At 39.0% G+C, this 142,951-nt stretch overlaps 8 protein-coding genes across 11 annotated transcripts; 4 read left to right on the top strand and 4 right to left on the bottom strand.

Annotated features, from left to right (window-relative positions):
* Positions 1 to 4,022: 4,022 nt before the first annotated feature.
* Positions 4,023 to 6,182, bottom strand: LOC103695564 (zinc finger protein CONSTANS-LIKE 16). Its single transcript, XM_008776931.4, has 2 exons — positions 4,752 to 6,182; positions 4,023 to 4,635 (listed from the first exon to the last, which is right to left on the bottom strand). The coding sequence occupies exons 1-2, from the start codon at positions 5,766 to 5,768 to the stop codon at positions 4,390 to 4,392; spliced, it is 1,263 nt and encodes a 420-aa protein (XP_008775153.1). The 5' UTR covers positions 5,769 to 6,182; the 3' UTR covers positions 4,023 to 4,389.
* A 7,285-nt stretch (positions 6,183 to 13,467) lies between these two features.
* Positions 13,468 to 54,722, bottom strand: LOC103695574 (phosphatidylinositol 4-kinase alpha 1). 2 transcript variants are annotated; one of them, XM_008776950.4, is made up of 26 exons: positions 53,527 to 54,489; positions 52,542 to 52,883; positions 52,298 to 52,459; positions 51,637 to 51,807; positions 51,327 to 51,485; positions 51,106 to 51,233; positions 50,391 to 50,697; positions 49,617 to 49,785; positions 49,189 to 49,406; positions 45,776 to 45,934; positions 45,497 to 45,679; positions 41,043 to 41,567; positions 40,558 to 40,917; positions 34,235 to 34,449; positions 31,447 to 31,630; positions 31,168 to 31,304; positions 30,901 to 31,054; positions 28,283 to 28,549; positions 28,006 to 28,083; positions 25,159 to 25,206; positions 23,136 to 23,308; positions 22,815 to 23,010; positions 17,206 to 17,346; positions 15,859 to 16,067; positions 15,623 to 15,784; positions 13,468 to 14,461 (listed from the first exon to the last, which is right to left on the bottom strand). In XM_008776950.4, the coding sequence occupies exons 1-26, from the start codon at positions 54,487 to 54,489 to the stop codon at positions 14,203 to 14,205; spliced, it is 6,069 nt and encodes a 2,022-aa protein (XP_008775172.2). In that variant the 3' UTR covers positions 13,468 to 14,202. The 2 variants fall into 2 exon arrangements, with proteins under 2 accessions (XP_008775172.2, XP_008775163.2); XM_008776941.4 differs by having other exon boundaries at positions 45,497 to 45,934; positions 53,527 to 54,722.
* A 7,576-nt stretch (positions 54,723 to 62,298) lies between these two features.
* On the bottom strand, positions 62,299 to 64,234 carry LOC103695600 (3-ketoacyl-CoA synthase 6-like). The gene has a single exon (XM_008776973.4). The coding sequence runs from the start codon at positions 64,082 to 64,084 to the stop codon at positions 62,594 to 62,596; it is 1,491 nt and encodes a 496-aa protein (XP_008775195.3). The 5' UTR covers positions 64,085 to 64,234; the 3' UTR covers positions 62,299 to 62,593.
* Positions 64,235 to 82,135: 17,901 nt separating this feature from the next.
* Positions 82,136 to 86,250, top strand: LOC103695610 (U-box domain-containing protein 10-like). Its single transcript, XM_008776983.4, has 4 exons — positions 82,136 to 82,598; positions 84,099 to 84,215; positions 84,305 to 84,751; positions 84,856 to 86,250. The coding sequence occupies exons 1-4, from the start codon at positions 82,170 to 82,172 to the stop codon at positions 85,930 to 85,932; spliced, it is 2,070 nt and encodes a 689-aa protein (XP_008775205.2). The 5' UTR covers positions 82,136 to 82,169; the 3' UTR covers positions 85,933 to 86,250.
* A 6,336-nt stretch (positions 86,251 to 92,586) lies between these two features.
* On the top strand, positions 92,587 to 95,318 carry LOC103695629 (uncharacterized protein At1g66480-like). Its single transcript, XM_008777004.4, has 2 exons — positions 92,587 to 93,322; positions 94,983 to 95,318. The coding sequence occupies exons 1-2, from the start codon at positions 92,786 to 92,788 to the stop codon at positions 95,025 to 95,027; spliced, it is 582 nt and encodes a 193-aa protein (XP_008775226.2). The 5' UTR covers positions 92,587 to 92,785; the 3' UTR covers positions 95,028 to 95,318.
* Positions 95,319 to 102,257: 6,939 nt separating this feature from the next.
* LOC103695622 (HMG-Y-related protein A-like) lies at positions 102,258 to 103,357 on the top strand. The gene is made up of 2 exons (XM_008776992.4): positions 102,258 to 102,402; positions 102,493 to 103,357. Exons 1-2 carry the CDS (start codon positions 102,352 to 102,354, stop codon positions 102,940 to 102,942), a joined length of 501 nt encoding a protein of 166 aa, XP_008775214.2. The 5' UTR covers positions 102,258 to 102,351; the 3' UTR covers positions 102,943 to 103,357.
* Positions 103,358 to 108,810: 5,453 nt separating this feature from the next.
* Positions 108,811 to 115,550, top strand: LOC103695639 (DNA-directed RNA polymerase I subunit RPA12-like). 3 transcript variants are annotated; one of them, XM_026800783.2, is made up of 5 exons: positions 108,811 to 109,350; positions 111,636 to 111,676; positions 114,895 to 114,963; positions 115,065 to 115,121; positions 115,222 to 115,550. In XM_026800783.2, the coding sequence occupies exons 1-5, from the start codon at positions 109,071 to 109,073 to the stop codon at positions 115,297 to 115,299; spliced, it is 525 nt and encodes a 174-aa protein (XP_026656584.2). In that variant the 5' UTR covers positions 108,811 to 109,070; the 3' UTR covers positions 115,300 to 115,550. The 3 variants fall into 3 exon arrangements, with proteins under 3 accessions (XP_026656584.2, XP_008775245.2, XP_008775237.2); XM_008777015.4 differs by having other exon boundaries at positions 108,832 to 109,350; positions 114,895 to 114,978; XM_008777023.4 differs by lacking the exon at positions 111,636 to 111,676 and having other exon boundaries at positions 108,815 to 109,350; positions 114,895 to 114,978.
* A 606-nt stretch (positions 115,551 to 116,156) lies between these two features.
* Positions 116,157 to 140,890, bottom strand: LOC103695655 (probable serine/threonine protein kinase IREH1). The gene is made up of 18 exons (XM_039128978.1): positions 139,936 to 140,890; positions 134,492 to 134,562; positions 134,190 to 134,375; positions 132,631 to 134,016; positions 130,873 to 131,045; positions 130,422 to 130,659; positions 129,877 to 129,969; positions 129,654 to 129,794; positions 129,478 to 129,570; positions 125,788 to 125,998; positions 125,597 to 125,682; positions 121,418 to 121,506; positions 118,669 to 118,720; positions 118,498 to 118,554; positions 118,233 to 118,406; positions 117,906 to 117,983; positions 116,711 to 116,879; positions 116,157 to 116,611 (listed from the first exon to the last, which is right to left on the bottom strand). Exons 1-17 carry the CDS (start codon positions 140,627 to 140,629, stop codon positions 116,796 to 116,798), a joined length of 3,906 nt encoding a protein of 1,301 aa, XP_038984906.1. The 5' UTR covers positions 140,630 to 140,890; the 3' UTR covers positions 116,157 to 116,611; positions 116,711 to 116,795.
* Positions 140,891 to 142,951: the final 2,061 nt, after the last annotated feature.

Raw genomic sequence — 142,951 nt, 5'->3', positions numbered from 1 at the left:
AGTTCACCAGAGAAGTCTTGAATTTTCTTAGATCGGCAAAAATTTCCCTCTCAAAAGAGTATTCTTCTAGTGACAGATTGCTCAACAGATAAAAAAATACATCATGGTAGTAGACAGGACTCCTTTTGCTTCCAACATTGACTGAAAAGAGATTCAGCTTGTAATTGAAAGATTAGTGAAACCTCTGTTAATGTAATATTCCAGATTGAAAGGAATGATGGAACTTTTGTGAAACATGACTTTAAGAACCAAGTCCTAAAAAACAAGGAGAATCAATTAAAAGTTGGAATCAGTCCAGGCCAAATGGTATGCAAGTGATACTGAAGAACTGTGTAAATTTGTAATGAGAGACCCATTATATATATGTGTTGTCTAAACCAATTGACCGACTTTTCCCCAGTTTTTTCCCCTCTTCTTTAGGTTATTTTTTATTAGTTGATGGGTAATCAGGCTTGTCTATTTAGTGCCATTGGCAATTTTGTGATCCTAAGATGTGATTTTATCTCCTTTGTCGAGCCAAGTTGCCCTTGATCTCTTACCAGCACATAATTTCCTCTTGTATGAGTATAGTCCTCCATTGGTGTCTTTCACATCTAAATTCCCTATAAAGTGTTTTAAGAAACTCCTTTCTCCTCTGACTTTCCAAGAACTAATCTTTTTATCTCACTATTCCAGCCTTCCTTTTTCCAAGAAAAGATTAAAACTTTAGAAACATCTCCACCACCAATTGCATAGTCTGATGGAACTTGGTTGATCAGCCATGTTTTTCTGTTACTATTGCATTCTAGTTGATCTTAAATTATAGAACCAGATACTATGACTGTTTGATTGTAGACCAGAATATGTTTTGTAGCTTACTTGGGGACAGGGAAGTCACATCCTAAACATTTGGAGCTGTTAAATAGTTTGCTATGCAAATGCGACTGTATTCTCTAATTGATTGCTCCCCTGAAGGACATTTCCCTTGGAAATAATAATTGTTGCTGTTGTTAGAGACTCCACGAAAATTATTTATATGATGAAAAACTTTGCTTATCCAGAGAACCTTCACGCACTGTGTTGGAAACCATTTGATGTTAAATATATATAGATCCCATGGTCACGCATCCATTACTGGCTCTCTCTCCCCCTCTCTCTCTTTCTCAGTTTATTTGGTTGACCACACTATCACTAATTACAGCAGCAATGTTCTCTTATGACTTCAAACAGGCTTGTACATGTGAAGGCCAACGTTGCACTGCGTCAACTTTATGGGCTAACCGCTGCAGACATCTGACTCAGAACGTTAAAGCCTAGAAACAATTGCACTCAAGGTCTCTACGATCCTTTAACATAATTTAGTAGCGTGGAGTATTAAAATTCCTGAGACAATATTCTCCTGCGGTCTTTTTGATTACATGTAACCCTTGTACATTAGATTAGGGTTAGATCTGTAGTGTATTATTAGTCTCTTTTGTCTATCAAACAATAGCGCGGGTTGTTTATATCAATTGTTGCATTTTCTAGGAAATATAAGGCTAATTTCTTAGGTAACTTTTGGCTTTATGTTTGCAATAATTTCTGGTTCTACTATAAGATATAAACATCAAGATTCTTTTTTTCTTTGAAAGAAACAAGATTCATAACTCGGATCAATTATATAATTAAACTAAAATGCAAGTATGTTGATCTTAATGGAATGGCTTGCAAAGTCTTCAGGGAAGTCAGTCACCTAAACCATGCCTAGTCCACTAGTCTTAGCACGCTTTCCATGGAAGTATAGGTGAAAGAATTAAAAAAAAAAGGGTTAATATTATTAGAATTTTGCTTCAGTTGCAGGATTTTGGAAAGTTATAGGCACTTCTTAATTACGTTTTATTTGACTAAACCAATATGCTTCCAATTGCATGCATCTCATATTTCCAGATTCTTCATTCTTTGATCAATATGAGGCAAATGTTTGATCATTATTAGAAAATATATCTTGGTTGGAGGTGAGTAAAAGCTTACTAGGGAGGAAACCTAAACAAAATTAGTTATCCTGGCTTACGATTACAATAGTGATTGGCAGACAAGCCAAGATTAACAAAAAGTTTAAAGATTCTTTGAATTGCAGGGTCTGCCTGAGTCAGGGAGGGAGAGAGAAGGTGAGTGGAACCATTGAATTTTATTGCATGCTTGGTTAATTTTAGGACAAACTCTGAGAGTAGCAAAAATAACACCATCTAAACACTATCAACTTTTAAATATTTGGGGAACCTACACAGTGTAAAATTAAAAGATAGTCGGCAGGAGGCAGGACGAATCTCCTCATTTATAGTTTCATGTAATTAGGAGCAGCTCTCTAAAATATCTGTAGACCTGACATAGGGAAGATAATAAGGTTTGGCATAAAGATCTACCATAATTTTCAAGGCATAAATTATCAGCCAAAGATTCAAATTGAAATACAATTCCGTTTTTTTTTAACACTTCTGAAAATATTGATGTGTCATTAGCATCTCATGAAAGCTGAAAGTACTCAGGAAATCAACCAATCTAGGCCATCAGTAGCAAGGCATGAATCGTGCTAACAACAAGACAATTCTTACATTTAATTAGCTCAATTACTGAAATGAAAGTCCATGTTACCTCTAAGATACATGCCCATCTTGCTTGAAGGTGATGGTAGAACTTTCCCCATCAGTTTCTCTCTCTCAAAGAAAAAAAAAATCCCATCAGGATTTGGACACTCCAACAATGAATAATTTGTGTGGGAAATTATCCTATCCTTCATGGCTGCTATCAAATTTTAATATTAATTTCTTTCTTAATGAAAATAAAAATGCAACCTCATTACCTCCCTGATTTGCAATCTTTTTTTTTTTTTTATAATAGAAACCCAATAAGCAACGTCGTTACTTCCTTTCATGGCTGCTACCAAATTGTAATTTGTATTTTTTTTAATGTGAAAAATTAAGGTGCAACTTCAAACACTTCCCTTGGTTATTCAGACATAGGGTTTCTTAGAGATTTGCTTTCACAAAGAAATATCAATGCATACATGTTGGATGTGCAGAATTCATAAGTACTTTCTGTTGAAGAATAATCTGATAATCGGACAGTTTATAAACTCTTATGGTTCTTATATACTTATGTGCCCATCCATCTATTAGCTTAAACTTTTGTGTTCGATCTTAACATGTTATTAGAGGCCACGATTTTATTGCCTATCGATGTATTCATGCTCCTGCATACTAATCGGGCTTCACACGTGAAAGAGGATGTTAAGAAATGGTTTCACATCGGACAGACTTGGGACTTTGGTGGTGCTTATAAACTCATCCATGGCCCATCCACCTTATAGCTTAAGTTTTCAAGTTGGATTTCCAAATTATACTTCCTTATAAATATAGCATTTAGCATGCTCTGGTTTCTTAAATTTCTATTTCAATTTCTTTTTTTCCTGCATTGCTATCCTATATCATATTTCCCTCAATCTATACCTAATCCCAATGAGGTTATGCATTAATCAAAAAAAAATGGAAGGCGACAAAAATCATATAATTATATTAGCAATTCCCATTTGCTCCACTTTTTATTCCAAGTGCTGGATTACTCGAACACAGTAGTGAGGTCACTAAAATTACCATGGAATGCATATCTGAACTCTCCGGAATCACCATCTATTCATGTTTCTTATAACTGGAGAGAATAATGCAAGAGACGTCTAGGCTTTAATCTTAGGGGGGGGGGAGGAAGGAATCAAATATGCCATATAAATAAGGAGAAATTAATTCAGATATCGTTAAGAAAACTCCAGAATCGCATCTTGTTTGCTTCCATGTAGATATATAAGCAAAACACCAAGGCATCGTTTTGGAGAACTTATCAGGTTGATGAAAAGAACGAGTTAATTGGAAGCAAGCGAATTGGTTCATACTAACTCAAATTGGGAAAGAAAGAAAGAAAGAAAGAAAAGAGAACCAAAATACATTGAATAGAGAGTCCCAAACTTCCCTCCTTTCATCATATATCTTACGTACCTTTGTGTAAATCCAAGATAAATATCGAAAAAACTTGATTTTCTATTATAACTCTGCCTCCATCTATTATTTCTAGACCAAAGGGATTTTTACACTGATGACATGAAACTGGGACGAACTGTTCGTTCCAGCAAAAAAACAGGCATGGCCAGCCACATCTGATTAAGGTTTAGGCACATAAATAGGCCCACCTATTTCACAGAAGTAAAAACCAACAACAACAGCTAATCTCAGAGCAAGCGAGAGAGCGAGCGAGCGAGCGAGCGAGAGAGAGACAGAGAGGGTTATTATTTCTACAATATATATACTAAAGAGCAGCGAGGCAGTGCTACCAGGACTGCACTATGGCTTCTTCGTTTGCGGTTTGTTCCCCCGGGAGCGGTCGTCAAAAAGGAAAGGGAGCCGCCGCGCGCTTCACGAAGCGGCCCTTCATCCGTGGCCGCTTCTCCGCGTTGAGCTTCCGCACCTCGTACCGGATCTTCTTCGAGAACAGCCTCGTCCTCCGCTTCTCCCGGTACCTCGTCACCTTCGCCTCCCTCCCTCCGTTCCCCGCCACCATGCCCACCTCTCCGTACACCGGTGCCACCTCGCCTCCACCACCCCCTCCGCCTGCGCCGCCCCACATCATTCCCTGTATAGATAATTACAGGAGCACCACAACATGAGAACTAATAGCAACTACATTTAAGAGGTCCGCGTATTGTACGAGTTGTTATTGTTGTTCTTTGGGAATGGTAGCGTACGTACCGCGAAATCGGGCCAGCAGTCGTCCGGGTTGAACTGCGGCCGCTCCCCGTCGGTCCACGGGGAGCAACCCTTACAAGACCACGCAGCGATGACCGCCTCGTAGTCCAGCCTGAGTGTCATCCTCCTACCTGCCGCCACTGCTTCGGTTACACAGCCACCACCCGACGCCATGGCTGCCTCTTCTGCAGCTTTCTGATCTTCAAGTTCCTCCACTGCTGCTGGAGATCCACAGCCGAAGTCAAGGTCCAGTGTCTCCCGAGAAAGATCGATCTCCATATCTATGTCGCAGGCCACGATGTCGCTCCTTTCCCCCCCTGCACCGACGTCCAGCTCCAGCTTCACTCGCCCCTTGTCGTCACCCTCTGCCGGATCCATCAGGCCCAGCGCGTCGATGCAGAACTTGTCGTCATCGAGCCCTCGACCGAGGAGGCTCTCCACGTCGGCTGCAAACTCGGCGAGGTCCAGGTCGGACGGGTGGAGCCCAGCAGCAGCTGCAAAAACGGGTGCATGCTCGGGTGGCTGCTGCTGCACCGCAGGCTTCGCCTCGTCGGTGAGACCGCTGGCCTCGTCGAGCGCCGGCGGGGAGCAGAATTCGGCGAGGACGGGGTCGAAGATGGGCACGCGATAGAGGAGGTGCTCCTCCTCGATGTACAGCTTCTCATCCGCCTCAAGGTCCGGCACGAGTGGCTCTAACTTCGGAGGTCCCGCCGGCGCTGGCTTGCCACGAGGGGTGCGGGCCTTGCGCCTGAAGCCGTGGAGCCACGGCGGGGGCGCATCTTCGGAATTAGCAGTGGAAGGAGGGGATGAAGAGGAGGTCTTCAGTCGAAGCCGGTGGTGGCGGCGGGCGAGGGGGTTAGCGGAGTGGACGGAGGAGTCGCAAGCCTGGCAGAGAAAGGCATCATCGGCACCACAGTACCAGCGGGCACGGCGACGGAGGCAGCTATCGCAGGCGCGCGCCGTCCTGGCGCCGAGGGCGCCGGCGGAGAAGCGCTGTTTGTCGGAGTGGTGGTGGCTCATGCCCGATTTTTTTCCTACTATACCAGGATTTTGCTACGCCGGCCAGAGTCTGGTGAAGAAAAAGGGTGCTGTCTAGAATGGGAAATATCCGGGAGTTGATTCCATTTAGGAAGGACAGCCGTCGGGGGCCGGGGGTGGGGGTGGCCCACGGTGCGCTTTTGGGGTCGTGGCGCTTTGGCGGAAGGGGGAGGATGGGCTTTCGGGGCCCACGGAGGGGCCTTATCTCGAAGGGTATTGGCCGGGCGGGGAAAAGCCATCCGTTTCCATGGAATGCTATTGGCTGGCGGGTCAAGTGGGGGATTTCTAGTGGCCCGCGTAGGGTGGATGGGCACAGGAATAGGCCTTTCGTCCGTCGCCCTTCACTGTCGTTTATTTCGATTTTTCTAGCTTGCACCCCTCTGCCTTACGTTCCGTGAGGTCCCCCTCCGGCATCTCTCTCGCTCTCTCCCCCTCCCTCGTTGGGGAGAGAAGAGAAAACTTTAGCTTCTTACGTATGGCTACGATAGGTGAGGGAAAGGATGTGGAGGGTGGGGTTGGACTTAGGTAGGAGGCAATGTGTACCGTTGGGCTTGAATTGTAGTGGAGAGTATTGCTTCTTTGGGTTCGAGTAGGCTTGACGGGTTAAGAGAGGATGGGGAGCGGGATCACACCCAGGTGGCAAAGCCTTATCTTCGAGGAGATAGCCTTTGATTTTTTTGCCTGACGGACAGCAACAACTTTTATTTTCGGGCCTCTCACAAGCGACCAGCTGATGTTACTACTTTTCATCTTGTTTGATTAAAGTTTTCAAATAATAATAATAATAATAATAATAATAATAATAAGATTTTTATATTTTATAAAAAAAATATGAAGAAATTAAGTTGGAAATTCCTTTTTTTTAAAAAAAGTACCATTAAGCTATCAAAATTAATGAGTAACGTCTTTTTCTTTATCAAAATAATAATAGGTATTTCATACAACTTTCTCAAGAAAGTAGATGCTCAATCAAACATAAATCATTCTAAAATGTGTCACTTTTCTATAATCAACCAAATATGGCAAAACCATTTTTTTAGGCATTATATTCTTAAAAATTATCTTTCCAAAAAAAATATTTTAGTAAGAAAAAATTCTTTCCACTTGTCAAACAAGTTATGGATGTGAGTACTGCTCTGAAAATTAGCTGCAATTGTAAGAGCCTCGACATGTGTCGGTTGTGACACCTAAGAGATAACATTTGGCTTCTTGAATTTCTGGGGATATATGTTTTGATTAACCATGGGTTGCAACAAAATATGTTGTTACCCTTGTTGGAGCTAAATCTCTTTCTTTCTTAATTTTTAATACTCATGAAGTTAGATCTAGGTTCGGTTGTTTCTTTCGTGTGAAAGAATGATTAACCTTCTTTCGTGACGTGGACCACTGAATCGCACTTTGCACAAATCTTCAAGTGCTCCAAACTCCTTTATTCATCTATTTGCACATATCTCAATGCAACTAATGCACGGTCCAATGGTGGATTTGCATGGAGGAAAGTAAATCCTTCTTTTGTGGGAAAGATACATGCCAACCTAGCTAGGATGTCTAGTGTTGAATGGGATTCCAACTTGTGTGTCAAGATTTTTTTGATTCTTCTCCCCAACAAATGGCATGGAAGACCATATATTCCGGGCAACCTTTCAAAACTACAAAAGCACTTCCCGAGTGTGGTAATTGAGGGTTTCTCCTAGTTTGACTCAAACTAATTCCCTTGTCTCCCCAATATACAAGATAAACCAAATACGTAGAAGATTTTGTTGATTTGAATAAAAATGTTAAGTTTGATCAACAATAGGATCTAGATGTAACAATTAAAGTTATGTGGAATTATCACCTACTTTAGTCTAGTCTTCTTCTTTATTTTTTTTTCTTAGTATGCCGGTTCATTGATACAAGAACTAGTACTTTATTTTCCCTATAAAAATAAATTTATGACATAATATTAATGCATTGAATTTAATTCTAGAAAATGCTAAATTAGGTCAAAACACATGAAAACCTTGAAGAATTAGGTTAGTGCAGGTTTAGTGGTTACCTAGGTGAAAAGCCCTCATATGTTTTAGGATACAACCCTAATTCTTTAAAGTTATTAATCATTTTAGGCACATCAACTCTTTTCTCCATCCTACCTTTAAAAGAATCAAAACAAAGAAATTTTTGGTGTACATTGAGAAAATTCTATGTAATGGATGATGGCATGTAAGAGGGCGGATGAGCCGCCATTGCCTTAACCCTTGTGTTTCATTTAACCCTCATGCAAGGATCAAAAAGATGGCAGCAGTGGCATGAAGAAGTAGAAGACGGATTGTGTGGAGCTGAATGTGTTGCTGTGTTTAAATTAGCATTTATATAAAGAGAATCCTTTATTTGTTTTATAATCATAGTTGAAGGAAAGATCTCTAATGAAATACGATTGAGGAATGACATGAAGAGGGAAGCATATCCTTAAATAGCCAATACATGGAACTTAGTGGAGGTGATATTTAGTTTGGATTCCAAGAACATAGAAATAAACGTGTCATTACAAGGTTATCACTGATTCTAAAGTAGTTGCTTGGATTTGAGTATAGTAAAGGTACATTAATTATTACTCTAGCGCTGTATGCCTACATTAGGAGGTGGAACTTCTATGGTTCGAATTCACTAGGCTAGCAAGAATCATTTTCTTGGCCATCCCTATCAAATTTTGGCATATTCCACTTATTCTTTAATCCATGTTGAATTCGGTTGCAAAGATAATCCTTGGCATTTTGTGGTGTGACAACCCAAGTGGATGGGCTTAGTGTCTCAAAATGGTGGGAGGTTGTCACCATGTGATGATGGAAGGGCCTTGGGTTTGCTATGCCCGTGCTACGGGCAAACCGCATTATCCTTAAGAGGGATTCAGCTACTATCATTAGATGGACATCAAGGCCAGTGGTCCACGGCAAGGGGGTGGTCCCTCATCTCAGAAATACTTGGAGTATGGTTAGAAGACTTGATGACTTTTAGGCAGTCCATATCTACCATAAGGTCTGACTAGGTTGCTTCTTACGTCGCCAAGCATACTGGAGACATCAGATGGGAGACTAATTATAGTGCCCTTCCATTCTAATTTCAGAATGTTTTATTTTTTATTTTTATTAGATGTATCCATAATCCCATCCAACACAAAAAAGAAATGGTTGAACAAGTCTGTCATGCTTTCCATGGGAAGAAGAAGAAAAGAAAGAAAGAAAGAAAAAGAAGTGCTTATACCTGTCCTGTCCCTTTGGTGCAGAGAAAAGAATACCAGATTAAACTCTAACTGGATATATACCAGTTTATCAGTAAAAAATTTCCTACATCTATCTCCTTCCAAGATATCCCAAACCAAATGGATGCGTCACCGTTTACAGTGCCTTATTTCTTCTTCTTCCACAATATCCACAGGCCTAAATCAGTGTCTGTGTTTGCATCCAATAAAAGGCTAATTTCCCTTGAAAAATAAGTTGTCATGGAGTAATGAGTATCCCAACCAGGTCTAATGAGAGAACAAAAAAGAAGTATGGTCCATTTGTTTCCCCCTCCAAAAGGAAAGCACACGCTCAGAACACTTTCCACCATCTTTTCAACAAACTGCTTTATGAATCATTTTTCTTTTTGGTAAATCTCCTTTATGAATCTTTAACCATTATATAACAACCGATCTTAAGAGGCTCTGCATGCCTTGCTTGTATTTTTCAGATTGTGTTCTGATCTTCGATAAAAGCCGGGTGGCTATCTCTGCCTCCCCTCCATTCAAAAAAATAAAAATAAAAAAGTAGTTTTTAGATTGTGGAGTCAAACCTCTACATTGTGAAGCTTCCACAAAAATTCAGTGCTGCAGCCTCCCTCTCATCTCATTTTTCTTCTATATCTACTAGGCGTTCTTGAGTTCTGAGCTGACAGGTCATGCGTCGAACACAATCCTTAGTTCTTCTTCTAAGCTTTGGACTCCAAGTACTGGCATCCCATTGCAATGCAACTTCATGCATCCTCATCTCATTCTATCCTGAAGTGGATTAACAAGAGCCGGAAGAAGGAAGGAAGTAAGAAGCCTGCTGTGTTTTGGCACCAAATGTTACAGGGACTAAGAGAACACAGGTGAGGTGGAACATGTTGAAAAACCAATCAAAACGGATAACATTCCTGGTGCTTGACTCTTAGCAGTGTTGTTTGAAAAAAAAAAAATTATGCCTAGCTTTCTTCCTATTAATCTTGTTTTTTTCCCCTCTAGAGAAGGAAGAGATTGGGGTACATGTGAACTTTTTTTTTTTTTTTTTGTACAAGTGAGGGGATTAGACCCTAAGCGAAGAGAAACCATGGAGAACGAATATAGAAACAAGCCATTGAATCATACTGAAGAAGTAGAGCAAACTCCAAAGAGATTGGAGTCCTCAGTGATGCTGTGAGACCTCTTGAGTTATAGGTTTTTTTTGAAAATGAAGGAGACTAATGGTTGTAAACCGTCAGTCACCAAATTAGTTATAGTTTTGAGTTTCCGAAGCATTTTCCATTGTTTAGTCCACCTGCTGCTGGTGAATCATGTTGTTCATGTTGCGCGTATTATCAATATGGCTTTCCATCTGGTTATGTTTTTCGTTTTGCATAAAATTTTCTTATAACGATGAACGAACTTTTACTTACGGAGGTGCACATTCAAAATTAAAAATTTCCGTAGATATATATACAAAAATTCCTTTAAGTATTACATACATAACACTTGGCAGCTCCTACTTTTTTTTAATTTAAAGCTGTGGTATCTTTGCCAAAATTATATCATACAACTTACAGGATTTGCACTCCGAGAGGCGGTGAGGATGGAGGTCTCTACACGGTATTAGAGGTATGGTGCAATTTTATACGATAAGATTTTGGGTTTGTGTAATTGATAAAGTATATTAACATGTCCGCTGCCATCCTAGAAAGTGTTCGTGAGACCATGCATAGAACTCCTCGAGTTCACCATGCATTGTTGCACCTAGACGGCTTCACCTGTTGGGAAGCGTTTCAAAACTCCCTGTAACTACTAATTAATGGGAAACATTTCCTTGTTTGGAAAAAAATGTCATCGTCCATTTCATATGAGTAGACATGACACCTAGAGATAACGCACATCCAATGCAACCATGTCAAGGTCATAGCCCAGATGTACAACTGTTAAACCCTTACGCTAACTTCTATCACACAATGAAGGTCAGCAAAAGAGGCACGTAACCAGTAAGACCATGGACTTGTATTCGATAAGACGGACGAATCCTTGACAACCTTAGTTATATAACTTTGTCTACGTCTTGGACAAGAACCTTCATCCATCCTCATCAACTAAAACAGGCCACATGAAGAGCAAGGCTTGTATAAGACCACGTAGCCTTGAAGGGCTACTGGCTGCCCCCCCCCCCCCCCCCCCCCTGAAGGGCCTCCACCACTCCGTCTTCAACTTGGAAATCTCTTGGTATTAGCCAGTAATTTTTCATGAGAATTCTCTATAGCAATTATATATATATATATATAAAAACCGTGGAAAGCAACCATCTGATGTCAAAGGAAATGAAGCTTAATTTGTTTGGTGATTACTCTTGTTTGGCAATGAAGCATTGTTGTTTGAAGTGCTAAAATTCTAGCACTCCTGGCCAGTTTATTCACACCAAGAGATTGGGCGCGTGGCTTGTCTTTATCTTAGATAACAATAGACGGAGACGCTCATAGGGGTGGGGCCAAACAGATGGACACAGGTAGGAAAATAAAGGCCTATAATACAATGCCTAGAAATCTAACATAGATTATTAGCTCTTGAAATCACTTTTCCAATTCTGACATGCTGCAAGGATTTCATGTCGGCCGTCTCATGTGGACAACTGTCAAACATCTGGATCGAAAGAAGGAACATTCTATCTGTAAGGCCTAAGCTTCAAGACAAACTAATAGGTGGCATCCTCATCATAAAAACAATTGAGCTCTTTATCAGAACGTTTCAAGGCTTGGGAACCACATAGATGCCATGTATGGACATAACTCATTGCAATTTGAATAAGACGAAAAGGTTCGAGGAAGCAAAGATCAAAAATATTCAGAACATTAGCTCAGCTAAAAATTCATCTGAGTCAAGTCAGATGACTCAACAGAGTTCTAAATGATAAATATTTTAAAGTAAAAAAAACACTAATTACAACTGTATAGAAATAAAAAAAGTATCTTATATATAGTGACAGACAATGCATAATAAAGCCATGAACTTAAGACCACATTCACAATCATGATACACAATTAAAGCTTATTTTGGCTTGCCGAATCTAGTCCAGCCCAATTTAATTAGGGAATAGAATTACTTTGGGAAAGTTGACAAGAAAATGTTGGGGTTCAATATGTTGGAATAGAGACGCGACAACCTTATTCGACCACTTTATTTTAAATTAAGAACATCCCTCTTCCCATATGGTGAATGAGTGAATGTTTTTGAAAATCCCCGGTGAAGTGGTGGTCCTACTCCAACTTTCACCGGTCCGTGATAGACTCATGGCATTTGGCAGGATAAAATCGACTAGATCTAAGAAGGGACAATCTTATTCCGAACAAATCCGCTTCATGCTGCATCCTGATCAGGCCTTCAAATACTGCTGTCACCATAGTTATATCACTAATTGACTAGACTAGCCAAGCCAATCCTCTTTTTTTTCCCGAGGAAAATTAGCCAGGCCATTTCGATTGTGCTACATTTCAGAGTTCACTGAGTTTAGCAATTCCAGGACCGAATTGTACGTAATCCAACCTCCAGGCCGAGTCCACTCAGAAACGAACCGATTCATGTTGATTTGGTCTTGGCTTAGAGGAGCTTGTCATGGAGCACATGCGACAGGATTTGAGATGGGAACGTCGAACTCGTCGGGGTTCCGTCAATGTCAGCGTCTCCATTCCTCTGGCGGAAATGGATAGGATCATGCTGTTTGTTCAATAAGGTCAATTTCCATGACATGGACCTGCTCCGTTGGTACCACTACTTTTTTTTCTTTTTCTTTTGTTGGATCCTCCACTTTTCTGCGGGAAGAGCTTCATAGTTATCTAAATACCTTTCCTGTAACTTCACCCTTGCGGCGACTCCAAGAGTCGAGACCATTCCCATTAACATTTGGTTACAAAAAACCACATCGCGCCGTATCTTTCTTTTTCAAAGTTTATTAAAAAAAGAATTTAGTATTCTCTCTGATGATCATTTAATCATGAAGCCTCCAAGGTTTATGATAATGTCCATTGTAATGGCTATTATAATGATTTCAGAGGCTTCAATATGTTAGGGCTGAACCGGTTCAACCAGGTTGGGTTTCTATGTAGTTCGGATCCAGTTTGAACAATTTCAGGCTCAGGTTAGGGCCCAAACTAGAGAGAGAGAGAGAGAGAGAGAGAGAAATGGAGAGGGAGAGAGAAGATAGGAGAGGGAAATCCAGTGGGAAAGAGGGGAGAGAGATCACGAGGGAGGGAGGAGAGCAGAGATGAGAGAGAGTTGGGAGAGAAGACTGATATCAATGGGCTACCACAGCTACCATGATGAATCTATGGTCAGCCCTCCATATTTTTGTCGAGTTCACATTGGCCACGAGTCAAGTCCACTCTAATATGTGATACCATTTGTAATGACGCAGAAGCTCATCTAAAAAAAAGTACTTAAGATTATATATATATATACACTCAAAATTTATCTAATGCATAATTAATATGGAACTAAACACAAGTTGTATGTCTCCCCATAAACACACTGCACTGATTGTTACACAGACATATAGCCACATACAATAACTACACCAAATTATACAGTTCAAAACTCCCTTACACTCATAAAAAAAAATCTAAATTAATTAATAACCTTCGCACCTTGATTACTCTTGTCAAATCAATACACTGTTCTAAACTCTCTCCCCTTGCACCAGAAAAAAGAAACAGTCGCACCTTGATTGCTTTCCTTGGGTGCCAACATTGCTTTTTAAGAAGGTGCCACAGTGGATTCATGCCTGGCAAAGCAACTGAGTTGCTTTTTCCCCCCTTTTCGATTCCTCATGTCTACCATTTTCTCATAGACTTTCCTCGCACAATTCATAAGTTGAAGTTATCGTGCATATATTGGTTACTGGGTGCAGAAGGATAAGTTATTGTCACAATAATTCGAGGCTGGTAACGAAGGCAGAGTCTAGTAACAAATGACTATGAGGGCCAGAAGAAACACTCAAATCCTCAAGGCTTACCAGACTCACATGAATCTATGCTTTCACTAATGGACGTGACACATGGTAGTACTGACACATTCGAGCAACACTCCAAATTTTCACAATCTCATCAAGCCACAAAACCTCTACCAAAGGTTATGCAAGATACAAGTCATTGGAAGGGAAGCTAAAATGTTACATACCTGCAAGTAATGAATCTATTTTTCGATACCTTGCTGCAAATACTGTATCAAGTCGTAGCCCGCGGTGGTCCACTTGTTGTACGCATCATTGCAAGTCCGTATCATGAAGTTAGCAGCCTCACGCTCGCTCATCTCAGGATGGAATCGCTTCCTGAGATTTCCTATGGGATCTCCCCTGCTAAAGCAGGGTAGCCCGCTATCCGCCATCAAAAGCACGGTGGTTACAATTCCATGCATATGCCTCCGAGCTGCAAGGTAGCCTTTCACACACAAGCTGAAATAGCAGAAGGTAACAAAAACAAAATCAGGACTAATAGCAACAGTTTAGAATAAAAAATCATGCATAACCGCAGATGAATCAGTTATCCCTCTTATGAGAGAAACGGAAGATGCTATCAAGAACTTTATCCTGCTCCCACCTAAGTTCAATAACAATCACAGTTACACAAATATGCTGCCATTGCTTATTTTGCAAGCCGTATACAATTGGCTTTCAAGTAAAAACTTTATGAACCAATCTTCATTATGCCACGAGCTGTACATTACACCAAGCTTTTTGTGCCACTTGTTGAAGTAGTGCAATTTAGGTGAGTTTGGTAGGGTTAAGATCAAGCCTGACCTAAAACTAACTCCATAATGAATCAGATTATTGATATCAGAACTGAATTTGACCACATAATTTTCAAACTGAAGAATTTTTTTATTGAATCCCATTGTATTATACAAGGATTATGACATCAACCCTGTATAATACAAGGATTTGTATTATTTGATATACAACTTTTGTTGGGCTCAGTTCAGACTGGGTCGGAGTCTCCAGGCCTTCAACATGTCGCTAATTTATAATTGAAACCCAAGTTAGGTACATTTTGCCCCATCCCAAACCAAACTACTAGTCTCTACAGGTTGACTCAGCCCGATTTGCACCCATATACTCGGAATGTCATAACTGTAACCTTTGTTAAGCATGAATCATGGGAAGCAAGTCCAATAGGTCATCTGTATATTAGGACACTTTGATCAGTGATATGTGGCAGAATTTCATTACATGTCACAACAAAGATATTTTACAATTAATCTAATAATCTTATGATAGCATATAGATGGTAGAATAATTATATGACAAAACAATATCATACATAAGAATCACGCTCTAGGTATAACTGTGCACTTAGCTTGCAGCTTTCTCAATGAGTTGAATGAGTTCACGTTCCTATACTTTCAAATGTAGAAAAAAACACCATTTAAAAAACAATAAAATCACAGTAGAGTGCCAAATACCCATAGTTTTCATGGAAAGCAACGAGATTTACTTTCTGAGCATTTATGCCACAAATTTAATTAACACGCACATGTTCTTGCAGGTGTACATATGCACAAGCATGGTATATGTAGCTAAGCACAAAGAAGCAGTTTAAATAATGAAGTGACTTGCCTGACAAACTGGTTCCAGGTATCGCTCTTCATTGATCCCGAAGGGTCAAGCAATTGAGTCATCTCATGACTCAATTTGAAGTGGGCACTTTCAAACCTCATATTGCCTCCAGGCGATGTCTCCAATATAAATCCAAAGTCTATATGAACAAGCCTTCCTTTGCTGTAAGTTTATGATGAGTTAGTCACACGCTGGTTTTATTATTACTGCAAACATCACAAATATACAACACATACTTGTCAAAAAGAAGATTGCCATTGTGCCGATCCTTCGGCTGAAGTAAGAGACTAGCAACAGCATAACCAGCACTGCTAGTCATAAACATTTTACGGGCAGCTTCAAAAGTGGGAGATCCTACAGGTCCAAAATCTTGTTGAAAAATCTCATACAAACCACCGTCAGTGGTTTCACCCATTTGGCTTCTGCTCCTAGTATTAGGAACAACCTGCAGTGTTGCTAAACTAAATTAATTTACAGGACTGAATTGTTTTATGAATTAAAATTGCAAACCGTAAATAATTATTGTATAAAACAATATCACTGAAGCGTTAACTCCTCTTTTTGTCAGCTATATAACATTTGTTTCTTAGCAGATCTACCCATAAAACCATCAATGAATTGGTTAAGAGTGCCAGTTCAAGTCATCATAAGATTCTCATTCTGAAATCATGATAAAAATGCATGCAAGTTTTAAATAAAAACACATCAACAAACCAAAGGAATTTTCAATTTCAACCAGATGTAGTCAAAGAATGCACTTGCAATTAGGAAAAGAAAGGACCATGTATTTCCAAATTCAATAGACAAAGGAGACGGTTGAACCAAGTGACTAATATAAATATGGAGAACTACACAAAAATCTAATTAGCTTTGAATGACTATTTGATGAAAAGCAGTTTTGAAAATAACAACACAGCAAAGACTGGAGGCAAGTATTGGCATAGAAAATTATGAAAATGAGGTGATCTACAAACTGCAACCATCTTAATGGAATTTGAAAAGAAAATGAGCTAAATCATGATAGTTTTGAAGATCAAGTAGAAAAAAGACTAACACAAGCAAGGTTCATGTCACAGAAACAATTTGGCTTTATATAGAAAGTCATCAAGGCCCATGTGCTAACTTAGCCAATTGATTATTATAAAAGAGCGAACTGGCATATGGTTCTGATAACTGGAAAAACAACATATACAGGTATCATAAAAAGGGGACTATCCAGTTATTAAGGCAAATAGAGGCCCAGATATGTAAGACAGAGGATTCACAAATGTGAATAGTTATTATGAACAGTGAAGGAACATCATAAAAGAATGGATATGCTTAAAATCCCCTGGATGAAAATTTTAAAAAGAGGATAATAAGCCTCATGGAATTTGGGTACAAATTGGTAGGATACTGACCCTCGGTAAGGTGGTACTGTCAAGCATATACACACAAAAATATTCATAGAGATCAACTTAAAGCTCCTTAAAAAGGCAAATAATTATTAGAGAGGTTAAACTGTTAAAGAACTAAACATTAAAAAATTATAAAAAACCTATAAATGAATTATGATCATCATAAAGATATGCTAAGGGATCCACCTCAATTATGCCTCTCTCATGTCCAGTTGGTAAAACACCATAAGGATATAAATAAAGATTCAATCCAACAGCTTCAAATATGTCCCTGAGGAGAGCTATCACTTGAAGTGCAAGAACATCTTGTCGACAATCATCTCCAACCTGTTATAGCAAGAATACATATTATTGTATCAGTATTAGGGGATGAACATTAATAGTGCTAACAGAGGCAATTATGTATGTATGTATGTATGTATGAATGATAAGTCGACCTTTCAAGTTCCTGAATTAAGATTTACACACTCCATGAAACCTTCATCTTTCAAACTTCTTGGCCTCAGATTTCTTAGATTCCTGACTTTTAGCTAGTCTACATGGTTCTGTTGTCTGGATTTATATTTGAACAAAGAATCACAGGACAAAATCACACATGGATTCACACTATAAGTGCACAACTACAAAAAATGTACCAAGAAAAGTATAAAAAAAACATTTCAGTAGGTTCTGAGATTTTTGTGACAGTGCAGAATGAAAACAGCCAGATATTCTGACCCAACATTCAAAGTTCAGTATGTTAAAGTTCATCAACAATAGGTGAACTTTAACATGTTCAATAAGAAACTTGCACTATTAATAATTTAAAGTGGAAGAGTTCATAGCGCCAAAATCCCAAGATAGTCTAACCCATGATTATCATCTAAGGCTGCATTTTGGTTCAGGCATAAAGCAGGCATATTAAGGCTTCAAATAAGTTTTATGCCTGCAAACAGCATTTCAGAAGAATGCATAACCAGGGAATAGTTATTCCGGTCAAACTTCTATGAATAACTATTCCAAGGGAGAACCATCATGAGCTATTTCTTGGTATGAAGTCACCCTTTTTTCTATGCCCACTTCTTTCTTGTTATAGACAAGAAAGTCATGATTTAAAAGTCATTCCAAAAAAGGTGCCCTTTGCTATTCTGAAGTGAAGCCAAACAGAAACTGACATAACTCATGGTATAACCATACTCATAGACATAACTTCTACTATTCCCATTTTTCTTATTCCCGGACCAAATGCAGCCAAAAGGAATAGTATTTTCTCAACATCAAGTCGATATGGATTCAATTAGCTCAAACGCAATGATTTGGTTTAACTAAATCCGAAGAAAAGATGAAAATAAATGTAGATTTGGAAAGTTTATGTTTGAAAGAGACAAGTATAAAAACCACGAAAATACTTAGTTGAATAAGGAGAATTTCCAGCGATAAAACCCAAGTTGCAATAGCAAGAACAGTGTGGGATCTGGATTGGGAACAACAAGTCAAGAAACAAAAACATTCATTTACAAATTATCAAGCATCCTAACAAACGTATAGGTTTGATGTGACACATATTGAACAATCTATTCTGAACGGATGACATCCATAGATGAGTTCAATCACGTAAGCCTTACCCACATGTTATGCACAGCATTGTTGGTTTCATGTTACTGTAGCAGTGAAGTCTTAATTAAATAAGTTCTCGTACAAAATGAATGATATATTAAGTAACTTTGTCTTTTAAGGTCAGGATTAAGCTACAAATTTCTTAAGGCATATGTACTACAAAATGCTTATAGAATGCCAAAATATATTTTAGCATTCACAACATATATATAAAAATGTATCTCGTACAATCATCAGCATTAAGGGAGGCATATAGATGAACAATTAATTGAGTAAAAAAGGATCTAAGAATGGTAACATGCACCTTCATTTTTTGAGGCCACACTCACCTGCCAATGACAATTAGCTAGAGGATTTCACTGGGAATCATAAAAATTGTCACCAGAATGGGTGGGATAGGGTCGTATACGATATCAATTTTCAAAGAATCCTACAAGTACATGTTGAAACAATCAGCCTAGATAGTAGGACAACACCTCAAAGCCCTTGCTAAATTTTGGCCTAGGACATGTTTGCAGTCACCATGAAAAAGATAATCTCATTTAAAAAAGTCATAAATGCTATAAAATTACAGACTAGCCTAACTTGCAAGGCCACACTCAATATTTTCTACCAAAAATAACAGAACAAATGCAGAAGCTGGGAGATGATAAATTCATTCCTTTAAGCCTAACTGACCAGCAAGCACACACGAACGCACACTGATAAAAAGGCAGCTCCCTAGACTGCTTAGGCAGCTGTCTAGACTTTAGACTTAGCAGTCACTTAGCTGCTTCACTCAGATTCCAAGTACCGAGTCAGCCCTATGCATTGGGCCTCCCACCTAATGAACAGCCTGCCAATGCTACTCAGCATAGGAAGTCAGATTTGGACCATTTCTTGGTGTGAGGTGGGGAATTAAGCACATTAGTTGCACAGAGTAAAAGCCCCTTGTATGTCTCACTGGAGCCCAAAGTCCAAATACCTCATCACTAGTTTCATTATTTTTTATTGTTGTTTATTTCTCGCTTTGCATTTGACCTTTCATCATTATCTAGGGTTCATTTTTGTATTCTCACCTCAATTATTGAGAACGCCTTTTTGAAGATCTCCTGTTATTGTATACTTTGGAGGGAAAATTTGTAATTTCGTGAATCAACATGTCATATGATATCAAAATAAGCTTTTTGTATACATGAAAAAGTGCCTTCTAAATTACATTTCCTTCCTTTGCTTCTACAATTAATTTCTAAACTTACAGTTGTTCCTATGCATTTTCAAATTTTAGTTTTTTATAAAATCCACCCAGTTGTCTGCCTAAGAACTAAGCATTCCTCAGGCCAATTGCATACTGTAACTGCCTCTAAAAACATAGAAGATAAGATACAAACAGGATAAATCAGAAAAAAATCAAATGGTAGTAATAAGGGAAAAATCATCATTTTATCATTATGCTTGACTTGCTGATCTCATGCCTTCATCATGATTATAAGCTGAAGAAAACGGATAATGGTTATGATAAAGGCACTTGGCTACAAGCTTTACCAGATGCAAAAGACCATATTCTGTTCAGTCCGGCAAAACTGGTCGTGAACAACACAATGAAGCTAAATTAGTAGAGGATTATTGTGCAAATGTGGAAGTGATTAGACAAAAATATCTCAGTAATAGAAACTAAGCAACATATTCATAGGAGAGAAGTGAAACAACAAACTCGCATATGAATTTGTTTTTTTACACATATCTCTGCAGACTTGATGAGTCTTTTAAACCATAGAGACCCACATATCTACATCAGACTGCATGATGCTTAATGGTAGGTTAGATATATTCACCTCTTGTTGATTATTTATGCAAGGAAATTTAACACAATTAGAAATATATGATACTCTGATGGAAGTTAGTGAGTAAAAGATAATGGTGAACAGGTGTGGCAGCACCTGAAAAAGAATATCTTGATTTTGGCCACAAGATTCAAAACACAAGTAACAGCTCTTGAACATCATCAAGCAAAGAAAGTAAATCTTTTGAAAGTTTTACTTCACCATTCCCCTAGCAGAAGCATACATAAACAACCACATGCACTAGTGCACGCATTACCCACATGCGCGCACCCACATCATGTTCATGCACAAGCAGATATGGGAGCATGCAAACATGCATATATACACATTGTTGTTAAGATGCTATGATCTACAATCCAAATCTCATGATCCAAATAAAAATGACTCTTAAGGGCCTAAACAATCTAATATCATCCTTGGATCAAGATCCATTAGGATCATAAGACCTACATCCATACTGTAAAGACAAAATCCAATTTGATCATGTTATTCAGCATGTGAAAATAATTACTTCACCATTTGGCTTTTCTAAGTATTTATTTATTTGTCACCGATAAACGTTGAGCACATTAAAATCAGCAAGCATGCTAATATTTTTCATTTCTAAAGAAAATGATATGAATTTCACAGCGTAAAAGGCAAGAGGCAGAAATTCATATATATATTCGACCTAAAAGTGTAATTAAGCTAGTATAGAAATATATTGAATAACAAGACATAATATTTATCAGTCACACTATATTGAGGGTTTAAGATTGAGGAAACTAGGCTTCTCATATGTATGGCTTCTTAATCTTCATTCATCTGCTTTACAATTGACTTGGCAATTTCCATATTCCTTTATGTTCTAAAATTTTTTCAAAGAAATATGAAACAATATCAAGATCTGCAACTTGTTCCATGATCCCATTAGATCTGACCCCTCTACCATTTATGAATCAGTCCCAAAACCAATGAACATTACATGCACACTCCACTGTTTCCTCTGACTTTCCAAACGAAAAGTTGACTAACTTGAGCATATTACTCTCATCATCTCTCCTGCATATTCTTAAGTTATCCATGATAATTTGAGTGTTATTATAGGGAAGAAAAAAAGTAAACTTAGCATGGATGGCATAACATCTATGCAGGGACTTACACAATACAAAGCTTCGTCCAGATGGAGTTGAACGTATACAATGCAAATCCAGGAAGAGAAATCACTAGCAGTTACCATTGCAATGATTTGTTATGTGAAAATTCCAAATACAGTCTTGTTCAGTATGTACAATGTAAATATTATTAGCGGTGAAAAATGAGGACATAAACATTTGTCACTTACCAAATCTCTAAGGAATATGCATGTTGCAAACATCATGCAGTTTTTTTGCAATTTAAATGAAGGCCATGCGAATTGCCATAGAATCTCTTACATTTCAGATAATTTCACATGCAAGCAGAACCCAGTATATTTGTTTGAGCGGCTTTATAGCTAGATATCCTTTACATTTGAAGTTTTTCACCTTTAGACATGTACAAGTTGGTCAGCGTCAAAGACAATTGTGCTTAAAGAGGTTGAGTGGTATCAAAAACTCATTATCTGCAATGTGAATCTCTAGCAAATGTTGAAAAAAATAATAGTTTCTTTGGACATTGAGTTCTGGTGGCAGGGATTATCTGGAATGTCACTGACTTGCTGGTATACAGGATAGACCCTACACCAAGTCAATTATTGGATAACAGACCTTGTGGTGCCCCACCACAAAAGCTTTTTTTTTTTTTTTGAGGCAGCACCTTCATAAAAGATGCTAGAGATGCAACTGACTGACAGTATATTCCAACTTAAATATTCGATTTCTATAAAAAATACTTTTCTTTAAAAGATTTCTACACAAAAGTACCACGAACAGTCAAAGCTTCACTATTATTAATATAAATATCAAATAGTATAAACCAAGGTTCACCATCTCGGTACGGGCCCTGTACAAGTACCATGCTGATTCAGTCTCGGTATCCCCAATAAGGAGGTCGGTTCGGCATACCGAGACTTGGTATGCCCCTATAACAAGTCTTGGTAAGGTACTGGTGTGATACAATATACCCTATACAGGATGGTACGCACCAATACGACAAACTTGGTGCAAACAGATCTTATAGGTGGAACAGACTCACGAATCAATTTGTGTATCAGTTTGGCAGCTTTATTTCACATGCAAAACAAACTTAATTTGCTTTAAATGTAAGGCAAAAAGCAAATGTATTAATTAGTATCAAGGATGGCGTTGGAGCAAAGAATTTGAACTAAAAGCAAATTCTACAGCTCAAATGCAGAAATTTTAAAAAATGAGCTTATCCAGCTGCAAGCCTGGAATACAATACAGGAAAGCAGCTCACCTTAAATATACAACCTATTGGCTTTACATCACCAGGATCTCCATCCCTTTCCACCACGTTAAATGTAATCATTATAGGCACTTTTGCTGCCGATTGAAGGGGAATCCCACTGTCCACTTGAATGCCTCGAACAAGTTTGTTGGGAGCAGTAGGTAGATAAAGGTCCTCACCCTCCACACTAATTTTCTCCAGCTCCCTACACATAAATATCAAATTTAACCAACTTAAACCAAATCTTAACCAGAAAGTGTCATCCCATTGAACTTGCCCAAGAGATAGAGAAACAACAGAAGCTTAAGAAATTATTTGAACAAGGAATACCTTCTAATACCCGCTCTGCGCTCTTCTTTAGGTAGGGGAAATAGAACACCAGAAATAGATGTGACCTTGTCAAAAAAGTCAAATTCTCTATCAAACAAGTCAAGGGCTTCTGAACTGAAACTCTCAATAATTCTCTGTCTAACACGAGGAAGCATTGTTTGAAAGGAATTGCACTGGAAGAAAAAAATAAGAATGAGGTCACTTAGGAGGCATGTTTGGTAAAAAGAACTGATTTTATTTACAAAAGTAGAAAGTGGCAACAAAATAGCCATAAGTGCATCCAAATGTAACTTCTACATGTTCTTTTGTAAGTTAATCAAACAACGTTAATAATTTGAGCACATGAATTTTGGCTAACAGCCACTAAACCATTTCCCTTTGCACAGTAAGAGAGCACCATGGGCAAATTTTGTGTTATATGAAGCAGGATCCAGAAAAAATAATTAAAAAGCATATGACATAGAAATCAAAGTTTCACTTTCTAACTGACAACCTACGGTAGTTGTAAATATGTCTAGATCAAGCAGCTTCAGACTCACAAGAGCTGCCAAGCAACCAAGCAATGATGACTCAAGAGAAGTAGCAAAATAGATCAGCTGAACTTACAGGAACAGAATTTAAAATAGAATGTAGGCTTTAGCCTCTGAGATCTAATTACAAGCAAGGCTGCAGATCAGGGCAACTAGAATACTAACGCAACTAAAGTTAAAGAACAGAAAATTTCTAATCAAACCTAAATTAGTGCAAACCTTCTAGAAATCAGATGTTGAACATGAAAAATATTGAAACTCAGTCAGCATAATGTCTACTGTAAATTTGCAGTGGAAAAAAAAACCGCAAAACATAATAAGGCTATGTTTGGATGTTTTTAATATCAAAATTAGGATATTTTTCTTTCTGAATTTTAAATTGTTGAATTCTAAATGTCAATAACTCAATATTTTTTAGATGGTGTTTAGTTGTTAAAAAGAAAAGTTTTGGAAGAAAAATGTAAGATGATCAATAGTGTGAATTTGAAAATTTCAATTGATTATTTAGGGGTTCCAATAGACTTCATTATGCAACCAAAAAATGGTACTATAGAACCATGTTTGTAATTTCAAAAGCATATAAAATCATGAAATACCAAAATCCGATTGTACATCCAAACACACCCCAACTGATATTGGCAAGAGGTGTGTCACTATTCAGTTCCTTGATGACAACAGATCTCTCTACTTGAATGGGCTAAAATCCATCAATTGGTCATTTTTTTTATACAAAAAAGCCAAGAGAAAAACTATGGAGTGGACTTCTGTATTTCAGAGCAATTTTTTCCAAATTCCAACAGTCATCTTTGGTGGGTAGATGAAAATTTCAGTCTACTAATTTTTTGCAATGTCTTCTGGTGTATCAGTTTGTTGTTTTTAGTTCTCAACAGTCTTTTACTCTCTTGTGCATTTGTTTGGATACAGGGAAATAACCAGGAATTTGTTACCCAAAAAAAGAACTAGAAATTTATCTTCTAATATTGAGTGCACGCACAGACATGGAGATGTGTTCCATGCCTATGCCTGTAAATAGATGTCTCACAGAGGGGATGACTGCTTTCTTAGTGAACTTTTTCTTTCAAAGTTTTTCTTCTACATAATTTTCCCCTCCTTCATTGGCATTCCTTGAGGGTGGGAAGCACATAATGGTGTTTGAACTAGTACTTCATCCTCACCCATGCAACTGTCACTGAATAATATAAAGAATAAAAGAAAAAAATTCTGTCTTATATAAATGAGATGTGTTGTCGTAAAATTTTAAATACATTAAAGATATGTAAAAAGATTTTTAAATACACCAGAATTAATGCTAGAGATACCATTTCAGTTTTTATGTGGTACAATTTTACCAAAACAGTGGCAATGAATTAGTAACTGTCAGAATGTGTATAACCTAGGAGGCAGCTAAAACATAGAAACACCTTTTCAAAGCATAACAGAACTAACATATCCCCAAGTTTAATGAACTTTCATATTAGAGGAAAATCATGTACCTTTGCAGCACCAACATCCTTTCCAGATTCCTCAGCACAAGACTCACCCTACCATTCAGAATTTGCAAACCAGCATTAAAACATGCAAAAAGGAAATTGAAAGTACGACTAACATTTTAGCGGATATATTTATTTAAGCTATATTTGTTAATGGAATTTAATGATTACCCAAACTAATTGAGTAGAAATCTAGAGATACTTCAAATTTAACGCACGAAACATAAACTTTAGTGAAAAATGAGGAGATTCAAGATAGATGAGAAATTTTTTTCCAAAAAGTGCTAAATATGAATCCCACCAAAGAGAATATTAAAAAAAATATATAATTAAGAAGTTGTCTGGTTTTCGATATATATTTTCACTCGTAGGCTTGCATCAGATCAGCACTAAGCCCATATATTTTTATGCTATGTATAGATTAACTTACTACTAATATTTATGAAGATGCACCATGGTGCATGTTATTTGCAGACAATATGGAATTTGTTAATGAAAAAAGCTGATTAAGTAACTGATTGGATTTATCAAAAAAAGCTTTAAAGCAAATGAAATACGATATAGGATCCATTTGATTGGGGATAATCTGGCATGATAAAATAAATTCTATGTTAGATCACCATGTTTGGTATGAAAAGTAGATAGGAGAGATGATAAAATAAATGGTGGGCCCCATATCTATTTTTTTGAGAGAGAAGGTATACAAATACCACTAGGAGGTGATATTTGTTTTCCCTCACCATCCAAACATGGTAAACATTATTTCCCATGCAATCATTTTCTCATATCAACGATTCCCAGGAATCGTCAGATTACCCAATAATTTGTCATACCCCAACCAAACGAACCCACAGAGTATATGGAGTGTAAATTTAGCATAAAAGGGAGACAAAGATGAGGTCTCAATTAAGATTGATAAACAAGAGATACCACAAAAATGACCGGTTTCATTATTTGAGATCTATCATACAAAAGTAACAGAGATGTAAATGAAGATATATGTACTGGACATAGAGATTATTGAATGAAGTGGAGAGGTGCCTCGGGGTGTGATCTGGTCAGCTCATATCCTAGGGGATTCAGAGCAGATTTTATATAGTAACAATAATGCATGTAATGTTTTACGGACCAGAACGTTGAGGAATAAAAAGGGTTCAAGAAAACAAGCTAAATGTAACAAAATTGAGAATGTAAAGATGGATGTGTGGTAAAACTAAAAAGAAAGGATTGAAGAATGAGTATTTTAAGGGAGTTGTAGTGTTTGCATAAATTAAGGACAAAGTGATGGACATTTATTGCATAGAGGCACTTTTTTAAGTTGAGATAGTATTGGTAAGTTCAATGAATATTTGAGGAGGCTCTAGTACATAGAGGCACTTTTTTAAGTTGTGTTAGATTATTAATGCAAAATGACTAGACATGTATTACGGTACTCTTATATAAAACCACTCTAACTGTCATGTAGTTAAAGTTATTAGCCACTCTAAAGTTACGAATAAGGGCAATAGAACAAAGATTAAGAAAACCGATAACAATTTTAAGGAATTAATTTGGTTTTACACAAGGTCAACAATGGAGGTTATCTTCTAACTGATGCAATTGACAAAAGAACAGAGAGAGAGAGAGAGAGAATACAGTTAGTCTTTTTAAACCTAGGGAAAACTTATGATACTAGTCCTAATAATGATAGAAAATGAGGGTCTAAAATGGAAAGGTGTGCATAAGCAATATACTGAAATTATTAAGCACAAGAATAACGGAGTGGTGACAGGGATTAGGAATAATTGCGGTGCAATATATGTCATAATCGCTTATGCCAAGGATCAAGGTTAGGTCCTTGTGTTTTTACACTAAACACAAATGAATTTACTACTAATATTCAAGACGATGGTTTATTTTGTGAATAATACTACTGATTGATGAGAAAAGGACAACCTTACATAATAAAAACTATATTGATTTGTAGAAGAATGCATTAGACAAAAGGGCTTAAAAATTAGCTTTAAAAAGAGGTTGTATAGAATGCAATTTTAGGAGAATTACAAATGAAGTTGAGAGTTTAATAGAGATTGATGAACAGAGATACTACAAAATGATTGCTTTCACAATATAGGATCTTCATCCAAACGAATGGATCATTAGACAAAGATATGAAATACAAATAGATCTGGATGGATGAAATGGAGAGGTGCTTCTAGAGTGTTATGTGTTTGATACATATCTTTAATGACTTCAAGGATAATATAATTAAAGGCCTAGGAAGTTGTGCGCTGCCTTAAATAGTGCACAATTCAGAGGAGCCAAGAAAAATTAAAGGCAATAAAAAAGAAAGAGAATGTTAAGATAAATTGGTGTTAGGTATCAGAAAGGATAAAGTTATGAGTAAGTATAAAAGAGAAGCTGCAGCAGTAACCAAAATTAAAGATACAGTGATGGAGAACATATCAAGATGGTACAAACAAGTACAATGAAGATCCTAGGAGGCTTCAGTTAAGTAGAGGTAGTCTATTCTGTGTTTAAGGATTTAGCAAGAGGGGGGGACATAACCTAATATAGATGGAAGTTGTGAGAAAAGACATGGACCAGCATGCAATAACATGAGAGGTTGCCCTAAATCAGAATAATTGATGAATAAGCATACACAAAGAAAACCTCGAATAATTGGAACATGGCTTGATCTGATGGTTAAGCTATGTCTATGATCAGTCGACAAAGTGAATACCTAACTTGAAAGACACACACAAACATAGGCAAACATATAGCAAACTTCTCTCAGTAGGACGGATGCACTTTTTTCCAAAAACAGAATTCAAAGGCATCAAATCATGCACACAGATCAAAAATCCATACCTGAAGATGCCATATCAAAATATGAGCAAATATGTTACTTCTTCGAGCAGCTCCAAGCAAGTATCCTTCCACTAATTTCTACAGAATTGCAAAGAATCAACAAATTTAGAAACAACGCACAAACAAAGGCGAAAAAATTATTAAATGATTTGGTTATGATAAAATAAGCCAGCCCCCAAAAGATAAGGCTTTTAGGTAATTATTTATATTTGTATTAGAAACATGGTAAAGGTCAAACAACACAAGCAAAAGTATATCTTCATGTGAAAAAACTCACCCCTTCATCATATCGAAGAGCCTGTACTAACTGTGGCATAAAAAATGTCACATGATCAGGTGGATAAGACTCCAAAACTCTAAGAACATAGGCCATGACACGCAGATGGCCCTTGAATGGAGGAGTTAGGAATTCGAGGGCCTGAGTGATGGAACAAGAAGCCCAATGTGGTAATTGCTGCAACAATACTGAGTTTTCTTCCACTGCCTTTGGGGTAACAAAGAAAGGTAATGCTTCTGGTATGTTGCGAATCTCTAATATGTGTTTCTGCGATGGACATAACATTCTCAGTCACAGACAAAAAAAGGTATAATGGAACATATACAGCCAGCCTAAAACTATCATACACAGTATAGTAAAAATCACAGAGCAACAATAACAAACAAAAAGAAAATAGCAAGGACCATCTAATCAAGGTGAAATTGGTTATGTAAAAACAAAAATTCTAAAAAAAAAAAAAGGAACAGGAAAATTTGTTACCATGGTTAAAGTAAAAACTAAAAGCTATAGTGCCAATGGGCAAAATAAGGGAAAGAACAAACATATTTTCTCAAACCATGCAAAGGAAAATCTTCGATGCAGTGTTAACATCATGGACAAGCATAGTCCTGACAGAATATAAGTTCTATGCAAAAGAACTGTCATAACCTCAACTTTTCAAGGTGAGAGCAATGGTATGACGATATACTGCAGCAGTAATTCACACATCAGCATTGGGTAAATAATTTTTTCTCCCAGTGTAATGCCATTTCTCCTAAGATTTTGTGTGCTTGAGCAGTCATATGATTTTCTTCAAAGTAATACAAAGTAAAATTACAATCAATATTACACACGTAAGGAAATAACACATGGCATTATCCATAAAAATCTTTCATATATTGGTTTGGAGCATAAAACTTCATATCTCATAAACTTTTTTTTTTCAATAATAGTAGTGTGTCTTATGTGGTATTATTCAAGAGTAACGAATTATTGATGATCCTTGTTTGCCACTCTAGATACAATTTACAAAAAAATAGAATTATATCTAAAATAGACAATAAGCTTGAGTCACATTGTCCATGCATAGATGTAACAAAGGAGATATTTGAAACCACATATCTAAAGTACAAGGGTCTACTTCAAATACCTATGAATTGAGCAATGATTATAGATGGTGAAGAAACAGGGCAGAGCAAGGTCTCCGAACCGGGCCAGACCGCCCGGTTCAGGCAGTACCGAACCAACCCGGTGCGAAATCAAATCGGCTCGTTAAGAATATTCGGTTCCGGCCCCTACCGGCCGGAACTGGCCAGTTTGGTGCTGACTCGGTGCGAACCAGTCAGTTCCACCGAGTCAACCCGGTTTCGAACCGTGTTGGGTATGGGCCACCTGCCACCTGATTTCTTTTAAAGGCATCAGGTGGCATTGGGAAGGCTCGAGAAAACCTTTCCAACATAATTTGAAAGCCCGAAGGCACTTCTCCTTTCCAAAAAATCCACAAACAACACCAATTCAGACTATCAGAAGGAAGATCCAAGGCTAAATAAAGTGTACTTCCTCTTTTCTATCTTCTTTTTTTTCTTTTTTTAGGGAGGCTTGAAAAAATAGCTCAAAAATTATAAAATAAGAAAAGATTATGCCAAAAATTTTTTATTTGAGCATGATTTTTTATAGGTTGTAGATCTATGGACGATGTACACGCTGACATAAAAGTTTTTAATTTCTAAATTATATATAATTTTTAAAAATTAAAAATATATTTTTGGATTAAAAAAAGGATAAATATAGTTTTTGGTGGCTACTACCCTATGTAGCACAAAGAATTTTACGGGTCAAATTTTACTGCCGGCATATTCGGATTGGCCCCTCCACAGCCCTATTATCAGCCAGAGGACACCTCTCAAAATCAGAGCTTCAGCGAGAGATCCAAGAGTGCTTATAACCTGGCACGTGTTCCTTATGGAATGAACGTACAAGACTATAACGCTGCTTGGTTAGAGGGGCGGGTTGATGTGCCTCCTAATTATACTGATGATCCGGATATCTATGAGAGGCATCGCCACTTGATCCGATTTTAGATATTGGTGTGTATGTTGGACTTTAAAAGTATGTAATTGATTGTATTATTTTTTAATTTTCACGTCACTACTTGCTTTGAGAATATTTTATATTGTTCATTTTATGATTTGTATCATTTTAAAGTAATAAGATACATCATCTAGGTTAAACCGGGATCATAGAACATCAAAAAACATCAAGAAAATATCAAAAAAAAATAAATTAGACTTAAATTCAGAGAAAAAGTTCAAAAAGAGTGATTACTAATTAAATTTTTTTGAGAACTCCAAAATAAAATTAGGGTGTGCCGGTCTACCGAACCGTACCGGGCGCCAACAGGTACGGATACCGGTACCGATTTGACGGACCTTGGGGTAGAGTATATTTATTCCTGCCATAAAGGATAAGCTTTTCCACATTATCACAGTAAATGTAGAGTTAATTCCAGATCATGACTTTATATATGAATATGTAATCACATTTATTAGCAGTTACATAGCCAATAAGAAACAAGTAGAAAAAACACTTCAGTCAAATTCTCAAAAACAAGCTGATGCTAGAATGTTGAAAAAACATACATGAACCAACTGAGTTGCTTCCATTGTCACGGATGAATTTGTAGGGAACCGCAAAGTCAGGGAGAAAGCAATGCGAGGATCCACAGCAAATGCAGTTCTGACATGCTCAACCCATTTCTCTGAGCCAATTTTAGTACGAAAATATGTGGTTTCTCTGTAGAGAGACATAAGGATGATGCATCAGGTGAAAATCTGAACAAGAGTCAGCAAGAACCATAGCCGCACTCAATCAACATTAAAATAAAAACAAGTAAATTGCTTAAGTACTTTGTATTAATAGGTTGTGCCCAGACTTCAAGCCTATCAGCTTCATGCTGGCAAAGCATTATAAGTAACTGCTTCCTCTTCTCTCGTCCAATAGCATAGTTATCCACCTGGCCCCAAACAGGATGATACAGATCCGTCTACAGGACATGCGCATAATTGCAACAAAAAAGGAGATGAAGCAAAGTATATATTCAGAACAATATGTGCCAAATGTTTTGAGAGTGGAGAAGAAACATAGTGTGAAACAAAAGGAAAGAGTGTGCCTTAAATCATACAAACCATGCTACTCAATTCACTTTCACGCCCTCGTCCTTTTAAAGATGAATCAGTTGGAACAGCATCCACTCGCTCATTTAAAAGATGATGAACAAATAATGAAACAGAATGAGCTTCACTTTGGGCAAAACTCTTGCTTTTTGTTTCATACCACTCAGGTGCATAAGCAAACCACCCCAAGGAAGCACTGTGAGAATAGAAAAAAAAATGCCAACCGCATTACGCACACGTGAGTTAAAAGTATTCTGATCTTTCTTCAAATATATCATTTACATAAAATAAAATAATCAGTGAGCTAGCATATCGTCAGAAAAAAAGTAATAGTAAGCTGGGATCAGGATGCCTTTGAAATTCTCTGACAAAACCTTACACAAAAATTTCACATTAAATCATGAACCGTGAGTGAAACCTAAACATGTTTGGAACAGAAAAACAAATTTATTAAAAAGCCAAGAGTGTACGTTTCTCATCAAATGAGGTACTGGAGAAGAAACAGAACTTAAGCCTGACCGTGCTTTTGATCAGTTAAACAAGGACCGAGGAAATATGAAACAAAGCAGACTAGCTACAGCAAACCAACTATATCATCTACAGATCTTTTGGAAGCAGAGCCATGTGAGAAAAAGATTGCTATCATCGAGCAAAAGTAATAAAGGTAGAGCATGACAAACAACAAGCATCCATTACAGCATATGGACTATTTATTAAAATTTAGTGATCCTCCATGCAACCTTGAACATCACACAATTTTCCAGAATTATTCAGCACATTTTCCTATCTGAAAATATGGAAGAGAAAAATGAAAAAGACAAAAGAAAAAGCAAGTGGAGCACATGCTGTTCAAAATCATTTATCACTATTACTACTTTTAACAAATGTTGTTAAGATCGGGATTGAGTTGTAACTCGTAGAGGGAGCTAGATCGGACAGGATCATGAATCAAATCATTGGATTATAAGACTTTTTTCTTATTGCTTTCAGCACTTCCTAAATACAAAAGAAATGTGCAAAATTGAAATATGAGTCAATATAAAGAGGATGAATGGAGAATAAAAAGCATATACACAAGTCTAGTTTTCACAAATGTAGGCTTATATATAGTGTTTCAAATGAAATAAATGTTCTGTCTAGTTATTCAAGAGTTTATATACTGTCTATCAATTTAATTCTCCTCTTGTGTAGAATGCCTTTAAAATAAACAAGGACAAACTTCAACATGTGGCTGTAAAAATACAAAACTCTATGAACACCAATAAGTGTTGCTAATTATACTATGTGAGATTTAATAGTGATAAGTAATTTAAGAACCACATAGTTAAAGAAAATATAGAAAATGGACTTACACGATTTAATATGTAAATAACATAATTAAAATGGATCCTGTGATCCAAAAGAATGTACTACTCCATCCTATGCATCTAAATCTTGTGATTCTAAAATAATCTTAATCCAAAAATCAGATCCAGATTGTTTAGGGCCATTTTGATCCAGATATCGTGAATCATAATAACTGAACAACAGTGCTTTTAATGGCAACGCAACTATTCTCACAGTTATTATCAATTATCTAAATGTAGTTGATACTTATTAGGCCTTCAAAATTTAACTTTCAGGTGTCCAAAGATTACAATATTCACATCAATGTTAGAGAAGCTTTTCATATGTATCCTCTCTTTCTGTTTTGGAACCAAATATCTAGAGCTTTCAACTTGAAGTGCCATAACCTCAGAGTGATCTCACTCAAGCAGCTGCATCATAATACTTTCAGCCCCCTCTTAGACAAGGATTATTTATAGCTACCCCATTCTATTAAATCAGAAGAAATTTGATGAAAGGTTTTCTTATTTTCTTGGAATCCACTTGTCATAAAGTTTATAGAATGCAGCCATAATATTCACTTAAAAAAGGCAAGCACCCTAGAAGATGAATTTTATTACTTTGTATTTGCTAATCAATATATATTCCTAAACTTTTGTAAATCGATTGATTCAGATTTCCAGTCTGCATAGCTTTGGAAACAGAGCAGCATCTTTTATTCGCACGAGGCAGCGTAATAAGGACATAGGAACATGGTTATATGACAAGTATGTGTATGTATAACATTGTGGTGATGATAGAATCACTTTAACATGTGTATGTCATGTTATTGCCCCTTTATTAACAGATGATGAGCAATCGCACTTAACATTTCTCAACTGCTCAAGGTTTCAACCCTTTCTAGACATAACACCAAAGTTTCAAATTTCCATCAATATAAATACCCTATATCAACATAATCCATATTTCCCAACCTGTCCGGATATGCAGCATCATCTTAATAGTCAAGCCCTTGACTGCTCCTCCATATCATACTAATGCAGCTCTAGTCTTTTTAAAATCACCATCAGAGTTCTAACTCATACCACAATTATTTGCCAATCCCATTTTCAATGAGTATGCATCAAGAAATGAGAAGTAGATGGCACAATAAAATTGATCATGAGCAATTACCATTCTCTTATATACATGTGTATGCATCTGTGTGTGTAATAGCAGGAAGTTCCACCTGTACAATTGTTATCAGGGTCGATATCTTGAGGATACATCACTCAAGATTCGAACCTAGAACATCAGGTTTTTAACCGGAAGCGTATGACCACTGAGGTAACCCTCAGGTCATCTGAGCAAGTACTATTCTCAAAGCAAAAGGTTAGACATCACAATTCGCAGAAAAACATGAAGTATTGGAGTCATTTACAAAAAGAGAGAGAGACAGATAGAGAGAAAGAGAGATACTAAAGGAAGTATTCACCGATAAACCCTGTCCTCCAACAGTTGGAGCCCCATTCTACTGTTCTGCAAATTACTCTGCAATTGGCATGAGCAGAACTTCAGGCCAAGGAGCATTGCAGTGAAAAAAGTGCCAGCAGCAGCAGGATGGTGAGAAAAATGCAAAGGGGATTTCATGGTTCCTTGCAACATTCGACCTAGAAGTAAAAGTTGCTCAATACTATCATGTCGAACTACCTGTCAGCAACAAGATCCAATAATTTAGCAAGTACAGTAAAAGTGATTATGGAATCCATGAGCGTGGCAAGAATCCCAAAATAATAGAAAAATGAATATATGCAAAAGGGAAAAAATAAACAAACTGGGATCTCTGCAGGCATCTTGCAGAACAATGTCATGATGCAAGGGATGAATGTATTGAAGACTAATCACTGACAAGCATACTCCCTTACACACAACTGAAAACAGGGATATAAGAACTGTTCTAAACATCACAAAGAGCCAAGGTAGGTAATAACATAAAATGTGCGAGCATCAGACTTGTTTATACAAATCTATACAAGAATTGCTTAAAAATATCAGGTATGCATCTTGATGCACTGCAGGAAAGTATTGGATTGAGCAATGTAAGTCACAAATTATCAATAAGCTACCTTCTTCCTGACGGAAAATCGAAAACACTGATTAACATCATGATCATGCACATGAAGAGCCTAAGATGGCCAGGAATGATTGAAGTATTTATAGTTAAAAAACTTTCCGTTAACAAGACTACCACAAAGAACACTTCAGAATTTTCTAGTGATCAGCAGGTTAAACCAGGTCCGAGAAGCTTCAGCTGTAGGCCATACGCCTCAAGCATGCTTCACATTGAGACAATTAATCTATAATTCATTCCATCATGAGGCGCAGCAGGTAAATAACATACAGAAGATCATTTTTTCAGTTGTATTACATAGTGCCGAGAACCAAAATTAGAATTTTGTTAAGAATAGTTCTAACAAATATAACAGACAGATTTGGTTCAAAAAAAAACCTTGATTGAAATCCAAATCTCAAATTAATTACAGATTGGTTAGCATGATTTCACCTGGACAATGAGTACCTATGTTGTGTTACATAATTCTGAGCTAGCTACAACTGTGCATACAGGTATAAAGCATACCAAATATTTTGCTATTGGCATGAACATTCCTTCACTAGTTCACAGTATAAGGAACAAGGTCCGCTGAACTAGTTCGGCCCATACGGTTTGGCTCGGTATGCTCGTACCGAACTGACCCGGTGACCAGGTCGGCTCACCTTTTTCTCCGAACCGGCTCCGAACCGACCAAAACCAGTCGCGAATCACCCGAAGTCCATGCGAACCTGCTGGTTCCATGTAGAATCGGTGTGAACCATCTAGTTCGCACCAAGTCAAACTGGTTCCGAACTGGCCCCCCTCCTCCCTCTTCCTTTTGCTTTAAAAGATGATTAGGAAGGCCCAAGAAGTTTTTCAGGCCTTTACAACCTATCTGAATACTCGCTCTTTTCCCACAGCAATACACTGATTCAGCACGATTGAAGGAGGATCCAACTCTAAATAAGATATGCTTTCTCTCCCCTATCTCATTTTTTCTTTTTTTTGGACGTCAAAAAAATCTTGAAATTTGCAAAATAAGGAGAAATCATGCCAAAAATTTTTATTTTGGTTTGATTATACTATGTTGTAGATCTATGAATAATCTAAACGATGACAAATTTTTAATTTTCAGATTACATATAATTTTTAAAAATTAAAAATACATTTTTGGATTAAAAAATAAAAAAATCAAAAAAATGTAAAATTAGAAGTGAATTTAGGAGCATGCAAGCTACTCTCCAGCTAAATTTGATGTTTATTTATTCAAGTTTTAATGTGATTATGCACATAGTAGTCTAGGCCTAAATTTGAAAAAAATCGAAAAGTAGCCTTTGATGCATGCCCACAGACCTAGAATAATATATGTAGCATCCATTGTAGGATTCTACATTGATCTGAGCTCAAATTAAATTTTATAATATTTATAATTAAAAATTATTTTTTAATTTAAAAAATAATTAAAAATATATAATTAATACCAAAAAATATAAAAAATTAGTAGTATGCAATACATATTTCAGAAGTATTTTCTGAAGTAAAAAAATATATTTTTCTAAATTTATGGTATTCAATATATTTTAACTTAAAAATTATTAAAAATATATAAATATATAAATAAATATGAAAAATTAGTATATGTATTAGATAAATAAAATGTATTTTTTGAAATAAAAAATATTATCTTCATTCTAACAAAATTTTGCTATTTTTTAATAATTAATAAACTAACATACTTAATAAACCTGCAGGAATAGAATCATCAAGAAAAAAAGAGCTAGAGCGTGATATTGATTGGAATCATAGGCACACGCTCACGAATCGGCACTATTAAAAGTGCAACTGGTATAACACAAAATTCAAGAGGAGTAACCAGGTTGAAGCAGCACCTAGCTGGTAGTTACCCCGACATATCTATGCACCAAAATGCCCACGTGAGGTTCGATAGCTAATAAAAAGCACTTCGCTGATTTCAAAGCAACGAAGGAGAGGATTTTCGAGAAGTAGAGGTGGACCGCTGAACAGCAGAGCCACCTTCTTATCACTCTAGAGAGTCAGATGAGGCGTCCGCTCTAGATGATGAGAAGGCACAGATCCAGGCTGTCATGCAGGCGAACCTAGATGATCAGTGGCAGCAGGATGAGGTGGCCAAGCATAAGGTTCGATTTGGGCCCTCATACTATGAGTTGGACTTTGGTTCTGCAAGTAGTAGGGCAGATCCAGTGTTCAAGAGGACCTCAGTTAGGAAGGCCGTCAGCAAAGGCGGTAGCCATATTACATTTATGCTAGAAGCTCTTTGGTAGCAGAAAAAAGTTTTCCACGGAGATTCCATTAGGAGCCACCATCCATGATTTAAATTTACATGCCTTCCTCAGCAAGAATTCAAATTAGCAGAGAGTTGACACTATGCTAAAAAAGGATAACAAGAAGGATATGGCGAGCTATTGGATTCTGGTTCTACTTCAGCCACCTCCTAGAGAATGTGATAGACAATACATACTATAGATCTGCTATTTTCTCCATACAGGCTGTCGGTCCCGGTGTAGATCCCTCAAGATTGAAAGCATCTATGGTAAGCTTCTTGACAATAATGAGCTAGAGAAGTAGATTGCCTCATGCAATTGCAAGTGACCCACATATGGACGACAGTAATATGTGATGGTTGGACCGGTCTTACCAAGCAGGGCATTATCAACTTCTTGACATATTGTGATACGAAGACTTTCTTCCATAAGTCAGTTGATATTTCCAATCAGGTGCAAGATGCCATGTACATTCTCAGATTGATGGATAGGTGATTGATTAGGGAGGCGAGGAGATTGTCGTATAGGTCATCACTGATAATGAGCCACAATATAAAGCTGTCGGAGAGATCTTAATGGAGATGGAGTGGCAGCTATATATTTTCTGGACCACATATGCTGCAAATTGTATCGACCTCATTTGATGGACATTGCGAAGATTCATATGGTGCAGCAGGCAATGAAGACAGCCCAAATCATCACATACATATTTATAGCCATACATAGGTCCTATCACTAATGAGGAGGAATGCAGGAGGAGAGATCTTGAAACCAGAAGTGGTACAGTTTGCTACCAAGTACGTTACACTTGATAGCCTTCTTGAGAAAAAAAAGCACTATATCGGATATTTGTTAGTCCCAAGTGGCAGAAAAGTAGATTTGCGAGGGTCGGCACTGAAGGGAGCACTATCGGGGACTTGGTGACGAGGTAGATATTCTAGCAGCGAGCCAAAAAAATAGTGAAGTCTATCAAACTATTGTACGAAGTGCTTCGGACCGTGGACAACAAGAGGTACTCCCAAATGGGATTCTTGTATCATATGATGGAGAGGGCAAAAATTCAGATCAAGAAAGCAGATCCAACGTATACCCATGAGTACATCAACGTCATTGAGCGGCGGTAGGAGTACCAGATTGTAGGGACTTTATGTGCTTTGTTCGCAAAAAATCTTAAGCGACTAGCAATTTAGATCCTCTCCTGGTCCACCTTCAACCTCATCCAAAACAAGCAGAGGAGCCATCTAACACAGATGCGCTTCAACGATTTTATATATATTCACTACAATCTGAGGTTGAGGCTAAAGTGCATTCAGAAAGAAGTGTAGCTAAAACACACAGATCCGATCCAAAATGCATTTGTTGACGATGAGGATGATCTTATGATCGGATAGCTTGTGGGCCACCAGCAAGAACCATAGCTTGATGAGCGAGAATCGCCTACACGATCGACCAGTTTTGTAGCCAGCGAGGCTAGAATCGATGCAGGGCAATGGGCTAATCACAATATTCCGTGCATCCTTCCAGCTGATCAACCACAGCCACAGGGGTCACATGGGAGCCGATCATCACATGATTCTTTGTCCGAAGCAGTCACTCAGAGATATGATCGAGAGCCGCTTGGATGAGGCCAGTATGTTATCCGGTCGATTCGGCCAGAAGGGCGACATTCATCCTCCCAACATAGCCAGGCAGAGAGGGGCACGAAGGGTAAGTAGACAGAGGGGCATAAAGGGTAAGCAGGCAGCTACTCAGCATACTAAAAATGAAAAGACAGACCCCCTGCAACCCCCATGAAGAGTGTGGAGGAAGAGTCGGTTCACTCACATTTAGAGACCAGGAGCAGCAGCGAAAGTTCTGATGGTTATCGATCTGCTGGCTAGGGAGTAGGATATGAAACAATCGCAGGATGGTCTTTAATTCGCCGATGAGTCCCAATTTGTGCATGCTACACAGAATAGAAATCACGGTGCACGATCTGGTAAAGCCCGCGAGAATAAGATTGCATATAAGAGACGGACTCCTCGAGGTCATTCAGGAGGACACAATACAGCTGCAGATGACCTCGCACGTAGAGTAGGATCCATAGCCGTATCAAGTTTTGAGTCATATACTGGATTCTATTATCCATAGCCACAGGCAGCCTATGACCCATATGGATACGGATATGAATATGGTACGTCTAAGGCATCATCATCCGGTGGCTGCTACCCTATGCAACTCAGTATCCTACGAGTCGAATTTTGCTGTCGGCATATTCGGATGGGCCCCTCTACGGCCGCAATATCAGCCAGAGGACATCTCTCAGAGCTAGAGCTTTAGCGAGAGATCCGAAAGTGCTTCTAACTCAGAGCGCGTTCCTTATGGGATGAACATACAAGACTATGCCGCTTGGTTAGATGAGTGGAATGACGTGCCTTGAACCATTTTAAAGATCCGGATATCTAAGAGAGGCATCGTCACTCGAGATTTTAGATATTAGTATATATGTTGTACTTTAAATATATGTAATTGATTGTATTATTTTATATTTTCTACCTCACTAGTTGATTTTAGGATATTTCATATTGTTTCTTGTAGCATGCAACATCTCACTAATTATTTTATATTTTATATCACTTTAAAAAAAAATGCATCTTTTAGATTAAATCGAGATATAGAAGCATCAAAAAATATCAAATGATACTTATAATTATTGAAAAAGTTAAAAAAAAATTCATTACCAATTAAACAAACTTAAAAAAAAAATTGGGTGTGTCGATTCAAGCATACTATTTGTCGTACGGTACTGGTTACCGAATCGGCACTGTACCGACTCACCCACCGACCGGTATAGTTTTCAGTACCAGTTTGGCGGACCTTGATAAGGAATACTAGCCTAATAGTTGATGTTTGTTTATTTCAAATGACTAGGAATCATTGATTAAATAAATGGTTCAACTTGCTTATACGAGAAATCATTTCAAAGCATATATAACCAAGGTTCTGCATAAAGAAATCCAAGCTTTCTAATTATTTATATGAAAAATTATAGGAATAAAAATACTAAGAAAACAGTCTGTCACTTGTTCAAGGCATCACTTATTAGCATTAGCATTCTTTAAAGATAATATTTTTGTTCTTCCACACAGATAAGCATTTGAGATTGAAGTAAATTATGTCCTCTGACAACACTTTCCATTGTTTGTCCCAATATAAACTTGACTGGAATCTTAGATGCTTCATTTCAAGATGAGAACTTAATGCTAGTGCAGCATAACCTAAGTATAATTTAAGCAGCAGAATCCATAATATCCCATAGATGTTCTTTTGGCTGTATGATCCTTAATAGTATAATAGGCTACAACTAAAAAATAATAGAAGTTTGTACAAAAAAACAAATAATAGAAGTAAAGAAACGTGGAAAAGGGTGTAGTTCTTCCTAACCTCAAAACGGTCAATAAAAAACCCAAGCCAGAGTTTATGGGCAACTAGTCCTTGCACTGGATCCCTTTCAGGAGGTGCCTCTGGCTCACCAGGAATGAGGTGAGGTCTCAATTTTGCAGAAGGACCTGAATATCTCATGTCTGATGCGAACAATCCACGTTTTGTATCTATTGTCCATAACCATGCATCAACAAGTTCAGCAAGGACCAGGGGTCCCAGTGAAGGTGCTGCAGAAACTAGCCATGTCCAAATAAATATTCCAGTCTCCATCGCATCTGGTGTTGAAATATAAGCAGGACACCAGCAAAGAAGTCGTAGTAGCTGTGAGAATCCTTCTAGATTTAATTTTGACTCGGAACCCTGAACAAAAATGATCACATTTAATCTGAGTGTGTTATGGATGACTGAAGAAAGGGGGAATTTCTTCTGATGAAACAGAATAGTGATCAGAAAGGCAAGCTTCAAAAGAAACATCGAAGATATACCATGTGTGAAAGAAGTAATGCAGTAGCCTGAGAACATGTTTCATGAAATGAAGTCTTATCCACCGATTCACCTTTCTCAGCGGTACCAACAAATTGCTGAAGAACTTCAACAAATTTTAAAAGAAGAAGCTCGTTAAATGATTCTTTTTCAAGTTGTGATTGTGAAGAGGGCACCCTTGCTTTTAAGGATTGTGGACCAACTCCCAAACTTAGAGGTGAACCCATTTGTAAACCTCCAATGCTATTATAAAGTCTTCTCATACCAGCTATCTCTCCAGCATGGTTGCACTTAACTGTTGCACTCACTATTGCAGTTGAGAGCACTTCCAGAGTGCAACCTTCTGGATCTTCATTTTTTGCTCCTGATGCTGCTGCAGCAGAATCCATTACTGCAGGAATATTTGCTGTCCTAATGCCACTCCAACAATCATTTTTCCCAGTACAAATACGAATTTCAGACAAAAGAGAAACCACATCTGATGCATGTTGTGTTCTTTGCAGTGCATTTGGCTTACAAAGGTTTTCCTGGCATAGAAATCGTATACATCAAAGTATGGAAAAGAAAGATAAATCATCCACCGAAACAAATAGAATGTGCTCTCTATATGTAAATTAAGGGACACCATGCATAAACAGCCTAGACATTAACATTCAACAACAGATGAATAATACTTAAGTCCATATATCCTAGTTCAGACAAAATAACCATGAACCATGAATATCATAGTCAGGGCATGCCAAGCTATTTAGTAACTTATAAAGATTTTATACAAAAATAATTGGAAACACATAAAGAAAGCCACTGCATATTTTATATTGCTTTAAATCACCAAGGAACACTATAAGTTTAATCCATCATCCAGCAAAGAATTATATTTTTACAAATATGGAATCAAGTCTTTCCAGCCATCTCACTCCAGTATAACCAACAATCTTCAAGGTAACATAAGTTCAAAAGTACCATGCCTGAAACCCAAAAGATGATTTTCATCATACCATGCTGTAAGACATTACAATGTTGCCGCGTATCAAAGGTCTGCTACATGAATGCAAAAGGAAAGATTAATGTAAATAAGCATTTCATATAAGGGTGATGATAACAGCCATCCCCAATGTGGTGGTTTAATACGACTATCCTCCACCTATTTACCTTATTCTCCAGTATGATCAGATTAACTTAGTTTCTCACACTTGTCAAATATCAGTGGGTATTATTCTTCCATGTGTACTCCTACCAATGGCTAAATTAACTTTACCAATCTTAATTTCCCAAGAAAGCAAAAAATAGGCATGGGGTTGTTGCATTATTTGCCTTCTACCTCTCCCCACCACCCTATCCAACTACATGTGACTTCCTCCGCCACCTTGTTCTTCATCTCCCCATACTGTCTTTCTCAAGTGATTTCTGTGGACTACCTTATTGAATTGAGCAATCTCCTGATCTTTCGGAGTCGTTAAATTTAGATGGAATTAGAGTTAAGATTATTTATTTTTTGAGCAAGGATTGTACTTATCTGGTCAAGATCAATGGATGATCAAGGTTTCTTTTAATTCAACTTCAGGAGCCATGGCCAAATATCCTGCTTGCTGCCATCATGGCTGCAACTAGCTTCGGAGGATATCCTTGATGAGCACAAGACTCTCTCTGTCATCATGCTGGAGGAGGTCATGAATGAAGCAAAGAGTTAACAAGGTCATGGATAAGGATGATGACATTATGAAGAACATAGACCAAGAAGGAACTCAACAGGAGGTTGAGTGGCAGAGACTATCACTGGAGATTCAAGCAGCAGCAATAAGGAGGAGGGCATGAAGGAATGGAAGAGCCGGCTCCTTCCTTTTTTTCCCATTTTTCCTTTTTCTAGGACATAATGGGATGGAACAATTCCATGTCACCCTCCCTTGAACGTTGGCTTGGCTATTATGCTGAGGTGGCATCCACAGTTGGGTGGATTCAGTGTGAACTTGGAAGCTTGGTTTACTGGGAAAAAATAAGAGGTGCAGGCTGAGAAGAATTTGATTGTGGAGAGGGGTAAGCTTGGAAGAAAACTAGTGTTAAAATTTCTTCCATTTTTTAGCATTTTGCTGGAGCAAATTTTTGGGATTACACTGGAGAATATGGTGAAAGGGTGGAGAGTAGCATTAAACACCACCCCTACGACTAACTCACATGTCATTATCATGACCCCTCATATAATTGTAATTATCTAATCCTACGTATTTCCCATTAACATGCCATCTAAGTATTTACTAACAACCATTGCAACAAAGTCACCAAATATTAGCAACTGCACAAAAGCTAATTGCATAAGTAATGAGAAGTGGTGATATTGCTGAAGGAAAACCCGTTGTGATCCCCAAAATTCGATGTCTGCTCCATGTCTCAGAAGAAATTTCTCCATCAATGAATCATCAACTCCTCCAACATACCTGATGTTGCAGCCTTTAGGTTATGACTGTTCGTGGAGACCCTTTGAAAAGGATTAACAAGGTTTTAAGATGATAACTGGGTGTCATCCAGAAACTTCACCAACAAGTCCCGCTTGGGGTGCTGGGACCACTATAACAGGGATTCCAAGTGTTCCATTGCACAACTGTAATGAAGAGAAAGCACTTAATTGCTATCCTGAAATTCCAACAACCCACAACTTGTTTTACTCATTTATTCTGTTGAAGGCTGGTCACAGTGACATTATCAAGTTTTTGAAGACTTTGAAAGCTCTCTTGACACATCCAGCTCACCATAATCCTAGTAATCATGCTTAGAAGGACATTCCTCAAATGCACAAAAAGTCCAAATACTAGCAAGATGTCACGCCTCATGAATGGGATAGGACATAGTTAGAAACCTTAGTCCTAAGCCACATGGGATTCACATAGGCAGATATGTTAAAACAAACCATAATATATTCCCAAATGTTGGCAAGGTACTCCATATAACACAAGCAAAGCAACTCATTCTTCATAAAGCACTTCAATTGAATCAGTAAGATCCATCCTATGAACCTATAAACTCAGATTGCATAAGATGATGCCACTTTTCTTTTCCTCTGACACAACACATTCCACTGAAAATTAGGGGACCAAGTACAAAGTAGATATTACCTCAACAACTCTAAGTTAAAAAAAATAATAAAGAGTGGAATGAATGGATGGTAATAATCAATAAACAGAGCAATAACAAGCTAATGAGTTATTTGAGTTCAGACTAGTTTTCCATATCACATTGGAGAACAAAATATGATTTGTGGGAGGGGTCGGTGGTTTCAGAAGTTCTTTCCTTCTATAATTAAGAGTTACTCATAAGTTATAAATATCTTCATGCGAGAACATAATCAAATCAACAACACAAAATAAACATTATAAGGCATCACAATCAGAGTATAAACAAATTCATACTGCTTGATAATAAGCACAATTGTCCTAGTGTCAACAAAAGAACTTTAACGCAATGTCAAATATGCATATCGGCCACCACAACAAAGACACATATCTCCACCAAATTACTAGAAAAAATTCACCATCTTTAATAATGTTGGTAAAGCCCAAATGATTGATTATCTTGGTTACAAGCAAGGTTTGCCATACTGATGGATACCACCAGGTGTACTATACCATGTTGGTACCAAAGCGAGAATTTGTAGGGGGCATACCAAGTCTCCGTACGCCAAACAGACCCATGTGCCAACCATACTGGCACCATACCAGCATGGTACTACTACTAATACATAGTGTGGTACCGAGACGGCAAACCTTGGTTATAAGCCAATAGTATTATAGTCCAACAAGTTAACTGCAAAATCTAGTGCTCAAGGATAACACCTTCACTAGTCCCAAAACACAGATAGAAAAGCAATTAAAGCATGCAGATCAGCATCATATGTTGACTTCTAATAAATGATGGAAACACAACAAGCACAGCAGAAACACTCACAATGCAATTAATCAGTATGAACATGCAAAAGACACTGTACGTGGATCGATTTTAAAGAAAGAAGAGCATGCATGCAATAAGCATATACAAACATTACCATATAAATATTGCTGGTGCATCAAATACTATTTTAGATATTACGTATTTAAATGATTGTAGAAAAAAATTACTTAAACCAGACAATAAATACAGAAAAAAAGTGTATCCTCTCTTAAAGAAGCAAACAAGGTAATGTCAATTAAACAACTCGAGTAAAAAATGCAAGGAAAAAAAAAAGCTCTAACTTGAGTCAAAAAGCCAAGAACCAAGATAAAAGAAGCTTGGCAAGCATATGTAATCGAGCATCACGGCTTAAAGTTTGATCAACAACATACAAAAGGATACATGGTTCCAAATAGCATTCAGCTCCAGTGAGGAAATTTATTTTCTTAAGATAATAGCAATGTCAAACGTAAGCAAAGAAAAATGATGAAGAAAATGGTCCATACTAAATAATTTTAAATGTTGAGTTTGAGCAAACCTGTAGAAGGCCTTGTATGGTGCATGGAGCATATGAAAGTGCTGTAGTGATCCATTCCCGAGCAATTTTTTGGTATAAAGAACGTACAGTGGCAATCCAAGCAGGATCATTAACTTGAGAAGAAGGCAATTCATTATGAACTGAAAAGAGAAGTGCATCCAAACATGAAGAGTTCCACAAAACCTGCAGATGCGTCAAAGAATTTTTCTTCAGCAGACCCGACAAAAGCTCAGAAATTATATTAGCAAAACTGCCATACCTTAGGAAGAGAGCACTAACCTGTGGAAATCTTTCCTTCAACTGAGTTAATATGTTAACAGTGATATCACGAACATGTTCATCCCTTTGAGACAAGTTTTTTATAAGAAAACATGCATGTGCTGAAAGTATTGATTCCCTTTTCTCAGCCTCTTCTCCTATATCAGATATTCTTTCCTCCTGGACATCCAAGTAGGTCCATCAACAACCAAGACATCACAATCTAAAGCCCAAAGAAAAAGGAGCACCTAGAATTGATGACTCATTAAGAATAAATGTAACAATATTTCATCACAAGTCTATACTACACCATTTAAGAAAAGATATTAAGTTCGGAACGGGAAGAAAGTAATTTTTCCTACAACTGAGAAGAATAAGATTTTTGGTTGCTGAAAGAGAATGTCAGGGTCGAATTTCAAATCACTGTGAAAAATGTAAAAAATGTACTGTTTAAAAAAGGCTGACTTGGGTTTATCTCACCTCTTGCCTTGAGGTGAGGAGGCACAATCACATAGAAAGCATATCACAGAAGCATGAAAAGTAACTAGTTATATACATTTGAGTGGTAGCATGCACATAACAGGTGGATTTACAATAACAATGAAAATGGGGAGGGATTATCTCATATATATTTCTTCATAATGTCATGTATGGACTCAACCACCAAAGTTTAGGTACAATAAGATGTCACAATATATCTAAAGCTTCACTCGAACATCACCACAATAATGAAATATGGTGGTGCAAAACACATGCTAATGCTTGTGCCAACCAATAAGGCACAAGAAATCACACATACGGGTGCATAAAAGGGGGCTCATGCACATGCATGTGTGCTGGTGAAAGCTCATAGACATGCAAGTGGACCCTGACCGTCATCAAGAAGTGCAAAGCTAACTAGGGCCAGCTCATCCAAGCAGATAGCAGGAACAGCTGATTCATGCCAATAAGCCACTTGTGAGCTAACACGTGCAAGAATACAAGGGACCCATTATTGTGAGAACTAAATCTAGGGCAATTGGCAAACAAGCATATTGCCTATGATACAACCTATAAGTGTGCATGAAGAACAGACTCACAACAGATATCTAGGATATTTATTTGAGCAGGAAACTCCATCACTCTTAGAAACAACAATTTGTTTGAAGTTGGGTTTCATAAAATGCCTAATCCCAGGGCCTAATTAAATGTCTAAACTCTAAAGCACATACTTCTTTATAAAAGTGTAGAGGATTTAACCACAGATACCAACCAGCCCTTCTTTTAGGACAATAAAGATTAAAGAGGCTTTGGCATGCCACCTACAACAGGGTTCTAATAAAAGGCATAGAGCATGTCATTCTCTGAAAAATGACTAATAGTGGAGCCTAAAGGGAGCAACAAGTCCTTTTCTATGGAGAAAAAAGAGTCAAACAGTGTAAATTGAATCCCAGGGCACAAACAAGGTTCATAACAAGCCAAGGCAGGACTAGCATTGGGCTAGACCTGAAATTCATGGCTCACATTGCAATTGGGAAGGCCTCAGGTTCATAGACACAAGTTTGGATTCAAGAATAATATGAGAAGGTTAATAACAAGGTCCGGTATCTCCATATCAGACCTCATACCAGTAACATGTTGGTACAATATCGGTATATGCCCAATATGGGATTTGGTTCGGCATATTGAGACTTTGTACGTCCCTCGTATCGACTCTCGATTCAGTACTGGTACGTTGCAGTATGTCCGATATGGGACGATATGCACGCGTACGGCAAACATTGGTTAATAATATTGAAATTCAGAAAAATGTAGTAAGTCTAAAAAGGTTCAATAAAAATTTGAAATTTTAAAATAAAAAATTCAAATTCCCTCAGAAGTTTTAGATTAAAAAAATTGTACATAAAAAGTAGTATATAATATGTATAGTTAAATCTTATTTTATACGGTTCCTGATATATCGTCTCCAAGACTATCAAAAAGAACTTGAAATTGTTAAATTTCAAGCCAACAAAAAAGATGAGACTTAAAGAAAAAAAACATAATCTAAGATATCCAAAATCTAGAGAATTATTTTGGCCAAAAAAATATAAAATAACTACAAGAAAAAATAAAAAGAAAGAAAGGCTAAAAGACCCTCCAGGAACAAAAGAACCATCTTCAATGTCACAATATGACACTTAAAAACTCTTACAGCCATCGATCTTATCGAGAGAATTCATTATTTTGTTCTGTTTCACTCCTTGAAGCTCTAAGTGTCCACTCTACAGTCCCACCTTCTTTACTTTTCTTCCACAAGCCCTGCCACTTTGGTCCATTCCAAGGCTCCACATGTTCACATCCCATCCTTTATACCTTTTTCCGCTGGGCTTCCCACATCTGCCCGTTCATGGGCCACGAACAGTTTGCCATCTCGTGATTCATTAACAGATTTCACAAACTGTTCATGATCGGCTTGTGAACTATCAAATCCAATGAATGGTACAGTTGGCTCTTGTAATGGGAATTAAATACAATTTAATTTGTAAAGACAGAAGATTTTGTAACTATGCTCAGGTTTACTCCAGCCTAGCTTGAAGCCCAGCAGTTCCAATTATATCTAAACAAGAATGCAATTTACCAAATCAAGGAACTTGCAAGCCACATGGTGAATGATGTATGATCCAACAGCCATCAAGAATCATAACATTGCAAGCGTTGCACATCAAGGTGTAGCACAATTCACAGGGGCTATTGGATCCCACTCACTGCCCCCATGGCTGGTTCGCTAGAATTTGTTCATGCAAGTAGCTGTAAGGCGAACCAGTTTATATCAGATGGTAGATATTTTAAAATGTTAATAAAGAAATGTTATAATATACAAAAGGTTAGCCCCATATGATCTAGGAAGGAAGAAGGTCTCAGGTCAATGATTTCTTGCTGCTACGTAACAGTTTTATAATTAAAATAAGATGTCTCAAAAGAGGAGTGATGCAAGAAAGATTCTTTAGCCTCAAGAAAAATAAGAAAAATAAATCCATCAAGATCTTATATCTTCAAAGAAGAGATCCATGGAACACAGTGCAATTTCTTGACCATTCAATTGTCAATTTGTAGGGTACTTCCCAAAACAATTCTTAAGGACATGACAAACCTCACATATCCATATAAAGCATGTTCCTGTACCTTTAGTCGAGATTTATTGATACAGGATTCTTCAGGAAGTTTAATGAGTCCATAATATAACCTAAAGATAGTGAATTTTCTTAAGACTGAAGGATCTTCGAACTTGGAATACTTTGGCATATCTATCAGTGATTAGAACCACTCTTGAAAAGTAATCAAAAAGTATACAGGTAAGCATATGCACAACATATAAATATATTCCAGACAATCAACAAATTATTAGCAAGAATGTAACAAGAACCAAGATGGCACCCAAAAAAAATGTGCATCCTTTGAGGATCAGAGACTACCAGCCACGCCATTGCTGTTTCGAAAGCCCTATAGACAATTGCTGTCAAACACTGAAAAACAGCTGGCGTCAAGTTTGGAGTGAGTAGATATTCAAATACACAACTGAATGCACTTTTTGGCATGGTCATAGTGGAGTCACTAGAGAGTATTCCGCCGTTGCTACTAAAACGTATTATCTCCAAAAAAGCAACTGCAAGGAGATATGTAGCCTTAACACCTGTTGACGAAAGGTAGAGAGCACATGTTATTTACAAGAAACTTTACAATATATTTGACTGATTCTTTTTTGCTTGAGATGTGCAATTACAATTTAGCAAAATATATGAATAGTTATTGGAAATCAAAAGCAAGGTCTAAGAACCCACATGTAGAAATGGTCAACAATAACAAACTAAAATTTTACTCTAATATAAAATTGCACCCAAACCTGAAATTGTGCTCATTGCTGCTACCTCGACTCGACCTCCTAAAGCAGCAGAAAGAGCAGTTCTTTGACCTACAGCAGCTTTCTCATTGCCACTACCTCGACGACTACCTGGGTTGTGGAGAGCATTTAGTTCCAACTCATCTTCAAGCCATTTCACCGAACTAACAACCTATGAGAAACAAATCTAAGATCAAAGTTAGATATTACCGACAGTGAAACTTTACATCCACAATCACAATAAAGCAGCATAATTATCTTATTATCAGATCTAGCCAACAATGTGTGCCATTTTTTCCTGTGTAACTCTAAATATCAAAGGTTTGAACCACCGGCCGGCGTACCGGTGGCGGCCCGGACCGGTACGGCAGACCATGGTTTGAACCCATATCTCGGTTGATAGGAGTGATAACCTTAAGAATATGAAATCAAGCATAGCATACCCTTAAACTGAAAGAAATGGTTGGGAGGGAACCACATAAATATATGGAAGACACCCTCCTCAATATAGAAAAGAGACAAACATCAAAAATAGGATAAAACTTATTTTTTGAAAAAGAAAAAGAATTGAGATGCCATATACAAGTACACCACCCTGCTTCCAGAGGGCATGTATTTTACAGATATTATGGCTATATAGTGAGCATCATATAAAGGGAAGAAGAAAGAGCCTATGAAGCCAAAAAATTACAGTATTGCAAAACCTAGATTAGATGAATTTTATTTAATTTGAGGGCCACCAATAATATCATTCAGCTACCTCTACATTTAACTTACCAGAGGCGGTGTTCCTTGTGCAATGCGATGAACAGCTACAGACCATTGACTATTCCACATGTACGGGCCAGTCACAGCTTGAAGAGCAATTGTACCGATGCTTCCCAGACTATTCAACGAAGTGGAGACAGATTTTGTCGGAACCTGATTTTGTTGAATAGGAGGTGCTAGCCCAAATAAAACAATATAGAACCACAGATTGCGAAAGAGTTTTAAGAGTGAAGGTTCAACTTTAGAAGAAGGATCAAAATCAGAGCATATTTCTGCAACCGCCGGAAGTAGTGGACCCATGAAATCAGCTCCGCTCCTAGGTGACCAGAATGCCAGTTTGAGAATATAATCAGAAAGAAAAAACAGTAAATCAGGGAAAAAAGGGCATGCTCACTGAGATAAGCATTTCAATAAAAAAACTGAAAGTTTGACAAGATAGCTATGCTAGAGCCTCTGAGTGCCAAAGCAGCCACCCAATACTCAACATTTTCTGCTTCCGCAGAACATGACATCACAAAAATCTTGGTAAATAATCAGGTGGCTACCTGGACATCAAGGCACCCACCTAGCTAAATCATGCACATAGGTGCCTAGCCAGCATCCAGTAAGAACACTGGCATTTGGTGGCTCCCTAGATTGCACAAATGTTACTATGAAACTGATCTAATCAGAAGTTCGAACAGCAAACATTTTCAGGGCCTTCATAGATCATATAGCATCCTACCTCCCACTTTTAGATTCAGCAGCGAGACCCACATCAGAGCACAAAGACAATAGCCGATGGCGACAGTCAGATCTCAGTTTTGGATTGGCAAGACGAGAAGCAACTAGAAGAAACCCTGCAGGAAGAGTCTAGAAAATGGTTGAAACAGTTAGTTAGCAATAGTGTCATACGTCTGCAAGACAAAATATATTTTGGAGACCCACAAGGAACCTGAAACAAACCTCAACTCGCTCTGTGGTAGCTTCTGGGGGTGATGTATTGTTTCCTGTAGATCCTAAAGCTTTAATTTTTTCTAAATAACTTCTTGTCATCAAAACAATTGTCTCGCGATATGACTTCTCAAATCCCAAACAAGCCATAAGTGATATTGCATCTAGTAGCTGAAATATTTGCAAAAACCAGTTCAGTTGGTTTGTAAGATACTAGCTCACATGAACATATATATAATAAGATAACCACAAAATATAGTATGGTCAAATGATAAAAATTAATGACAAAGCATGTACATGCTGAGGAGACAAGGTTCCATACTCGGAGACGCAATAAACTTGGAGCTGAAGCATCACCCTCTTCGAGATTTTCAATGAAGTGGGGCAATATCATGTCTACAACCTCCAACTTATTAACATATATGCTCAAGTCAGCCAGTAAGCGTATAAGATTTAGCTGCACAACAGGAACAGCCTGTTTTTCTTTCCCATCCTGAAATAGGAAATATAAACAATGGGCTCCAGCATTAATCAAGTGTCTGGAAAACAGAACTCACACTCGACAGGTACTTTGATAACAAACAAGGTATGTCGAAAACCTCACCAATCAAACAGTAATCATAAAACGTGATAACATTAGACAGTAGCCAAGCACAAGTTATGCTGTCCACTGGATAAAAATTAGAAAATGAATAAAAGCATGATACCTAGACAACCATATATCAGTTTAACAATTTGCCTGTTTCAAGATAAGCCTATAATCCAAAGATAAATGTTAAGCAACTGTCAAGATAGCACATTCAACAATAATGAATAATGGTTTCAGGAAAGCATATTCATTAATAATGGGTTACAGATCAGTATGCACCATATGGAAGTTCATAAATGTTCACCTATGATGTTGAGGCTTTGAGAATTGCATAAACAAGAGAAGAATACACAAACCTATAACGATGTTATGAGGATTTAATAATTATACAAACCTGCTCCTCATAATCATTTCGTTCGCGGATGCACGCAGCTAAACCCATGATAAATGTGTCAACAAGAGCCCTATCCTTACTCCATCCAAACTCAATAATTTCACAGCTTAGCTTTGTGACGGTCTCAAACATTGCCCCCTGATTATTTCGCACCATATCAGCCTGTATCATCAAGCTATAATATAACTTGCATGTCCGGGTATAAATAGCATGCCACATATCAAAAATAAAGCAAGGTGCATACCTGAGCACATGTAGTCAGAACAAGAGGCTTCAAGGGAATTAGCAACACCCGGAGCAGCTGGCCCCCACGAGAGACAGTTATCTTACTGATTCCACCGAGCAATGTGCTGAACAGCTCCTCACATATCTTCAATTTTCGCCATGAAGAGAGTATGCATGCTTCTGCAGCATCAAGGAACAAAGCAAGTGTCCGACGCAACACATCTTTGGAGGACTTGTTAACCGAATCCAAAGAGACAAGACTCTTAATTTGCACCAAGGTCGCTGCTTGACAGCAGGAAAGTTTCGTGTTTATTCTAGCTTTCAGTTGTGCTCCCTGTTCTCTCCAATCACGCTTTCGAATCTAGAAATGGAAAACACAGACAAGAGTTTCAGCTGTAACACCCATTGGCACAATGCTGTAACCAATTCAAAGTCAGTGAATTGGACAGGAAAGCCATGCGCCATTCAAGTTTATATCAGCAAAAAAGAAAAGGATTACTAGAAGAGTCAAGAATAATCTCTAATTGTGTTTTATAAGCAAGCTGAGGTTTCAAGAAATATGTAGGTATATCCTCATATTCTCAAACATCCTTTGAATGACAACTTCAAGTGAAATTCGTGAATTTTTTTTTCTTTCACTTCGTTTTCACTTCCTTCTTTAGTATAAACATCAACTTCCTAACAAACCGAATTCTACGAAATTAATAAAACATGACTGTTGATAGAAAAATAGTTCCTCTTACCAAAAAGATCCAAAATAGTTCCACTTACAGCCTAAAAGAAAGCCAACATCGAAAATGGAACGTAATCATAGAAATGGACCTCAACAGCGAACTTTGATTGACAGGTTATAGTTTTGGGGGAGCAGATGCAAGCTTTTTCTTTCCATAGCCGGCCAAATGAGTACAGGATCATCGGTCTACTCTACCTCAATACACCATTTCGAACCTCACATAGAACTGGGGGAAAAAATATTTGGATAGTTAGAGACAGAGCCTACAGACCTTGAGAAATGCTGGCAGAGATTTGAGCTGCTTCGCCGCCACCATCCTGACCTGCTCCACTTGCCCGGACTTGATCACGCCCACCCTATCCAGCACCTGCCCGAACAACCTAAAGGCAATCTCTTGCTTCTCCAATCCCTCGACAGACTCCTCCTCGAAGGCCGCCACGTCCTGCCTCACCGCCGGCGACCCCCCTCCTCCCCCGGTGGTCCCCAACCGATCCACGCTGCTCCTCCGGGAAATGCCGCTGCCCTCATTCTCCTTGGACGATGAAGACACCACGCTCGTCCCATCATCCGCGACCTCCCTGTCCTCCTCCTTGGCCTTCCCCTTGGACGGCGTGCTCTGGGCGGAGGAGCTCCAGGACGAGGAGTTCTCCGAGGAAGATGTCGCCGCCTCGTCGGCAGGGGGGCCGAACTGGTCAAGGAGGCTGCCGACGAGGCGCTCAGCGTCGGCCGGGATCAAGGGGGGGCAGCTCTGGGCGACGGCAGCCAGGAAAGCGCGGGCGATGGCGGGGTCGTCCCCGGCGTAGAGGGTGGCGGAGACGAGGGTTTCGCCGAGGAAGGCAGATAGGTCGGAGGCGAGTTCCGGTGAGCGGTCGGCGGCGAGGGAGGCGTAGCGGAGGAGATCGGAGAAGAAGGAGGCAATGGAGTCGAGAGGGAAGGACTGGGGCCAGAAGGAGGAGCGGAAGGCGGTGGAGGGGACGACGCGGAGGAAGTCGAGGAGGGGGGATCGGGCGGAGGGGGGAGGCGGGGAGGGACAGCGGGACAAGAAGCGGGCGAGCGCGAGGAGGGCGTGGAGGTGGGAGCGGGAGACGCGCCCGCCGCCTCCGGCGGGGCCGGCGGAGGGGAGGGGTCGGAGGAGGGCCGTAGGGGGGCAGCGGCCGCAGATCCAGGCGAGCTTGTCGGCGAAGAGATCCGGGTTCTGGGCGACCAGATCGCAGAGCTCGGTGAGAGCTTCCATGGCGAGAGAGGAAGACAATGTGAGAAGAGACCGGAATTCTTTTTATTTTTTGAGATCTCTCTCTTCTTGATTTCTTTTTCGCTCAGGATCGACGACGAAGGTCGTCCTCTCCATATTCTTGAAGGGGGAGAGGGCTCTACTATTTTCTCGGCAAAGCCGCCTGGGTCCTCCAGGGGATGGTTTTGTGGGAGACGGAGGCAGCGGTTAGCCGGCCGAATCGGGTGCGACGCGACCGAGATGAGACTGGCGTTCGGTCACAGACTTGGTTCGACGGGGAAGGAAAATGTATCCATAGATGGACTGCATCAAATTCGATCCAGAGTTAGATTGCAGCAGAAGGACTTGACTTCTGTCTTGTTAGAACCTTTTATTTATTTTCAGAAAAAGAAAAATTGTTCTTGAATTCTTTTCTTGCAATGAAATTAAATAAAAATTATAAAAAAAATAATCTTTATTAAAATATAAACACATGTTTCCCACGTATACATATATATAGTAATTATCATGTTGGCAAGAGTATTTTAATCAAGAAAGTATAAAACAAATTATTTATGAAAAATAAAAATAAAGTGAATGTTAACCTTCCATATGCTATTTCTCGTGTGCATTATATTGAGAGACCGTAACCTTCAATGGCACTTCTAAAGCGCATCGCATTGCAATATGACATGCATCAAACATACTAGACTCTAGAATATATACATCCGATGATTGATAAATTAAGATGAAAAGGCAGATGCAATAAATGATCACAAGTAATAATTTTTCCTTCTAGGTTGAAATCAAAACCGCTCACTAACACATGCATTAAGGAGAAGGGTATCATCCGACTAGGTCAGACTAGCGCTGGAATTGGACGAGTGAGGTTAGCTTTCCTCAAGCCCGATCTCGGTCGGAAAGAAAATCTACGGGTTTCAAATTAGGCTCATGCTTCGAACTTTTTCCGAAATTAGGCCCAAACTTGAACTCAAGCTTGTCTTTAAGGCGAGAGAGCGGGAGGTGGCAACATGGCAGTGGGACTAGAGGTGGGGGTAAAAGCTGGAAAGGCAATGGGTTAGAGTTAAGGGGTGGATCAGAGTTGAACTCGGAATTGCACTTCAAGTTGAGCACAAACTAGGATTAAATTTTGTTTAGGCTCTACAACCTACACGAACCTAACTCAAATGCTCTCAGGATCAAAACAAAAGAAAATAGAGAATGCAACAAAATATGAAGACATGTAGGAGCAGAGATCTAGCTCAAGGAAGATTCTAGTTTCTACATAATTTTTCCTATTGATCACTCATTATTTTACAAAAAAAGAATCTATTTTTTTTTTAGAAGCTAGAAGAAGAATTCAACTCAATTTGGATCTTGCTAGTATAAATAAAAGCTTTATAATCAATTTTCTATTCAATCAATGAACTTTTACACCTCTATTATATTATTAGTACTCTTTGTGAGAGGTCTGATTTAGGTGCATTGAAGGAACTGCCTTGTTCCTCTCTCCAATCAGAACAACCTGGCTTACATGGATTTCAAAATGTTCACTATCAATGTTGGCCTTTTAAGTTTTCATGCTCAATTATTGACTTCATGCTCCAGAAATTTGCAACATGTTCGTTAATATGGTGATTTTTTTATATCACTTTTTTTGCTAGAAACAAACACTAGCAGATTCAATTATTGACAGGAGGTTACAATTCTTTCTTGAAGGAGAGTAACAAAAGGAGTGCACTAATAAAAAGTGAAGGTTTCCCTCACAGAATCACAACTGCGTATGCCTGATCATTGAAGGATTTTTATACATTCTTTTCATCATATGGTCCCCATGTAGATCCATTTCATTCGTTGATAGAAATTTATCACATCATTTTAATATGTCATATCTCATTAAAAATGATTGAGATATATTAAAGCCCTAGAAGCACAAAATTAATTCATCGCAACTTTTCTACGCATATGCAAGTGATGTTATTTTTTTGATGCTTCTGTCACTCCAAACACTAAAAAGATGAGGTGCCAATTAATTAATAAACCTGTTTGCTACTCCAAATCTATTGTTCGCATCTTTGGCTATGATAAAATAGGTAATTCATCCTCAAACCTAAAATAGAACATGTTTTATATTATTGCCGTTATGATTCTTAACACTAATGACCCTTGAACAAAAGTTACCAAGGTTCGCCCCTCTAATTGACCACCATTTTATGTGCACTGCATGTTGACTAAAAATTTTATCTGAGTTATTTGATATTTTCATAACTATATTATATTACCCTCCAGTTCGTTATGCATTTATACACAATTATGTATAAAACAAGTACATTAGAATTATTTAAAAAAAAAAAAATGGAGACGCCTTTTAAGTTTGAGCTATTTATATTTAGATCATAAAACTTGAAATGCCATTGTGTTAGTTAACCATCAAAACTTTAAATTCGTTGTAATATGGTCCAATTGTCTGTCTTCGTTAGAAAATATAATCACATGCGAATCACCTGATAACTAAATTTTTATTAATTTTTAGAATTACCCTTCCTAATAACCTAGCAAGGGACGCTTGTTTAGGCGTGAATTGAAAGGGAGGGGAGGAAAAGTCTCGTAGACGAAGTGCTTTTGAGATTCATGCAAACATATAATAAACAAAGAACTTAGTACTTTGAAATCTGTGCAGGTGAATGGATGGTGAATGATAGATTGCTTTGAGATCTGTGTGAGTAGATTAATATAGAGGATGGAGCACTTTGATATTTGTTGCAGATCGATGGATGATAGAGCATGGAGACTTTGAGAACCACGCAGGTGGATGGATGAGAGAGAATGGAGTGTGACATCTGTACAGGTGGAAGGATGATCGAGGATGAAGCGCTTTAAGATCTACATAGGCGAATGAATGACAAAGGATAAAGCAAGTTAAGATCTATACAAAACCGATAAATGATACAGGGTGGAGCGCTTTGAGATTTGTGCCAACGACTGAATGACAAAAGAGTGCTTTGAGATCTATGCAATTGGATGGAGGGTAAAAGATAGAAGATTGAGTGCTTTGAGATCCGTACAAGTGGATAGATAATAGAAGATGGAGTACTTTGAGATCCATATAGGTGGATAAGTCATAGAGGACATAGCGCTTTGAGATCGTATGAAAGCTTCGATCTGGCATCTCTAATTCAAGGATATTTTGGTCTTTTTCTTCATTTCGTTAGTGGCGACATGATCCAAGTAGGCGGGTGAGCCATATTGCAACAAAAATGAAGTTTGGGTGGCTAATTAAAAAAGTTGGGATCTAAGTGGAAACGATTCTTTTTGAATCTGACTTGGTGGTGCAAAAGACGAGTATGGCTATGTTTCCAGCTTAAATGTAGAATACTATCTGCGTACGATCAGCCATCAAATGGGAGTCGCAAGACGAACCCAAAACAGACGCCCAAAACTAACCCCGTGCTCGCTGAAGCGTGGGAAAATTATGCGAGAGAGCGATGTGATGCACGCCATAGCCCAACGAACAAACCCAAGCGGACGTCCTATTCCCCCGAGGAACTCGGTTGCATGGCCATTTCCCTTTCCGCTGCGTTTAATTAGCACAGCTCATCCAACAACCAACGCCGGCCGCCAACGCATTTAAACCGCTCGCCTGCACCAATCGTGGCTCAATTATTGATCCCTATTACCACGGGAATCATATTTTGTCACGTTTCATCCCGCATTGTATTAAAGAAAAAATCCAAAAGGTCAAACGCTCTTCTTCCTAACAAAGCCGCGAGTCTGATAATTTAAAAATATAAAAAAAAATTCAGCACATCACCAAATAATACTTACCAAGCAAATTAGGCCCTATAGAGTTGCTGGCATTACACATGTTGGAAGTATAGCTGTCACTCACTCATTATTATTTTTTATTTATTTATATGCTCATTCATATATATATATATATATATGTATATATATATTTATGCATTTATTTATTATTTATTATTTATTTATTGAAATATATATTATTTATTACCTTATTTATTTATTTATTCATTCATTTATATACATATTTATTTATACATTTATTCATTATTTATTCTTTTTCTTCTTTTTTTTCTTTTCTTTTTTTTCTTTTTTCTTCTCTTCTTCTCCTTCCTTCCTCTCCCCCCTTCTCCTTTCTTCTCCTCCTGCGCAGCCGGCGGCGCTGGAAAAGGGCCAAGCGCCGGCGGCCGCGGGAGGGGGTCGGGCTGTGGCCGGCAGCGCCTGCGGCAGTCTCGGTGGCCGCAGCCGGCCCCCTACAAAATATTCTCCTCCTGCGAGGCCGACGACACCGGAAAGGGGCCGGGCCATGGTGGACGTGGGAGGGGGGTGGGTCATGGCCGGTGACGGCCGCAGAAAGCAGGAGGGTGTCCCCTTCTTCTTCCTCTTCTTTGGCACATCCCCACCATGGGGGCGGGGACATCCGCGAGGACCGACCTCCTTCTTCTTCGGCACCTCACCATCCGTGACGAGGACATCATGGCCGGCGATGGCCGCGGGAAGGGGGAGACGACCTTGCTTCCTCTTCTTCGGCACCTCCCCACCGTAGGGGCGAGGGCATGGGGGCGACGGCGGGGGAGTGGGTAGGGGACAAACAAGCGGTGAGATGAGCATTTTGGAAGAAAAAAGAAATTAAATGGGGGTATTTTGGTTAAAAATAGAGCTTTCCGACAAAGCTCAAAACAACATTTTCGGAAAGCTCCAAAATGGATCTTCTGCCAAAAAGTTGTTTTCAACTTTCCGAAAAAGCTGAAACAGCTTTCCAAAATTTTTACCAAACACCATTTTTATCTAAAAGTGCTTTTGGAGCACCAGAAAGTACTTTTTGGCCCTCCAAAACCTCCCCCAAATATGGCCTTAGTCACTTAGTAAGCTTACAATACATCTAGACAAATTGATACACAATTTGAAGAATATAGCGTTCATCAATATACAATACATAGTCAAATAAGACACACTTAACAAATTAGGCTCCGTTTGGAGAGCTTTTGGAGGGCCCAAAAGTACTTTTTGGCCTCCAAAAGTAATTTTGGATGAAAAAGAAGGTTTGTAAAAATTTCGGAAAACTGTTTTAGCTTTTCCAGAAAGCTAAAAATAGCTTTATGAGAGAAGCTCTATTTTGGAGCTTTCCAAAAAAGCTTTTTTGAGTTTTATCAAAAAACTTTTTTTTATAACTAAAATACCCATAATAAAATATAACAATTGCATACTTTGTCCCTTTATAAACCTAAAAATCTACTGGAGCCCTAACAAAAAATCCTAGTCGTGGATCAGACTCCTTTTCGTGCAAGAAAAGGTATTCTTATTTTCTATTATTGTATTATACTATAAATATAATACTATATTACATTATATCATAATACATTATGATATTATGTTAAATAATTTAATATTATGTTATATTATGAAAAATTAATGTATGCTAATAATTATAATATTTTGTACCTTTATTATTGTATTATATTATAAATACAATATTATATTATATTATATCGTAATACATTGATATGTTATGTTAAATAATTTAATATTATATTAAATTATTATGCTATAGTATATAATGTTATATTACTATATTATAATAATATTATATTATATTATAGTAATATTATACTATATCATATATTTATATATTAATATATATTATATTTTAGTATGCTCTATTGTATAATACTACGTAATATCCTTTATAGTAATTTATCATACAAAAGTACTTTCTCAATTTATTTACCAAATACATGTTAAAGTACCACAGTACTTTAGAAATGTAGTTACCAAATAGCAAACAACTTTTCATAAAAGTTCTACTTCAGAAAGCTCTACTTCCAACAGCTCTACTTTCAAAAGCTCTACTGCCAACAGCTCTCCCAAACAGGGCCTTAATCATTTAGTAAGCTAACAATACATCTAGATAAGTCGATACACACTTTTAAGAACATAGTATTCACCAATATACGGTACATAGTTAAATAATACATACTTAACAAATTAGTCATCTAGCAACTAAATACACACTTTTAAGCAAATTGATATATAATTTTTAGAACATCATATTCACGAGTACACACTATATGGTTGGTAATACATACTTGTCGACTTCTTGATACATACTTTTAGTTTATTTAATCCACATAGAGTAGTGATCAAATATACATCTTTAGGTAAATCGATATATAATTTTTAAAACAAGCAAATTAATCATCTCACAAGCTAATACACACCTCTAGGTAAATTCATAAATAGTTTTTAGAAAATAGTATTCGTCAGTACCAATACATAGTTTTTTAGCTTTATCTAATATAAGAAATTATATTCATATCATGCCTTAAATTTTATAAACTCTTAGGCGTAGAGATTCTAAAAAATAGAAGGATCCAGAGGAGAAGAAAGAAACTAGGAAGGAGAAGAAAGACCTCACCAATGAGATAGACAACTCGATAAAAAAGAGGATAGATGGAGAGACTAGACGAGAAAAAAAATGCAGCCGCTCTCTCTTGTTAGACAATATCTTTTTGTCACAATTCACGATTTCACCCAAAATAGCTAGGTGGAAAGTATTATTTGGGTTTATTGATCCTTTTATAAGTACCTAAGATCTACCCAACGAATAACTGATGTGGGATTAAACACACGCCTACATGGGTCGTCACATATTTTCCTCGTTCAAACCCTGACATTCTCGTCAGGCTAAGGGTTTAAATCCATTCAAATCAATCACAAGTACCACGATTGGCCTATGGTCAGCCTCCATAAATTCATGTTGCAGTGTCCGATAGTCTACATAGGCTATTAGCCGAGTTCGCTTTGACACCATTTATAACAACCTAATACCTCACCTAAAAAGATTAGTCGGAAGGTATTATTTGGATTTGTTGTTCCTGTATAAATACCCAAGATATACCTATGGAATAATCGATGTGAGACTAAATATACGTCCGTACGGGTCCTCACATACTTTCCCCGTTTATGCTCCAATGTTCTCATTAGGATAAGAGTCTAAATCCATTCAAATCTAATCACAACCACCAAGATCGCCTAGCGGTCAACCTCCATGAACCCATGTTGTAATGTCTCTAGTCTACATAAGCTATGAGCCAAGTTAGTTATAATATCATTTGTTACAACTCAGGACCTTGCCTAAAATGGCTAGTCGGAAGGTATTTTTTTGGGTTCCTCGATTCCACATAAGTATCCAAGATCTATCAAGCGAATAACCGATATGAGACTATACGCACGCCCACACGAGCCCTCACACTTTTAGCGCATAAGTTTTTTTATATTTTTTTAAAATTATGGGATCGACGGACTCTATCAGTAAGAGTTCTATCTTTATTTAATTTTTGGATTTTCTCTTTAAAATGAGCGCCAAAAGAAACGTGGCGAAATAGGAATGCCGCTCAATATGATATTCTATAGTGCCCATACGAATAGAATAGACAGCTTGATAAGGAAGATGATAAATAGAGAGGTTGGATGAAAAAGAAAAAGAATACATATTGTCTCTCTTCATGAACGATCTCTTTTGGCACGTGTAGTTTTTATTTTTTTAATTATGGAATTGACGTACTCTGTTAGTAGGAAGAGTTCTACTCTTATTTGACTTTTGGATTTTTTCTACACTAGAGAAAATATGGCAAAATAGGAGCTTCATGTTTCCTTGGCCTCTAACTCTCATCAATGTATATAATTTTTGGTTGGACCATATCCACCGCTAAGTTGGCGGACGCATGTTGCTCCACATGCAGTTGGACCGGTCCATCAGTGAGCGGTGGACCTGGTCCAGCCAATAGTCACTCATCCATCAGTCCCGCGTCGAAAACCGGCAATGGCATAGTCGCATAGACTAAGCATGTATTAACGGCATTGAGTTACAGTATACAGTCGGACGGACACGTCCTCTTCTCAAAACCCCAATCTAGTTTTTGACCCAGGAGACTGCATGTGTTACCGATATTAACTATACCGTTTAACCAAATACAAGCACCGATCGATAGAGAGCGGATACTGATAGAGAGAGGAAAAGAAGAAGAAGAAGAAAGAAGAAATATATGCATTAGCTGATGGTTGGTGATGTGTGATGGATCCTTGGTGGGCGAACTAACTTCCTCCATCAGAGCTTGACGACCTCCGGGATGGGGACTGGGTAGTGGTGGATGCAGTCGAACCAGGGGCCATCGACGGGGGTCTTGATGGTGCGGATGCACTTCCAGACAGCGCTGTTGCATTTGAAGCCGCTGCCGAAGCCGATCTGCCACACCCGGTCGCCGCGCCGCATCCGGCCTTTGGACTCGATGTAGTTGAGCTCGTACCAGAGGGAGCTGCTGGAGGTGTTGCCGAAGCGGTGCAGCGTCATGCGGGACGCCTCGACGTGCTCCGGCGACAGCTGCAGGCTCTTCTGCAGCTCGTCGATCACCGCGCGGCCGCCGGCGTGGATGCAGAAGTGCTCGAAAGCCAGCTTGAAGTCGGGGATATAGGGCTTCCATTTCGAGTTGATGAGCTTCCGGCCGACGAGGGTGAAGAAGAAGAGCAGCTGCTCGGACACCGGCAGAACCAACGGGCCGATGGTGGTGATGTTGGACTTGAGCGCCTCCCCGGCGATCGCCATGAGGTCCTTGGACAGCGAGATCCCCGAGTGGCCCTCGGCGTCCTCCTCCTCGTAGACGCAGAAGTAGGCCCGGTCGTCGGCGCCCTTGTGGGTGCGCACCACGTGGACAAGCCGGTACTTGGCGCGCCGGGCCTCGCGGGGGCGGTTCGACAGCAGGATCGCGGCGGCGCCCATGCGGAAGAGGCAGTTGGGCAGGAGCATCGACGGCTGGTTGCCGGAGTAGAAGTTGGGCGTGATGATCTCCGTCGAGACGACGAGGGCGTTCGAGTTCGGGTGCACCTGAAGGAGATCGCGGGCGAGGTCGATGGAGATCAACCCCGCGCTGCATCCCATGCCGGAGAGGTTGAAGCTTCGGATGTTGCTGCGGAGCTTGTACTTGTTCACGATCATCGCCGACAGGGACGGCGTGGGAGAGAAGAGGCTGCAGTTGACGACGAGGATATCGATGTCCTTGGGCTTGAGGCCGGTTTTCTTGATGAGGTCGTCGATGGCGGAGAAGATGACGAGCCGGGCCTCGGCGCGGGAGGCCTCCATGGTGGGGTTGGGGGGGATGTAGTGGTTGGCCGGGGGGAGGCAGGTCTCCTCTCCGAGGCCGGAGCGCTCGAGGATGCGAGTCTGGAACCGGACGCTCTTGGGGTCGGAGTTGATGAGCCGTGTGTGCTCCATGAAGGTGGCGAAGGGGACGCGGCAGCTATTCGGGGGCTTGAAGCAGGCGTAGTCCACCAGGTACACTGGCCGGGGCCGCGACATGAAGTAGACCGTGGCAGCGAACACTATCAAGAACGCCAAGCAGAGGATCTCGACGAGGTCGAGATGGAGGGACCGCCACAGCCCGATGACCTCGTCGGGGCCGCGGCGGACTAGCTCGACGGCCATTGTGGCCATGAACGGGACGAGGAGGAAGGTCAGGAAGTTGTTCACCAAGTACTGGTATCCCAGCTTGACATGCTTGAGCTTGACCGAGCTCGAGAAATCAGTCATCGGCGCGGCCGGCATCTTGTGAAGGATCTCAATTTACCACTCTCTACCTATATATCTTTCGATTTCTTCTTGGATTTGGTTTTCCCCTTCTCTGCACGTAGATTGTAGACTGCCTCCTTTCTGCTGCGTTTCTTTATGTGGAAACAGGAGTTGAAAGGAGAAGCCTGTCTTGGAGGAGAGGATTCATGGGGAGAATTTAAAGGCTTGTGAGCGGGCAATGAATGAGGCAGATGGGTAGTTTAGACGGGGACCCCACCAAACAGCAGCCGGGGCGGGAATCGGGATCCGGTGTTTCGCACCGAGGATCTGTGCGCCACGTCGTCCCTTTCAATGATGGACACCTGTCACCGGAGCGATGAGCAAGGGACGGGGGTTGCATGTCCGCGTGAAAGAAGGATTCACCTTCCTTCGCGCGAATTCACCGTTGGATCCCGCAAATGGCCGCTTCGAAAACCGTGCGGGATGCAATGCAACGGTTGACGTCGTGCAAAGAAGATACGACCCGAACCCATCAAAAGTAGGCTTTGGAAGGCTTGGGCAAGGCATCCATTTGCTTGGTTAATTAATTTGGTCAGCTGATCAGATGAATTGGACTGCCAAAATTAGCGCAGCTGCCCCAACTACCTTTCCCCTCGCTCCTGCTACGGTAGTGTAATACTTAGGAGTCCAAAGTCCAAACTACCAGGTCTAATACTTAGGTCGCGGGAAGCAAACATTCAACTGATCTGATGGCAAGTGTATCTTATCTAATTATAATTAACTAAGATATAGACTTTCATTTCTAGCCATTGCAAGAAAAAAAAAACTATATACCAGTATATATATATATATATATATATATATATATATATATATACCAGGTCTTGATTCTAAGTAGTCAAGTTTGAGGGGGTTGTCTTCGGCTCCTCGTACAATCTTTAGTAGCTTTATCTTAAATCGTGGACGTGTTATTGTCAATCTTGCTTTCCAACCAAATGTGGCATTGCATAAGAACATTTAATTAAAATTTTGAGTTCAGAGAAAAATATAAACACTACATATAGGTATTTCATTATTATGGTATAACGTTCGGTGATACATACTTTTTCGGATTGGACTCAATTTTTTTGGATTCCCTCCAAAATTGTGTCACAGCCGGATCAAGGATGTAACCCGAATAGTAGGTTAATTAAACCATATATACATGGAGTGTAACAATAATATGGATTTTAGCATGTCATCCCTAGCAATCATAATACGGTTGTAGTGATACTCAATTAAAGCAGTACAGAGACAACATGTCGGTACGGGGCTTTTTTGTGTTTTATTAACTTCAAGAATACTTAGGTCACTTTCTCGCGAAAAAGGGAGAGGGGGTTGTTGGAGTCGTTGCGAATCCCAGGCATTCATTAGTTTTCTTTCTTAAATAAATAAGATGCTGGTTTATGTTAGCAAGAGCTTTTTAGGCATTCATTATCTACTACAATATCCAAGTATTGCATTAAATCAACTGAAAGGAGAATTATAAATTATTCTATATTACATTGATTGTAACTTAACCAAATGGCCCACGGATTCATTAATGTGATAGAGTTTCAAGACCACTATCTCTCTTTTTTTTTTTCCCTTCATCTATCGACTTTTTGCTGATTTTTAAAATAAGCTTATTTTTTACTTGAGTAATAGTTTTTCTGAAAGTTTATGCAGAATAGGGCCGATCATACGCCGGACTTGGGCATACAGAAACTGCCAAATTTTAATTAGATCCAGCCTGAAGCCCAACCAAAAATAAATATGTCCAAGGTCTAGCCCACGATCAGCTCTAATATAGAATCATGTCGAAGAGACCTGATTCAATCTTAGTAGCGACTACTCTAACAGACCTTTGCTGCTCCAACGAGCGTCGTCGTGGTGAAAATGATATTACACTCATTGGGCTCAGTTAGAAAGATCCACTACACATTGCATAATTTAGATTCAAATTGTGTAGTCCCTAAAAGAAAGAGAATATGACACCCACAAGTTTAGGGTTTTGCACGATCCATTTTATATGTAGATGACTTAATTAAACTTACACAAAGATGTAGGTAAAGCCAAGTCCTTGTTTCTTTAACATCATTTCTTCCATACCATTTCCAGAGATGCAAATGAGCCAGTTAGGACCTCTCGGCCTAGGTACTCTCTCTGTTTCTCTTTTTTTTTTTTAAATATCTTGTTTTTTGTTTTCATTTTGTGTTTTTGGTGAAGACAACTTGGCTTGGGTCTTCACTTGCCCATTAAACCCTTCTATCAGGCATTCAGGCTTGTCCTTAGCCTGATCTTGCCCAGGTGGTTAGGCATGATGAATGCTGACCCATACGAAAGAAAAAACTCCCAAGACTACTGTTTCGAACCCATGTAAATTTTTCCAGTGACCAGGGATCTCTAATATTCCAAGTGTTTTCTTTTTGTTTTGAGAAGGAAAAATTCGTGGTGCATTTAGTAAGTCTCATCCAAAAAACTGTAACGAGTGCATCAGAAAATAACAAAACTGATACCAAAAATAACATATTCAGCAAACATGAATTCCAACTAATTTAGTTGGATTTATTGATCAGATTTGGACGGAAATCTGCCATGAAAGCTATTGTATATGGACCGAGCAGGAGCAATGCATATCTAATTTATTGAAAGAAAGCCACGGTTCGAGCCCTCTAAGTCTCATGGTGTCATTAATGAAATCAAATGCCCTCGCAACAAAGTAAGCGACACTTCGGAAAAAAAAAAAACATAGTAAGCGGCAGCCGGGCGTATCCTCGAGATGTTTTGTTTATTTAAATAATAACGCTCGACAATATTGATGGTCCTTTTTTCCCCCTCCAATGAGAATAGTTGTCAAGCCAATGACAGAATTCGCCAAAGGCCTCCTCCAATCCCATCCAAGGAAAACGTTTGACATTTTGGTTCGGACTGATGCAACGTGGTAGTGCCAATATCTTCCAAAGTGATATACCATGTGGAACAAGGGTGTGGGAGAGGATCGATAGGGCCTCCTCCCTCCCCTAATATACCAAGGTGTGGAAGAGGACCGACAGGGTCGTTGTGTCGCTGTGCTGGATTCAGCAGTTTCCGGCTTTCCAAGTGCGCCACCTTGTTCGGATTGCTTCTGACCATCGTCCACTTCTACTCTCCACAGTTGACCAGTCACACCACCACCTACCATTCTGCTTCGAGAGATTGTGGCTAGAGTACCCCCATTCTTGGAATGTTGTGCAAAAGGCCTGGGCGATGCCGGTACGGGCGACACCATGTAGCGGATCTCTCAGCAGGTTGGAGCTTACTAGGCACAGACTTCAGCGATGGAATCGTGAGTGTGTGGGAGACATTTTTAGGAGATTAGAGGAGGTGGAGGCGTCCATCTTGGAGTTACAGGGGATGGGGGACAATTTGAGAGGTCTCCTCGAGGACAATATGTGTACTCTTCGGCAGAGGCTTGCGGAGCATCATTCTCTTTTGAGGCAGCAGGAGGTGTTTTGGAGGCAGAAGTCTAGGATCTAGTGGTTGCAGGAAGGGGATAGGAACATCTAGTTTTTCTACCGGTCTACCATCATCAGGAGACAGCAGAGCATGATCAGATCCCCGAGGGATGAGGCGGGGTCACGACTGGAGGAGGAGAGCTTGATCAGACGTCTCCTAGTTGACTTCTTCCAGTCGAGGTGGACAGAGGAGGGGGGCTCGGATAGCGGGGCAGTCTTCCCGCATTCGGACACGATGGTCGGGCCGTCGGAGAACGCTGCTATGTTTGCGGAGGTGTCTGAGCGAGAGATCAGGAGAGCGGTGTGGGCTTTGGGGGAGGACAAGGCCCCTGGGCCCTGATGGGTTCCTTCCCTTTTTCTTCAGGAGATATGGGGTATTGTTGGAAGATCGGTGGGTAGTTCAGCCATTTTTTAGGTCAACAGTTATGATGGATGATTGGAATGCGACTTTTATCACTCTAATCCGAAGCGGCAGGATGCGATGGAGCCTAGCCTATTCAAGCCCATCAGCCTTTGTACCATCCTTTACAAGGTGGTGGCAAAGGTGCTGGTTGGGAGGTTACAGCCTCTACTTCCTTGTCTGATTTGTCCAGAGCAAAGGGCCTTTGTCGGGCACCGCAGCATCACCGACAATACCATGATAGCCCAGGAGATGATGTGGGACTTGCAGCGAATGTCGCGGTGGAGGTACATGGCCGTGAAGCTCGATATGGAGCGAGCTTACGATAGAATCCGGTGGTGTTTCTTACGGAGGGCTTTGATGAGTTTCGACTTTTATGAGACTTGGATTTCTGGATTATGGGGTGTGTGTAGGGGGCATCTTTTTCCATCTTGATCAGCGGTGCACCATCGCCCTTCTTTCGAACGTCCGTCGGTCTGCGCCAGAGTTGTCCCTTTCCCCATACCTTTTTATCATTTGTGCTGACTCATTGTCTCGTGCTCTTCGATATGCCTATGGGGAGCGGGTGCCGGAGGCCAATGTTTCGGCCCCAGGTGCTCAGCCGATCTTCCACTTTCTCTTTGCAGATGACTGCCTTCTATTGGCCAGAGCTCAGCCTAGGGATGCTATTGTTCTTCGGAGAATTTTGGAGGATTACTGTCGGGCTTCAGGTCAGAGGGTAAACCTCCAAAAATCGACAGTTGCTTTTAGCCTGAGAACTGCGGTGCGGGTGCGACAGGAGATCAGGAAGACTCTGGGCATGAGGGAGCAGGATGGGCCATAGACCTATTTGGGAGTCCCGATTACTGGGAGGAGATTGCGTATCTCGGACTCTCAGAACGTGGTGCACTGGGTGCAGCAGAGGTTGGAGGGTTGGAAAGCGACATCGCTCTCTATGATGGGGAGGGTGATCCTGGTTAGGTCTGTACTCTGCTCCATGCCTGTTTACTTGATGTCGAACACCGTTGTCCCCAAGATGGTGTTGATGAGGATTGAGAGGCTTGCGCGGAGATTTATCTAGGGGTCATAGGGCGGTGGCTGGGGGGTTCATCTGGTGGACTCAGAGTCGATATGCCAACCGACTAGGGCAGGGGGGCTAGGTATCCTGTCTCTATTGATCAGGAGGGAGGCGTTGATTGCTCAACATGCTGCCAGGGTTATCTCGGAGCCACAGTCTGTTTGGAGTTAGTTGATGGTTGCCCGGTATAGTCCTGTTGGGAGTAGTGTATAGCCCTGTTGGGAGTAGTGGGACCCCACCTGGGGGTTGGAGGGAGTCATTAGTTTGGCGCGAAATCTGTAGGTACATGCCATTGGTCCTATCGAGATGCAGGTGGTTGGTCGGTGATGGTCAGAGGGTGGATGTGATGGGAGATGCTTGGGTGGAGGATTGATGAATCGCTAGACCATGCTATCTTCTAGTGCCACCGGGCCCGGAGGATCTGGAAGATGACAGGTTTCCCCATGGACTTATGGCGCCACGCGATGGCCTTTCTTCAAGTTCTCCGACACTTAACCGTGGCCTCGCAGTCCAGATCGGAGGCAATGCAGGCGACTTATGCTGCCTATCAGATTTGGCTAGCGAGGAATGCATGGACATTTGGCAAGAGGAGCCCCACACTAGGGGTGGCGGTGGAGAGGGTGCGGTTGCTGGCAGTGGAGACCTCTTAGGCGATCTGCTCGGATAGACCTTTGACAGCTTGGGACATCTAGGGCTCTACAACTGCTCGTGGAGAGCCCCGTATAGTGTTTTTCACCCGGGAGCCTCCATCCCCAAGTTTCCTCAAAATCAATTTCGATGGATGCGTCTTGCAGGGCGGTAGGTGTGGAGGTGCGGGCTTCGTTGTTAGGGGCCCGAATTCTAGGGTGATCGCGGCCGGGGGCTGCCACTTGTTCGATACCTCGGTGCCAGCAGTGGCATTGAGAGCGGCTTGGTCGGGATTGAGCTATGTTTGGCGTGCTTTACTGGGACGAGAGGTCCTCCTGGAGGGCGACTCTTCGACAATCATTGGGTGGATCCTACAGGCATCGGGTGGGGTTGGCAATTACCACTTGCTGTTGAGAGACATCCGGGCTATGGTTTGTGATGGATTGGTGATCCATGTGAGACATGTGTTCAAGGAGGCCAATAGGGCTGCAGATTGGGTGGCTTCCTTTCTTGCCGACTACTCTAGGGACCACCTATGGGTGGGCGAGGTAGAGTTACCTAGTGCTATCCGTGATGTATTACTTTTTGATTTTCTTTGGTGTATCCATACATGTTATATATGATACCTCCGTTTTAGCAAAAAAAAAAAAAAAGAAGAAGAAGAAGAATATGTTAGCTGTCTGAGTTAGATTTGCATCGGATGTATTATGATGGTCTATTCTAAATAAAAATTTATTTTTTTGGCCTAACAAAAACTGTCGTTGTCATAAAATTTTTTCACAATTTGCATTTTGAAAGATTTGTTGCCAAAAAATATGAGTAAAATACGTGGGGTCTCATATATGCAGAATTTATCTTTTATAAAAATCAAGCATCCAATTGGGCAAATTGAAGATTTTAGACTTGCTCAAACCAAGCCAAGCACACTAGCCTATCGAGGACAAACATTGCAACTATATTATCATAATTTTGTTATTATTTTGTTGGGGTAATTATTGGCTGAAACGAGATATCATGCATTATCCATTTTACTAAAGATAGCCGAAGCTTAGGGTTGTAAAGTTTTGGCTAGACTTGGAACTTGTTAAGGCAAGCTAGGGCAAATATTTTATCACAATGGTTAAGTCTAAATCTTCTTTGACCGGATTTGATCTTACTTAATGCTCAAGATGTTAGTTGTGCAGTTGTGATAATGGACCCTACTGATTTTATTATTGGCAATACAAATATTAATTTGTGTTCATTATTTCTTCTATTATCAAATCAATTTTGCAGATAAAGTGATAACTACTACTGTTATGGACATTATTTACTATTACGGTAGAAAGCAACAAGCAATTGGAAAAAAAGTGCTTATGCCACTCCTAGACAAAGTAACAAATATTTTTAGAAAAATTATAGCAGTGTCGCCATCTCTACTTCGACCAATCCGCACTGACATCCTCTATGATTTAAATATCTTTAATTAGATCCTTCGAGTTATCATTTTGTCTTAATATGATTCTCACTTCTCAGGTGCCTGTCCACCACTGAATACTGTTAGTGCATCATCCTGGAAGCTGAGATTACCCTTCTCTTCTTAGACCTTCTTTGTAGTCCTTTTCATTTTGTTTGATCCATTATATCTTCTTTATCATCTTCATCATTTCTTGCACTCCTCTCATCGAATGGCTCCAATGATTGCTTATGGAGCAATGACCCTATATATTGAGGTGCCCTGTGATGGGGACATCAGAGCCCTTCATCCAGATGATCCTGAGCCCCCGGATTGAGCCAGACTCGTTTATTTGCATATTTATTTTATTATTTTATTTTTGGGCTTATTTGCATTCTAGGGTTTATTTGTAGTTTATTTTATTTCTGGGCTTATTTGCATTTTAGGGCTTATTTGTGTTATTTGTGGGTTCATTAGGATTTATTTCTGTGTAAGGGGGGTTTATGCAAGTTGTGTATTTGGGCCCTATATATAGGGAACTATTTTCATGATTAGGGTTTAATGAATGATTAAGAATTTCTTTTCCCCCAGATCTTATTCTTCCTCTTCCTCCTCCCCTTCTCTTCTTCCTGTGTCTCTAGAACCTCTTCTTCCTTCTTCCTCTCTTGTTCTTCCTTCTTCTTCTCTTCCCTGCACTGGTGCTGCATCAACTTGGTATCAGAGCAACCGGTTTTGCTTCTATTGCCAAAGCCCCGATCCGTCAACAGTTTTTCTTTCCTTCGGTTACCATCAACAACAAGAACAGACCCCTTCCCTCTGTCAGTCCGCTCACCAAAGAAAAAAAAAAAAAAAAAGGATCACTGCCGAGTCTGTGAAGGCCCAGATCGACAGCCATCCGCATCCGACCCCCCCTCTCTCTCGGTCTGTGTCTTCACCAGAGCAAAAAAAAAAAAAAAAAAGTTCTGCAGCCGAGAGAGAAGAAAGAGCCACAGCCCCTGCACCAGACTCTCCTTCGCGTCTCTCTGACTTGATCCATCAGTCGCCGCCGCTGCCCAGTGAAGGCCCGAGCCCACCGTCGGAGGAGCCAAATCCCACCACCCGTCGCGCCCACGGCCGCCTTCACCCCGCGCACAACGTCAGCAGCGCCACCAGCTCGCCCGCGCCGCCCACGGCCGACCAGTGGCAAACCCGGGAACACCAGCCATTCCCCGCTGCAGGTCACGGAGCCGCAGCCGTGACTGCCGACGCGTCACCGGAAGCGCCGCCGGCCGGAGCCCGTGACCGGCCCCGTCCGCCGCCATAGGTCCCAGAGCCCCGGCCACCGCCATCGCCGTGAAGATCGGAGCCTTCTCCCGAAACCATCGGGAGGTTGAAGAAAACAAACCTAACGGGTAAGATCCAAACCCGTTACCCGTTTCTCTGCTAGCCCGGATCCATTCCAAAAAAAAAAAAAAAATACACGTGCCTTGCACGTGAGGAACTAACGGGTTATCGGAGCGGTTCACGCCCGACAACCCGAATCCGACCGGATCCAAGGTTATAACAACACACGTGATCTCACGTGTCTCAAAAAAAAAAAAAAAAAAAAAAGAAGAAGTCGGATCACGTGACCTGCACGTGTTTCCCCTCAAAAAAAAAAAAAAAAAATACCAACCTCTGTTCTGCCGAAAAGGAAACCCTAGGGTTTCCACCGTCCCCTTCGCCGCCGTCGCCGAGCTCCGCCTGCAGCGCCGCCTCTGGCCGCTCCGCCTTTCCTCCTCGCCGCCGTCGTGCCACCCCTTCGCCGCCGTCGCCGAGCTCCGCCTGCAGCGCCACCACTAGCCGCTCCGCCTTTCCTCCTCGCCGCCGTCGTGCCAACCCCATTTCCGCCGCCTCGCCGAGTCTGCCGCCGCTCATCTTTCGCGGCAGCCTTCTCTCTGCCGCTCCATCTCTGTTGCGCCACCTCCGCCGGGCTCCGTCTCCACCGAGCCTCGTCCGCCGCCGCCGCTGTGTCCGCCTTCACTGCGACCCGAGGACGTCTCCCGTGAACGACACCGGACCCACGCCATCCTCGCCACCGCCACCCCGAGCACCACCACAGCACCTCCCCGACTTCGGCCGCCATCCCAACCGTCGCCTCCCTCATCTGCTCTCCCCCTTGGCCATCACCGTCGCCTCCCTCATCTGCTCTCCCCCTTGGCCATCCATCTTTCCCGCACGAACCAAGGCCCCAGCCGCTCTTGCTTCTGTACTGGCCCAAGCCCGTGCGCCATCAATTGAGCGCGGCCCAAGCCCAAGCGGCTGCAGGTCCGATCTCAGGCCCAAACCAGATTGTTCTTCAGCCCATTTCAACAGCCCCGGAAGCCTTGTGCTGTAGATGCAGGTCCATAACTCCAGCTAGCTCTGCCCGGCGCCAACTTCGTGTCCGAGACTCCACGAGCAGACGATTCTGGTTGACTGCATCCGCCACAGGTGATAGGTTTCTACTTTTTCTGGCTTGTTCATTTAATTATATTCTAGTTCTCTTGCATGATAGCCACATTTTGAAAACTTATATTGCTGTTATAATTCAGAACATTGAACCTCTCACTTCCGAACCCGTCCTATTACCCTTTAAATCTTGACATTAAATTAGCACACCCTAGTAACAGGACGTTTCTCAACATTATTCGATCATATTGATTTAGGATCAGAACAACTGTACTACTTGATTGCAATCTAATTTCTTAAATTGAATAATCTTAATCCTTAATTCTGAATAACCGAAGTAAAAATCAGCAACATTTAAATTTAAGCTATTATTGTGAAGACTTGCTGATTTCTGAAATCATAATAGATTGCATTAGTAGGTTGTCCTGTATCAAATCTGGTCCTGCATCATACTTATAAGGGTTTCATTAGTGACACTACATTTCACATCATCACCCAGTGTCATCAGTGCAAGCCAACCTGTAGTGATATGGAGCACTATCTCAATCAACCTAAAACCCCTGTAGCTACCATGAATTCCATTAGTGACACTACATTTCACATCATCACCCAGTGTCATCAGTGCAAGCCAACCTGTAGTGATATGGAGCACTATCTCAATCAACCTAAAACCCCTGTAGCTACCATGAATTCCATTAGTGACACTACATTTCACATCATCACCCAGTGTCATCAGTGCAAGCCAACCTGTAGTGATATGGAGCACTATCTCAATCAACCTAAAACCCCTGTAGCTACCATGAATTCCGACATTTTGAGGTCTCTCTTAGAACAAATCGTTGCCATGCGGGCTGGAAACAAGGAATTCCAACAAGAGATCCGTGAGCTCGTGCAAAATTCTAGGACCCCTAAATCGCCAACCCCTGTTACAGCCCAAACTAAAATCGGTTTGGTCGCACCACCTGTAGTCCTTCCCCACTCTCCTAGGCACCAAACCCAATACTCTAGGTGTCAACAATTCGGCCATATAGTGCCCCAATGTTCCACTAAGACCTACCCGATTACTGAACCAGAAGTTAGGAACCAAGAGGCCGAATATGTCGAAGAAGTCTATGAACCAAATATAGAAGACTATGAAGAAGACTTTGAAGACGAACCTACAGAATTAGACTTTGTCCAAAATGATTCCCAAAGGGAGACTATTGATCTAAGTACAACCAAGCCACTTCACATCACTATTGTGGAAGAGGTAGTGACAGATATTGAGAGCAAGTCACCTGAATTGGCACTTGTAGCTAAAGATACCCATGCAGAGTCCAACCTTGAACATTCCCCAGTAGTAGTTTCTCTTCTAGAGGAGTTTCATGATGCACTCCCTGATGATCTTCCGGATGCACTTTCTCCAATGCATGATATCCAACGCGCAATCGATCTAGTTCCCGGAGCATCTCTGCCCAACCTTCTACATCATAGGCTCAGACCGAATGCATATGCTAGGACCTGGAATTTAATGTTACCGACAGTTGAGTTTGCATGTAATAGTTCGGTTAACAAGTCCATAGGTATGAGTCCATTCGAAGTAGTGCATGATTACAAACTTAGGCAACCCATAGACCTGTTTTTCATTTCTCATCAGTATAGAGTCTTTGAGTCTGCACAATCAATTGTATCACATCCACATTCATTGCATCGAGAAATCAGCAATTGTAGTCACTTTAATAACTTAAAATATAAATCCTTTGCTGATTTACACAGACGTTATAATGAGTTAAGTGAAAGAGATTACATCATGATAAGAATTAGGTTTGAACGACTTTCTTCGGAAACGTTTAAGAAATTGCAAATTTGTAGTGCAGAACAGTTCAAAATCTTAAAGAAAACCAGTTCGAATGCATATGTTGTGGATCTTCCTGATGACTATGGGATTAGTGCGACATTTAATATTGAAGATTTAGTCCCATACAAAAAGATAATATTCCTGCCTTCCGACCCCTTTATTGATATACCTGCCTATGTTGGATACCCTGCCCTATTACCTGCTGTTGAGCCACCACCTCCCAAATTTCATGCACGCAGAGAACAAATAGAACATATATTGGATGAGCAGGTTATTTCAAGCAGGAACGGTGGTTACCAACGTTACCTTGTTCGGTGGAAAGGTCGACCAAAGTCTGATGTGACGTGGATTTCCAAAGCACAGTTGCAGCGCATTGACCCCGATCTTCTGGAGCAGTACGACAGCCGGCCAGACCTGTACTCGACGGGGTCGAGTTTTTCTCACCCGGGAGGAGTTGATGGGGACATCAGAGCCCTTCATCCAGATGATCCTGAGCCCCCGGATTGAGCCAGACTCGTTTATTTGCATATTTATTTTATTATTTTATTTTTGGGCTTATTTGCATTCTAGGGTTTATTTGTAGTTTATTTTATTTCTGGGCTTATTTGCATTTTAGGGCTTATTTGTGTTATTTGTGAGTTCATTAGGATTTATTTCTGTGTAAGGGGGGTTTATGCAAGTTGTGTATTTGGGCCCTATATATAGGGAACTATTTTCATGATTAGGGTTTAATGAATGATTAAGAATTTCTTTTCCCCCAGATCTTATTCTTCCTCCTCCTCCTCCCCTTCTCTTCTTCCTGTGTCTCTAGAACCTCTTCTTCCTTCTTCCTCTCTTGTTCTTCCTTCTTCTTCTCTTCCCCGCACTGGTGCTGCATCACCCTGCCAAAGAATCACATGAGAAAAGTCAAGCTATGAAGGTTCGCCATCACTGCCTTGTCTTATTTGGATCCTTTGGATAGGAGAAAGGCAAATACAAGAAGGGAACTTTGGGCATGAGAGAAAAGAAGATAAATTAATCAAAGGGAATTTATCCTTTCTTCCCGAAACCTCTTAATCCAAATCCAAACAAAAGGGTCAGAAAGAAGGATAAGATTTAAGCACAAGGGAGAGAAGTTAAATAACAACTATTGTAATGCCTTTCATCAAAAAACCAGCTATTGTGACGCTCACGCATTTGTTAAAGAGAGTAACAGGCCGGGGGAATGAAGGAGTGGGAATGGGGAAGGCCGGCTTGGATGCCATCGCCAAGGGGAGGGATGAGCTGGCTTTGGAGGCACGCGCCATCCACATGCTGGTAGAGAGAGGAGGGGAGCAAGTAAATGATGGCTTCGGAGTCATGCATCGTCTACGTAATAGAGAGGAGGGTATGGGGAAAATGGGTGGGTGTTACCTCAATAATCAAAGCAAGGGGCGTTGGTGGTATCTCATCTAAAATGACTAGCTGGAAGATATTATTTTGATTCTTTAATTTTGTATAATTACTTAAGATCTATCCAACGAATAACTGATATGAGATTAAACACATGTCTGCACGGGTTCTCACATACTCCTCCCATTTAAGCTCTAACGTCCTCACTAGGCTGAGTTTAAATCAAATCAAATCTAATCACAAGCACCATGATCGGATCGTGGTCGGCCCAATAAATCCGTGCTGCAGTGTTCTCCAATTCATATAGATTATGAGCTGAGTCCGCTCTGATACCATTTGCAACAACCCAAGACCTCATCCAAAAAAGCTAGCCGAAAGATATTATTTGAATTTTTGATTTGGTATAGGTATCCAAGATTTATCTGGCAAATAATCGATATGGGACTAAACTCGTTTAAGCTCTGCACATATCCTTACAAGTCCAACAAAGAGAGGTTCCAACAGCGGCCACCTGAACTTAGATACAACGGTCGAGAATGTCAGCATCGGATGTCTGGTTGATGGACTGCTGAGATCTAGCAGCATCCAAGTTTGAGAGGAAGGAGAGTAGAGGGAGGAGGTGGCAAGGCGTGGGGGTGGGGAATGCAGGCATGGAGGCCATTGCCGCATGGAAGAAGACTGGAGTGGGGGGACTAGATGGTTTTGGAGGCACCCGCCATCCACGTGATAAAAAGGCCAGGTGTTACCTCATTAACTAAAGCAAAAGGTGCCAACGACCAAGTTCGTAAGCAGAGCTGGTCATGGGTTGGGTTTGAGCACAAAAAATATTATTTTTTTTTTAAAAAAACAAGCTCGAAATTAATCTAACTAAAAAAAAAATTAGGCTCGAGATCTGGCTCATAAATAATTTTCAACAACGGCCACCAAATGCTAGATACGGTAGTGAGCTGGTGTCGGATATCTGGCAACTGGAGTGCCAAGATCTGATAACATCCAGGTCTGAGAGGAAGGAGAGTACTACAGGCAGAAAGAAGGAAAGCTTGAAGGGAGACTAATACCAAGGGTATGTTAGACCTAAAATAAATTTAAACTCTAATGTGATAGGCAAGTAAAATCACTCTATCAACGGAGATGAGTTGCAGGATCACATTGAGTCAAGAATTATAACTCAAAGAATCTAATTAAAAAAAAATAAATCCAAGAAGGTGTCAGTGCAAATTGGTTAAATAGAGAGATGTTCCTATAATTTTCTCACTGTTTTTTGACCAGTATAACAATTCAAAAATATAAAATATTTTCTTATATGAAAAATAAAAATAGGAAAGAAAAGGTATTAATAACGAAAATGCAAAGTGGGGTGTATCCTTTAATCGTGCCTCTTTGCTTAGCAACTAGGTGTTATAGTTTCAATTCTTAGTTTGTGCATATCCGCTCTCTATAAATGTAAACCAGATATTATATATAGGTCCACTCCCATTTCTTTAAAAAAAAATTTATAATATTCAAAATTTATATTTTTGTATACGATATCACAAATTCCTTCTAAAATTGTTACGACAAAGTACAAACCTTTAGCCCGCTAATTCCCCGCGATTCCTGGCAACGAGCACGCCGCTGCTCGCCCCACCCAGACAGCTGTCGCGAGCTCTCTCTCTCAAATCATTGCTTTCTTTTTACTCGCTTTGTTTTGTGGGCACGAACAAAACATACAGATAGCCTCCTCCAAGGACGCGGCCCACCCAATAGTTCTCCCAGCCGTACTGGCCAAAGTCCTCCAACCACGAAGGCCAAAGTATAATTTGATTTTTTTTAAAATTTTAATAATCTTAATTTAACCTAAATGATACTCTGGTTGTTCTAAAATAATATAAAATAAAAAATAATTAATAAAATGTTGCATCCTACAAGAAGCAACATGAAATATCCTAAAATCAACCGGTGAGGTAAAAAATATAAAATAATACAAGCAATTATATTTAAAGTACAACACACATGTCGATATTTAAAATCTCGTCGAGTGGCGATGCCTCCGATAGATATCCAGATTCAGAAGATATAGTAGCCCACTTCTATAACCAAGCGGCGTTGTAGTCTGGTATGTTCATCCTATAATTAGTAACATGCTCTGGGTTATAAGCACTTTCGGATCTCTCGTGAAATGCCATCTCGCTGATAATACGGTTGTAGAGGGGCCTATCTGAATATGCCGATAGCAACATCCAACTTGATGCTCCAAGCTGCGTAGGATAGTAACTATTGAAAGACGATGTCTTAAACACATTATATTTATATCTGTAACAGTATGGGTCATAGATTGTCCATGGCTGTGGATAAGAGGATTCAGTATACAACTCAAAATCTGATACGTTTATAGATCCTACTCCATGTGCGAAGTCATCTGCAGCTGCATCGTATCCTTCTAAATGATCATGAGGAGCCCGCCTTCTATATACAATCGTATTCTCGTTGACTCTAACAGATCATACAACGTAGTTCCTATCCTGTGTAGTATGTATAAACTCGGACTTACTGGTGAATCGAAGACCACCCTATGATTGTCTCATAAATGGTAGTCACATGTCCTTCACTCTCTTTCTGGCCAGCATATTCATAACCACCAGAACTGTCATCACTATCGCTCCTCGTTTCTGAATCTGAGTGAATTGACTTCTCCTCCGCACTCTCCATGGGGCTTGCATGTGCTTTTTTTTTCCTTTTTTAGTGTGCCAAGTAGCTGTCTACTTATCCTTCGTGCTCTTATCTGTTTGGCTATGTTGGGAGAATGGATGTCACCCTCTCGACTGAGTCGACTAGGTAGCATAGTGGCCTTGTCTAAGCATCTCTCGAGCTTCTCCTTATTATTGTCAATGAGCTCACCATAGATATCCTTCGCTCCTAGAGAATCTACACAGGATCGACAACCTATATGAAGGAAATGACAGGCCTATAATACATATTGTTTGCCACATTCGCTGGGAAGAGCTAAAGTGAAACCAGGATCCAATAACTCGCCACATATTCTTCTTCCTATCCTTCTTTAAAATATATTTAAATACCATAAATTCAAAAAAATATTTTTTACTTCAGAAAATACTTTCGAAATATCTATTATGTACTACCAATGTTCATAATTTTTATATTAATTATATAGTTTTAATTTATTTTTTAAATTTAAAAATAAGTTATATATATTTTTAAAAAAATTAATTTGAGCTAAAATCTATGTAGAACCAGGATGCTACATATATTTTTCTAGGCCCGTGGGTATGCATCAAAGGCTACTTATTTATCTTTTTTTAAATTTAGGTGTAGGCTACTAAGTGCATGATTGCATCAAAATTTGAATAAATTGACACTAAATTTAGTTGGAGAGTTTGTATATCCTAAATATGTTTCTGATTTGATATTTTTTTACTTTTATTATTATTATTATTATTATTAATTCAAAAATATATTTTTAATTTTAAAAAATTATATATAATATAAAAATTAAAAAAAATTATATCATCATATAGATAATCCATAGATCTACAATATATCATAAAATCAAGCCAAAATCAAAAATTTTGGCATGATCTTCTCTTAATTTGCAAACTTCAAGATATTTTTTGGCATCAAAAAATAGAGAGAAAACATATAGGGAGAGAGAAAGCATCCTTAATATAGGGTTGAATACTTCTCCAGTCATGCTAAATCGGCATATTTTTTACTGTCGGAAAGGGGAAAGTATTCGGATATGTTGGAATGGGGAGTATTTGGATAGGTTGGGAAGGCCTAAGAAATTTTTCGAGCCTTCCCAATCATCTTTTAAAGCAAAAGGAAGAGATGAGGGAGGGGGCTGATTCGGAACCGGCCAGACTCGGTGCGATTTTACACGTAATTGACTAATTTGGACCGAGTTCGGGCGATTTGCAATCGATCCGGTTGCGCACGAAATCGCCCGATTTGGACCAAATTTGGGCGGTTCATGAATCACGAACGGTTTCAGCCGGTTTCCATGGGTTCGAAACTGATTTCAGCCTGTTCCAAAAAAAATAGGTGAACCGAGCTGGTCCCCTGTCGAGTTGACTCAGTGTAGGCCGAACTAGGCAGTTCGGCCGACTTTAATTGTAAAGATAAATAATAGTTGTCGTAAATTCAAATTTTTTATTCTAGAAAACATAAAATGTTTGTGATTTTTTTTATTTGGTTGAATCAGAACTCAGGACCGCCACAAGGTTATATGTTAATGAAAAAATTCATGTCAAAACAATCCATAAGGCCGCTTATACCAAGTTATATTGACGGCAATTCGCATCAAACAACAAACTCTGTGCAGCATCATCATTCACAAACTTCTGTAACAAATCAGAAATCGCCAAGTACGGGCAACCGTAGGGCCCGCAAGGCAACTTACCGTTGCCGCCTGAAGTATTTCGACACGTCATTAAACAATAACTAGCTTTTCGTCCACACTTCAAAGCAATAACTAGCTTTCGTAACAAAAAAAAAAAAAAAAAAAAGCAAAGCGCGGAGAGGACCGAACCGCTCTCGCCCCCACTCCTCCTCGTTGTGGAACCTTTTTTGGCTTCGCCTTGAGTGGTTCTATATACACCCCCCCTATTGCTCAGGACACCCCCCAAAAATTAAAAAAAAATTAAATACTCTCTACACCCCCCATTTGCTAAAGACACCCCTAAAAAATTAAAAATTCCTAAATTACCCCCCACCCTCCCCACCCCCTCACCTAAATTGCTCTCTACACCCCCCAAACCCCCCCCACCCCGCTCTTCCCCTCCAAAACACCTCGCCAACGCCCAAAACCCCCCCGTTCCCCCTTCTCCCTCTCGTCGCCGGCATTCTCCCGATCTCCGACCACCTCGCCGGCTTCTTCCGGAACCACCTCGCCGGCTTCTTCCGAAATTTTTTTTTTCACGGTTCGTGCTCCGTTCGGCACTGGACCGTCAAACAAAAGGCTTCTGTTCGGCTGAACAGTGCCGGACAGAAGCCTTCTGTTCGGCACTGTGCAGCCGAACAGATCTGTTCGGTTGAGGGTTGCCGAACAGAAGGCTTCTGTTCGGCACTGTTCAGCCGAACAGAAGCCTTTTGTTCGGCGGTCCAGTGCCGAACGGAGCACGAACCGTGAAAAAAAAATTTCGGGAGAAGCCGGCGAGGTGGTTCCGGGAGAAGCCGGCGAGGTGGTCGGAGATCGGGAGAATGCCGGCGACGAGAGGGAGAAGGGGGAACGGGGGAGGAGGGGTTTAAGGGGGGGTTTGAGGGGTGTTTTTTTTTTTCTTTTCAAAACGAAACGGAGGAGGAGGAAGGGGGGTGTATGAGAAAATTTCAAGGGCAATATGGTAATTACACTAAAGGTTAGTTTGGGTATTTTTTTTTGGTTTTTGGGGGGTGTCCTGAGCAATAGGGGGGGTGTATATAGAACTACCCCTTCGCCTTCCAACTGTATTCTTTCCCATTCTTTATTTGCCCTCCCATGTGCCCCCGCCCCTCTCTCTTTAATATCGATGACGTTGACGTCGCCCGCTTCTCTCTCCGTCCTGCCCGTGACACGCTCCTCGTCCTCCTCTTCGCTATGGCTTCCGCGCCGGAGCTCGGAGCCTCGGCCGACGCCCTCCTGGCCATCGTCCGCCGCATATCCGCCGCAGGGGGCTTCGCCGAAGCCGGGCCCCTACGGGCCGACTGCCTCCGCCTCGCCCGCAAGGTCTCCATCCTCTTCCACCTTCTCGAGGAGATCCGGGACTCCGCAGCCGCGGCCAATCCGACTCCGCCCTCTTCTCCCATGGCGTCCTCTTCTTCCCGGACCTCCCCTTCCTCGTCATTGGCCGATCTGACGGCGGCTTTCGAGGCGGTCGAGCGGTTTCTCATGCTTGCCTGCCGGCCTCCTCCGGCCGGTTCCCCCACTGTAAATCTCTGTTTCCATGGTTGCCAATTGTTTGATGTTTGTTCCGTGAGAGTTTCTGGGGTTAGATTTAAAAACGAGTTGAATTATCATATCGAACGGAAAATGGTGGATTTGTTGCGACTTTTCCTTGAATTAGAGATGACGGAGTACTGAATTGTTTCTGTATGCTATTACTATTCGTGAGTTGGCTGACTGAGTAGTTAACCAATTTTATTCCGTGCTGCCATCAGTATTCTTGTCAGTATGCGGACTCAATTGGGTCATTTCGGTAAACACTAGGTGTGCTATTGAATTTTGGTTTACTAGGTACTGGTATTTAATTTTGGTGCAATTTAGGATCCTGCTATCCCTGCTGATCACTTGGCTAACGTCACCGAGCATTTGCTGTTCTTGGGTCCTAGTATTACAAAGAAAAATGTTGATTTAATGCCGCTGAACACTTTGCCAATATTCCTCTCTTTGATCTCACATTGGGGAGCTACAGAGTAAAAGGGAGGCTGATTTGGCGGTTCTCAAAAGGCCTCATACATATGGTCCTTTATTATTTATTTGTTTGTGGGAAGAATTTTTTCTCATTGAAATATTTTTTCTGGAAAGCTAATGCCTAGGTATATGATGCCTGAAAAAATGGTTTTTGCATATTTTGTTGATCATGAAAAGGTGATACACTATAGAGTGGTTTATATTTGGTTGAGCATCTACTTTTTTGAAAAGTTATGTAAAATACATTTACACTCTTAATAAAGGGAAAGTGCTTACCATATTCTATTTAAAAGCTTAAAGGCATTTTTGAGAAAAAATATCCAAATTTTTAGCTGGTAGAAAATGGACTTTTTCATGTCTCACATGATTTTTTTTTTTATTTTTTTTATTTTAATGAAGTGTGGATATCTCATTCCCATGAAAAAGTTACTTTTCCGTTTCTCTTCTTTGAAAACTATAACCAAATATGAGGCTTTTTTTTTTTTGATCCTGGGTCAAAAACCATAAAAACTCTACCATGAGCCCTTTTTGGGTTTTGTTCGTTGATCCATATTGTAGAAAATATTCTCTGCTAGCTATTCTAATTGCCATATGCATGGACACCATTGTAGCTGCCGACCCAAATTGTTGGGAAAAGTTTAGATGATTATAATTTTATTTATATCATTGTAGTTCAATCCCTAATCATTTACACAAACATACCATACCTTCTATCGATTCATTTTGAATTTGAAATGGATCTTTTCTCTACATATCTTCACAGCATATTACATGTTGGTATGAATTCCTAAACAAAAGTGTTTAAACCTGGAAGTCATGTTTCGATCATTCATTTCATTTTATTTCTTATGAATAATACAATATAATATAACTAAGAATCCTCACATTTAATCTGAATTATAAAAGCATTCTAAAGTCCTCTGTCATGTAATATTTTTTTATTCACTATCATGTTTATCTAACTGTGAGTAAGTATACTGCATCATTTTCTAACTGTGTTTTTGCTTCATCTTCAAGGATATGATCAACAAATATATTGCAGTCCAGTGTCAGTATGTGGCATGGCAATTGGGGAAGGCTCTTGGAAACTTACCATCTGATTATTTTGACATATCAGATGAAGTCCAAGAACAAGTAAGGACTGAAAAGTATGCTTTTTTGTTGCAGGGTATACTTAAAGTTAAGCTGTTCCAGAGTACCAGGCTAACATGACTTCATTGTAGGTTGAATTGGTGCGTGCACAGCTGAGAAGGGCAGCAGAGAAGGATAAATCAAATCTACAAATCTTTTCAGCAATTTATGATACACTCTCCCATGTGCACGGTGAAGAGGTTATGTTGGAGCTGTCAAACTGTCGCAAAGCATGGAAGAATGACAGCCCAGGCCGCGCTGATGTTGATTTCCAGAAAATAATAGTTCTAGTTGCTGAAGTTAATGGAAAGTCTGAGCTTGAGGCCAAGCAAATAGAATCCACTCTGTTGGAAACACTCCAGCAAGCTAGACTTGCTGATCCTGATAAAACTGTTGGAGATGATATCAAGTCCAGCAATGATGCCATAACGACTTTTGATGAAATCAAGAAACCTGATTCTCCGGTGATTCCGCAGGACTTCTGTTGCCCAATATCCCTTGAATTGATGAGAGATCCTGTCATCGTTGCCACTGGACAGGTAAACTAACCAGGATGATCAACCGCTTCAAAAGAAATTTTCTTTTGTATGAACTATTGTTTCTTCTGGGCTAGTGCTGACTGTCTACTGCTAAAATTTTGCAGACTTATGAGAGGTCTTCTATTCAGAGATGGATCGACTGTGGCAACCAGACGTGCCCAAAGACTCAGCAGAAGCTCCAAAATCTTATATTAACCCCTAACTATGTGCTGAGAAGTCTTATCATGCAGTGGTGTGAAGAAAACAGGATTCAGAGACCACATGGATCAACCAGTGGAAGTTTAAGAAAGAGCAATGGATCTTACCATGAAATTTGTGGGGACACAGACAAAATCGAGGCACTGGTTCGTAGTCTCTCAAGTAGCTCCATGGAGGAGCAGAGGTCTGCTGCCGCCGAAATCCGATCGCTGGCCAAAAGGAGCATGGATAACAGAATTCTGATAGCAGAGGCCGGAGCTATCCAAGTTCTTGTTACTCTTTTATCGGCGGACGACCCAAAAATCCAAGAACATGCAGTGACATCTATCTTGAACCTCTCGATATATGATAACAACAAGGCAATAATAATGCTTGCTGGAGCCATTCCTCAAATGATCAAAATACTTAATTCTGGAAGCATGGAGGCGAGAGAGAATGCTGCAGCAGCCATTTTTAGCTTGTCACTTGTGGATGAGAATAAGATAACCATCGGAGGCACACCAGGAGCAGTTGAATCATTGGTCAAGTTGCTCCAAAATGGTAGCCTAAGGGGGAAAAAAGATGCTGCAACAGCTTTGTTCAACTTGTGCATTTATCATGGCAACAAAGTTCGTGCCGTGCGGGCTGGGATACTGACACCTTTACTTGATATGCTAAAGGATCCTTCCAGCAATTGCATGATAGATGAAGCATTGACAATATTATCAGTTCTTGTGAGCCACCAAGAGGGCAAGGTGGCTGTAGTTAAAGCTAACATGATCCCGCTTCTAATAGACCTTTTAAGGACTAGCCAGCCGCGCAATAAGGAGAACTCGGCGGCCATATTACTAGCTCTTTGTAAGAAAAATCATGAGAACCTTGAATGTATAGTGCAGCTAGGTGCTCTTATACCGCTAACTGAGTTGGCAAGAAGTGGTACAGATAGAGCCAAGCGTAAGGCTACTTCTCTGCTCGAGCATCTGAATAAGTTGCAGACACACTAGGTGAGTTTTCTTTGCAATTGTTTTGTTTGTGCTGTATAAGTTTCTATAATTGTTTCATTTGCGTGCAAAACCAGTGGATGACAAGTCATGTATACTGGTTTGTGAATTAACTTCATTCTTTACGAGAGTCTGTGAAGGTTTCCTCTGTATCTTCTTTTAAGTGATGTTGTGCGATTTCATTCCGGGAGCTGGTTGTGGGATATGAAAAATTGGCATGATCTCCACTGTTCTTTGCATCTGCTGAACATTTGTAATAATTTTTTTTCAAGTTATGTTGCTTTTTGTTGGAATCTTCTGCAATGAAACAACCTTTCACAATTGTGTAATTGTCTGTCATCATCTTCTAGATCAGTGGATTCCATAAATGCATGTGGAAGTATAGTATGAAGCAGTATAGAGAATCCATGTCTACTTATTGAATTGAATTTGTATTTGGTCTGGTTGCCTATCTGACCAGCCAGACAAAAGCTGCGGGAAGACATGAGAGTGTTTAATCCTCACCTTTCTTGTCTTCTGCTTTATTTGAGGGTTGATACACAAAACCACTAGGGAGAAAACAATGAAAGCCCCACATTTTTGTGTTCTATATGAGCTTTTAGAGTGCGGTGTTTAACTTAAAGCTTCACTTTTCCCTTGTTAATGTTATGCAATGTGGAAGCACTGAAGGTGTATTGGAGATGGTGCTGCGAGAATGGCATTTCTAGGTGCCAGAGTTAAGTAATCAGGTGTCTGGTTCAAATACTCTATGTTTAATACTTATATTATATAAAGGTCATGACCGGATAGACCAAATGGTACCATGGTGCAAACACTAGAGGTTTGGTATCTGCTATAGGTGAGAGTTGATGTATGGACAGAGGGGGAAAGATGGATGTGAACTATCAGTCTTTCATTCCTAAGTATCCAGATACCAGGGCATGCTTGGTCGGGAGGATTTGGGCCCCAGAATAAGAATAGGAATGGGTGAATCCTATTCAAGTTTTTTGGTCAGAGAAAATTCCATTCCGATTTAATAAGAAATAGAAATACTTCAATCTCTCAAAATCTAATTTTGACTTTTTTCTAGTTTTTAAATTCCATTCCGATTCTTGTTGGAAATTAAATGTATTGAAGAATATGGGCATTTTAATTCCCATCCCCACTCCAATCCATTCCGATTTTGATTTTGGTCACGAACCAAATACACCCCAAAATCTATTTACAAGGATGTGATTCAATAAATTAAAATCCAAAGTTTTTTTGTCATTGGGAAAAATCCTAGAATTCTAAAATCTACATAGCTTTATTGAAGATCTTCCATCACATTTCTTTTGCCTTCCTACTCTCAAAGGAGATATCAAACAGATAAGTTGCCAAGCTGTTTGAGAATTTTTAACAAGCCGGTAAATGCATCACGGTACCCCAATGGCATGAATTTGAATTCTCCTCTAAAAATCATACCATGTGAGATTGCATAATACCAAGGAACGATAGTATTGTCGTGACATTTGTGATGTTACTATTCAACCTTGATCCTCCAATAGTTGAGCAGGAATCCCTTCACATTAATTTTGCATGATGTCACTGCTGCTGTCATCTTTAGAGAAATTTGAAGCTGGATGCTCCAACATATCACTATCATTTTAAAATTCTTCCTGCATTTCTGGCCCTACTGTGGTTGTCACAGGGGAACTATTTAGATTTCAGCTTCTCAACGTTCGCATTTGACTGCTTGCAAAGTGTTCATACTTTGTTGCCGAGAATGGTATGCTGATATGGATGGGTCAGTTTGTTTAGGTACGAAAGCTTCTTTAGCACATTCAACATGTTGAGGGTGGCAAGAGTTTTATCTTCTTGTCATATACATCTAATGGAGTAGTCTTTTTTCTTAAGTACCTGCAAGAAATTAAACCCCGTTTATCTCATGAACTCAACGAGCTCAAGTTGAGTCGATTACTGTCTCCCTCTCTCTCTCTCCCCCCACCTCTTATTTTTTCTTGGTCGTGCGAAAAATGCGTGAGACCGAGTTCAGTGTCTTGAGCTACTTTCATGGCATCTTGCGAGATCAGATCGACCGTAAGGATTCAGCTTGGACCTCGTTTTGCAAGAGCTGTTCTAATCCCTGAGTTTTGGGGATCGGTCAAGGTTTGGAATTCTGGACGCACCTCAACGGTTTTTCCGGAACTTGAGATAGCCAAATAGCCAATCCCATCCCTTGCGGATAAAGCTAGTGGCGAAGGTGCAAGCAAAGTGCTACTGGAACTGTTCAAAGTCTCAAAGCAAGCCAAGTTTTGGACTTCTAGATGCAACTCAACTATTGTTTGGAACTTGAGATAGCCATTCCCATTCCCCGCAGATAAAGCTAGCTGGTAGTGAAAGTGCAAGTAAAGTGCAGCTGCAACTGGTCAAAGTAACAAAGCAAGCATGAGACAACCAGTAGTGAACGCGTGACCACCTTTCATCCAACTACCATCTCTTTTTATCCTGTAAAAGCTTTCACTATAGTTTGGGTGGCCGCCCACTGGAAGAAACATGAGGGAAATCTCCTTTTGGATTTGAAACGATGGGACATCATCTTTGTGTCATCCTAGCATCGCTCCAAGGTCGTTGTGCAAATGTTGTTTAGACCCTAAGTGCTTAATAGAATAGTACTCCTTCAAAGTTTTTGCATTCTTTTAAGAAACTAAGATCTCTGCTCATAGAAGATTGCAAAAAGACTACCTAGAAAGCCAACTGGTTGTGTTACCTGATTAGAATTCTGTGGGAAGTCATGTTCTATTGGCTTGCATGAATGGCTGATGTCTATGTCTGCAAGTGTAGAATACTGCTTATGTTTATGGCCGAAAACCAACTCCAGTTATGAGCTTCAGTCCATGAATGGACTTTCAAGAAGGATGACTGCAGACTTGTCTTCAGACGGAGGCACATGCATGGGTTCTTATTTAAAAGAACATCACTTCAAATCGTACCTTGGAACTGAACGGTACGATGCTATAAATTTCTCTTTCTTACTCGCTTACAGGGTCGCATGGCTTCTAGATTCAGTTGCCCGTTTTTAGTTAGCACTGTCCATTTAAGATAAGGGATGGGACTTCTTCATGGTAGTTCGGATTAATTGGACAGCTGTCCTTCCTGCTCAGCTAAATTCTTTATGTTGTGCTAACTGTACCTATTATTTCATGAGATTTAACCTTCTTCTTCATTTGCCACAAAAAAAAAAAACTTCTTCTTTAAAAAAAATAAAGAAAAAAAGAGAAAAAAAAGGGGGGAAGAAGACAACGAGTGGGACTAGGCTCCCATACTGGCAATAACTCTTTCAAGATATCGAAGTTTTAAACGTAACATGGGTCTTGTGGTTTTTCTTCAGTAAAGAAATGGCCTAACCCAATGCAGTTTTAGTGGGGCAGGAGTAAAAGTATATTTATTTTAAAGAACAAAAATATCATTAATGATGTAAGCCAACTAATGTTGCATAAATTGCACCAATCTCTTTATACCATGTGAGATGGAAATAGCACGCGAGCTAAGCGATGTTTCATATAGCGTTATCTCATAAATTGCTACTAGAAGAATAGCCATGAGCACTTCCAATAGTGAGGCAATATTGTGAATTGTCTTGGGATAAAATGACATGCCATTAACTTTGGGCTAATAGCTCTAGCTCCTATTAAAATTTGAGTCAACCACAATGGCACATGATTCCTACTCAACCAATACTCCTGCATTTACGCCATACAATGTGGCATGTGATCCACCCATGGAATTTTGCATCTTAGCTTTAGCATAAGGCAATTTAAAATTTTGCGCAAGATGGTTATTTAATAGCGACTTCACGTTGCTAGATTCAACCGAATGCATCCACCTATGGTTGCGCACAATGTCACCCCACTATGGGCATAGACCAATATGTCATCCACTCACCCGGTGCACTTTCCTCTCAATCACTACCATCCACTTAAACATAGGGTGAGTGTTGGTGATAACACAAGGGAAGAGTGGGAGCCGGTCTCCACGCCTATAAAGTAAAATTTTCGGATGACTTTGGGGATTAATGTGAAGCATGCCTTGAAAAAAAGATACAATATTATTGGTTCTTATGTTGCACCACCGATGACCATAATTAATCGAAGTCGCTAAATGCACACAATTTACACAATCATCTAAGTAATTGCTGTAATGACTTTGCCAGCATCATGCTTAAAATTATCCTAACTATATAAAATTGAAAGGTAGTGAAAATAGATCTCTATATTGGATTATAGACATTAGCTGAGGCAGAATTTTATTATGTAATTATTGTTGTAGAAGAAAATTATTTACAAGGTAGAAAACATAATTAATTTCTATTAGCACAGAAAATGAATTGCCTAATCTTTGCGTTCTCATAAATCGTGGTTGACCGTATGATGAAGATATCTTCCCCCCTCCCTCCATCTAGTGTGGTTGGCCCCCTTCTCTCTGTGTATCTTCATTGTTGGTAGGCGATTGATCTACCGACATCAATGATGCAGTCTTGTTTTCTCTTGGCATTCTAGCAGTCTAATTTTGCATGCTCGGATCTTCCTGTAGCGAGCTGATTTGCAATTTGAAATTTAAGTTTTGAATTTTCAAATTTGATTGCTACTTAATGATTGTTCTAGAGTATTTTGAATCTTGAATTTAGGATCTTTGTTTGATGATATATATAAAAATTTAATGAAATTCAAGTGGGGATCTCCCCCTTCTTTTCCATGAGACAACAAACTATATGATGAAATTGTATCGGGAAATCATTACCCACAAAATCTATGAAGGCTCTTCAGTCACTGTCCAACATCCAACCAAAGCCTTCTCAATCTTCCCCCCTCCCCCTCAAAAAAAAGAACATGCAGTCAAAGCAGCCATCTTCCCCCTCTGGCAAATTAATTATTACACGGTCCAATCTAGCAAAAAGTAAGAAAGACACGATTCCTTTTTATTTTATGAACAGAAAGATGAGTAATAGATATTTATTCATGCCAAGTCAAAAGAGATGAGTTCAAAATTCAAAGCCCTAGGGATGCTAGTCAAGCTATTATTACTAATTTCTCCAAGTAGGCCATGTTCATAGTTGGCGAGGAGTCAACTAAGTTAGGTTTGCTAGGTAAAATTAGGCTCTAAGATCCGTAATTGGAATATGTAGAACAAGAATAAATGAAAGTTTATGGCTCGGCAACAGTCTGAACCGAGGTTTATGCGAAGCATCTTCTTGAATAGGACAAGCTGATTGGCCTTCTTTTCAGTGTGAACTAAGCCATGTCATGGAATAAATAGCTATAAAAAGCATGCTGAAGTTATAGCAAAGTTCACATTTGAAATAAACAGAACCTTATTAAAAAGAACATTAGAATGAAAAGAATATTGATGCTTTGAGTGCAACTAGGTGAAGTGGTAAACTGCTGGTCTGGAGAATTGGGTCATTACCATAGGTTTCACTTGATATCGAAAGAACCATTGCTTTTTGAGGGCGTCTTCTGAAGAAAGAGCTACTCTTGCACGCATATTTTAATTGGATGCACATAATTAATACATAGATACACTTAACAAAGTAATGAAATATCATCATGTGAGTCAAACTTAAAGTCTCTGTCCACTACATGTGTGGAGCTGAAGGGTGCTACGTATTATATTCAAGCCTTGTCGGCTTTTTCTTTGAACAAGCCCAAGTCCTTTTAGTTTTTAGTCTAGCGAAATGCACTAATTAATCCATGTAGTAGGAAATTTCTTCTCCATACTCTCCATTTTCTTTAGTGAAATGCACATTCTAACTCTTTCTAGCTGTTGTCTTTGAAAAAGAAACAAACCAAGAAGTGCGCCAATCAATTCCAACAAACAATAACTCACACGATTAGACAGAGTAACTAGAAGGAGTTTAGTTTGGTTTTCCTATGTAATGATCCACTTCGCTAGGGAACCCAAGCCATGGTAATCTCCAGCTACTCCAATATATCACATCAAATCAATAAAAAAATGCTAAGCAAGCGCTGAAATTGCTCTTCTAATACTTAAAACTATATAATTTGCTATTTTAAAGAACTCATTTAGTTCACGGAAAGAATTTTTACTCACTGAAATATTTTTTCTAAAAAGATAATTTCTGAAAATATAATATTTGAAAAAATAGTTTTGGCATGAAAAAGTGTCATATTTTGGAGTGACTTATGTTTGTTCGAGTAGCTATTTTTTTAGAAAAATTGTATGAAATACTTATTATATTTTTAATAAAAAAAATTTATTAATGAATTTTGATAGCTTAAAGATATTTTAGCAAAAAAAATTTAATTTTTAATAGGTGAAAAAGTAACTTGTAAAAGATCCAAGCTTCCTTGATCTCAAAGTATCTACCGCAACTTGTGATGGAGCACTTACGAAACGTGCAAGACAACCTTGGTGTCTAAATTTTACAAGTCAAGCAGTTTTTTCTTTTGTTAAATAGCGGTGAAGATTTATCAATCATTTAACAAAAACAATTAAAAAAAATATTCACGTAAAATGCTTTCACATTTCGTAATCCAACGTTTGAACGTACCACCCCCCTTCCAACGGCCAATTAGTAGAATATAGTCGACTCCCAATCAACCAAAAGGAGGAGCTTCCTTGCTGGCACCGGATCGCTACAACTCGACAGCTATCCAAACTTGGCTTCCAGCAAGGATGAAAAGAAGACAGAAAAACAAAGGAAGGTGATGGGATTTGCCGAGCCAAATGAGAAATAAAACCACTGAAGCTTCCAACGTCAAACCACAACGATTCCATCCCCACTTCCATCGATAACAATCAACCACCCTTTGGTCGACCCCACATCGCCCTCCTCTTTTTATTCCCACTTGATGCTCCTGACAGGAGGAGGAAGAGGATGGGCAACGTCATCGGCGGGAAGAAGAGAAGAACAGCCAAGGTGGTGAAGCTGGATGGCACCACCATCCGGCTCAAACTCCCGACTCAGGCCGGGGACGTGCTCCGGGATCACCCGGAGCACACCCTCCTTGAGGCCGAGGAGGTAAAGCGGCTGGGCGTCCGGGCCCAGCCGCTTGACCCGGACCAGGCCATTAAGCCGCGGAAGCTCTACGTCCTGGTAGAGCTTCCCCGGCTCCAGGAGCGGCGGCTCCCCAGGAGGGCCTGGTCCGGGGCCATCCACATGAGTGCCAAGGACCGGTTGGAGAGCCTTATGCTCTCACGCCGGTCCGCTTCGGACCTCACCCTCGCCAAGCCCTCGGTGGAGACCGTCGGCGAGGGAGGCGTCCGCATCCGGATGAGGCTTCCCAAGGCCCAGGTGGCCAAGCTTGTCGAGGAGAGCAGTGACAGCAGCGAGGCAGCCGAGAAAATCGTGGCTCTCTGTGCGGCGAATGGGGCAGAGACGAGCGCTGGGAGTACCGTGGAGCGGCCCAGGGAGGTATAGCTAAAGTTTATACACCATCGCTGTCTATAACAATTTAATCGTTCATTTCAAATATCTCGGCCTGCAATGTCAGCTTTCATGCATTGTAACAGGGTTTCCAAGTATTAAAATTCTTATTCTTATTATTATTGTTATTTGTTATTATTTGGCCGAATAATTATTTAGTTATATAGGTAATTCTAGAAAAGCAAAGCTAGAAATGTCGCAAATCTTCTAAATGATTTTTCTCTTTTTTCACATACTCCTCGAGAGCATTGAGGTATTCTTTCATTGCCGTCTTTTAGTGACCTTTTTCGGGATCCGGCAATACCACCGTTGGGTTCCTCCTGATGATTCGTCGTCTCTTTTCAGACGCCCTACCATCTGTGGGATCGCGTTCTTTTTTTTTATAGCAATTTCTTAGTTTTCGCCACGGGGCGGGAGGTGGGGCAGGGTAATAGACCTCCCATTCTCCTTCACTTTTCTCCACGCATTGTACTTCCATCCAAAGAAACTTCAACCCAAGATTCTGTCATCACATTCGATCACTCGTTATAAAACTCCCCTTCTTTGATATCTGGCTGTCCCTTCCCCTACAGCTGGAAAGATTGAGGGCTTCATAAAGGTTGCGTATTTTTAGAATACACATCACGAGCCAATGAAGAGTCTCGTTCTCAACTCTCAAGCAAGGCTCAAGGTACAAATTGTTAAGCTCATACCATTTGATCAAAGTTCCTTACTCCCTCTGTTTATCCCACGGTTCATTTCTGTTTTGCCTTGTTACCAGATCTTGAATGCATACAGCTGCATTCAACGTCATATGCTTAAATCTTGAATAATGTAAACGTGATCATATTTGATCGAGCTAGCAACCTCCTATCCAGGATTAGGAGACGAGCATAAGATTGGAACGTATTAAGCTTGCGTGTCCAGCTAAACCATGCATTAGTTTATTAAATTTTCAACAAATAAACGGTTTCAAATGATGCGGATGTCAAGCCGTTATTTGCTTCTAATCTTTTCTTATGCCTTATTCAACAAACTTCTGGTTGTCCTGGCAGATCCTAAACTGTTGGGATACATTTCTAAAACTAGTTATACAAAGCATGCCTTTGCCTTCCTACTGCAGTTTTCAGAGGCTGTATCAGTTCATCAAGTTTATGATGCAGTCATGTGAAGTTTGACAAATAGAGTCTTATGAAAGTTATGCTCAATTTTCTTTAGGACCACTTAAGATTTGATGTGCACGTAGTAAGAAGAACATCTCTGATATTGTTGGCTAATTTATCTATAATCTTCCTTCTAATCAGGCTATACAGTTTTCCAAAAAAAATTTCTGTGAGTTTTGTTTAAAAGATTGAAAGGATGAAAAAAAGCTCATAATAGAATGGATGGCAATTCATAACTCTTTTTGCAGACATCCGCAGCTTCACTTGTATTACACTCGCCGCTTGCTCTGTTTTCCTATTTTCATTATATTCATTCAGGACTCTCTGTTTACATATAAATTACTCTTATTTAACCATGTGCTGCTGTTGCTTTCTCTCTTTTTTTATTTAAAAAAATAGCTAGAAGGAATATAACCATTTATATGTTATAATTTGAGGCTTCACTTATTCGTTTTTTGAGAATAGTGACTTTGCTTAATCTTATTCTTTCCTTATTGCTGCTTCAGAAACGAACAAGATTTGTGTCAAAGGTTGATGAGATAAGGGGATAAATCCCAGGATCATGAGACATCTTTGAGCTACAGGAATGTAGAAGAGGCAGCCTAATGGCGCAATTCAATCATTTACACAGCATGTGGGTTGAGAAGGAGAAGCTTCCTACCACCCGCAATTGTTGCTCGTATTCTTGTTGCTAGTCATGTGCTACACTGTGAGGATTTTTAATGATTAAGAGGCAAGGTGCAAACCTTGTGAGGAGTTACATAAACTGGATGTCATAGTCTTCTTTTTTTCTCTTTTCTGTAAATAGTATTATAACCAGTCATTCAAAAGCATTGCAACCATGATGCCACTATCTTCTTCTTTTTTTCCTTCTTGTGTGTGCGCGCATGCGCAAAGGCTTATGATTTTCTAAGTTATGGAATACTTTGTATAACTAGTCAAACAATTTCAACCATGACCTAGCACGATACGCTAATTATTTAAGCATCGGAACATAAAATATACCATTCGCATGCAATGACGAATTATGGCACAATCTATTGCATCATAACTCATGATTCAGTCTTCTTGTGTGTGTATGTGTGTGTGTGTGTGCAAAGGCCTATGATTTTCTAAGTTATGGAATACTTTGTATGACTAGTCAAACAATTTCAACCATGACCTAGCACGATACGCTAATTATTTAAGCATTGGAATGTTAAATATACCATTTGCATGCAATGACGAATTATGGCACAAACTATTGCATCATAACTCATGATTCAGGGCGCACAGATTAATATTTCAATATGAATAGCACTGACCAATAGATTGACGAGTTTGGTCGAATGCTGCTGTTATGTGTTGCATGCTGCTTCTGGTGGTCATTGATTCCTCACCATCTTGAGCATGCACAGAATTAGATACTAAGGTGCAGAAAATTTTTTTGAGGGAAAATAATATCGCATGATCCCTTTGTTTTCATCTTACCTCTCTTCTTGGTTAGATTTACTTGGGCTTAGTTATGTTAGGTCATTTGGGTCAAATCTATTGGATCTATGTATCAGGCCAAGTTCAATCCAGTTGGCCTAGTTGAAGTAGGTTGAGCTGAATTAAATCAAGTTTGGCCAGATATAGTCCACCACTGAATTGAATTAATCCTCTCGCAGTATAGGGTAGGTAAAGTTGAAATTGTGTAGTACTAGTGCAAAGAACTTGCCATATTTGCTGTCAATTACTGCAAATCAAATACTAGAAAATTGCTACTTTCATTGGGGTAGGTCTAGTGCCTCTCCACCTAATTCCTCAATCTCATTTGATGCACTTTTTTATTTGCTAAGAGATTTGACATTCTTTGAGAGTGGACTACAAGCCACGCATCTCCCTTCCTCTTGTTTATGTATGCTTTCTTTAGTAGATTTTGTATGGAAAATCTATTTAATTAACTATCGGATTTGCAAGAAAAGATCAGATTTTTCTTCTTTTTTCCCTTTTTTTTTTTGTAAAACAATACATGTTTAAATATTTTGGACAGTTATAACCAAGCATGAAGCGGTAATAGTCTAAACAAATACACTTTAGATGATCAAATTAATACCATCTTTTTATACAAAATCAATAATTAAATAATGATTTATTCAAAATATATCTTTCCTTACTCATTTCAAAATAATGAAGAAAAAGAAAAAAATGTAAATGAGTTCAACAAAGAAGAAAGTTCATCAAATTTACTTCAGAAAAATTTAAAACTTAAACTTATCATTTGAACTTACAGAATACAGTCAAAGTGCATTGCAACTCGCAAGTGCCAACTTTAGAACTTAAAGAAGTATGTCTTTGTGTGGACATCCTCCCGAATCCTATGATCATATTTTGATTGAATGCCCCTTCACTATGTCCATTGGCATCGCACTTTGCCGTCAATTAAGTGTTCCAGACCCGCCCGACAAGTTCCAGATTGGATAAGAAGGTACTTTGCAAAAAATTTCTTAATGACTGGTCTATGATTTGCAGCCAGAAAGATCTACCAAGAATTGCTTCAATCTGGACAAAATAAAAAGCTGATCCAGCTCTAGTTTAAAAAGCAGAAGATGCTCTTGAGCTCTGCAGAGATTGCTTGGAGGTATATCTTTTCTTTCGAAGCAATGCTGAAATAAGATTGCCTTGTTTTGGAACACTCCTGCTGCTGACATAATTGTTCAGAACACTCCTTCTCTCGATGCCTTATCTATCTTGTCTAATTTCTAGTGTAATAAACGGCTTTAAATTCCAGTTGACTGTCTCAATTAACGGCCTTATCCTCCTGCAAACCGCATCCCCAACATCACTGTGATCCTTGCTGCTTCTCACTGTAACCACCAAACAGGACCATTTGCCAGCATCTTTTCTTTGGTTTTTCTTTAGTCTTCTGATCTGACTTTGCTCTTTCTTTTCCCTTCGCTCACAGATGAGAGTGGATTAGCTCCTGTCAATCCTCCTCTTAATCAAAAAGAAAAAAAAAGGTGTTCTCTGAAAATATATTTCTTTGTTTAATGGACAAGCGGGTCATTCGACCAGTGGACTTAATGGAATGAATGTGAACTTGGAGAAACTAAAAGATTTTCATAGGTGTTGGTAAATTCTGGCTCTGAATGAATGTGAACTTGGAGAAACTAAAAGATTTTCATAGGCAGCGATTGTAGGTGTTGGTAGATTCTGGCTCTGATCTTCTGGCATTGGAGACTATTCCTAATAAACTTGAAGCACAGCTTTGCTCTCCTTATTCTTTTATTTCATCATAGAATAGAAGTCAGTATATGATACAATTTGAGTAAGTGATGCATCTCTTGCTTCATTTTGGCAGAAGTTAACTAAAACAATTGAAAGACTAAAAAAGATAAAGGCTCACAAGTCCTTATCTGGTTTAACTTTAACTCTGATGGTAGCATTCCACAATATCTTTCAAAAAATAAAAACGCTCACAATTTCTTATTTCTAACAGCTCTCAGCTTCAGGCATGTAATTTGCAGTTTTTAATCCCAAAACAGTTCAAAATATGCTGGTATTCACGTTTTTGCCTTTTAACAGAAGTCTATTCCTGGCTGGGACTTCATTTCATAAGTGCAATATGAAATGCTAACGTTGGTGAATATTTGAATAGAACTTATAAAAATTTGACTTGTTTACATGTCTGGCTGCCAACCTGATATAGATCCTTAGTCCTTCTTATCCGTGCTTGGGATGGGCAACACAATGTTAGATGTCTAATAGAAGTTTTTTTTTTTGTTATCATGAGCCTAAAAAGTTTTAACTCTGTCATCTAACTGATGGCAGGTTGATGATATCATGACCCATTGAGTCTATGGGTTAACTTGATACCGTCGATGCTTTATATTTTTTCATTTTTTGCAACCTGTGTTCAGGCTTTGTCTGTGGACCTTACAGGAAACAATCTCAGTTAGTAATTGGGGTGCTTTGGTAGCTTAGGATCAAACATGTTGATCTCCTTGTGTCTTCTTGTCTTAAATAAGCCTTACCATATTGGATTTCTTGAACTTTGCGAGGAAATGATGATACAGAACAGAACTTGAAAATTTCATTGTGAGACAGAGGTAGTTTTTGGTCTACTCTTCAAATTTATGCTGTTTGTCTACTCATGTCATCTTAAAGAAATAAAAGGATTGCAGGCATGATATGCAAATCAGCCTCAATAAGATTCTTCTGGAATATCATGGTCAGCTTCCTTTTGAAAAATCAACAAGCTAATTTCACGATACAATATCTGTCTTGAACATAATTTGCCGAGACATGTGTAGTCCGTAAAAATAAATATAATACATTGTTAAATCGATAGCAATAACTCATGCTCGATAGAAAATGAGGCACTAAAATATTGCTGAGCAAACTAATATTATGAGGATTCATGCGGGTATATATATTTAGACCCATATTGGCTATACATTGGATGGATCTTGGGTACTTATATAGGGCTAAGAAATCTAAATAATATCTTCTGGCTAGCCTTTTTGGATAAAATCTTGAGTTATTGCAAATGGTATTAGAATGAACCCGGCCTATGAGCCATATGAATAAGGGGCATCGTAGCGTAGGCCAATTGGGGCTGACCACGGATTGATCGTGGTGATTATGATTGAATTTGGATCTTTAGTCTAGTGAGGATATTATAATTTAAACGGAGAAGTATGTGGGGATCCATACGCATATATATTTAGTCCCGCATCGGTTATGCACTGAGCAGAACCTAAATAATATCTTTCGGCTGGCGTTTTAGTTTACAACAAAGATGTACACTATAGAGGGCATGCATGATTGAAATATCAAAAGTCATGCTATTATACAACTATTGTGAGGACCTATGCGGGCGTGTGTTTACTCCCACATCGGTTATTCGCTGGGTAGATCTTGGGTACTTATACAGGATCAAGGAACCCAAATAATACCTTCCGGCTAGCCATTTTGGGTGAGGTCCTGGGTTGTTACAAATGGTATCGAGCGGACCCGGCCCGTAACTTATGTGGACTAGAGGACACTGCAGCACAGATCCATTGGGGTTGACCACAGACTGATCGTGGTGTTTGTGATTAGATTTGAATGAATTTGAACTCTTAGCCTGACAAGGACGTCAGGGCTTGAACGGGGGGAGTATGTAAGAACCTGTGCGGGCGTGTGTTTAGTCCCACATCGATTATTCGCTGGGTAGATCTTGGGTACTTATACAGGATCAAGGAACCCAAATAATACCTTCCGGCTAGCCATTTTGGGTGAGGTTCTGGGTTGTTACAACTATGCTTGATATAATTTTTAGAAATATATAGGATTTGAATCCCAAACTTTCTCCCAAGGGCGAGTAGCCAACTGAGCTAGCACCGGCAATTGTTGGCAACTGCACTGATTCGTGCCATCCGAGTGTTTTGGAGACGAGAGTTTCGAAGCGCTTGCGAATATATGGCATGAATCAGATGCTAGTCATTTAGGAGGATGTTGTCGGAGAACCCCTTCCATCCAAGGTTCTTTTTCTTATGTAAAATATATATCCAAGGTTTTTAAAATCAGGTCCTCACTTGATTCCAGGTCCCGACGATGATGTGCCAACTTCATAGAGTTGTTTTTCTCATGAGTTAGGTATAACTAACCTATCTACTTCGGGCTGACATGCAATTGATGCAAAAGACTAAATTATTTCTTGAATTGATATATTCCAGACTGTTCTGTAATTCTTTTATATTATTCTGTAAAAGAGGCTCCTGCATTCATTTCAATTCGTTTCCATTACCACCTAATGAAAACAATAAAAACGAGAGCATTTTACTTGGTATATTCTTCCAAAGATTGGAATGAATGAAATTTATTTTATGTTATTTTGTGATCTGGTCACCTAGTTGTATCAACTGTTTTTGCGCGTTTGGTAGTGGGTGAGTTTGTCGCAAAGAAGAGGGTGCTCATGATGGACCCAGCCAATCTACTGTCACCGAGATACAGGCATCATAGAGTTCAAATGTTCCACCATTTAATACTCGGAAATTGGCTTGCACTCCTCTTAGTATAAACCAAGTTCTTATCATGTGGAGATGAAGAATAGAGTGAAAGCAATTTTTTTTTTTAAAAAAAAACCTCTTAGGAGGATGTCGTTTGCTATTTCTGCTATTTTTGGGCTAGTGATGGCGCTTGCAATGCAGGTGGTTATCCATGGAAGGGAGAATTCAGTGTATGTCCGCGAACCGTTAATCAAGAATGTCTTGGAGTAAATTTGACAACTATACTCCTTTCTAAAGTTCATGTGTATATAACACGTAGGGTTTTGTTTGTTATGAATGGGCAAGCATAGGAAGAAATTGAGGCATGCATTTGTGAATGCTTTTCTAGATTTCTAGGAGCAATATAAGTACTTAAGATCTGCTCGGATAATAACCGATGTGAGACTAAACACACGCCCGCATAAGTCGACACATACTTTTTCCGTTCAAACCTTGACGACCTCATCGGGATAAGAGTTTAAATCTAATCATAAGCACTACAATTGGCTCGCAGTCAGTCTCTATGAACCTGTGCTGCAGTGTTCCTTAGTTCACATAGGTTATAGATTAGATCCACTTTAATACCATTTGCAATAATACAAGATCTAGTCTAAAAAGACTAGCTGGAAGAATTTTTTTGGTTCCTTAGTCCTATATAAGTATCCAAAATTTTTTCGGCGAATAATCGATGTGGGACTAAACACACGCCCGCATGGGTCCTCACACACATAATGGGGAAAAATCTAATAGGCAATGCTTGTGTTATTTTCATCATAATGCTTACATGTAGGTGGACAAGATTTCTCCATATTGTAGCATTCCATAATGCAATATTTAGGAATGGATGGACGGCTCACCGAGAAATACAGTCTCGGGGGAAAAAAAAAATCTTTGGCACTGTTAGATTCCACTCTTCTTAAGCATCACGCAACTTTTTGTAGCTGAAAATAGAAACACTTGGAGATTATCCAATCATCCAAGCAAATCTAAAGCAGAGGACTCTTAAACTCTTTCTTCTCGTTCCAGTCAAGACAAGGGTAAGCAATTTGAGTGGAAGGACTGATGCACATAAACTCCCCTTCAACTCTCTCTCATCTCACTCCCTTTCTTATACCAAACTCATCATGTGATAACAGATGACTGAGAGCTTGCTGTTTTCTGCACACCCCTTACTGTTTGTATTCATCTCAATGAATTGGACGGATTCCCGGTTTCTCAAAAAGAAAAAGAAAAAAATACGGAAGCAATTTGAGATGCACATTTTGGCTTAGAATCCAGGTGGCTGGTTGAAACAGGCTGTTCGTAAACTGGAGAGACCAAAATCCACTCTATCTGACAGGATTCTACGATCAGCTTGCCACCTGGTGTTGTGCCTGAAGCAGTCCTGACAAATGCCCACACTGTTCTACAACCTGCTGCAAACGCAAGGGTCCAAATCCAGATCACAGCAGCTTTTATGGCCTTGATTTGGATCTCTAAATTTCCCTGGACTGATGCCTGACATGGACGCTGAATGCTACGCAGTACATGAGACCTGCGACCGGATCCCAACTTGACCTGACCTTGAATCCATCCAGAAAAGAGAAAACCTTTCCGGTCCAAAAACTCGGACCTCGGCTTTGATCCAGATCTGGCCAATCTTACACGGCCGTCCGTCCACTGGCAAATCCAGCCAAGCGTTGACTCGCAAGGACAAGCTAGATCCTGTCGGCGGTCGCAGGTGCCGGCGAGGCGAACCGCGTTCTTTCCCAAAACCCATCTTTAACCTCTCCACTGATCCACTCAACCTTTAATTAACCCCTTCCTCGTTTCCTCGCATCCCAACCCAAACCCACCACACCGCCTCTCTCCCTTTCCCCCCCTCTCGGTCTCTGTCTCTCTCATGGCCCCTGACGAAGATCCCAAGCTCCCCTCCTTCCCCCCCTACCCCGAGGTCAGCCCAAAACTTCATAAAAAATGCCAAACCCTAATTCACCTCTCCTTCTTGGTTTATAGATTTCATCCACCTTTTTTTATGCTTCAGATGATTTTGACGGCGATCTCGGCGCTGGACGAGAAGAGCGGGTCGAGCAAGTCGGCGATATCGAAGCACATCGAGGCGGCGCACGGGGGGCAGCTGCCGCCGTCGCACGCGTCGCTGCTGGCGGGGCACCTTGCCCGCATGACGGAGGCCGGCGAGCTCGTCTTCGGCAACAACTGCTACCTCCGCGCCGGCCCCGACGCCCCGCCACCCCCCAAGCGCGGCCGCGGCCGTCCCCCCAAGCCAAAGCTCCCCCTCTCCCCCGCAGGTCCCCGCCGCCCCCGCGGCCGACCCCCGAAGCCCGTCGACCCCTCCGCCCCCGTAAAGGTCGCCCGCCCCCGCGGTCGCCCCCCCAAGAATCCTGGAGGCGCCTCGGCCGCCGCCGGCACCAAGAGGCCCCGCGGCCGGCCGCCCAAGGTAAGGCCCCAGTTTGCCGAAGTCGGGTTTGTATGAGGCTTTCTGGGAGGGTGATCGAGGGGGAAATGGTACCAAGTTTGGAACTTTTGGTGTTTTACTTGGGAGAAAAAGGTAAATTGGCGGCAGACATGGGAGTGTTTGTGCTTGAAGGGTCCTCGGAGGGATGGTTGGGTTTGTGATTTGCATGTATGTGAAGCAAAGATGATGTTCTGATTGAAAATTGGTAATTAGTGTTCTGAGTTCTGAGTCTTCTGACCTTTACCTTCCTTGTAAGGAGTCTGTTTTCTATCTATGATCTTTTCTTTCTTAATTAAGATGATTACTTGCTCCAATTGTAGCTACCGTACTGATGAATTCTGTTTATGTTGGAGCTAAAGATGCTAATTTAAAATGATGTCTGTGAGGCATGATGTTTCTTAGAAAAAAAAAAAATTGCCTGCATTCTTATATGCTATATTTACTTTTGTGAGCCATGGATGTTGGCTGAAATTGGTTTAGTTACTTAGAATTTCACTTTGGTGAATTTGAGTGAAGTTGGAGCCACGGTAGTTGTAGATGGAAGCAGGCTGCATATGCTACTCAAATATCAGATGGATGAATAAGTTGGGATCTGTGGTATTTGACTTCACATCTGAGTGGAATCTGTTCATATATTTAAGCATGTAATGTATATAGTTAAGTGAGATTGCTTATGGTAAGCACAGTTCAGAGAGATTGTGCTAAAATAGCTGCTGTGGACATACTGATAATGGTGTTCAACCTACTTGTGGTCATTGCTATTTTTGGAGAGAATTAATTTTCTATCCTTGAAATTCTTAATTGGTAATGTCCAGCGGCTTTAATGCTTGATTGGTTATGATTATATCTCCCAACTGGATACTGCTGTAGCTTCCTTGCTTGTTTAGCTTTGCTAGAAGATACAATAGCTAGTCATGTCTTGTAGATTCCTTATATGCATGTAAAAAATTATGTTAGTAGATTGTGCACTCATTCTGTGGTATGTTTCCAAGAAACTTATTGGATGCATCGTCTTTAAAAATTATTATGTGATTAATATAATTTTATTTTAATAATTATCATAGTATCATTTTAACTTAACCAGAAATCCAATATCTCAAATTTGCATTCTTTGCTTACCGCCCTAGGGCAGGTCGAATCTTTTGTTCTATCATTTATTTTCTCTTGTGTGTTATCCAATGTTGAATTGTGTCTAATTGTCATGTGAAGACTGTTGCCCGCCCTTTGGATTTATTACTAGAATATCATTACAATTTTAGCTGCAGTCCTGCAGGTAATAAGATTTAACATTATTATGTTGGCTTTTCTTCCTTTGTCACTTAATTTTCTACTATATACCTGACCTGAACAGCCTCAGGAATCAGTCCGTGCCACAGCTTTGAAGTAACCCAAAACAACAGCCCCAGTTTCCATCTTGCTGCCTTTCTGGTGCAGAAGGCCAACCAGCTGCAATTTTGATCGGTTGCAGAGATCAGTTGAGGTAACCTGCATTTGGGATTCTAATTGTCACCACATCAACCTCTTTTTTCCTTATCTTCGAGCCAAAGCGCTGAACTTGCTGCTAAAACAGTTCTTACCAGCCCTTCTTTTTACCCAGCTGCCCATTTTTATACCACTGGACTTTTCTTTTTCTCCGTCAGGCTGTAAAAAACAGCCACCTGTACTAACATTCTACATCCTCAGCTGGACCTGGGAACTTGAACCTTTGACCTTTCCTTTCATGGACCTGGACCCAAACAGCCTTCTTTCAGTCAAATTTGAAATAAACCAGGGCGTCCTATCTGTCAAAGCTCCTGGAGTGTATCTTCAATCAGCTGAAAGGACAGAAAGATGTGGTTACAGCACCCAGCAACTGGTTTCTTCACATTTGAGTGAATTGGAGTGAAAGATAAATTTGCTTTTCGCTGCGGTAACTTCTGAACCTCAAAGTCTTTAAAATATACTTAGCTGAATTTATGGTTAAGTGCTTCTTATTTCAGCTCATCCTTAAAATTCTTCCATCGTATGGAACTTTTGCCCTTGCATCATAGGTGGTCTGTTTGTTGCTTTTAGGTACCTTCTTTATTAATTCACATGTGTAGGTTGTCTTCTCAAGGATGTCCTATATCCAAATTATATGAATGCATATTAAAAAGAAAGGGGAAAAAATTGAAGATAAATCAAGTTAATGTTTTATGTGGATTGTGGATCCCAGTCCAAGCGATATGTTTATGTTCCTTATTGCACATTATACCTTGAATGATTGCAAGCGTATAAATCATCTTTAAATGGTTCCTTGCTTTCACATGTTTTATTATTTGTTATGTAATTGTTAGTTGCACAGGAACATGTAGAAAATAGGTGCACATGCTTTTGTTGATGGATAATAAAATACTCTGTAGAGTTTTAAGCTAATTGAAAACCACTTTCTCTGCTGGTAAGTACTTGACTTCGACATAGCAATGTATGATTTGTGAAGGATATTTTAGGGATAATGCAGTGTATCATGGATATAATTCATGAAACCATCAAATATGTGAACTTGTGAAGTCAAATATATCGTTTATACTATAAGATTATTTTTTGGCTTAGAGATGGTTTTGGGGCTTTAGATAAAGATGGTCGGAGCTGAGATTTAAGCAATAGAGAAGGAACAGAAAAGAAGAAAGAAAATTTGACACAGAGACGGCAAGGAACTTTGAATATTACTGAAATCAGTTCTAGGAATCATTCCTTGGAGTAGTTTGTGCCAAATCCATGTCCCGCGTACTGTACTAGTCAAGCATGTGGTAACATGAGTAAAGAATTCTCAGTGGAATGTCTTTAGTATGTTTATTCTCAAAGTGATTGCTATATTGACATTCTAGACTTTTTTAAATTTAATGAGCTAAAACATCTCAACCTTCATTTGTATTCTGTGGATGTCTTTAGTACTTTCATTCTCAAAGTGATTGATATATTGACATTTCGGACTTTTTGAAAGTTAATGAGCCGAAGCATCTTAACTTTCTTTTGTAGCCTATGTTATCTTGGCAATTTCTTTCTCTATGATTATCTTAGAGTTTTTCTTTAGCAATTTTGGTAGGATATAGGGGATTTTAGCAGCAGCATGTGCCTAGACACCATTGATAATTGATATATTTGCAGAGTGACTCTAACGCTCATTACCACACCTAGAAATATTGTCATTTCAACATCTGTACTACTGAACTTGTGAAGCTGCAATAAGTTGTATTTGATTTAACTTTGTTATTTGATTTTTATCATGCACACAAGACTTATTATCGTCGGAATTTTTAATGATGGTTGGATTGTTCTGACGCAGGCAAGAATGTTGTTCAAACACAATACATATAATTATGGTCATATTTTATTTTTTTGGCGTCCATCATATTTTATTTGTTATTCATTCTTTTTACAAGCAACATGTTTACAATCCTGCTTTTTCTGATTATCATTGTTCTTCAATGGTAGTTTAGCTTCATGCACACCATGGAGCACTTGATAGGAAATAAAATCTTTATAATGGTTAGCTGGAATAATATAGAGCAGTCTGGTCTTGACTAACCCTATTCGCAAAAGTTAGTTCTATATCTCGAATCTATTATTTGTAGAAACATACATGACAGAGTTAGATTTGTAAATTGCAATTGAGGATTTTTTTTTCAATTTTGTTGACATGATGCAATTTTTTTTATCTTTGGTTGTTTTTGTTTTGTTATACCTCGATGGAAAATACAAGTATATGCTCTATAATAGATCTTTCAAATTAGAATTGTTTTTAATCCAACCAATTCAAGTTTCCCAATTTAGAATGATGGTAATATTATCCTTGGGATTAATAACATTGGTGACTTGGTAAAATGTAGACATTCTGAATCTATAATGCTAAGATTGCAGCAATTCATTCAACTCTTGATATCAGTACAAATGAGGCCAAATACCTTCACTTTAAGCATTTGATCATCAAAGATCTTTTATTTTGTTATTATCTAATCTGCCAAGCAACAGAGAATCTCAAGTCCTTTTTCTTATGCAATTTCCGTGGCATAGCAGCTTTTTCCTTGCAAGAAAAACCATTTTGATGATTTATTGTCGGCTTACATCCGGACAACATGCAATTTTAAGTTGTAGAATGTCCCTATCTTTTGTTTATCATTGTTATTTCTTATAACTTAGCATGATTCAATTTGAAAATGCTGTCCTATTTTTTGGTCTAAATTATGTGGTCTTAGGTTCTAATTCTTAAAATCAGGTTTTTCTTCCATGGTCTTGTTCTATAGATGTTTGATTCCGGCAGTTTGAGGTGCTGACAGAATCCAATCGAGATGCAGCAGCAGTTTTTCAAGCTTTAGCTGTAATTCTTTGCCGACCATGGGAATGATCATTTGAATGCCGAATAAATCCAGTGATTTGAGATCATAAAGTTTGCTTTGATTTGAGTGTATGTTAAAATCCCTCGAGTCTTTTGGAATGAGATAGTTGTCCCCTGAACTTGCTACCAAATTCAACATAGGCATAGTTCCCCAATAGCAACCACAGACCTTTAATGCATGGAAATTTAGTACATTATCCCGTCCTAGGTTTTTGTTTTTATGCACATATTTCTCTTGCAGGCAATTATTGCATCATCGAAGGATAGAGACCAACTGCCATTGCCATATCGGTAACATGCGGAAGATCACTTTAAAAATCATGATAGCATCCCATTTTAAGAGTTCAGGTTAGGTTTCGTTCCATTTTTTCTTTATGCCTTTTATGACTACAGAAAGGTGTTAAGAGATTCAGATCTTGCATGCGTCATGACATCACTCCTCTGGTATGGATGCCAAATAAAGGGGCAAATTAGTGAGTCAGATATTTTCAGGATTTGCTTGTTTACTGCTGAATATAGCATTCCTTTATAGATTAGCTGAGCAAACTATGAACTTCTTTTAATACTAAAAAACTACAGAATAAGCTGAGTTTAGAAAGTTGAGCACATTTACTATTCGAAGCAAGGATTAAGTTACAGGCACTTCTGTGGCCTTTGCGAATGGTCTGACATCAAAATTTTTGTTCTTGTTCTTCTTGTCGTGTAAATTGTCTTGATAATTTAACTCATTTAACCTATTGTCAAAATGCCGAGCGATAGTTGGAGAATCAAAAATTACGTGTTAACACCAATATAATAGTCAGACTAGGTGAAAGCACTATTGAGGGAGTAATGCAGGTGAATACTTCGTGCTCTGTAAAGCGTGTGCAAGTTGTCATCCCTTTTTCTTATCTCAGATGCTCATATCGCTTTGGTTGTCTGGTCCAGCGGTCAATAGAAGGGGTGGTGTCCTCGAGCATTTTATAGCGTTTTTGCTTAACAAATATTTGCAGACAGACCAAGCATGTTTTCAGATAGGTAAACGGATTGCGGACTGGATGGTTTCATATGTGGCTAGTCACTCCAGAGGCATCCTGTGGGTTGAGAAAGGAGAGTTGCTTTGGAATTTGTTATTTTTTGATTTAATTGGCTGTATTCATGCTAGAAATATATGAATCAATCGTTTTTAGCCTTTTTTTTTTTTTTTGCATGAATACCTTCCTAAATATCGAATTTTGTCTGAATATCTTTCCAAAATTAATATTTGCATGTATACTTGCATAAAATACTTGTTTTGTTATTCTATCCTTTTTTTTCTTATTTTTGTATGTATACCTACGTCATCTAATGCCGTTAAAAAATTAACTATTTTCAAATTAAAATGACTAAAGTATCTTTAATGGATAGATGTGTAAAAAAAAAAAAAAAACATTTATAAGATGATCGCAGTGGAGGACAAAAAAATAATTTAAAAAATTTATTTATTTATTTATTAAAATAATTTATTGTTTTTATTAATGGCATTAGAAGAATCGTTATATTAGGAGTATTTTTAGAGGGTATTTATGCAAATTTAAATTCTTAAAAAAATATTTATGCAAAAAAAATCTAAAAAAAATAATTATTTGCGGATCAAAGTCACGAGTTTTTGCAAGCCAGAAGAATGAGGTATGCAGCGACGTGTGTTATGTTCGGGCTGGATTGGGCCTATGTGCATGGACTTCGTTGGTTGCGCAAGCCGCCTTACGACGCTACCCATGCTGCTTAAAGCTTGCATGATGGGCCTGATAACTTGGATCGAATTGGAATTTGGATGGATTTGAGTTTCGGGTCCGTCGATGTTGATGAGTCGAGAACCTCACTCGTCCGTGCAGGTTCGGCGGGGCGGTGGACCGAAACCCTTTCTAGTTTCTTCTCTCTTTCTCTCTCCCTCCCGCCGCTCTCCGCCAGGCGGCCGTCGTCGGAACGGCAGGGGATGGCGTTCTGCGAGGCCCGCGATTTCTTGTTCTGCGGCATGTGCGGGACGCTTCTCTCCTTCGACTCGCTGGACTTCGCCGAGTGCCCTCTCTGCGGCTTCAAGCGCGCGGCCAAAGGTACCATCGCCTCCTCCGCTCCTCCTCCTATATGTGATGGCCTTGCTCTTCCTATTATTAGGATTTGAGGGGATCGTTTCTTGATCGAGGCATCATCTACATCGTCATCGTCGTCTGAATTTAACGGTGTCATCGAACTGCTTTATATGGTCGAATCGTAGACGTGATCTTTTCTAGGGTTTTAGACTTCTGAAATTTTGTAGAAACCAAAGGTCTTGTTCTTGTGGTTTGATTTTCTGCAAGCGGGTGGAATTGCGATTTGATGGTCTTGGTTTATCTGGCATCTTTGTTTACTGAAGGGTGCCCGATTTTACCTGCAGCAACTGACGTCCTTTTCTTCCGTAGACACGCCCACGATATATTTGTTGGAAAGCGCACAGCGTTTCATGCAGAGATGTCCTCTTGAAAATTCCTCCTGCATTAATGTAGGTGATGCAGGCACTCCTTTGGAATACGGTGATATGTGTTTTAGAGAAGGGTGGATTGAATTAAAAAGAAAGACTAAGCTTTCAAAAATTAATTAAAATCAAGAACTCTTGATACTCAGATTTAGATTTATGGCTCAATATGTGTATCAGAAAAGAAAACAGAAAAAATTCTAAAATTAATGCTGCTATATATTGTAAATAGTATTTTTTTAACCAAAACCTGAAATTTACAGCCATCCATTGTAAATCTTGTTTGTCTGTTTCAAAAGCAAAATTTTGCTGAAAAATATTCAAAGGAAAAAGACCTAAGAACTGATCCAAGATTGATAACTTGTGTCGCAGACAAAATTGTAGTCTTTAGTTGTATTGACCATAACTCCAAAAGGGGCCATATCTTGTCATATATATTTTAATTCATGTGGTTCTTGATGAGTTGGACAACTCATTTGATAACTTACAAAGTGGTGCCATCTCATCTTCATCTTCAAGAAGGTTTATCCTTGGTAAAGCTGTCTTCTTACTCTTATGTGTTCACAAATTGTATCAGAATGATGATTATTTGTCCGCTTTTTAGGATTTTAGAAATTTGAGCTTTCGCTCTCTATGTATGTGTGTGTGAGATAGAGTTTGCTCTTCTCAAGATGAAGGTATGTACTTCTTTGATCTCCAAAATCAATAATGGACATCCAAATCAAGGATCTACATATTGTTTGTGATATGCACCACAAAAAAGCCTATAAACCAAAAATCGCATGTTTTACTACTCTCTAACCTATGAATTAAGTGGATGTACAAATATATAATTAAAATGATAGCAGACTATATTGTTTAAAGATCTAAGTATTAAATCTATTGATTTTTAATGTACATATGTTTTAACATGTATAGATCATGATCGATAAGTTTAAATGGCCCATAATGTATTTTAACATATTAGCATAATAAAAATCATCTAGTTCTGTGTTCACTTGATGCATAGGTTAGAGATCATGAAAATATATAATTTTTGATTTTGAGATATTTTTAGTGGTATAGATTATGATTAACGATATGGATCTTTGATTTGTATGCCCAATTATTGATCGTGGACTTGAAATAAGTAGATAACACTCTTGTCTTGAGAGAAACGTAGTTCATTCCTATCTATAACAAAATCATTCATTCAATAAAAATTTATTCGTTCACCATGTGATGACGACCCATCACAAAGGTTCCAAGTCAATGCTTTTTCTATATGTTGCTTCTATGGGAGAAGCAAATACCATGCCATGTTTACTTTCAATGAGGATCTCGGAACAGGTTGCATAATCATAATTATAGTCACAATCATCAAGCCTTTTTCCAACTGTTAGGGGCTTAGTTGTATGGATTCTCGTTCACCAAGCATTCTTATTTAGGGCCAAAGGCTCTAATGTTATTCCAAGTTTCTCGGTGTCATTCCTTACATCCTTCATCCATGTTACCCTTAGCTCTTACCCTCTTTTTATTCATCTTCAACACAAATTAAGGTATCTCTCCTTACTAGAGCCTCTTCAGATCTTCGTTGCACATGTCCATACTATCTCAATTGATTTTTCATCACTTTATCCTTAAGTTTTGTAACTTCTACAACTCCTCTAATAAATTCTTTGATGGCAAACTTCATCATCTAGTCATTTCTTTCATATAAACTCCTCTAATATATTTTTAGGTTTCTTTTGTCACCATGCTTCCTACTACTGTATATCTTTTGTTATGCTTATCGACTACTTTCCGATGTTCTTTGGCCATATGAAATTAAAAATTTTGAAGATACTCCTTTTTTAGTCTTACTATATGGACACTTCTAATTAGAAGATTGCTTTTTTTTTTTTCTAGATATTGAAGGGAGGGAAGCACAATACATTATCATAGCCGAGGTATGCATTGTCGTCATATAATCAAATCCTTCATTTGCCATTGTAACATCTCCTTGTTGATATTACCCACTGAGTAATAATTAGCATCCTTGATTGGTGCATGAAACAATCATTTAGTAACCGAATATTGGAGAATATTGAGATTGGATCTCTTAGTTCATAACAACCATCTACCTCATCTACAAAGTCGTTCTGCCTCTTAATTCAATTTGTTGGCTTGTAATTTGCTGGTTGTTGCCATAAGATTGGTAAGTTATGGCGCAAAAGTAAGGTTGCTCAATTGTGAGATGGAGGTCATGGGTTCGAAATGCGAAAATAGCCTCTCTACATGCAGGGTTGAGGCTGTGTACAATTAACACTCTCCGGACCCCACAATGGCAGGAGTCTCATGCACTGGGCCGTATTTTTTTTTTGCACAATAAGGCTGGTGATCGTAGATTCTTCAAGATGCAAATATTGCTTTCTAGAAGAATCTGACAGGAGGCCAAAAATGCAAATTTTATATAGATGATGGTTTTTTTTGTAATGCTATCATTTTATTCTTTCAGGTAAGGAAATGAGTTTTACTATGACAAGCAGCAGTTTGTGTTAGACCGAACTAGCTAGGAAGGCATTAACTCATAGTTGCACAAAGTGAGAACAAAGAAAAGTTTGAGCTTGGAGAGTAGGGAGCATTTATACAAAATGTTGGAGTGCTTGAAACTATAAGAAATATATATATTATACACACTAATTAACATATAAATCAAACGAATCCAATATTGAGTTTATTCATGGCATTAAACTTAATGCATGCTATATGTAACTTGGATACCATAAGGGATACAGAAATTTCAGAAAATTAATTTCGTTCTTTTGAGTTTAAAGGTAAATTGACTATGTGGCCTTAAGTCATAAATTGTGCAAAGTTGTAGAGAATAGGATCATGTTTCATGATAGTGTCTTAGAAATTGAGACAAAAGCCGCAAAAATGGGAGAGAAAAAGAGATAACACCTAGAAATAATATTGCCAACCAAATGTTGATTCATCTTGACAATACTCATAATCCTCACCTGGATGCATAACAGTCCAGTAATGTTACTCAAGCAACTGTTATCCTACCCTTACTACTCAATGAGTGAACTATTCTTAAGGAGGACAACCGAGTAATCAGGTTTATTGTAAAAACAGTACCACATTCTACCTGTTAATTAGCATTTTTCAGAAAATTGTCTCAGCTTCATGATTATCTTAGAGCCTTTTATCCGCATTAATGAATTTTCCAAGTGCATGCATAGCCTCCAGATTTCCTTTGCTACATTAGCTACCCAGCTAACACTTATGAATCCATGTGATGCATATGGGCCTGCACCTTGTCAAATTGTTCTCAAGCTATCAATCATCCAAGTATGCATTGTTTGAACTCAAATTTAGTTGATTATTTTTCTCCCTCTCTTTTTTAGACAGCACTAGGATGTTGACCTAAACTGCATGTCTTGTGTCATCTATATTTAGTGGCTTTCTTGATGAAATTTTGATCAGGATTCATGCTCATAAGATTTGACTATAGCTTTACGTTGGTTGTTAACCTCCCGCAACCCTCCTTTATCCGGGCTTGGGACTGGCTATATGCAAAACTTAGGCTGAGTACGAAAGGTGTCTCAGTGCACAAGGCTCTTGCAACTATGGGGTACAGGGGTAAGTCGGATGTATGCAACCTTATTGGACATTTTCATGTTCCGAACTAGTGATATTACAATAGAGTAGCCTTACCATTGCGTCAAGGCTCGCCCTCTAAAGGGCGGTCTAGTGCACAAGGCTCTCGCCTGGGGTTCGGAGAGAGATGTAGTCAACCTTATCCTTGCATGCAAAGAGGTTATTTCTATGTATCGAACTCGTGACATGCAAGTCATAGTGAAGCAACCTTACCATTGCCTCGAGGCTTACCCTCATATTCTATCACAATCCATGGACTTTATGAAACCCACCTCAACCTTATGTTAGTCCTCTATGATATGGCATTGAGTTCCTACTGGAGCAATCGGCAAGAAATTGATTTTCCTTGAATAGTAGAAGACCATTTGGCACAGCTATATCCTGCCTTGTTGGGTAGACAATTTAAACTCTTGCGATGGGGGAAAACCCATCTAGATTCCTCTAAACTTAGAAAAAGTACAGATGGAGGAGCAAGAAGGCAAGTTTTGATATAGACACTAATTATAAGCCACACAAAATATAATTTAAAAAATCCAGTTATAAAATACATCATTTCATTGCCCTAAATTTGGTCTGGTTTTAGTTGGTTTCAGTCAAAACTTGGCACCATATTAGTTAATGGATAGTACATAATTGAACATATACCCTCAGTTGAGACATCCTATGTGTATGGGATTCTTGGTAATTCAAACTATACCTGACATTTGCAATAGTTTCAAAATTAAAGTTTTCATGGACATCTCAAGCAGTACTGGAGCTTGATGTGAAGAAGTTGCTGATAGTTAAATTATTCTTTGCTACAAAATTGCTGTCCGAGCAACAGGACTTGTTCCTACTTCCTACCATACATATTTTGATAATTCTGCAACAAAAAGTTCTACATTACTGTGACCTTGGCATCCTCTCCAAATTGGACCCTAGTCACCGTACTCTCTCTCTCTCTCTGTGTTCTCTCTCTGTGTGTGTGTGACATAAGGAGAGATGCTCATACTATTGAACTATAGGCTCCCTCTGTGAGATGAACTCATCAGAGAAGAGCGAAGGGGCACATATTTTTTATTTCTATAATAACAGAAAGCAGTTGACTTCCCTCAATTTACACCCTCATAGTCATATTATGGTGTTTGACTTTGATGTCAAATGTCTGGTTTGTACTAACTTGGTTCTTCACCGTTGGTTCTTTATTCTCTGGCCTTGCACTTGCAAAATTAATTAAGGAGCAGATCATGAATTGTTAATCCATGTGGCTGTATATAAATAGGGAGGTCAGTACTCGAGAGTCCTGCCGCCCTTCAAAAGATTTTTGGAAAAAAAAAAAAAATCCTTTGTTGGTCAATCTGATTCAGGGATTATGCCTGGAAAATAAGGCTGCAAGCTATTCATGGGAATGACAGCAATAGACTGGATAAAGATTTTGTTTGCGCTTTTGTTCAAAGAGAGTGTTTTTTTGATAATTTTTAGAGTTTGCCTTTTCTTAGATTAATTCTGATGGTTTTTTTTGGTATTTTTCCTTTGTTTTCAGGATATTAGAAGGGAGCTGAAGATTGAGCCTTTTGTAGTTCTTGAAACAACTCCGGTCGATGAAGCAGTGGTGCAAAGAGCAGTGGTGAGTATTTGTTGACGTTATTAACTGATATTGTTCGCATTCAAAGCCGTCAAACTTAGCCCATGATTTCTTTTCAATTACTATAGGTAAATGAATCATGTCCTCAATGTCATCATCCCCAGCTTGAATATTATACCAGACAGGTAAGTAGCCAGCTTCTACATATTTGTTTGCTTTCTGAGTCATTTGAAATGTCTTGTTTGCATCATTATTCTTGACAATTCTTCTAAACTTAATTTGCAGCTACGATCAGCTGATGAAGGGCAGACTGTTTTTTATGAATGCCCAGAGTGCAGGCATAAGTTTTCAGTCAACACATGAGAAAAATTTCTTATTGCCCAACCGATTTATAGCATTTTTGCAGATGCTGCCTAATTGTCTAGATTATAAAATGTTATAAAGAAGGTTTTTACATGAGAAAAATTTGATGTGCTTGGTTGCTAAGCCTTGTACTGGGTAGTTGAAAATTTTCAAACGAAACTGCCTTGGTAAACATTCATGCACATTATCAACAAACACCTGCCTCTTGTAACACGATACTTCTAATTAGAGGTGTGAACTTACCCTAAAAACCCGAGCCATGAACTGAAACAGGTCGACCCTTTTGTTGCATGCAGGCAGCCCCCCTAGTTTTCATACGCCGTTATCAACATCTTTTTACGTTTTCGGGAAGCTCAGCTGGGCCGGTTTCAAACTCCTGAAAATTCCCACGATGGCTCCTCTTGCGGATTTTCTGGCGATATTTGGTACTCAATGGCGCTAAAGATTGCTTTTTTTTAATCCTGGGCACATGGTAGATGGTGGCATTTGGTTTTAGCCGTCATTTGCCATGGATCCTATCAGCCACTGCATGAACCACTTGACTAACGGTTTCATGTAAGGTTTACTCGGATATCAGTTTTGTTCTAAACGCCTGATTCTGGCCTATGTTAAGACTCACCTCAGCGCATAATAAGGAGCTGTGCATATGAGCATCTCAATTCTTAGCAGAGCTCACCATCAGATGCAAATATACCCCACCTGCATTTTGGGATTGCCATCAAGAAGGCAAACAGTAATTGCAACAGTGCCACCCAGGCGCGCAAACTGTCGGTTTTCGTTGTTTGGAAAATGGTTCACGACGACTTTGAAGAATGCCCTTCACGGGCTGTGTATATACAATCTCAACTCTGTCGCAGTTGTACAGGCATAAAAATGGGAATCTATAAATAAAAAGGGGATGCCATCCATTCATCCATCCATTTGCTCAATATGAGATGTACGTTCCACCCGAACGGCAAGGACCAGTGATCAAAGTTCATGAATCATTTCCCTGGCCATGCGCTCTCTCGTTCTCTCTCTAACGGAGAACAGTCAAATAAGTCCACGAGGGGAAATAATATCAACTAGTTTCAAGGGGCATCGACGAGTAAAAAGAAAAAAAGAAAATCTGATCCACATCCCCTTGCAAACATGTACATTCCATCTGACGGCAAAGGACCAATGGTCGAAGCCATCTGATGGCAGAATTTACCATAGGAAATCAAGAAAAATCAAATGGCTCTGCTAAAACCGTAGGCAGCTCCAGACAAAGGAGCAGTGGCCTGTATGAGGAAAAGCACATCCCTGGAGTTCCAGCCTCGAGCTTCTATATCTGAAAAGGCAAAAATCGGGAATCAGTATGCTTTGATACAATAAAAACAGGGGAAAAGAAAAACTTGGAACTAAATTCACATCAGTGGTGACTGCTTACATTTACAAGCTGTACAATGAGATCACCAAGATTTCTAAGCGTCTGGCTCACATGTAAAATGGAAACTTGAAAATAGAAAGGTAACTCAAGTATCAGATTTTGGTGGTTGATCTTCCTTCCAACCCTTGCTGAGCAAATCATAGTTGATTGATGCAAGCTGAGACAGATTCTAAGCACAATATACAAGAAAGTTTAAGCAATAGAGTGAGGGGTCCAGTTATTCATAAATCAGAAGTAAAAAAAAAAAAGATGCATAGTTAAATCACAGTATACCTACCAAAAAAAATTTAATTAATCTTTTTCATTGTTTGAAACCTGTGGGAGTTCTATGTGGGCTTTCTTTTATCCCTAACTCGGTCTTTTTCTTGAACTGCAACATGCAGCAAGCATGCAAGCAGGAATTCTTTAGTACTGAACTCAACAAAGGCAGCAAATGGATACCCTTATTCCATGATGCTGACTTAAATTGAAGGCCCAGTCAACAATTAAAACACTAGACTTGCTGGTGTTACCCTGTTTAACACCAGAGCATTCTACAAGTCAAGAAGACGACGACTCATTCCAGCAGGTTACTCCATTCATCCATAAAAACTATTGGTCTGCTTTAATTTTGGGAAATTTGGATTCTATTTAGAAACTGTCTGCAGTAACTGGTCCGACTTTTCTTTGGTAATCAGAACATGTGGTTCAGCGATAGTTTCAACGGCAAAAAATCCCATCTGTTTTACTTGCAGAAGTAATAATCATTTACGATTGTAGTAAGGTAGCTCTAGATCCGAGTATTCAAGCATCCATTGCAGGAACTCAAGGCAAAAGATTTGGATACCTCTCATATTGGTCATGATCTGGAACTAGCCTAAATGACTACAGCTTCTGCCATTTTTCTTGGAAATGGAAATTGTAAAGGGATCACTTTAAGCTACATGACACAAGGGGCACTGCAGGCCAAGAGAATTATTCAAAAATTGTAATAGCAGATCATCTCAAAAAATCTTCGAATCGGATTCAGTTCCCACATTACAGAGAGGGTGTCTCTTCTGATCCTTTACTTTGTCTATTATCCTAGGAGTAAATTGGTCATGCCCTACCCTGATGAACATCAGCATTGGTGAAATAATGCTAGAATTTCAGAGAGAGAAACAAAAAAAGAATTCTAAAAGAAACAGGGTTTGATGCAGCTGAGTTGTATGCTTACCTTGAACGAAAAGTTACTAAATGAATAATTGACAGATGAGCCAGATTCAAACTCAGCAAGACCTCCACACTCATCCCCCTGTTTGTCATGGTTGACCGAAAAATAACTTCAGCATTCTTTTCAGCAAAATTAGGTACAAAAAGAATATTGAGCTTGAAGATGTCATATTTATATGCATAGTGAGAGAAAAATTGAGCATTAAATTAATATAACGAAACCAGCAATTGCATACAACTTTACATTTGAATCCTCGAGGCTTTTTCGAGTAAACTCATCAATCACAGAAAAATAAAAAAAAATTAAATGTGATTTGTTTATAGTTCATACCAGTTCATCATGACGATTGCTTACACAACTACTGCTTCCACTTATGCTTCCATTGTCACTGGAATCCTCAAACTCACTGGCTTCATATATGTTTTCGTCCGACGGATTCCAGGAGTACCGGCTAGTGAAGTAGCTAGTATCAAGTACACTATCTGATGAGGGAACAAATGCAGCCTGCAAAAGGGGCAGCATTAGAGAAATTGATCGACTAAACAGAGAGGAAATAATTATATAGCAGGAAACAAGTCATGATTAACAGAATCACCTTCTGCCTGGCAAGCGTGTCCCAGTTAATATTTTTAAAAAATACGTGTTGCTTCACCTGAAAATTTTGTTTTTTGAGGGGGAGATTAAATATGTGAATCTCGCAACTTTAAAACATTGCTATAGAAAAAATTGTTGCTCCAATCATGCTACTTTCATAGCAGAAACTCACCTCTGATGCGCCTTTGGCTCCAAGCCTTTGGTGAGGATCTTCAGTCAATAATCTGCAAGTGGGCAGTAACTTTAAGATTATCGAACGCAAAGTTCCATATGACAAGTTGTTAGTGATAATATGAAAATCAGTATGCTTATTAAACTAATGGCTGCAAAATTGATCCACCTGCATTTAGAAAAATGCATGTTATACACTCTGAACCATGGTCTACCGTACCGGCAGTCCGGCCTGGGACCGGTACCGGATCAGCGTGGAATCTGGTACCAGTAGCTTATTGTTAGAGAACCGGTATGGGACCGGTACGGGATGCCACCGGTACGCCTACCGATACCGGTACGGCGGACCTTGCTCTGAACCAATCATTTCATCATTGGTGGAACAATTTGGCTGAATATGGAACCTCAAATGAAGTTTTTTTTTTAATATCTTAAGTAGTGTAGACATACAAAAAAAATGCATGAAGAGAATGATAATACAGAAGCATAACCAATTATCAAATATTAAAACAGGAAATAGGAGTGAAGACAAAAGATAAAATTAATGATGTTTTAGAGGAAGAACTATGAAAAGTTAGTTGTGATCATTGGGAGGCAAGGCTTGATGGTTATTGTTGTAGTCATAACACTTGCGAGAAATAGTACAATTGGTATTGTACAAACTGGCCAAGAAGGTGCTTTTTGTCAAACATGCTGCCACAAGTATGAAATGGAGCAAAGATTTGTGTCCTCAAGATTCATTAGAAACTAGGATCTTTATAGACTTCAAATTCCATGCATGTTTGATACAGTCATCAAATTCCATGCATGTTTGATACATAGTGGATATTAAGTATCGTATTTCTCAAAACTTAGAAAAGAAAGGCTCTGGATACTACTCGTATGAAGGGGAAACTTTCATCTTTTCTTTTTATTATGACAGATGACGCCCTTTCAGAAATGGACACTATGGATGGTTAATCTTAGAGCTGCAATGCTGACGTTCTTGCATGGAGTACGGACCATTTTAGCTATGTAACCCATATTTATCTATTGTGATGATCCAGTAATGTAGAATTTTATTTGCATGTTGCCACAACCAACCATATTGTATCCTCTTTTTAAAGATCTGTCATATAAACACATCTGCGTCGAGTTGTATTCATACATCACATGCATCTCTGTGCTTCATAACTCTTAAGACACACGAGCCATATTACCACAGGCAGTCAAATTATATACCCCTCTACTTCTGACTTGAGTAAGACGTGAAGAATCGAAAACATCAAATGTACAACCCTGGCATAAACCATAGACTTTGGTGAGTTTATATCCCTTATAGGCTCTAGTTTTTTCTCGTCCAGTCATTCAATTTTTCTAACACCTCTATAATTTGAAAGAAAAATTATCCACTAGGTATCAGTAAGAATGCTCTAAAGTATCTGTTAATTATATGGAGCTGTAGAATTTGACTGAGCAAATTGACATCTGAAAAGAAAGATTAACATCTGAAATAATTTTAGTTTAGTTAAACTAGGAAAATGTATAATAGAAATGAACATAAAAGCCAATTTTAGGTTCTAATGAAGAGAACAGAAATGGTGTTTTGGATACGTAGAAATAAGGTGGAGTATAGAAATGAAGAGTTTAATAGGGTATCAAGTCTAAGCAACACCTGTAGCACCCCAACATATGGGACTGCCTATGTGGTAATAGCTAAACCACTACTAATATCCAATCTGCCCTAATACCTGAGGTTAAATTCAGAGAACCTTCTTGCCCACAGATGCCTGACAAATTACATACAAAATAGAAAATACTCCCCCCACCACCAACCCCCAAAAAAATTAAAAAAAATAAAATAAAGAGAAAGACACTTACCTTTAGAACGATCTTGGCTGAGCAAGAAAACCCAAATTTAAGGGCATATGCTTCCAGAACACCATTAGACATTTTGCAAAGACAGTTATCATAGGCGAGGATTCTATGTTGATTGCCCATGTCATCCTAAAAAATGTAATGGCTTGTCTCCAGCACCCTACCAGTCCTAGAAGGACAAGGTTTCCAAGATAACTACCACCAAAGTTAAATAGAATTTCCTGTTTATGTTTATAAGTCAAGACTCTGTTAGAGTTCGGTCAAAAAAGTAATTTTCCAAGCAGGACTCGCTAAAGGTTTGTAAACCTTTAATACATGGACAATTATAGAGACCACAAGATGTCTTTCAAACTTCTTAATGATTTTGCCCAAGTTCTTAGACATACCGCTTATTCTTTCAGATGCCCTACATTACTACCACAGGAAGGTAGAATATTCCCACTAAATTCACATGGAGTAAACAGCAAAAAAAATAATAGTATCACAAAGTTTGTGGGAGATTGAAACTCAATAATGTAAGTAATAAGCTTCACGTTCTTTCCAGCTATATCATGGAATCAGCTTTATACATCAAAACAAAGATGCACTAATCACTAAAACAAACTTTCCTTGATGAACAGATGTAACACAAATATCGTAAGAGCATATCACAGATGCACCTAAAGAAATTTTCAGCAAGAACACTGATAGGCTTATACGGCAAGAATGTCAGTTTAAAAAACAAAGACGGGCTAAAACAATTTCTAACCACATGTAAAAATTGTTGACAACTTTAAAAGTCTCCATCAATGTCCCAAGATTAAAGAGTTACATCACAAGGTAAAACAGAAGCTGTTTGAGAAAAAAAGGATGCACAGAGAGCATCCTAAAATCATAAGAAGAGGCATTCTTACTTGTCAATTAGATCTTGGGCTTCAAAACTCATCTCTTCAGGTATTCGGGGCCAAGGTATCTTACGATTCAGAATATTGTCAAAGATTGTCTACAAGCGGGAAAACCAAAATAGAAAAAGAAAATTAGTAATTATGATTTCAACATATCTAGTTAGAAGGAAAACTGATAAATGACAATGTAACTCAATCCACTTGCTGAAATTTATGTGGTTTATAGAGCAAACTAGTAAGATCTCTAGTTTCATAAGTTAACAAATCTAAAACTGGACAACTATGCAAGCTACTATATATGTATACTTTTCTGGTGCCTATCCACATTTCATGTATATTTACTTCTAGTAATGGTCCCTAATTTTTTATCAAAAAAACACATTCTGCTAATATGATAACGGCCAATAAAGTCACTAGCTGCCCCCTCGCTTAAATGAGATACTGAGCCCCAATTAAACCAGATACTGATAAACCCAAAGTTACCACATGTCTGAATATATTCAAGGAATTATAAGGTGTGCTCCTAAAATTCAGCTGGCCATCTTGAAGAGGAACTTCTGGGATACTGCAGAATAATTAAGAAAGGCTAAGTGCCCTATCTTATACATGAGTAAGGGGAAGAATGGCTCAGTATAAGAGGATCCCTTAATGCAACATCTATGCACTAAGGTCCATGTTATTCTAACTAGTAGGATATGAGCTAGCAGTATAGTACAGCCCAATAGTATGGTAAAACACAAAGTGTGAGTCCAGATGTTTTAACAGAATTATGCAAGAAGCACATAAAGAACAAGTGGCATTGAGTATAGAAGGAAGATTTGTCTGTAAATCAGGGAGAATAGTAGGCTGACTGTAAAGCTTATTTTGTTGGCTAGGGAAAGAACCTGCATTGCAGCATTCTTACTTCATTACTAATATCAACTAACTTAAATGACCATTTGCACTACTGGATGTGCTTCTCAAATCTCTGCACTATCAATCATGGACTAGAATGCTTATAACCATACACCGTTGAGCCTAAACATGCCTGAACTCATTTATGTTTATGGTTAAGCGGTAAGTTATGTTGACATATCTTATTCCAACAGTTGATTAGGTTACAACATAAGCCATTGCCCTTTTATTTTGCTGACTTTCTACCATAAAATGAATTTACAAGCTAATAATTACATAAGCCTATTTTAAGAAATTCATTCATGTTTTAATATATCAACATGGATAAAGCTGGCGTGTGTGTGTGTGTGTGTGTGTGTGTGTGTATATATATATATATATATATATATCACTACTGGAACTTCAAACATAGTGTCACTGTCAAAAATCATAAGTTGCAGTGGTGAAGCCTTCCAGGAATGAACAAACATAGCAGAAACAAATACCAGAGTGATTGACAAGACATTGCAGGAGTTCCTCATACAACATTATGCTACTTCATTGTTTATGGGGTTGCACAATCTAAGGCGGCTACCAATTTGTCATCATGGAAGTTCATGGTTGATTTCAGAAAATCATGACATTGGGCGTGAAAGTGGTTGATGCACTAGCAAATCCAGTTTTAAAATGTTTGAGTGATCACAAAGTGCCAGCCAACTGGGAAGATAAAATAGGATGACCAGTGACAAAGGGAAGCCTCACATCCGTGCAGTCCTATTCAAATGCCATTTCATATACATTGTCACTGCCAAATTGGTTTAATCAACCATGTCCCAGAATCACAACCCATTGGAATAGTTGCTTCTTTTTTTCATTCGATTAGCAAGTTTGACTGTCCCAACCAAGGTTTGAAATTTCAGCTGAAACAAGCACGTGCAGTCAAAACAGTTCGATCCCAATCAAAATGATAAAAGAAAAATGCCCAAGTCTCAGCTAGTGTCAACTGAAACTGACCAATTTCTCTCTAATTTCAGCCGTTTTCCATGGTTGAAGCTAGCGAACATAGAACTAAAAACCTTACATAGAGGTGCCAACAACAAACTTGCTTTTTAGCTATCAAATGCCTTAACTAATGAAACTCACCAAGGTTTATGGATTACATGACAAACATCACCGAACTCTTATTTCCTTTTCCATAGGTTTGTATGAACTCAGTGTATGGGTCCAAATAGTCAGGTCATGTTTATTTTGAGACACCTATTCAAGTCTTGATATATCAACAAGAGCAAAGACATGTTGAATTATTAATCTGCCTTAAATAAAATTGGTTCTTTAAATTTGATGCATCTTAATGTAAATAGTGATCTACAGCATTACCCGGATGGTGAAGCTTCCCATTTACTAAGCTTGATATTACTAAGTGCTATTATAAAAGAACAACATAGAAAGGGAAAGGTCCCTTCCTTGTACAAAACTAAACAAAACAAAATGAATCATAACGCATACAGAATTGAAGTAGTTCCTCTTACGACGTCTATTCACAAAAGAAAGTAGCATTTTTTTCTACTTCACTGATTACGACAGAATAATATAAAGTGATCTCAGTTTGCCATCATAAATGTGTGCAGTTATGATACCAGTACCAATAATTAGGTACAAAACATGCACAATTAGATCTAGTGTGAGATATATGCAATCAAGAAAATGGCCAGTAGATTCAATAAGATAAAGCAAGAGGACTAATAAGCTAATTCTGTTGACTATTATTTGGATGCACAGTTCAAGTTTGTTAGTTAACACATGCACCTATGGCCCCTCATCATGATCATATTATCTGTATTTTACGATAGCTTTATTATTTTATGATAGCTTATTGTGTTGTCAATAGAAAATTCTTATACAAAACAAGTTATCATCTATACTTTATTATAACTTCAATAAAAAAGAATTGTCAAAAGAAAATTCTTATATAAACAAATGTCATTTTGAAAATTAAGGAATATTCTGGCATTGATAAGTTTAGTTTCTCATATGATCTAGCATACGATGTTAGAAGTGCAAAAGAGAAAAGATAGTTGCTTGTATCTAGTATGGAAAATTGATATTTTATTACAGCCCACGTACTCAAGAGATTAAACAGCCTACAATTTCAGAGACAATGATATATTTTCAAGAGGTTAAATGTTGAATAAAGCTATAAATGGACCAGACTCGGCAGATCCGTGTTTGTCTAGGCAGAAGTTGTGCATGTAACTAGTGGGCTCAAGATCAAAGTCTCATTCCCCCTATTGGTTCCACCACCGTCCTTGTAGATGGAAGTGGAAGGAGGAAAGTGAGGGCCACTTCATTGTCACCAATGCGAATGAAAAGAGAAAAGGGAAGGAGTCCACCTACCCCATAAAATCCTTCCTTCCTCTTAGCTCCAATTAGTATTGACAAAGAGCACAGACCATTATGCTTGGACACAGCTATCCCCCTAATCCCACGTGCGACCTATTTTGGCTTCCAAAATTTATTTTTTGACTTCTTTTCCTATGTTTTAATATCTTAGCCAAAAAAAAATGTGATAAGGTCATTGATTTAAGTGCCCTAGTATTATATTTGATATATGCTGAAGTTTTTTAAGCGGTTCAAGAAGTTGACAACAATAACATTTTATCATTATTTTTTCTAATAGTTCATAACTTAGAATTATCAAAGATCAATTTGATCAATTTGTATCAGTAAAAACTAATATCACTTAAATTTCTTAATTTTTAATATATACACAGCAAAAAAGGAAAATTCTATGATAAACGATAACATTCCACAAAAGCATTGCATCTCCATTTATATATTATATTTTATTTATATAGACAGCTTAATAAAACTATTAAAATAATTACAATAGTCCATGGATTAAATAAAAGAATTTAAATTTACATATCTAAGGTCCATTAATCTCGTAAAATTATGTTAGTCCTAAAGAAATATCATTTAATTTTTTTTACACAAGTAGTTTCTTAATAACTATCATAAGTTCTATTACATTATATTGTCTATAATCTATTTTTTTTTTCAATAAAATGCTAGATGTGTTCATACTTCATCCCTTAACCTTTTCAGATGGTCATATAATTTTGACTAAGAAAATGGTATTCATGTTAATTTTTTGACAGTTAAGTTGTTGGTATTTTATTATTTCCCTAATCAACAAAAAATTAAACTAGTCTTAGAAGTAATTAAGCATTTATATTCAAGTTTAACTAGCTGTCTAATGATTATAGCAGTTTATACAAATTTTGGACATTTTCAAGCAAAAAATTCTTTTAAAACCTGAGGATGTTCTGCATTGAATGGTGGGATTCCAACAATTAGCTCGAAAAGAATAACACCAACGGACCACCAATCAGCGCTTGCACCTGCAATGATTAATACATGATAATATAATTTCAAGTAGCAGCAGCAGCAAGTCAATAAGAAAAGGCTCAATAGCTACCAGATAATACTGCATAGGTTATACCAACCATGTGCTGTTCCTAAGAGGATCTCCGGTGCCAAATAGTCAGGTGTACCGACAGCAGAGCGTTTCTTTCGTCGTTCTCGCTGATTCAAGTGCTCGGATGGAGATACCTGAGGTTCATCTTCTCCATATAATGATGTCCCGCTGACAGCAGGACCAGATAGATCATCTGTACTGTTGATAAGGCCAACCTTTGAAAGTCCAAAATCTGTCAGCTGTCAAAGAGGAATGTGGAGCAGATCATTGAGAAATGGTACCTAGGACAATGAAATTCAAACACAAATATTCCATAGGTTTTAAGCATGCAATATCTGTGAACTATAAATAAATTAGAAAACAGATTAAAGAGTCAATCCATAAATGCTATAGAGAGTGAGCGAGAGGGAGACCAAAACCAGAATGATTAAGTCTTCTAATGAGCAATTTGACATGATTAAGAAAATACACTCATTACCGAGTTTGCTATACAAACCTTTTGAAGCGATGAAAGCATAAGATTTCATCTCATGGAATTCACATGGGAATCAGGAATAAAGCTGAGATAAAGTTCCCTTGATACCCTTCACAACACTAGATTCTCAATTGTGATATTTTCTAACATCTTTTTCCCCCAACTCACTAATTCCTACTTTCCATATGGTGTTCGATATTTTGTTTTCCATTCATTTGTGCCCAGGAAGCGACAAGTCTAAGCACCACGCCATGAACTGTGAAGTCCCCTTAGTTTTCTCATACCAAAATGACATATCCTTGTCATCAATGAAGGTCCTATGTAGAAACTCTATGTAAATATCTTACAAGAAGAATAATAGTCACACAGAGCATGGTTCATAAAGGATCACATAATCTGAAACATTCTTGATATATTGCAAATATAAAATACCTACAGTAGATTTTTCTTCTTTTTGAAAGAAATGGTAGGAGAGCCACCTATCCAAAAAAAAAAACATAAAAATTTCCTTCTCAAACACCTGGAGAAAGACATCCCAAGGTTGAACATAAAACCAGCATCTCATGGAAACACATACAACAATTGAATTCTTTGCATATTTTCCTTCTAGTTATTTGACCTATTCAATATTAGTTAGTATCTGGTCTCGCATGTACCGGTCAGCAAGAACAAGATTTGAAGGTATCAAAAGATGAAAAGAAAGGAATTACACAACCCAGATACTGAGCAAGCAAATTAACTAAAACATATCCACCTCCCAGTATGTTCGCAAAACTTAATTTTTTTTATATCTCTTCCAAGGATATGATGCTCTTAGGTTGGGCAAACACAAATATAGTCATCTGCTAGTATTCAAGTATTGGTATAAAACGTACGGCAACGGTAGATCTAATTGGTCTATATCAGTTTGTAGTAGCCAACACCTTTTGCCTCAGCCAAGAAGTAGGGCAACTGTATCATCCATACTAGTCTATTCCAGTTTCCTATGAACCAACATGAACTGGTATGGCCTCAAAAAAATGCTATATAGGACTTCCATGTTAATCTTCTCCCATTCTTTTTCAAACTTGTTTCTTAAAGAGAGAATAGACTCACTCACATTTGGGAGGCCCGTAAGCTTGTCAAACAACCTAATGGCATAAAAGTCATCATCAGCCAACACCAGTTTAAAGCTAGAAAGTCATCGTAAATTCATTTTTTGTTCTTTGGGTCTTCTTTGAAGAACAGAAGGTGTTTTTTTTTCCTAATTCAAAAGTGAATTGACTGATAGAGCACAAAGGATCATCATATCTTGGGGTGGATTTATTAAATTATTCATGACTGTGTGAAGAAATTATCTTTAGGACTAGAATTCTACACAAAATCCTCACCCAAAAACATCGAATCAACCGAGAAGGAAGAAACTCCCTCATTTCTCCCAACTCTAATCTCTTAAAAGAATATTAGCAAATAGGATAATTGGTGAAACTAGGGCATAAGTCCCCTTTCTTACATTAATGATAATAAAACTAAGTTACATGATTTCTATTTATACCAGTAAGATTCGCTCTTACACAACTAAAAGAGGTTACAACTTTCCCAAAATAGACATGATTAGTGAAAATAATTACAGAAAGGCTAAAATCTTAAAGATCTCGACTTCTACCTCAACCTTGTATTCAGCTACTTCGCTTAATTCTTCACAGATTGAGAGATATACCCAGTTAAAATATTGAGAGATATACCCAGTTAAATTTTTTTTCTTGAGAAAGAAATTTTAACTTTGATTGGCATGTTTCAAGGCTCAAATGATGTTATTTGCCGCTGATTGCTAAGTGCTTCACACCCTTTCAGCCCATTACATTGTAGATTTCAAAAAGTTACTCGATTCAAAAAACGAAGTTATCTCAATCGGACATCATATGGCCAAGTTATGACACCTTAGGAATTTTGTTGCATGATTCAGCCGTTTGATGTGGAGGATCTTGCTCCTAGACCATGTACAAACCTACCTATAGTGGTCAAAGTCGTCCATGTCTAGTCTGGCAATCCTTCTAGATCAAACACAATAAAGTACCCCCAAAACAACTTATTTGTTTAGGTGTAAAAAGGGTGCTACTAGACCATCTTCGAGTGGGAACAATGCTGAAATATATCTTGTGCTTCTACGAGGTCAAGGAAAAGTAAGATTAATCCTAAAATCTAGCGCACAAATGCCAAAAAAAATGGATAATTGCTACAAAAAAAAAAAAGAAATTGGCCACTGCATATCAAAGCATTTAGTCTTTATTTAGAAATTCAAATTTCCCCTTTTGCAATAGCACTTAGTTGCACACATGATCAGAACAAAGCACAAAATTGGTATAGGCCTTGAGCTTCTCAATCCTTGATATATTAATCATCTAGATAAGGAGGTTGAAGAGATTGGGGCCTATATCTTCTGCAAGGAGCACCGGCACCTATATCTGTGTGACCACCAAGTCTCACAATTTACAATTGCATAGGGCCAAAAGGATGACCATCAATTTCTCATGTATTATCGAAGACAGACTTCCATCGGTTTGCGGATGTATCAGCTTAATCAAGGTATAGATCAGTAAAATTTGATAATGTCATACAAGCAGTTCTAAACATGATATCAATCTACCAGACTACCACTTGGTCCTATACTCATGCACCAAGCAATTTTTACTTGGAGAGGGGTATTCCAGGCAACATGCAAGGGTTCCAGCAAGTAGGATGGTGAGAGACTTGTATTCTTGTTTACTTAGTCTAAGATCATCCAAATAATAGAAATCCTCTACAATTCAAGAAGAATTATGAATAGTCTCAATGAAGATAAAAGAGGAGAAGATTGACACGGAGTTTTTCCTCCTCCTCTATGTGCCATAGGTCACAGGACAAAGTGATAGGAAAACACAGCCCCAGATGTCCTTACAAATGTAGAATTATGAATCCTGAGGTAAGTTAGCATATCAGAAAAATCGGCAAAGGATTTTTCTTAGGGATTCATGCGGAAAAACAAAGTTAAACTATAAAAAATAAGCATATCAGTGAACCAATTATTAGTACTTTCTATTTCTGTATTTTCATCTCATCATACAGATCATAGTACTCAAAATAGTTTAAAATGCATGCACAGATATATATTGTCGTCTTCGATATTTAAGTTTCCAATATTGAAATTCGAAATAAGATTATAACCTAGGGAGAATTTACCACCATGTATCTCCTCCAAGGTAATATGACAAATATTTTCAATACCTTAATATGACCATCATGAGCAATCAACAAATTGTCCGGCTTCAAATCCCGATGCACCACACGCAAGGAATGTAGGTATTCCAATGCAAGGACCTGCAGGGTTACACCCAAATTTTGAAAGATCAACAATACAAATGAATAAGGACCAAATTTTCCTTTTATATAGATGAACTTACAACTTCTGCAATATATATGCGGGCAACTTCTTCATCCAAGCAGCCTAAATTTCTCAGTAATGAATACAGGTCCCCTCCATTCAAGTACTCCATCACAAGATATAAATTCTCTCGGGATGTGAAAGAATAAAAAAATCGTACCTAATGCAAACATGCTACAGTTAGAGAAAGATCTTAAAGTTTTAATAAAGGGAAAATAACCTTGATCAGTTAGGTTGCTTACCACGAAAGGATTCCGGACAGTGATTAGGATATCACGTTCAGCCAATATGCTCTCAACAGCATTTTTGCGAATCATATCTGCCTTTTTCAGGACCTATGGAAAAGTAGATCAATTAATCAGTTTGATCAGTTAACTTGACCAGCTTCTAAAATCTAAGTACCCTTGTTTTCTAATTTTCTTCACTATTCAGTGGTGTCTAGATGACCTACTTTGATCAGCTAAAGGATCTTTGGTTTAACCCAGGGAATGAACAGAGTGCAAAAAGGCATATAATGCACTTTTAATAGATACTCACATCCATCAGCCATAATTTCAAGGAAGCCACTTTTTTAAAAAAAGAAAGTTATGAGCATCATAGATCTATAACAGAAAGCACAGGAATATATCATGAGAGAACAAGAAAAACCACCAATACAAAGAAAAAGAGAAAAAAAATACTGAAGGTGGTACTCCAACAAAATGTTTCTCATAATATGCAGGCACCGTACAAAATCTCCTAAGAAAAAAGAACATCCAATTAGCAACTGTAGGCCTGAATGTAATACCTTTATCGCAAAGAGATCCCCTGTTGTTCTTTTCTTCGCTAAGAAAACCCGACCAAATGCTCCACGACTTATAGGTTTTATAATTTCAAAGTCATCAATAGATGTTCGATCCTTGATGGTAGGGTGAACAGGGCTCGCTCGCAAGCTACGAACCAAATCCTCTTCCTCATCCATTACAGTACTTGATGCATCAACCTTTTCAGTATCAACTGCATCACAAAGCTGCAAGTACTTCTCCCTACAGGGTCATAAATTGTGGAAAGCAAATAAGAATTTCGACTATGAGAACATAAAGAGAGATATAACCTCTATAGTGCTTCCATGAACAATCAAAAGTAATTATGTGAGCTTCAACTCCACTAACTAGTAGCAAGTCACATGAATTAAAGCTTCTGAATAGACATGAAAGAGGAAAATAGCAAGTGATAGATGACTTGGTAGATATACTTACCGGTGAAGCTTCTCTATGCGTGTGCCAAATGTCTGCACTGTAAGCGCCTCGAACTTCCGACGGTTCATGACTTCTTGTAGATCTTCTACACAGGAAACCAAATACGACAAGCATTGCTCTTCATCCATTGGACTATTTGCTATGCATCGAGCAATATCAGCAAGTTCAACTATCTGTGTCATATCAGGAGAGAATGAGAATTCTTAGTGAATATTTTATGTACAATTTCTCTATTAGAACTGTGTAATAGCAGTCTATCTTGAGTGCAATGTTATAAAGCCTATGGCACCAAAGAATAGCTCTGTCATATGTGGCACAAGGTAATTTGTGCAATTCATGGGGTCAGTGCAATATACACCAGAGTAGAGGTTTAGAGCACAGATCCCCTTATTATACGAAGCAAAGGAGCTCTTTTAAAAAACTAGAGTTGGGCACCAAGGCATTTTTCTTGTGAGTAATGCTACGGGCCCAAATTTGGTACCAAGAAAAAACCCTTGGTAACTCATGCACCATATATCAAGAGGGGATTGGCAGGAATCATGGGGTCGGCACAGTTCACAGGCAGATCAGAGCGAAAAGCGCCGAGCCCCTTATGACAAGTGGCCCTGAAGTATTTTCTTGGTATCAAGGTTGAGACCAAAGCATTTTCATTTTCCTATAGTAAAATCAACCATCTGCATAGATTCATAGATAATAGAAGTTTGTTGATGGCATTCATGCATTTGTCCCTCTAATAACCAACTATCAAGGTTGAGCCTAAAGCATTTGCATTTTCTTCTGCTAAAATAAATAATCTGCATGGTTTCGTAAATATTAGCAGTTTTTTAATGGCGTTCATGCATTTGTCCCTCCCTTTCAGCATTACAACCAATAAGGCAGGTCCCTCTAATAACCAACTAGTCTTTTAATTTTCACAGGTGATTTCGCTATTGTGCAATATCCACCGTCCACCTCAGCCAGGAATCTGGCACATTCATAAATGGTTGATATCAAGTACAGAGCAGGTTAACGAATTCTCATACTATATTGGGTCACAACTTGATCCACAATGCCAAGTTGCCAACCCATCCAGATGGATAAGGCTACTTGGTTAAGATTAAGCCATCAAAAGATAGATTAGTGCGAAAGGTAAACAAGTGTTTATACTAAGACTGAGAAAGTATGACAGCATGTAGATCCGCTCTAGCGCAAGAAGACACAATATTAAGCATAGGCACATTCATTAAGCATGTCCTGAATACAGTGGCCATTTATGTTTCACAGTAACCCGCCAACTGTATCTTTAGAACTCTAGAAACTTTTCTAGCTCGAAGATTATAACCCCAAGCACTTTCATGAAAGCAAGTCCATGAGGAATGTTCTATCAGACCCATGCAAGGAAAAACAAAATTTACATGCATTAACAGCTCACTAAGTAACAACCTTGCAAAATTCATAGAAGAGTCAAATAACAAACACGAGTTCTCTTAAAATCCATAAAATTATACTAGCATATACATAAACAAATGCATATACAATATTATATATACACGCGTGTGTGTGTGTGTGTTGCGTATAAATGTATAGGTAGATACCTACATACATAGATATGAATCTATGAGAGCCACAAACTAAACAGAAAGCTACCAAATCCATTTCAATACTTATTTACCATGTATTCTCCTTCCAATCCAAAACTTGTATATATGGGAGGATTAAAAAGAATATAAGGGGATTATGTAGAAGTTTAAAAATTGTGCTCAATTAGATAGTAACCACCTGTGGATAATCTTCACTCTCAGAAAGTGCATTTTTCCCTGCCAAAAGCATGTCTATGTGACTGGCCCTCGGTGTCATCAAAGGAGATCGAGGAGTCATGCTGCCTGCTGATGATGTAGCCATTCCTTGATCAGACTTTGGACCAAAACGTGTCTTACATGTCATTGATGGCAAATTCTTCAGATCGTCCAAGAAAATAGAGTTGTCAGCCTCCTGGAAACAATCAAGCATATCAGCCGACCCTCTCCGAGACCAATCACTAAATTTTGGAGAAAGGAGATCAGATTCTTCAGTGGCACTTGAATTAGAAACTTTTGTCACATCTGGGCTTCCAACTGCATTTGGGGGATCCTTCTGTGAGTATGACTCTATCATCTTCTCTAGAGTCTCAGCAATTCTGATGAGACGTTCGTCAACACTCAAACCTTTTTGATCGCACCTATCTGCAATTGCGCAAATCTTCAAGTGATCCTCCACATACAAAGTAGGAACATACTCCTCACAAATTCGACACATAATAGAACCCTCTTCAGAAACATTCTGCTGATCTGTCCAGTAACCCCAAGAAACTTTGTGTTGATGTTTGGAAGGAACTGATGGGTGCACAGAAGAATCACTGGAACTGGGTAATTCAGGAGGATTTATTGTGGTCAAGTCTGCATCTGAACTTTGTCTCTTGTTCAATATCTCTGAAGAATCCATTTTTCTGATGGATACATCATCTCTAATGGGGCTAGCTTCTTTCTGGACTTTTCCTGCAGGAGATGGTAGAGGTTTCCAAGAAGCCATACGTTCTCTGCTAGCAGGCAAAACCATATCCTTTTCAACGTCCGCATTAAATGGTGAAAAAAATTTGACAGGCTTTATTTCTTGGCTTCTTTTCCATTTTAAATTATGCTGCTCCTGACTATAAGATTTCCTTGAAGCAGTTGCATCAACAGAGTTCCTCATGCTTTTTCCATCTCTTCCAAATCCTAATGCAACCTTTTTCTCAGCAGAATGTATGACTTTAGGATCTTGAAGGTTCATTGCAATTTCATCCTCAGCAAAGCCAGTTTCCTTGTGGAACTGAAGCAATCTTGTGCATCGAGTAAGTATAAAAAGCATACGGGTATGAAGTTTCTTCAGAACTCCCATAGGAAGCTCTTGACGCCGATCATCCAAATCCTGAACTATGCCTTCACACTGAAGCCAGAACTCCCCAGGTGTCATGACACAACAGCTCCGAGCAAGTAGCAACAAATCCTCCAGGGTTACTTTCCATTCGGGATGGCTTTCTGCATTTTTTTCCATTATACCAACCAAATCCCCAGCAAAAATTGCCAGATCAGAGTTCACCTCTTCCTTTGCTTTCTCAAATTTCACTTGAATGACTTTTAACACCTCCTGTAAAGAACAAAGATAAAGTGATAAAACAATAAACTATTTTCCACCAAAAGCCTTCATGCTTGCATATGAACAAAATGGCCAAAGCTGTGCTCCTAAATTATAAAGAAACCTAAGTACTAAATCAAGATTATCTCCAAAAGAATAAAAATGGATCTAGAGTGTGTGATTACCTTCAAATTGTACATGCTCCGTGGCTTCCAGAATGGAAATGGTCGTACTCCTTTGGAGTTCAACTCATGTGAAAAACTTTTTATGTCAGCAGGGAACTTCTTCCTAGGTGCACTAGTAGCCTGCATTATGGCTTTAAAGCGGGGAGACTCAGACTCCTTTGGAGTTTCACAAGCATCATATGGACACTGTAAAGACAGCCAATTTAAATAATTCTTCACATTACTATCAATAGCAAATAGTCATGTGGTAAGAAATATAATTTGCTTGAATGTAAAACATTAAAAATTAAATGTTGTAACACCTCAACTTCTGGAGTGAAAGCAGCAGAATTTTTAAAATCTTCAGGATGATTCCATGATGAGTTAGTTTTCCCTGAGAAGGATAATATGGGTATCAATAGAGAGTATCAGATATAACTTATTTCAACATTAATTAAAGTCACCACATTGATGTACCAGAACTAGTGGGAAAAAAAAATGCCAATAATTTTGCATAGATGTCGAATTGAATTAGTGAGCGAGCAGTTCTGCAGGAACCGAACACAATCCGTCTGAATACTCAGTTAAGATCATTCAAATGCCCCTTTTTGCCATACATGAACTGAGCCACATAAAATCAACAAACATCAAAGCCATGAAAAGACCGACTAACCAGCAAACCAGCACTCCAGCAGAAAACCTACACATCCCACATCTGTTTACTAAACCCATCAAACCAAGAAGTTTACCGAGCATATCTACAAGATTCAGCATTCCACCCAACCACTTGCATTGGAGAAGTCTCAATCTTCCAAGTCATAGAATAGTTCAGAGGCAAAACCACAAAGGTAGCACCTAAATTGACCTCCCCTACCCACCCACCCCCACCCCCTCTAAAAAAAAGAAAAAAAATCAACAACCTTCCAATGTCAAACAAAACGACAATAGATTAAAATACAGTATACTATATCATTGAAATGAAAAGGTGAAAATAGGGCTTCCAGGGGTATGGGATGACATTGCCAAAAATCATTTATGAGAATTAGTTCCAATAATAAAGCACAACACCAGAGCCACCAAGTGCAAGAATCTTCTAAACTAACCACTACTGAGCTCTGTAATCACAATGTTCTCCAACAGGAAAATTTGCATATCCACTTTAGTCAAAGGAACAAGAATTTCATATGAAAAACTAGCCCAAGTAGTATGCATATCGATCTTTAACCACACAACTTTATGATAGAAAACCAAGAACTGCACTACTCTTCCCACCTGCAGAAAGCTAGAAATTATTATTGAAATAATAGAGCTAATATGTGGGTGCCCACACAAGTCAAATAAGGTCAGTCCTTAGCAGATGGTCGGGGGCCCAGCACCGGTCATCCAAGCGGTTAGATGTGATCCACTATCTCTGAATTGCTTACTATCAAAAAGTCATATGCTTTGGAGATCCCTAGCCTAAATCAAGGATATACTCCACTTCAATCATACCTACCAAAACCTAAATCTAGACCCATCGCAGATCTTATTCTTCCTTCATGACCTACAAAAAGCATTGGGTTCAACTTATACCTCCCACTCCTCCATATACATGATCAAGACTAGATACCCACAAAGCAAACATATTGGCAAACAAAGGTTCCATAACAATCTTACTGCCCTCCACTAAAAATCACAACCATCACTAAGCAAGGAGCATTGCATTTTTAAGCTTTGTTGCATAACCCAAGTGATCCCAATATTGACCAAGTGGTCACACTAACAACAAACCCACTTATTCTTTAAGTTGACAATTGCATTTATATTGCCGAAGTTTGGAGTTTTTTCTTAAATAGAAGTGTCAACTAAGCGTCATTGTTTTCAGTTACATCATTGATGGTCCTGGTCTAAGGACTATTTAAAAATGTAAGTGTATTGAAAATTAAAAACTAAAACATAACATTCAAAAAATAAATATATAAGCAATACAAGTTCGATGCTATTGTACAATATAATGTTCTTTGGTATTCACAAATTCATCTCATTTGGTATTGAAATTGCACAAAAAATTAGAATAAAACAGTACAAACATGAATGACAAGAAATTGCTATTGTGAGGATGACTATCAAGTGCTATCGAGCATGCTTCGACATGGAAGCTAGTATCTGGAGAACACCAATGTTTATATTAGGTAACATTTTTTTACTTTGAAAATTAATTAAAAATAAATAAATCAATGCATAAATTCTGTTGTCATTTCTACATCTACGCAACATGAAACACAGCAAGACATTAATGTTAAGTTTTCATAAAATTACTTATTATAAACTATTATTCTTAAATAAAAACAATGAGTCAATGTACATATCAACTTGCCAGTTTGAGATCTAAGCAACTTAGAACAGCAGAAGCTCTCATAAACATAAACAAATAATAAAACTTTATTGCATGAAATTGTTAATTATGAAATATTTTTTATTACTAATAAAATAAAACAATCAAATGCAATTGGTTTAAAACATGGAAATTTCGTTAGGAATTTCGCCAAGTGTAATCTATCCATATTGATCTAAAGCCAAACTAAGCAGAATTGGACAACGCCCTGATGTTGCAGGAAGTTTCAGGACACGTTTTTCTCAAAATGACTTGAAACTTGTTTCCAACTAAAATTGCAAGTCTTCAACATAGTAGAAGCTATATTACCAACAAGTTGCGTCTCTAACACAGGACAATTTCAGCATTAATGCATATGAGTGGAACTTGACAACAAAAGCACCAGACGTATATGCTCATCTTTATGAACTGCAACCAAAATAATATTTTCCATACTCCTTTTCACTTTCCAACTAAGGCCAACTTTGCACCAATCAAGGTCCAAGTCCCGGCAGGACGTCTCGCGAGACACCAGGACATGGTATCATCTCTTGCGTCGGGACAGGACCGCTCCGCCATCATTCCAATGTCTAGATTGGCACATCTTGGGACATCTTCTATCCCAAGTGTCGGGATGGGGCGGTACGGCAGCGCACCCTGTTCCATTGGAAAACCAAGATAGCCCCATCCAATAGGATTTAAAACTTGGCTCCAACCATAGGTTTTCAATTTTCATCCCTTGACTTTTGAAAAACGATGTTCATGGTCCACAACCTTCTCTTTTTTGACAAAATTAGCGGATAAGGGAAACATTTATCTCGTATACTCTCATGTGAAATGACTAGATATATCTTGAAATGCAAATAGATGGCTCTTGTGGTCATAAGACTTCCTCATAAGCTATTTTGAGATTACAGTGCGAGCCTTAGTAGCCAAAGAAGCAAACTAATTGAGATCATCAGAAGCTGACCAAAATATTTTCGGGTTTCAGCCAAGAGTAATCTAAATAACCCGAATTCATCTGACGCGTAACAAAATTGGAGAACATCTGAAGTTAGGATTAGTATCTAGAGGAGTTCTAACAGGCCGACTTAAAATGGCCTAAGTTTTTTCTTTTCAGCTAAATTTTCAAGACTTAATACACAAGAATAGCTCTATTACTATCCTATTGCATCTCTATCAAAGGATAAATTTCAACATATCAAGACATATGAATAAAAGTGCACAACACAGCTATCTACCTATCTTCATATTAGTCCCTTGCAACTAGAACAAGCCTGTTATATAATCCTTTAACCTTCCCACTATGGTCAAACTTACTCCAACCATTACCTCAATTTTCTCAAGCAAGGATACTCAATGTGCAAAACCTCCATTTTTTTAACAAAACTAGGGGGGAAATGAGCACATTTATGTTGTCTACTTTGCCAGGAGTGCAAAGAGATAGGCTTTTATGGTTATAGAATTAGATTAGATATTTCACAAGATGTTTAGCCTTAGAAGCCTAACAAAGAAAAGAAATTGAATTAGGCATTAAAGTAACAGGGAGCATGAATCCCTACACAGTCAAGAAACTTAAGCATATTTAAAATTCTACATTAGATATCATAAATGGGGAAAAAAAAAACTTTATCAATGGGGATTGTACTATGACAAATATGTCTCGTGCAAGGTACATCATACTGTACCAAAACGGGTGGTATGGAGCGTACTACACCGTACCAATTCGATACCGATAGTCGGTATGAGGAGCGTATCGACACTTGGTGCACCGAACCGGCCCCCGTATCAGGCATACCGATACAGTAACAGAATGGCATCGGTACGAGGCCCAGTACCAAGACAGCGTACCTTGGTCTCATGTATATAGATTTGATAGGTAGCCAACTAGAAAGTGTAGGAAGGATAAATGTTCAAAAGATGTTTTGAAAGCATGTGCGAGGGCATGATAGAATTCTGGTGCAACCACAACACTTTAAGAAGCCATATAAGGCTTAACTTTCAAGTGGAAGATGTGCTTATGCAAGGTCTAAAGAATTAAGAAACATCACCACATCAAAGTAGCCATTAAAGAGCAATTCAAAGTTTGTGCAAAGACCCAATGATAAGATCACCAAAAGATACTAATGACATAGGTCATCATAAAATAATACAAGAAAAGAGGGATTTTTATTTTGGAAGGGGAGAGTTACGTGGACATAGATGCCAAAGTTGGATTGGATGCCTATCCAACTTAGCCAGAGGAGAAAAAAGATACAAGGACAGATAGGCAAAAACCCTAAAAAACAAAATTATATGCATACATATACATATATAAATCAAATAGTAGTAGTATAGAAATATTAAAAGAAAATATTACAATGGTTCATCTTGATATATAAAATTTTAAAAAATGTTCTTTGCTCTTAAGTATTAACTTATTAGTGATTGATTAGTTCATGGTGCCATTCTTGATTTCAAATGTTTCGGTGGTTGCAACTTTTTCGATGTGAAAGTAAAAGGTGTAAGCACTTTTGTGACAATTACTTTGAACTTAAACAGCCTAGATCATGATACATGAGATTGTCTATTTGTTGTATCCGATTATTTAAGAAGGTACTAATGCCGAGAATGATGAAATAACATATTAGCAAGGTATTCATGCTTCCATCATTCGACAAGCTCAGAAGCAAGAGAAACCTGCTTCTAATGACGTTATAGCGGATGGGACATGTTACCAGAAGAGTTCAACCATAGACCAGCCCCTAAACTTTGCAATTAAATAATTTGGCAAGTACCTAAAGTGTTTGATGTGTATCTTATTCACCGATAGACATAAAACAGGAATATACATAGACTTGGACACAAGGGTCCCATCATGGCTGATATGGGAATAACTAGAGATGCCTTCTCAATGAACAATGAACCTAATCTTCCCCTTCCTAACATTGCAAGGAAAATTGCGAATTAAATTGTTTCAATATCTCTACTTAAATCCCACTAAAGAGTGGTACTACCAGGACCTACCATTTTAAATCTGCACGAATTATATTTTGCATTTAGCTTGCCATTCAACTACTGTACCTAGGATATGCATACTTTAAGAAGGTCCCGAAAGCGATGTCATCTTATTGAATGTCAGAATTACAAAGCCAAACCAGAAATGAATGTAATAATAATTGTTTCTTATTTAGACCCCTTTCCCCTGCTGGAATTAGTACCATATCATAAATAATGAAATAGGTATTTCAGATAATGACATCATTCCGAGTGAATGTTGGAACGACTCTTTATAATGGATTGCATTCCACACCATGCATCTCTTGGATTTCAGTCGAATGCCTATATTTCATTTTAGTTTTGCGATTAAGCAAATTAACCAGAATGGAGAACAATCTCCTGAACATGAAAATAGCATCAAACCAGTAATTTTACCAATTTGAACATCGGAATGCTCGCCATTGCAAATCTGGCTCCCAAGCCGAGCATCCGAACTCGCCGCTGAGCGCCCCTTGGCTCGGCTCCCTCCATGGTCAGCCCAAGAACTGGCGCACGACTCGGGAACATTCTCGAGCCCCCTCGCGTCCTTCTTCGCGCTGCCGCTGCCCCCCTTCCCGGCCGACGACGAAGTGGAGCAGCTCCCCTCCACGGGGCCCCTGGAAAGGTTGCTACTGCCAAGGCCCGAGATCCTGTGCTCCCCGCGGAAGCCCTCCTGCGGCAGCGGGCCGGATCTCGTCTTGATCCGGTTCAGCCCGAGCGAGGAGGCGAGGATCGGGGAGAGCGCTGACGCCGCCGCCGCCCCACCGTCCTTGGCCGCCGACCCGCTCCGGATCTTGGCCGGGGCGGAGAGGTCGGCAGCCGGAGGGGAGGCCTTGAAGGAGGAGGCGGCGGCGGTCTGCTTGCCCTTGGAGTCCCGCTCCTTGTCCTTCTTGTCCTCCTTCTTCTTGTGCTGGTGCTGCTTGACGGCGTCCTTGATGAGGGTGTGGCGGCCGACGGCAGGGTCCGATTTGACCTTCTTCTTCTCGGATCTGGTGGGGGACGCGAAGGTCGGCGTCTTCGGGCTATTAGATCCGTCGGGACTAGAGGAATCCGACTTCTTCGAGGAGAAGAACCGGCCCTTGAACACCATCCTCCTCTCTCTCTCTCTCTCTCTCTCTCGCCCTGCTTCGCCTTCCCCCTTTCCCTCTCCCTCTCGGCCGCTCCAAAGAGGGTTTTGGATTCCCTTTTCGGATTTGCAGGGAGAGTGCGTGGTGGATGGACTTAGAGATGGGCGGCCATTTTGGACAAGACCAGCGCGGCGGTGGCCCGAAGACAGCGAGAGAGAATGTAGGGAGGAGGGCACCAACGGAAAGGGGAGGAGGTTCAGGAGAGATCAAGAATTGGGTTGGACTGGGGAACTCGCTTGACTGTGAAGTAAAGATTTGCACGTGCGAAGAAGGATATTAGATGTAAATATGGTAGAAATTGAAAACGGACATTTTTAGGGTTTGGACACGTTGGAGGCACGTGACTGATTCAGGATGGACGATGGCCATCCGCCCGGACAGTGAAGTTTCCTCTCACGTGTAACGACTGATTCAAGATTCTACAGAATGTTACCGCCTCTATTGTGATTTAGGCCCTGTTTGGAGGAGCTGTTAGAAGTAGAGCTGTTGGAAGTAGAGCTGTCTGAAGTAGAGTTGTTATAAAAAGTTGTTTGCTGTTTGGTAACTATATTCGTAAAGTGCTGTGGTACTCTGTTTTGTGTTTGGTAAACAAACTGAGAAAGTACTTTATATGACAAAATTACCATAAAGAACATTGCATAGTATTATACAACAGAACATAATAAAACATAACATAAATTAATACATAAATATACGATATAGTATAATATTATTGTAATATAAAATAATATTATGTTAATATAGCATACTAGTAATATAATTATTAGAGTAAATTAATATTTAGTAATATAACATAATATTAAATTATTTAATATAACATATTAAGGTATTATGATATAATGTAACATATATTATATTTATAGTATAATACAATAATAAAGGTATAAAATATTATAATTATTAGTATAAATTAATTTTCCATAATATAACATAATATTAAATTATTTAACATAACATATTAATGTATTATAATATAATATAATATGATATTATATTTATAGTATAATACAAAAATAAAGGTATAAAATATTATAATTATTAGTATAAATTAATTTTTCATAATATAACATAATATTAAATTATTTAACATAACATATTAATGTATTATGATATAATATAATATGATATTATATTTCTAGTATAATACAAAAATAAAGGTATAAAATATTATAATTATTAGTATAAAATAATTTTCCATAATAATTTTTCATAATTTTCCATAAAATAATTTCTCGCGGTCTAGGGGCTCTTCTTCGTGGTCCACGCTCGAGGAGGACCTCAGCGTGGGCCGCGAGGTTGATGATAAAAAAAAAACAATAGATTGATTTTGGAAGGTATGAAAAAGGATTAAAATTTTTTTCTTCTAAAATGTGGTTCAAGATATGCATACAAAAATTGAAAAGAAAAATACTTTTTCTTACGGAAGGGAGTCTGACGGCTAGGGTTCTTGGCTCCAGCAGATTTTTAGGTTTATAAAGGGACAAACTATGTAATTATGTTATTTTAATATGGGCATTTTTGTCAAAAATACAGCTTTCCGAAAAAGCTGAAACAGCTTCCTCCCAAAAGCTCCAAATTGGAGCTTTTTGAAAAATTTACCAAACACAGTTTTTCATCTAAAAGTACTTTTGGAGGGCCAGAAAGTGCTTTCTGGCCCTCCAAAACCTCCCCCAAACAGGACCTTAATCATCTGGTTTAACATTGTTTTAACGTTGTTTTACGGTACGAGGGCCTCCTAGGTTGCAACGATACTGAGAGCTCTAACTTCTAAGCGATGGCAGCCGGCCGAATTTTTTCAGATATCCGACATCTAACATCTACTTTTTTTTTAATGATTTATTTATTTATTTTTAGAATGGGTTTGAAATTTTTTAACAAATTTCTAATCAAATTTAGAATAGATGCAAATAGTATAAATTTAAATGGATTTGGATATGGGTATGCCAAATTTTGCAAACACCCCATCTGTTGTTATTCGAATCCGTTGTTATGCCAAATTTAAATGGATTCGGGTACGCCTAACCTCCAATGGTCCTTCTGCTTCTCGGGTCAATAGTTTCCTCCGCCTTAATCCGAATCTAAACCCAATTTGTAACCAAACTGATCCCGATAAGCGGAGCTCAAATGGTGTATAGGCAACGCAATTGGACCTAGCATTGTGCAACTCATACCAATTAGGCTACACAAATTATCTCAACCATTGAACACCCTATGCCTACTTCATTTTTTGCACCTCATATTTCCAAATTAATCCCTACTTTAAAAGGCTAAAACTATTGAATAGT

Source organism: Phoenix dactylifera, chromosome 8 (genome assembly GCF_009389715.1).
Source record: "Phoenix dactylifera cultivar Barhee BC4 chromosome 8, palm_55x_up_171113_PBpolish2nd_filt_p, whole genome shotgun sequence".
NCBI lineage: Eukaryota > Viridiplantae > Streptophyta > Magnoliopsida > Arecales > Arecaceae > Phoenix > Phoenix dactylifera.
This window is presented reverse-complemented; position numbering and strand designations above follow the sequence as displayed.

Bases quoted from the DNA above. Each gene is read 5' to 3' on its own strand.
- LOC103695639 (XM_008777015.4), top strand. From the start codon at position 109,071: ATGGATTTGAGTTTCGGGTCCGTCGATGTTGATGAGTCGAGAACCTCA. The intron at 109,351-111,635 runs GTACCATCGCCT...TTTTTTTTCTAG, and splicing joins CTTCAAGCGCGCGGCCAAAG to ATATTGAAGGGAGGGAAGCA. The intron at 114,979-115,064 runs GTGAGTATTTGT...CAATTACTATAG, and splicing joins CAGTGGTGCAAAGAGCAGTG to GTAAATGAATCATGTCCTCA.
- LOC103695574 (XM_008776941.4), bottom strand. From the start codon at position 54,489: ATGGAAGCTCTCACCGAGCTCTGCGATCTGGTCGCCCAGAACCCGGAT. The intron at 52,884-53,526 runs GTCTGTAGGCTC...TTCCATTTCTAG, and splicing joins CTCTGCCAGCATTTCTCAAG to ATTCGAAAGCGTGATTGGAG. The intron at 23,309-25,158 runs GTACATGATTTT...TTTTTCTTCCAG, and splicing joins AGGATGTTGGTGCTGCAAAG to TGCAATTCCTTTCAAACAAT.
- LOC103695622 (XM_008776992.4), top strand. From the start codon at position 102,352: ATGGCCCCTGACGAAGATCCCAAGCTCCCCTCCTTCCCCCCCTACCCC. The intron at 102,403-102,492 runs GTCAGCCCAAAA...TTTATGCTTCAG, and splicing joins CCTTCCCCCCCTACCCCGAG to ATGATTTTGACGGCGATCTC.
- LOC103695629 (XM_008777004.4), top strand. From the start codon at position 92,786: ATGGGCAACGTCATCGGCGGGAAGAAGAGAAGAACAGCCAAGGTGGTG. The intron at 93,323-94,982 runs GTATAGCTAAAG...TTGCTGCTTCAG, and splicing joins CCGTGGAGCGGCCCAGGGAG to AAACGAACAAGATTTGTGTC.
- LOC103695564 (XM_008776931.4), bottom strand. From the start codon at position 5,768: ATGAGCCACCACCACTCCGACAAACAGCGCTTCTCCGCCGGCGCCCTC. The intron at 4,636-4,751 runs GTACGTACGCTA...TTATCTATACAG, and splicing joins ACTGCTGGCCCGATTTCGCG to GGAATGATGTGGGGCGGCGC.
- LOC103695610 (XM_008776983.4), top strand. From the start codon at position 82,170: ATGTGCCCCCGCCCCTCTCTCTTTAATATCGATGACGTTGACGTCGCC. The intron at 84,216-84,304 runs GTAAGGACTGAA...ACTTCATTGTAG, and splicing joins CAGATGAAGTCCAAGAACAA to GTTGAATTGGTGCGTGCACA. The intron at 84,752-84,855 runs GTAAACTAACCA...AAAATTTTGCAG, and splicing joins TCATCGTTGCCACTGGACAG to ACTTATGAGAGGTCTTCTAT.
- LOC103695655 (XM_039128978.1), bottom strand. From the start codon at position 140,629: ATGGTGTTCAAGGGCCGGTTCTTCTCCTCGAAGAAGTCGGATTCCTCT. The intron at 129,970-130,421 runs GTATTACATTCA...ACTTTTCCATAG, and splicing joins GGGATCTCTTTGCGATAAAG to GTCCTGAAAAAGGCAGATAT. The intron at 118,555-118,668 runs GTGAGTTTCTGC...CAAAATTTTCAG, and splicing joins GAGCCAAAGGCGCATCAGAG to GTGAAGCAACACGTATTTTT.
- LOC103695600 (XM_008776973.4), bottom strand. From the start codon at position 64,084: ATGCCGGCCGCGCCGATGACTGATTTCTCGAGCTCGGTCAAGCTCAAG.